The 144,179-nt window shown below is 42.5% G+C and overlaps 1 protein-coding gene across 1 annotated transcript; it reads right to left on the bottom strand.

Moving 5' to 3' along the window:
- Positions 1-24,290: 24,290 nt before the first annotated feature.
- LOC127619662 (uncharacterized) lies at positions 24,291-26,968 on the bottom strand. Its single transcript, XM_052092618.1, has 7 exons — positions 26,406-26,968; positions 26,043-26,161; positions 25,343-25,620; positions 25,046-25,173; positions 24,923-24,958; positions 24,701-24,753; positions 24,291-24,401 (listed from the first exon to the last, which is right to left on the bottom strand). The coding sequence occupies exons 1-7, from the start codon at positions 26,560-26,562 to the stop codon at positions 24,291-24,293; spliced, it is 882 nt and encodes a 293-aa protein (XP_051948578.1). The 5' UTR covers positions 26,563-26,968.
- Positions 26,969-144,179: the final 117,211 nt, after the last annotated feature.

Raw genomic sequence — 144,179 nt, 5'->3', positions numbered from 1 at the left:
GTTATAGTGCCACCAAGAGGCAAAAGTATGCAATATTTTTTGTGTGACCTCATCATGAGCCCATGCATATGTTTAACATATTTGGTGATAATATCTCAATCAGTTGATAAGTTAAAACCATTATAGTAAAATGGACACACCCACTACGAACTTTTTGATGTACTGTTTGCTGATGAATCAGAATTTCTTTGATTACATTTCATATTAGGACTTTGCTGAATCATTCTGTACTGGTTTGGTTCCGATCGGACAAACGGCCTAGGACGAGTTCGTTTTGAATTTTTTTCAATCAATCCAAAATTGCGGGAAAACGAAGGAGTGGAGCAAAATGCGGTCAGGGAATAAAACCTTTCGGCATGACGCAAGGAATGAGAGGAAAATTATAATTTTGTTTCTAGCACTTATGGCCCAAAATTTATGATTTTTGTTTGTTTTGTTCATGATAGCGCCACCTAGTCTCTGAAGGATGTGTGTCTGTATGCCTGAGTAGTGAGGGGGATTTGGAACCATCCTGCCAAGTTTGGAATCCCTACGATAGTCTCTGACGCCCAGGCACTTTTATGGCAGAAAATAAAATTAAATATAGAGGCAATCATCGATGTCCAAGCACATGTGAAGAAATAAACAATATAATCATAAAAGACAGAAATGATCCAGTAGATGCCAAATAATACAAATTGACAGAATAGGTCCTCCCTACCCTATATCTGCTGAAAATTGTGTATCAAAAGTTTTGCTTGTGTTATTTGTTTTGTCTAAGTCAAATGAACAAAACCGGAAGTCTCTACTATGTTCTGGTGCATAACATATATGTTTTGTTACTTGGTTGCTAGGGTAACCCCATCTGGATGCTAGGCAGTTACCAAGGTGATAATCAAAGGGCTCCTTGCGACCCTGAGTCAAATTAACTAAGCTGGAATTCTCTATGAGTTTCTGGTGCAGAGATATATGATTTGCTACATGGTTGCTAAGGTAACCCCATTTGGTTGCTAAGAAGTTACTAAGATGATACTCAAAAGGCTTCTCCTACCCTGAGTGCAATGAACAAAAATGGAAGTCTCTACATTGTTCTGGTATAGATATGTGATTTGTTTCTTGGTTGCTGAGGTAACCGCATTTGGTTGCTAGACAGTTACCAAGGTGAGAATCAAAAGGCTCCTTGCTACCCTGAATCAAATGAACAAAACCGGAAGTTTCTACGATGTTCTGGTGCAGATACATGTGATTTGCTACATAGTTGCTAGGGTAAACCCATCTATTTGCTAGGCAGTTACCAAGGTGATACTCAAAAGGCTCCTTGCTACCCTTAATCAAATGAACAAAACAGGAAGTGTCTACGATGTTCTGGTGCAGATACATGTGATTTGTTACATGGTTGCTAGGGTAACCCCATCTATTTGCTAGGCAGTTACCAAGGTGATACTCAAAAGGCTCCTTACTACTGTGAGTCCAATGAATGAAACCAGAAGTCTCTATGACATTCTGATCCTGAGATCCCCATCTAAGCATTTTTAATTGAAGTCAATGGGGTTTGGCTGCTAAGGTACTCCAAATGGCTGCTAGGGCGTGGCTAAGTAGTTTCCATACTTAAAAGCATTTCTTATCCCGTGGCTCTCTCTGGTGGACAAAATATAGCCTTATAGCTTTCATTAGTCAGTTAACCCCCCCAATGTTAATATAATAGCACAAAATACTTTTTAGTATTCTGCCAAAAAATATATGAGGCTTCTGTCAGCCACATGTTTTATCTGACAATGACCTTCAATATGTTTTTTTGGGGGGCTTGTAGTTATAATGGAGTGGGAGGGGATATTTTCTGAGTCCTATTTTTGGAGATATTTTGATGAAGTGTGGACATCACTGATGTTGTATTTCCTTCTGTAATTAAGTGTCACTGCCACTTTTACTGTCTGTCATCACTCACCAGAGCTGAGAAGAGCGGATGAGTTCAGAGCTCAATTATCATCATTAAGCATTCAGGCCGGAATCATAAAAAAATCACTGCAGCATAGTGTCTATTCAATAGATTAATTAAAAACAGTAAAAAGTGTGTTCAAGTGAGGACTGTACTTCAGTTGTTTAGGAATTTAATTTGATTTCCAGATAGACATTAAATAATCGCAATCAAGATAAAATATGAAAATTGCCAATCTAATGTGATGATTCAAAGTAAGAGTTTGTTGACCTCAGACCTTGGCCTGGCTGCTCAAATTACAGTATTCAGAAATTATGTTCAGCTCAGAAGTTTTGTGGTTATTGTGATCATTGTGGTAAGTTAGAGCTGGAACATTGAGCCAGACAAAAGAATGACCCAAATAACAAACATTATGAGTGCTTTGGCAAACATTCTTAATATAATAAGTAGCATACAAACACTCTATCAGAGGTCAGCTACATTGGCAAACACTTTCATTCAACAGACAAATAAATCAGACAAATTTCAATCATATTCGTAGGAGAAAGAATCAAGCAACTTGAGGCCATGTGTTTTAGTGATTTTCCACTGGCAAGGGGTGTTTTTCCTAAAGGAATAGTTCTTCCAAAAATGAGAATTTTCTCATCATTCACGCACCAGTTTTCTGTATCAAACTCGTATGCCTTTCTTATTTCTGCAGAACACAAACAAATATATTTTCATAGATATACGATGGGGTCCAAAAATTCCATAAACAAACAAACAAACAAACAAACAAAAAGAACATAAAAGCAGCATAAAGGTAAACCATACCACTTGAGGAGTTTAATCCATTTCTTTGGGTGAATAAGGAGTTATGGAGTGAATAATGAGTTCCATTTTGGTCTGTTTCTCACTCAAAACCAATCGTATCGCTTCAAAAGACATAGACTTCACTTGCAAAAGACAATGCTTGCAAAGGTGCACTCAGAATTTTATTTAATATGTCATCTTGAACTTACACTGAAACTTAGAGACCTGGCATCAACTTAGCCTAGTAGTAGCGTAAATGGGGACTAAGTCACAATTTACACACTACTAAATATTTGAGCATGGCACCATTAAACTTAGGTATGATATAAACCTACGTATAAACTAAATATGTATGGCAGCCTCCGACCAGGAGTAACAGGTGCAATAAAAAAGCAGACTGATATTTTATGATATCAGTGAGCTCATGTTTTGCATGACAGGCTTCAATCTTTTCGACATACAGTATGATGTTGACATTTACACCCATTTACATTTACGAGAGAGAGAAAAAATCTTACTTTAAAGCATGAAATCGTTCAAATGGTGCAGTTTTCAGGGTGCATTGCCCGGTGTCAAATTTCATCACATTTAAAATATATATAGGATATTAAAATTAATAAATGTCTATTTTTCCAGCCTGTTGTATTAATATTTATTTATCAACCCTTTTTTATTTTAGATACAGTTCCTATATATTTTTATTTACACAGGGCAAATATACTATTTATTAAATCTACTTTTATTACGCATCGTATTTTAATGGGGAAATCATTTATAACAGCTGACAGCTACATGAGCAGACAATGTCTGAACATCAACCGTAGTGAGATAAAACTGAAACCCATGGCTTTTTAACTGTTCTGTGTACAAATTTGAAGGCTGCTTATTGGATAAATACAGGTAAACATCATATTATTTGACTACACATTAATTTACGGAGAGCTTACATCCTACTAAGTCTTGCCTTAACAACAGGTGGTGCAACCAAAATAAGCACTGACATAGTTACAAACTAACTAGTAGTTACGAAGTACCAAACATTTGATACTTTTGAGAATTTAGGCAGGCAACCCTACCCTGGATGCAGCATTATTCAAACACAATAATTTTAAGTTACAATGCCATAGTAGAAATTCACTATTCACAGTAAGCCATAATTAATGTAATCCATGAGTGAAAGTGTCCAATTAGATGGCGGTTACTGAGATTAAGTGAGCAGTATTTGTCTGGTCATGTGATACATGGCTGTCACCATGAGAAGACCTTCTCCATGCAGATTGTTACTGGTTACAGGTATGACTGGAGTCTTCATCTCATGTGAGTGCTCATTATTTTAGACATTTTTGTCCAAATTTATTTTCATTTCATTAGTAGTAAAACATTTGTAATGCTGAGAAAATTCTCGTATGGATGGTTTTATGTCCTTTTTGGAGCTTGGATGTTTTGGAACCCACTGACTTGGATATAAACACATCATACATCTATGAACATTTTTCTGTTGTATTATGCACAAGAAAAGTCATAAAAGTGTGAGATGGCATGAGGGACACGAAATTATCTAAATTTCAATTTGGGTGAACTATTCCTTTAAAACCCATTTACCATGCTGCAATCACTGCAAAGCTCTGTAAGTGGCTTATTGATTTTATAAATCAATGGCAACAACAATATGATAAAAGACACTGTGGTTATTTATTGAGAATTGAACACCTGCAAAGCTAATGGTAGCATTGCCATTTTGTTTCCATACTGTATACATGACCTTCCAAGCATCAAGCAATAAAAGTACTTTATCAGAGTTCAAAGTTTTATAACTTTAATCTTTTTTTTTTCTGTTCATGACTTTCACAAAGGAGACACCAATAAAGAAAATGTATACAAAATAAAAACAGAAAACTGGAGTGGAAGCCGCTGTTCAGAGCAACTTTTAGAGCACAGGGACAAAGTGTACACAAATAGCACCCCTTGAGCACAGCATTCCTTTATTACCACCTTGCTATCACGTTTATTAATATGAAGAGAGCAGGCCTTGGTTCTTGGCATCATAAAGATTAGAAAGTTTTCGCCCTCTATGCATCCCAGAGTAACCAGGCAACATTAATAATGAAAGACGAAACAGGCCAATGTTATTGGGGTTTTTTAATCACTGAGGGGATTCACAGGAATTTCAGAAAAACAACAGGACATAAGAGATTTCCCCAGTGACAAACAAAAGAGTTGTCAAATAATTGTCAAGTACTGCAAATGCATTGTGCAATTTAAGATATTGATTTGCTTCATTAAAACAACCTGTGAAAATAAATTCAATTCCCATGTAAGTATCATGAACATTTGATCCCATTTCGGATTTCACTCAGCTTTATTGCGACTGTTTATTTCAAACACGTCATTGTCATGAAGCTGATAAGCATTCCCCCGTCTTCCCCTTCTGTAGCCAAATCAAGAAAATACTAAATCAGCAAACAAAATACATTTTATATGTCCCACTTTTATCTGCAATGTATTTTCCTGATGGCCTGATGGATTTCAATTAAAGCCAGTCCACTTTTTTGTGTTTTGTGAAGGAGGCTAGATTAGTTCTGTAAGTGATCGGCTCACCAATCTGCCCGCCAAAGTGGTGACAGTCCGCTGATTGCTTTCTGAGTTCATCTGTTTCAAACATTCTTTCCATTGCCCGACAAGCACCATCCGATTGGAAAGGTGAGAACGATCAATCTGAAATGTGCTGGACAGCTTCCTGCTTAAATCTGTTCCTGCTAGCCACAGGCATATGAACCAATGCTATTTTATAAGATCCCTAACATGCCTATCTGAAAGTGGGCTGGGGGTTCGAAAAATGCTTATATGGTGCTTTTTTTTTTTTTTTACACTCTCGTCTCTATGAGTGTGCTTTGCAAGACTCGTACACCAGCCTTTTGAGCTGTGAGTTAAATACTCTGTCAGTTGAGCACAAACTAATCACATTTACAAATGCAGTTATTAATGTAATGCAATGTTAAAATTCTGCATATCGCCTTTCAAATCATGAACAATAGTAAAAGGGTTTTAATTTTATTAGATGAAATATGAAAAATAATTGTTTATGAACTGATAATCAGCTGTTTCTCTAGTGATTTGGGTGGAAATTGCTGTGATATGTGAAAAGAGGCAGTTACAGTCGTAACTGATGGAGGGAACGAGACATTGTGTCGATGTAGTGACACTAGGGGTTGCTTTTGAGAGCCCCGAAAACCTCTATTCTTTTGAGAAATGGCCAATGAGAATTGGTGAGTGGAATATGCATGCCACTCCCCCGGACATATGGGTATAAAAGGATTTTTATAAAAAGTTTTTTTTGGTGAGGAGCCGAGACAAGGTCCAGCCATTTCAGCGGCAAGTACAGCGTTGTGGAAAGAGGGACACAACGTCTCATTCCATCTATCAGGGAACGGAGGTTACGTCAGTAACCAAGACATTCCCCTTCTGTCACTCACTCGATGTTGTGTCGATGTAGTGACACGAGGGGTCCCTAAAGAAAAACGGCACAACAGCTGAACCATGTTACATGAACTACTGATGCAGGTGCAAGCAAGCTGCTGCGTGCGTAATAGCGGGTACATCTGTCTGCGCGTAACCTCCCCCAATGCCTCAAAAAGACGTCATGTAGTTCCCCACATCCCTGCGCGTAACCAGCCCTTTTTTTTCTATGTTTTATATCCACAGAGTATGGGCCTCTGCAGGGCGAGCAGTACAGCAAGCAACTCTAGTCAGTTGATGTGCCAACCCAGTTGCGGTCCTGTCCAGGAACCAGCGGCTGCATGCCCATTGCACACGGTGCCCCAGCCCAACTTGCCTCTGGTGACCACGACGCATCTGGACACCTGCTGTAGGGGAACACCTGCCCGCAAAAACATGAGGTCTGTCCAAGGGCTGAATAAGTGGTGCAGAGCGACGTGATGTCTACGCGACGTGTGCCGTGGCGCCATGCCCATCTCGGGACTCGATTCTGAAGCCAGTGCTGAAGCCATATGCATCAACCCGAGTGGTGTGACCACCGCCGAGGAAGCCATATGCCCCAGGAGCCTCTGAAAGTGTTTCTGTGGAACCGCTGTCCTCCGCCTGAATGACGTGAGGCGCGCTATCATTGAGACCGAGTCTAACTCCATGCCGAGAAAAGAGATGCCCTGAACTGGGGAGAGCTTTCTCTTTTTCCAGTTGACCCGTGGCCATCGGAGGCGGAGAGATAACGACCGCATCCATGAATCACACAAAGATGGAAAGGCATATTTGTAAAGACGCGTCTTTAAAAATACGTTCAACGTCAATATGTGTGCTCTAATAGAGAAAATATACTCTTTATCAGGAATATACACTCTTTTAGCACTGTCTAAGCACCCAGGTGTGAAATCTGCACTCAGGAGAGAGAAAGCCGCTGGAAATGCGCCATATATCCATCAGCATACGCTTCTTAAGAGGTGAATGGAACAGCATTAGTATTCAGCTCACTGATAGTACAACCGCTTGGCTCCGAAGAAAAAATCTAAATGAGAGTGTGCATTCCTTCTCCTTTTATACCTGTATGTTGGGGAGTGGCATGCAAATTCCACTCGCCAATTCTCATATGCCTTTTCTCAAAAGAAAAGTGGTGTTCAGGCTCTCAAGAGCGACCCCTAGTGTCACTACATTGACACAATGTCAAGTGAGTGACAGAAGGGGAACTAATTTTGCAAAAATGTAGTTATAGTATCATGAGTTTATTAGACCAGGTACGAAATTTTGATAAGAGGTTGTCTCAGTTACTCAGTTTCCTGTATACCATTATAGTATATGGCTCCCACAGCATCAACTACTTACGCTACATGCAAGAGAGCGTCTCGTTACTAATTTAACCTTTGTTCCCTGAATGGAAGGAATGAAAAGCTGCATCAGTTGCCGAAGCTGTGGGAGCTCCTCCTATGTGTGGTGACCTTGAAACCCTATACCATCAGGCCAATTTGATAAGCTGGTTGTGCTTGCTGCTCCACCCTATGCTTGCATCATCGCGGACATATAAGCCAGAGCCCAGCACTGTACACATCAGGATTTTCCAACTGAAAGAAGGAGAGTGCATTTTTCAGTCCCTTAACGGTGAAAAAGCAGTAGTGTGGCACAGCTATGCAGCGTCTTATTCCTTCCTTTCAGGGAACCATGGTTCTGTGTCAGTAGTTGATTGTGTGGAAGCCGTGAACCATAATGCTGTGCTACTGATAGGGAAATGCCCACTAGCCGACAGGGTAGTAAAACTGGCATTGCTATAAACACCCCTTCATATTAAAAAATAGGAAGGAAAGTAGTAGAACAATTAAGCATATGGCTCAATGCCAAGACAGAGACACTAGCCATACTGGTCCAATGTCTCAACACATTTCTCACTTAGATGGAAGGAGGGGAGTAAGGCGGTCGCCTGGCCAAGGGCTTGGTATAATGACACAAGCCAACAGTGTAGTAAAATATTGCTCTCATGCTATGATTCACATCAGTGGGAACAGAGAGAACAGAGTTTTTGATCTAACACCCAATACAATTACACTAACCAACTGGTCAGTGGTCACTGCATAATCAACCTTCTTGCTCTGTGAAAATCAGGGAAGAGAGGGTAGATACATGCAGGTTATAAAACTTGGCAAATGTGTTAGGGGAAGCCCAACCTACTGTTAGACATACTTTGTCTTGTAAAGGCATGCCCTTTGCCTCTTGGTGAAATTAACCTTAACACCGATGGGACACTGCATGCCTTGAAAATCATAAGCGAGCGCAATGGCATTCATGACACAGGCCGCATTTGAACTCTAAACAAGAGTTGCTGATCATAATGGCCTGAAGGTCCCCAACATGTTTCACTAATTCTAAAGAGAGTAGCAGTACAACCACATCAGTTAGGCTGGATTTTTGCTCACTTTTGTGAAAATGTTTGTGTCTTGTGCAGCCACAATGAGGTCTGTCAGTTGTGTTGGGGTATGGCAGACTTCTAGCACAATGTCAACAGGAAAAGTGTTCTCGTTCTGGGCATACAACAGTGGGAAAAGCCAGAATTCTGAATGCACTCTGAAAACACTCCATAGGATTTATCCAGCATGCATGCCTTGTGCATTTTGACATGGCAGTCTTCTGGAATGTCACCAACAAAAGTAAAAACAGGCATCAAACTGAACTGTGTCATGCCACCAACCCGTTCCCAGCTTGCAACAGCTGGGAAACTGAGAGGGCTTGGAGGTGAAGACTTTTTTTTTTTAAAGTTCAAGCGGGAATTTCAGCAACTCTGCCTCAGAGCCAGCTTTGTTTCCCACCCTTAGCTGCAAATACAGTAAGCGGCTCACCTGAGTGCATACATGCTTCACTAATGAAAGCCCAGTGAGAAGGCATCCCCCTCATCCAAGCTAAATGTGATCCAAGCTCTGTATCCTATCCCCTCACATATCAGCAAGCAAGAGGAGAGGGGAGCGTCTTCAGCTTTCACAACAAAAGAGAGGCGAGAGTGAGGTGTGTTGAATTTCATGTGTTCACAGTTAACAAAATCAATCTCAGCATGTGTTGTGTCAGCTGGGCTCAACCTAGGCCATATACAGTGCTTGCACTGAATGGGTGAACCACTTGATACAGAGAAGATGGAGAGAAATAGAGCACTTCTCACTGACCGGGTGCAGATAAGAACAGTGAATCATTGGTTTAGGTTTCCACAGTTTGAGAGATGTCTATGTGACCCTGAAAGAAGAACATTTTGATGGTGTGGCATTAGGATCTGGCTTATATGCCTGCGATGATGGAAAAATATGGCAGAGCACCAAACGTATGTCTAACATACGTAACCTAGACGTTCCCCTTCTGTCGCTCTCTCCACGGTGTGTCAGAGAAGCGACACTAGGGGTCCACTTATAAAAGTGCCATGCGCTGAGCCGTGTACGTGAACTGCTGATACAGGAGCGAGCAGGTATTCTTAGGTGCAGGACGACCAACTGTATCAGGCTGCACGTACCCTTCCCCAATGCCCCATTTAAGCCATCAGGATTCCTTATCGTTACCCTGCAGGGGGGAACAAGGTGCTGGCCGCCAACCTGGGAACGGGCCAAGCCTGGCCGGGCCTCTTTTCTCTTTATGTTTCTCGCATAGAGCAACTAAGGCCGGGGCCCTTACACGCATTGAGGGAAGGGGGTCTTAGCCCTTATTCAAGGCGGAGAAGACCCTGCAAGGCCACGCCTACCTGAGAGGGGAGGCAAGTTTAAGTGGCAAAACCATCAGAGGCCTGACTTAGGGCCTATGTGGAAAAGTTGGTGCGGTGGTGGATCCAGCCTCATAGAGGGGGGAACATAAAGCACGGCAACCGACTGCCTAAGGGAAACACGGGAGTCCGCTCGCCAGAGGGGACAGAACCGTGGTGTTACACACAGGGGGAGTCCGAAGGAGGCCTTTCCTGTGGAGCACCTATACCAGTACAGGTTAGCTTGCAGTACCCGCAGTGGCTTGGGTCGGCGAGTTCCTCTGCTGAACTGCGACCCACGAGGGCTAGGGAGGAATCAACCAGTGTCCCAAACCTGAGATCTCCTGGGAATGAAGGCGCACGGTTTCCCCTGGTTAGGGGGAAGGGCGCTAGGTGCAAGCGATTCACCCGGTCAGATCGTGGGCGTGCTACCGAGTTCTACGGGCTCGGTACCTGAGAAAACACGGGACGATACTGACTCAACTCGGAAACTGTAGAATCTCTCAAAAGTGTTAGGTGTTGCCCAGCCCGCTGCTCTACAATGTCTGCTAGGGCAGTGCCCATAGCCAGTGCCCATGAGGACACAACACTCCTGGTGGAGTGAGGTCGGACCCGCAAGGGGGGGGCACGGCCTGGGTGTGATAAGCCATGGGAAATGGCGTCGACAACCCAGTGGGCGAGTCTCTGCTTGGAGACAGCATTCCCTTTCTGCTGTCCCCCAAAGCAGACGAAGAGCTGCTCAGAGCATCTGGTGCTCTGTGTGCGGTCCAGATAAATACATAAAGCACGTACTGGACACAGCAGTGAAAGGGCTGGGTCTGCCTCCTCCCGGGGCAGTGCTTGCAGGTTCACCACCTGATCCCTGAAGGGCGTGGTAGGAACCTTTGGCACATAGCCCGGTCGCGGTCTTAGGATCACGAAAGTATCTGCCGGACTGAACTCCAGGCAAACGTCACTAACAGAGAACGCATGCAGGTCCCCGACCCTCTTGATGGAAGCGAGCGCGATCAGCAGGGCAGTCTTGAGAGAGAGGGCCCTGGGCGGCTCGAAGGGGGGTCTCTGGTGTCCCGTAAGGACGACCGAGAGATCCCAGGAGGGGAACAGGTTAGGCCGGGAGGGAGTTATCCTCCAGGCACCTTTTAGGAACCTGACAATTAAGTCGTGCTTACCAAGAGATTTGCCGTCTACCGTGTCGTGGTGGGCTGCGATAGCGGCGACATCCACCTTGAGGGTGGAGGGGGACAGCCTCCTCTCCAGCCTCTCCTGAAGAAACACGAGCACTGACCTAACTGCGCACTTCTGCGGGTCTTCGGCTCGGGACGAACACCAGTCCGCGAACAGACGCCACTTTAGAGCTTAGAGATGCCTGGTAGAGGGGGCTCTGGCTTGATTGATTGTATCTATGACGGTCGGTGGTAGGCCGGCTAGATCTTCCGCATTCCGTCCAAGGGCCAGACGTGGAGGTTCCAGAGGTCTGGGTGCGGGTGCCAGAGCGTGCCCCGTCCCTGAGAAAGAAGGTCCTTCCTCAGGGGAATTCGCCAAGGAGGGGCTGTCATGAGGAGCGTGAGGTCCGAAAACCAAGTCCGGGTGGGCCAGTAAGGGGCTACCAGAATTACTTAATCCTCGTCCTCCCTGACCTTGCATAGTCTGCCCCGAGGGGAGCCTCTGTCCGGGCATACCAGAGCGGGCAGTGGGAGGTTTCTTGGGAGGCAAACAGGTCTACCTGAGCCTTGCCGAACCGGTCCCAAGTCAGCTGGACCGACTGGGGGTGGAGCCTCCACTCTCCGCCAGGCAAGCTTTGTCTTGACAGCGCGTCCGCTATCACATTGAGGTTGCCGGGGATGTGAGTGGCACGCAGTGACTTGAGTCGCTGCCGACTCCAAAGGAGGAGACGACGGGCGAGCTGTGACATGTGGAGGGAGCGTACTCCGCCTTGCCGGTTTATGTAGGCTACGACCGTGGTGCTGTCTGTCCTGACTAGGACGTGTTTGTTCCGAATTAACAGAAGAAACTTTTGCAGGGCCAGAAAAACAGCCAGCAGCTTTAGGCAGTTGATGTGCCAGCGCAGCGGGCCTCGGTTCCACCGGCCTGCGGCTGCACGCCCGTTGCACACGGCGCCCCAACCCAGTTTGGAGGCGTCGGTTGTGACCAGAACGCGTCGGGACACCTGCTGCAAGGGTACTCCTGCCCTTAGAAAGCAGAGGTCTGTCCAGGGTTTGAAGGTTTGGCAGCAGGCAGAGGTAACTTTTACCTTGTGCGTGCCGCGGCGCCATGCTCGTCTCGGGACTCGAGTCCGGAGCCAGTGCTGAAGTGGTCTCATATGCATCAACCCCAGTGGCGCGGCCGCCGCGGAGGATGCCATATGCCCCAGGAGCTGTTGGAAACGTTTTAGCGGGACCACAGTGCCTGGCTTGAAGGAAGCGAGGCATTTCAGCACTGACTGAGCACGCTCGTTGGAGAGACGTGCTGACATTGGGACTGAGGCTAACTCCAAACCAAGAAAAGAGATGCTCTGGACCGGGGAGAGCTTGCTCTTTTCCCAGTTGACCTGAAGCCCCAAACGGCTGAGGTGGCTGAGCACCTGGTCTCTGTGTGCGCATAGTAACTCTCGGGAGTGGGCCAGTATGAGCCAGTCGTCGAGGTAATTGAGTATGCGTATGCCGGCTTCTCAGAGCGGGGCAAGGGCTGCCTCTGCAACTTTCGTGAAGACGCGAGGGGACAGAGATAGGCCGAAGGGGAGGACGTTGTACTGATACGCCTGGCCGTCGAACGCGAACCTTAGGAAGGGTCGATGTAGAGGGCGAATTGAGACGTGGAAGTACGCGTCCTTCAGGTCTACCGCTGCGAACCAATCTAGATGCTGGACGCTAGATAGAATTTGTTTCTGGGTGAGCATTTTGAACGGGAGTTTGGACAAGGTCCGATTGAAAACTCGCAGGTCCAAGATCGGTCATAAGCCGTCGCCTTTCTTGGGTACAACGAAGTAAGGGCTGTAGAAACCCTTCTTCGTTTCGGTTGGAGGGACAGGCTCTATCGCGTCCTTTAATAGAAGGGAGGCAATTTCTTCGCGCAGGGAATGGGCATGTTGGGAAAAATGTACGCCCACGAAGGGGGGCGGAGACCTGGCAAACTGAATTGCGTAACCGAGTCGAATGGTCCGGTGCAGCCAGCGTGACGGGTTGGGCAGTGAAAGCCACGCCTCTAAACTCTGTGCTAGGGGCACCAAGGGGACGAGTTTTTTGGACGTACCCGGCGGGGCTTCGCAGCGGTGCGGAACAGGTAACGTGGTGTCGGGAGGCAACGTGGCGTCCCAAGGCTCTGGTGCTGAGAATAAACTCAAAGCACTTACCTTGCTCCGTGCATCCGGCAGGGGGCAGGTTCGTGACTGAGGAGGAGGTCTGATGTTGGGGTCCTCTGGACTCGTCTGAACCAGCCGGTCGGGGAACAGTCGTGGGGCTGAAGGCGGGGACACCGCGTCCATGGAGCCGGGACTGTTGAAGCCTGAAAGCAGAGTGCCGTGATAACGGCATTTGCGGGCCAGATGACCCCAGAGACAGCAAGGAAATAGCTCTATAGAGTGTAAAGAATTTAACAAAAAATTCTCCTCCCGGCCCTCCACCGGGGAACGGAGTGGTCTTACCAGCTCCGGAGCTAACGTCTCGGTCTCTGGGTCTGTCATCTCAGGAGCGCCTGGGAGCCTTCTGGGTCCTCAAGGGGGTCCGTGAGACGATGGGCGTCCAACTTCTGCGGGAGCTCAACGCTGGGGCTGAGAGCTGGGCCCACTCACTTGTTAGTTGAGGCGAGCACCACTTTCTTTCTTTCTTGAAAGCCGCAGGAGGACGCCTCGGCGAGCAGACAGGGCATGGCCCCTGGCGGCAGGTTTGCGGCAGGGCAGGATGCTTTTTTTGCTTGAAAATAGCCTTCATCTGTTTCTTCACCACTGAGGACTGCTGGGTGAAGTCGTCAAGTGGTGTCACCGAATGGACGGAGCTGGGAGACGGGGGCGTTTGAGAAAGCGTACTTTGCCTGCCTCCCGTACTGCCTGTCCATCGTTGCGTTTCTGGACCACGGAGTGGCCATCACCTGTTTGAGTGCAGTTCCTGCAGCACGTCAAGAACAGGACCACTCAAGTGCAGATTTGAAGTGCCCTGGCCCGGTGGACTTGCAGGAGGGGGCCATGGCATGCAGGGGGGAGCGGTCTGGGACCGTTCTACCACCGAGGGTAGCGAGAGTGGAGGAGCGAGGAAGCTGGGCTTGCTCAGCTCGTCATGCACGTCCGGGAAGGAATCCGGGGGGGGCGCGGCTGTGAGCGGCGCACATGCCCGCAGAACCAATTAAGCCCGGGGAAGCATAGCGGAACTTCTTGCGTCAGGCTCAGACTGGGTGGAGACCCGAAGGTGGCGGCCAGGCGAGTTATCCGCATCCGACGCCGATGCAGCAGTGATGTCATCATCCAATGCCGGGGAGCTCGAGGGACCGGACGGTAGGCTGTTAAGCGGACTGCACTGATCCCGAGCTCGAGGGAAGCAGGCAAGCGTGCCGGGGAGTCGGGAGGTTTTCGAGGGGATTTACCCGGCGAAAGTGTCCCGTTATTCTCCCCAGATCGTTCTCCATCGCCCGCGGCGCCTGCCTCAATCCCGTAGGAAGGAGGCGAGGCGCGGGGGGGGTGGCTGAAATGGCTCTCTCTCACTACAAGAGAAAGCAGAGATCGCAATGCTGCCGCGGTTATGTTCTCACACTGAAAACATAACCCATTGGAGAGAATGCTCATCCCGAGCTCGGACGGAAACAAGCAAGCGTGCCAGGGAGGCGGGGGGTTTCGAGGGGGTTCACCCGGCGAAACGGAGCCCGTCACTGTCCCCAGATCGTTTTCATCGCCAGCGGCGCCTGCCTCAATCCCGTAGGAAGGAGGCGAGACGCGGGGGGGGGCTGAAGCGGCTTTTTCTCACTACAAGAAAAAGCCTACGACCGCAATGCTGTCATGGCTATGTTCTCGTACTGAAAACATAGACCATTCATAAAAACGCTGCCTGCATGTGATCGCAACACAGGAATGCAAGGCAGTTTTTATGGCCGTCAAAGGTGGGGAGAGTCAACGCATCCAGAAACTACACAGAGGCCGAAAATCGTCTTTAAAAAGACGCGTCCTGAGAAGGACGATCAACGCCGCTGGGTTTTGCTCTTTTAGAGCGAAATTCACTCTTTTAGAATAACTTTCGAGTTGTCTGCGCTGTCGAAGCGCCCAGGGGCAAGAATGCACAGCCGTGCATGAATGAGAAAGCTGCTGTTATGCGCCGTCAGATCCAACAGCATGCAGAGCGTCAGAGGATTAAACAGGTACTTGGTGTGTAACTCGCAGCAGACTGCATGCACGACCATCGGCTCCGAAGAAATTTTCTGAATGAACTCCCGTATTTGCGCCGCTTAAATACCCGTATGTCCGGGGGCGGGACATGCAAATACTGGGTGCCAACTCTCATTGGCCTTTTTTCATAGTTCAGAGGTGAATATCGGCGCTCAAGAGAGACCCCTAGTGTCGCTTCTCTGACACAACGTGGAGAGAGCGACAGAAGGGGAACTGTAATTACTGGGACAGAAGTTATTTGGCTAAAGAAGACATTCAGCTTTTAGTAAATTAACAAATCCAAGTTGGATGAAGTGCTGAGGATATAACTTAAAATTAAATTAATTTAAAAAACTCAATAGTGTTGAACACTCAAAACTATTTATTTTTTTACAGTGCAAAGAAAAACATTCAAGTTGTGTGGTACTTTGGTCGAAAGTTGAGAAAAAAATATTTTGCATCATGTTGACATGATATTTTGAGTTTTCTCATCTGCTCATTTCTACATTGCTGAGTAGAACAGAAGCTAATTTTTACATTGCTGAATAAAACAGAAGCATTTTTTTCCTCCTTTTTTCCTGAATAATGAATATAGGACCCTGGCCATTGCTTATTACAAGACTAACTAACCATATGCTCATATTATTCTGTCCAAATGTGCTTGATAAAGCTGGGTAGCAGTGGTGGACGAAGTACACATACCATGTACTTGAGTTAAAGTAAAGATACTCAAGGTAAAATATTACTCAAGTAAAAGTAGAAGTGCTGCCTTTAAACATTCACTTGAGTAAAAGTACAAAAGTATTTGCCTTCAAATGTACTTAAGTATCCAAGTACTATGATTTTTTATGGCCATAATGTCCTATTATAATTTGTCACAAGACTCTTGCTTAACTCAGTCTACATGAAGACTAATGTCACTCTTGGCACACCAATCTATTAATAAAATGACATTAATTAGTCATATATATATATTTGAATTGAATACATTTTTTGTGTGTTTAATTTTGGAGGGAAGGGGACTGTTCCCATAAGGTATAATACAGGTCCTCCTCAAAAAATTAACATATTGTGATAAAGTTCATTATTTTCCATAATGTAATGATAAAAATTAAACTTTCATATATTTTAGATTCATTGCACACCAACTGAAATATTTCAGGTCTTTTATTGTTTTAATACTGATGATTTTGGCATACAGCTCATGAAAACCCAAAATTCCTATCTCAAAAAATTAGCATATCATGAAAAGGGTCTCTAAACGAGCTATTAACCTAATCATCTGAATCAACTAATTAACTCTAAACACCTGCAAAAGATTCCTGAGGCTTTTAAAAACTCCCAGCCTGTTTCATTACTCAAAACCGCAATCATGGGTAAGACTGCCGACCTGACTGCTGTCCAGAAGGCCATCATTGACACCCTCAAGCAAGAGGGTAAGACACAGAAAGAAATTTCTGAACAAATAGGCTGTTCCCAGAGTGCTGTATCAAGGCACCTCAGTGGGAAGTCTGTGGGAAGGAAAAAGTGTGGCAAAAACGCTGCACAACGAGAAGAGGTGACCGGACCCTGAGGAAGATTGTGGAGAATGACCGATTCCAGACCTTGGGGACCTCATGGAAGCAGTGGATTGAGTCTGGAGTAGAAACATCCAGAGCCACCGTGCACAGGCGTGTGCAGGAAATGGGCTACAGGTGCTGCATTCACCAGGTCAAGCCACTTTTGAACCAGTGGCTACAGAGAAGCAGCACTGGACTATTGCTCAGTGGTCCAAAGTACTTTTTTCGGATGAAAGCAAATTTTGCATGTCATTCGGAAATCAAGGTGCCAGAGTCTGGAGGAAGACTGGGGAGAAGGAAATGCCAAAATGCCTGAAGTCCAGTGTCAAGTACCCACAGTCAGTGATGGTCTGGGGTGCCATGTCAGCTGCTGGTGTTGGTCCACTGTGTTTTATCAAGGGCAGGGTCAATGCAGCTAGCTATCAGGAGATGTTGGAGCACTTCATGCTTCCATGTGCTGAAAAGCTTTATGGAGATGAAGATTTCATTTTTCAGCACGACCTGGCACCTGCTCACAGTGCCAAAATCACTGGTAAATGGTTCAATGACCATGGTATTACTGTGCTCAATTGGCCTGCCAACTCTCCTGACCTGAACCCCATAGAGAATCTGTGGGATATTGTGAAGAGAAAGTTGAGAGACGCAAGACCCAACACTCTGGATGAGCTTAAGGCCGCTATCGAAGCATCCTGGGCCTCCATAACACCTCAGCAGTGCCACAGGCTGATTGCCTCCATGCCACGCCGCATTGAAGCAATCTTTTCTGCAAAAGGATTCCCGACCAAGTATTGAGTGCATAACTGAACATAATTATTTGAAGGTTGACTTTTTTTGTATTAAAAACACTTCTTTTATTGGTCGGATGAAATATGCAAATTTTTTGAGATAGGAATTTTGGGTTTTCATGAGCTGTATGCCAAAATCATCAGTATTAAAACAATAAAAGACCTGAAATATTTCAATTGGTGTGCAATGAATCTAAAATATATGAAAGTTTAATTTTTATCATTACATTATGGAAAATAATGAACTTTATCACAATATGCTAATTTTTTGAGAAGGACCTGTACATTTACAGTATATATTTTTCTCGAGTGTCTATGGTCATAATTATTAACATCCTAATGTTATGATACATTCACATAAACCTGCACAATGCCATTAAATATATATATATATATATATATATATACACACACACACACACACACACACACACACACAGAAATATATATATATATATATATATATATATATATATATTCTATGTTATGGGAGCAGCCAATTTCCCTCCAAAATTAAACACAAAAACGTATTAATGCAGTGTTTCTGCTACTCCCCAGAAAATAAATGCTATTATATGCAAGTCATTTTAGTGTCAACATAATAAGCAATGTACATTATGCGTCAATATTTACCGATAATTGCTGCAATAATAGCTGCTGCTCTCTGCCCCACTTAAAATCATTGGCAACGCAAATTGTTTGGAACTATTGAGAGCTACACGAATCACGTGACCGCGCGGCGCGAGATCACTGTCGCAAGTTAACCGTCTATGTTCGCAACTCTCATATTTAATGGCTCTGGGGTGCGTTTCCCGTACAACGACGTAACTTGCTGCTCCACTACCGTAGTACGATGCACTGTTGAAGAAATCAACTTGCTAGTCACGACTGTTTCCCGAAACCGTATTGTCGCAAATTGGTTGTTCAACCACGTTGGTTAATGATGTCACACATGTGGGGGAGTAAAAACTACTTTTAATGAATCTGTTTGCGATCGAATTAATGCTAGATGTTTTGCTATAAATTATGGACATGTCATCTGAGGACTATCTCATATTTTTCTCAGTTATTTGCTTTATTTCCAGATTCAATCATAGGCTCGTTCTTACGCACTAGAGCACGTTCACACATGCGCACTCTTCAAAAACGGTGCTTTAAATCTATTGACAAACTAAAAGACATAAAGGACATTTGTATGTCTTCTAAATAAAAGATACTGATTGTACTGAATGTCATCTTGCTTATTTGGCTCAAGATAATAATGTATTAAGCCCACATGTTATAATAACAAGAAACTCTGCTTCTAACCACAGGTCGAGAGCTGTCGTTCCAACCACACAACTCTGCGATGCTGTTTGCGAATGTTCGTTGGAACTACGGTTTCGGGAAACACAGACTCGTTGAACTATGATGATAACGACGGAACTTGCGACCATAGTTGGCTAACGATGCTTTTGGGAAACGCACCTGGTTCGCGCTTAGTAGATGCCATAAGGCAAGTTCAAAACAAAGCGCGCACGCTGTACTGTGATTGGTGGCTCGTTTGACCAGTTACGTTTTTATCCACTCATAAATAAAAAGGAACGACTGATTTTGAAAATGTAGTAGAGTAAAAAGTAAGATATTTGACTTTGAAATGTAGTGGAGTTAAAGTAAAAGTCTCCCCAAATTTAAATACTTCAGTAAAGTACAGATACGCAAAAAAGCTACTTAAGTACAGTAACGAATTACATTTACTTCGTTACTGTCCACCACTGCTGGGTAGAGAAAGGTGACAGAAACTCCATTAATTAAGGATTAAAATAACCATTCCAGCATGACCTGCACAACTGAGGATTTCACAGATAAAAGGCTACATACACATAGACAAAAACATGAGACCTTCACGCTTAGGCTTAGAGGGAACATTAAGCATGATGACAGCATCAGAGCATCTCTGAAGAGCCGACCCGAATTTATTAATAGAATTGCACATCCGAAATAAAGCAATCTGAGAAGATACATCGACAAATGTCAAACACGTATAAATGGATTTATAATATCCTTAAATATCCACTCTTAATGCATCCTTTCTTCTTTTTCACCTCCTTCATTGCCTCTCCTTCCTACATTCATTCCTTGGAAAATTGGAGCAGAGACTAAGATAAGAACCAATCGCCCAGACAAAAAAACTCCCCACAGAATGTAAACTCTTTCTGCTCTTTCTATCTTCTTGGCCAGCCAGCTACTTCTGCAGCTGCTGCTACTGAGGCCTTCATTATTGCAGTCTCAGAAAACAATCAGCACAAAATGATGGACTATATTGTTTTTTTGTACATTCAGTCTGTCATACAGGGAGATGGTTTAAGTGCTAACGATTCTCTGACTGGTACTGTTTGTTATGTTTTTATTTATGTTTTTATTATTATTATTAACTTTATATGCAAATGTTCCTGTTCTGATTTTTAATTTGTGAAACAGATACACTGGGGTCCAAAATCTTTTTTTTAATTTTATTTAAACCAGGACACATAAACATAGACTGTCCAACTCAAATAGGAAAGAATGGCTGGGAAATGAAGATTGTTGATATGTAAATAAAATAAATGGTGAAAATCTACATACTGTGCCTGTAGGATTGAAGAAAACTGCACAAGATTCTTTCTCCCATGTGTGCTCAGAAAAAGATTTAATTGTGCCCACCGGTGGATCTAATTAAATTAATACTGCCATAGACAGTATGACAGCTCTGTTGGTTGCACAATATACAATGTCATACAGTGGTATCTTTATTAACCAGAGCCCAATGTTCACCAATGTAAAGTACTAAATATGTGGAACAATGAGTATTTGCAATTGTAAAAGTCTTCCAAGAAAATTTCTGCACGCAAATGGTTCTGCCCGAGCACGTTTAAAATCGACAAATAAATGTTTCAGTGACTATTTCCTTATCCGAATGCTATTACCAAGCATATGGAGGCATTTTCTACAAAGGTCACAGTTCCTTCTTAATTTCCAGGGGGGGAAATGATTGAAATGATTGAATTGGATTTTGTGGTCTCTTAAGATTTTACAAATGCAAAATAGGCTGAGAAATGTGTAATAATATAGACGTATCGTGCATCTCAATTTTGCATAATATTCATGTGATGCATAGGATATGGTGCATGGTAGGCTATTTATTCAGTTACTTTTCACCATCAAGGGCAATTTTCAAGTAGGATTTTGCCCCATATGGCCCTGTGATACTCAAATGTACTTTAAAGAATACCATGATGGTACCTAAAAAGTATGGTAGTACCGTGGTATTTATTGGAAATTTTGTGTTAGTGACTGCTTAGCCGATACTTTCATATAATAGAATGCATGTCTATTTTCTGTGTTAAACCAGCCACAGCTTAATCATTCCCTTATACAGAGCATATTGATTTGTGTTCAACTAGATGTCTTTGTATGTTTAACTCCCTCCTCTCAGAAGCAGAAAGATACACAAAGGTACATCGTGCAACAGAGTAGAGTCTCTCATTCTGCGGATCTTGTTTATGGTGTTGGTTTTGCCTGTATAGTTTCATCATTGGTTGAGGAACTCCACTTACAGGTTTTTTAAAAGCATGTGAGAAGTATCCATCTTCCCTGACAAGAAAGGAATGTTAGAAGAACTGACAAAGACAAACTTTAACAATGCTTAACTCTGGCTTGCCTTATTATCTTCGAGGGCTCAAACATACATAGGGGGCATGGGATTCACTGTTATTATTTGTTTTCTCTTGTTAGCCAATGGCAAATGAAGAAAAAAAGTTTGCATTTGCTTTGTAATGGAGGCTGTTTCCAGAGGTTGGTAGAGTAGCCAATAACAGTACTCAAGTAAAAGTACAATTACTTCAAAAACATAATTACTCAATTAGAAGTAAAAGTACTAACATAAATAATTACTTGAGTAAGAGTTAGAAAGTATCCAATTAAAAGAGTACTCAAGTAGTGAGTAACTTGTTATTTTCACAAATGACATAATAGATGATAACTCTCCTATATTCCATTACATAATACACATTTAACATGTACTACAGAATTATTATTATTAATGGAAATTCTGTCATCATTCACCATCATGTTGTTCCAAACCCGTATGACTGTCTTTCTTCCATGCAACACAAGGAGTTATTAGACAGAATGTTTGCCTACATCACTATTTACTTTCAGTGAATGTTTTTTATATATTTTTAAAAAGAATGGAGACCGAGACTGTCAGTCCCTAACATATTTTGTCTTTCACATAAAAGTGTCACATTGATTTGGAACAACATGAGGGTAGAGACATTATGACAGAATATTACATTATGGCTGAGCTATCACTTTAAAGAGATAGTTTACCCAAAAATGAAAATTCTCTCATCATTTACTCACCCTCATGCCATCCCAGATGTGTATATCTTCCTTTCTTCTGCAGAACACAAATTTAGATTTTTAAAAGAAAATTTTAGCTCTGTAGGCCAAAATTTCGATGCTCCAAAAAGCACATAAAGGCATAAAAGTAATCCATAAGACTCCAGTCTTATAAGTGCAACATTTTAACGTTAATCCATGTCTTCAGAAGTGATATGATAGGTGGCAGGGCGGAGGGTGGGGCCGGGTTGTGATTATACACACCCAGTCCCTTATCAGGCTAAATAAGCCTCCGAGAGGGATAAAGGCTGATGGCAGATGGTGGTACGACGAGAGTGAGATAGTTTACGGACATGTCCGTCATGTGTGTGTGTGTTTGTCTTTTGTTTAGTTGCTTTTTAAAATATTATTTATATTGCCAAGCCGGTTCTCACCTCCTCCTTTCCGTTGAACTGCTTTACACAGGTGTTGGTGAGAAACAGATCAATATTTTTCATTTTTTGCTAGAAAGCAGGAGGCGATATGCAGAGAAGATGTGAATCACCAAAAAAAAAAAAACAAGAAGAATGTGAAAGTGATCTGGTCCTATGTTTCTCATCCACATCTATCACATCGCTTCTGAAGATACTGATTTAACCACTAGAGTCTTATGGATTACTTTTGTGCTGATTTTCCCCAAAACGTTACTCAAGTAAATGTAATGGAGTAAATGTAATGCGTTACTACCCACCTCTGGCTGGTTCCTGGGTGTTATTGTGGTCTGATATAGACTCCTCTAATGAGAATAGTTGTAACAACAAGGTATGACAATAAGTCATAAATAAACTTATCTACAATATATAATATACAAACTAATCAGTGTTGGGGAAGCTGCTTTGCAACTAACTTCTTAAACTACAAGCAAATAATGATTTAAATAATTCAAACTAGTCAAGCTGCCTTTTAAAAAAGTAGTTAGCTAAAAGCTGCTAACACAAATGAACGCCTCATAAGCCAACATTAAAACTTTTAACTCCGCTTCGGAGAAGTACGCAGCACGTAACCTTTCACCCTTAGTTTCCATGATGACTCCTGAATTCGGCGTTCCATTGAAAATGCCTTTATATGTTCGGCGTGCGCGCGCATTAACTCGAGGTTATTAGCAGTAGGTTGATTAAACTAACTCCTCACAGGTGTTTTGGAACCGACATACCTAAAGTAAGCAAGTTTGGGGTTAATCAACCAAGAGTTTAAGGTTTATCTGACGGTAAGTTAACCTTGCTTTCTGGAATACACCCCAGATCACCCTGCTGGAAAAACCAGCATAGACCAGCTACCAGCAAGACCAGCATATGTTGTGTTTTGGTGCTGGTATGCTGGTGACCAGCATGGGATGCTGGTATGCTGGTGACCAGCATGGGATGCTGGTATGCTGATGCTGGTATGCTGGTGACCAGCATGGGATGCTGGTGTGCTGGTATGCAAGCTGTATGCATTTATTAAATGCATCCCATGCTGGTCACACCAGCACCAACATTGGATGCTGGTTATAAACATTGGAAACTATGCAGGTCAACAGTAATAGATGTTAAGGATGGTAGCCTGTTCACCAGGATGGAATGCTGGACAGCTACATTGAATTTTGGTATGATGAAAATCATGAAAATACAAGCTTAAATTAATGTAACAAGTTCATTTAATAATAACAAGTAAACATTAACAATAATAACAATTATTTAACAAAAACAACACTCAGGACGACAGAACAAATAAACAAAAGAACATACACATCAACATTTAGTAATTTACCTGAAAAAGTAGGATCAATACAGTAATGATGACAGAACAGAACGATATAAACAGAGCATACACATCAACATGTACTAATCTATCTGAAAAGGTAGGCAACTGTTAGCAGGTTACTGTTGACAAGGACAAATGTGTAGTACAAAGCACAAAGCAGTCGACTCATTTTTGTCTCAAATGGAACCACATAGTCAAATTTTAAAGTTTTTTTTTAGTCTGTTAATGTCCATTATTTTTTCTGTAATGAACCGTCCGGCCTTTATCCATCTGGCCTGCGACTCTGTCTCCTCCACATTCTTTTTGTCAAGCCACTCCTTGAAGCAGACTGAAAAGAAATGAACAGATAAATAGTGATGCTTGTGTCGCACCAGAACAAATAAAAATGTATTACTCCATAACCCAGTACTTGGCATCCCACAATGACCTTGTGGCTACTGCTACCTTTTAATGTCTGAAGTTTCTGGGGGTTAAAGGCTGCCTGCTGGTTTTGGTTGTGGGGCATTCCTTCCCTGTGAGACTCCTTTCCGCCAGAGTCTTAGTGCCCCAGATTGCCACTGCCAACTCCTTCACAAATAAGGAATCCCGCGTGCTGTTTTGTATCCTTGACCAGGCCTCTCTGCGCACTCGAACATCTCCCCAAATGAATCTGACAAAATTAAAAACAAAAATAATCAAGGTACTAGATTGTACAAATGTATACAAAATGTATTTTAAGTGTACTGTAGTTGGGGGTTCTTATATTAATCCATGCACACAGATGACTGACCCTTACTGAAAAATAAGTTTATTCAAGTGTTCCATTAGTATACTTCTTTTAAACTAAAAATAAGAAAATATACTTTCAGTCTACATTTTATATACTTCTCAAAAAATATACTTTACTTAAGTATACTTTATAAAATGAACTTGAAGTATTCTTCTTTTTCAGTAAGGGAGATGCTGTACCTCATCTCCTTCTGAAGATACAGAGGGTTCCACCTCATTCAAACAGCCAGACTCTGCAACTATATACAAAATAATGTCAATGTATTCAATATGTATATTTACCCTCTTGCATCAGGGCCTATTGTTTGGTAAATATGGACCATGATAGATTTCAGATATCTGTGACTGTGAGTGATATATATATACACACACACACACACACACACACACGTATATCCTTACTTTGTAAGGTCTCCTTTGGGCTTGGGGCTCCAGGGTCTTTTGACAGTTAGAAAGAAAACAAACATATCACAAATATGACAGATGATGGAAAACATGACAGGGGGAGGGGGGTCTCCTCCTTACCACTGCACTTTGCTGTTGATGAGGATTTCAGTGCCTTCAGCAATTGTTGCTGCAATTGCATGTTTAGAGAACATAGTTCTTTATTCTCTGCCTCAATTTCTGTTCTGAGTTTCTCCTGCTCCTCTAACCTATAATAGATGGACATGTATGTCATGATTAGCTGACATTATAAGAAAAAAGAAAAAAAATCTATATATATCTATATCTTTCTATATATATCTGACAAGCAGATTAAATCAAACATTGGGCTAAAGATCAATTCTCTTGTCAGAACACATTAATTCAAAAACCACTTACTTGTTTTTAGTTTCCTGCAGTTGCAGAGACATATTGTTTATTTTTTTTATGTAGAGCTGTTGCTTCTTTTTAGCCTCCTCAAAAAGTTTTTCTGGTACAACCCCACCACCATCATCATCATCATCCTCTTCTGACAATGAGTCAGACAGGGTATGAGCTCTCATTATCTTGCTTGGAGTTGGGCAGAGTGGAGACTGTTTTCTTCTAATTTTTCTCTCTTTTAGCAAGGTTAAGAGATTATTTTGTTTGGCCTCTTCTGCAGCTTTTTTCTGATTTGTCTACATGGATAACATGGATAAAAGCATAATTAGGAAAAAGCACCTCAGTGTATTGCAAGACTCCCATCCAAACAAAACAAACAAGGCATTGTAAAAGCAATTACCCTATATGATTATTGAATAGAATAATGATTGGAGCCTAATATTATCACTTGATAATGGTGATAATTTGATAACCTGTATGTGGGCAGAGACACAAAAATACATTGCAGTACATACATGATTTATGTAGTACATGCCCTGTAGTTACATTCAAGTGCCACAAGATGGCAATAGCTGTAATAACAGTTGGCAATAGCTGTAATTACAGTTAACAGGAAAAACGGGAGCAGATCAGCAGCAGCCAATAACATTAATTTAACCATTTTACACAACTATTAAGTTAGCTAACATCGGAAATAAAACAGCAATATCAACTTTACATGTGTTGCTTTGGCGTCCTCCGCCTCAGAGCGCGACCGTGGAGGCGTGGTCTCCTTCAGAAGTCTCACACGGACCCGCTTACCCGTGGCCAGTTCCTCCTCGATCTCTTCTCTGGACTCTGGAATGTTAATAACACTGAATGTAAGTACTTGAAAGCACCTGCTATAACGTTATATTCTGTCATGCAATACTAACACCGGTAGCATTGCGTCCTCTGTCCTAAGCGCTTACTAGCTTTGCTAGCGCGTTAGCCAATACTCGCATCCCAGTTAATACACGTTAGTAAGTATATTAAAGTTAAAGTATTTCCAAGTTGGACATTTATGTTATTGATGAACTATTGGAGATAAATTACGACTCACCCTTTAGGAACAATATTTGTCCCTTGAAAAACTTCTCTTGCCAGCGCACCCAGTAAGTTTTAGTGAGGTCACTAACGTTGAGGTCAAAGTCCTTAATGTAGGATATGGGGACGATTTCTTTACACCCGTCCTCTATATATTTCACATAGGCGAACATATTTAATTTTTTATTCTATTTTATAGTTTAAAGTAGATTTGTTGAGTGAAGTTGTCTGTAAAATGTCAAGTAACGGTTACCTCACGAGCGAATTTAACTCTAACGGCGGGAAGCGCGAGATGCACTGTTGCCTTGGTTACAGACTACCGTACAGTCTGTATAGTGTATCTTAGCTCCCACTATAGAATGATAAAGTTAAAGGGTTTATTAAACACGTCTGTATAACACAACACAGTTCCACAATGATTATAATGTTGAATCAACAACTCTCTAAAGCAGTTTCAACAATAGCAGAATAAAGCAGTCTTATAATCTTCATGGAGGAGGATTTATTTCAGAACTGTTGAATTGAGGCTGCATCAGTTGTACAAAATAATCTGGCAGAGTCACACCTTTTAGTGCAGTAATCCAAGTCATCTAGTTGGCAAATTGCTGGTAAACTAATATAAATAGTTCAATTAATACAGACAGTCAAAGGATTAGAAAACATTTCCAACAATGTTACCTGAATAATATGATTTATTAATGGCTTATTTTATTTAAGGGCTGTATGAGGCATAGATTTTAGTAATGTAATTACTATGTAAATTCAACATCATATTCATGTCTGTTAATTATTATGTCCTTTTTAATTTTAGAATGTCAAAACGCAAGTACAAATTGTACTTAGAGCCTAAGAGCAGAGTTACATTTCCCTGTGCAAGACTGAAAAGAGGACATTTGGATGTAAGTCAGTTCATGAGAAATATGTTGTAATCCTGGGTATCAATATTATATAATTATATTGTATTCAAAGAATGTATGAATTCATTCTTACCTGAAGATGTTCCTTTAAAGGTGGCAGATGGTTCAGGAGATGCAGATGTTGAGGTGAGAGAGTAATTTTTTTTAAAAAAATTTTTTATTAAAAGTACATAATTTCCCATTAGGCTACTACATTGAGTACAGTTTTTTTTACTCTGTGCTTGTGCCATCTCTTCATGATCCTGTGCAGACCATGTCTCCATCTGGCGATATTCAGCTGGATCCAGATGACACGGCCAACATGGTGAGCTCTTTTACCAACCACACCTGCAGGCTTGTGGCATGTTGTTTTTTGAAATTGTTGTCTAAAAGTTACTCCTGGTTGTTCAGGTTTTGGCTTTCACCGGTGACCACATAGATCAAGGGGACAGAATCAATCCACACCTGAGCACTGCAGATGTTGAGGTGAGTGAGAGATGGATCTACTTTTTAAATTAGGGAATGACATAATTGGGCTTTACTACATTAAGTACTGTTCTTCTTGATCCTGTGCAGACAATGTCTCCATCTGGCGATCTTCGCTCTTCAGCTGGATCCAGATGTCACGGCCAACATGGTGAGCTCTTCTACCAACCACACCTACAGGCTTGTGGCATGTTGTTGTTGTTGTTGTTGAAATTGTTGTCTAAAAGTAGGGCTGGGTATCGTTTAAAGAAATTCGATACCGATACCTTGACTTCGATACCGGTTCCTGAACGATATTTTTCCGATACCAATTTTATTAAAAATCCGCTTTAACAACATTACCTCAAAAAATGAAAAGTGAACAGAGATTATGTGCTGAATTAGGTCGTTGTAGTCCAAGCTCAAGGATGCAGAAGTTACGAGAGGGTAAGTCAAAATGTTCGGTTGTTGGATGTAGTAACCCACACGCTTCATTACACCGTCTCCAAGCATCAGAACCTCTTCGAAGTGCCTGGTTGAGTTTTATTTTTACGGAAATGTACCCACATCTGTAGGTAAAGTCATTTTTGTGTGCGCGTAACGCGAAGCACTTCAAGGTTAACTACTTCAGCAACAACAGGGTTTTTCCTGCATTGAATTTGTTTTTTTTTGTCCCGCCAAAATCTTATTTGATCGGTGAGTAATGTAGATGAACTGCTGCGCGTGACAGGGCGTGTGTTTAACTGAAAGAACGAGCAGAGAGCGAGACTCGGTCGCACGCTGCATGCACTCTCTCTCTTCGAGCCAGGCTGAAAGTGTAAACAAGACTTCACCGTCTCCAAACTGGACGCTGTCTTGCTCTCTCTCCCTCGCACATATTAATCAAAATAAATCGATACGGTGGTAAAAGGTCAGAAGGCCAAAGTTTAATGTGGAGCATTCGGAGATATTGTTTTCTGAATTACCGTGTGAATTGTGCTAAATAAGTACAACATGACCAAAATGTCATATCCTATTTCATACCCCGATAACAATACATATCCTGATAACAGGGCTCTACGGTAACTTTTTTTTATTAGGAGCACTAGTGCTCCTAATAAAAAAAATCTAGGAGCACAGTCCAAAATTTAGGAGCACAGATAATTGAACGTTTTTCAACTACACAATATAACTGTGCCACATATAACATGCACAAGTATGGAGAGCATGAGAAAAGAGAATTCAGAAACATAGCATCTTACAGAAGTTTATGTGATGAAGTCAGGGTCGGCGTGACTGAGACTCGTGCTTTTATTACTCAAAACAATAATAAACAAAAGGCGCACGACACAGCGCTTGCACTGTAGCCGCTTACAGCAATAACAACACCTTTTCACTTTCTCCGATCACTCTCTCCACCTCTGACGTACGAGTCCTAGTCCACCTCTCTCTCTCGTCTGCGGCTTATATCCTGTCTCTCCGCCAATTACTGCAATAAGACACCGGTGTTCGTCATTTGCACTTGACCTACTTACGTACCGCTTGTCTCCTTTCTCTCTCTCCGTTACAGACCGCGCTGAACCACGCCCCTCGCCACAGTTTACCTTTACCTACCTTCCTCAATTAATAAAATATCATGAGTTACTGTTGGAATTTCTGTAACTCATGATATTTATTTGCATCAGGTTTATGGAATAAAGAATAAGTTAACGCTATAGTTTAACTGCTTAGTAAGGTCATCACTCTTCCACTGACAAACATGGCGTTAGCTAGATTTGTGGGTAATCTAATTTAGCAAATGTAGCGTATGTTAAAGAGTATTTAGAAGCTGATGAATTAGGGAGAAATGATAGGACTGTTTGCTAGAACTGCCACACTGTTTCAGAATTAAATCTACAATCTAGTCTGTCAACATGTATCCTCCACCATTGTCATTAATTGGCTGTTATAAACCCCAATACCGATTTAAATGAAATGAGTTCAGATTGGCCAATAATATCGGATGGCCAAATAATCGTTTGGGCTCTACGTCAAATGCTATATACCGTCATATCGCGACAGCCCTACTGGTCAGTCATACATTTCTTAGTTTACTGTCATTGTATGTAGACACATGCACTCAGGAATGTTTTCTCTTTAAATTTTTTGTAGATGTCTTCATCTGGTCACTTTCTGCTTACATCTGAGCTGCAACCAAGTGACATGGCCCAGCAGTTTAGTTGTGATTCATCATCTGAAGGCAGTGTTTCTGAAGTTGATTCGGAAATTCCAGATATTCCAGAAGATGATCCATTCAGACAGATAGGTTTTGATACAGACATGGATTCAGTACTAATGTCAGCAGGTACAACGACAAAGGCTGAGGCACTGCTCATGGTGATGAGTCATGCAGCCAGACATAATATAACAGGGACACAACTTCATGACTTATTACAGCTCATAAATACTCTGTTTGGCAAAGAGGTGTTACCCAGATCAAAATATTTGTTCAATAAGGTCTTTAAAAACAACTCCGACATTGTGGAGTTCCACTTCTACTGCAAAACCTGTAAAGTATACATTGGCACAAAAGAAGACATACAAGACCAAAACATTGCACAGTGTGCAATCTGTAGTGCTTCAATTGAAATCAGTTCCTTGAACAGTGCAAGCTTTTTTATCAACATACCAATTGCACCTCAAATCCAGACGCTGCTTGAAAATCCTCAGATTCAAAACAGCATGAGCTACAGACACCAAAGGCCACATAATGAGCATGTTATCTCGGACATATATGATGGTGAAATGTATCGAAACTTGTCCAGACCTGGTGGAATTCTGTCAGATCCAAACAATATGTCATATAATTTCAATTCTGATGGCTCAGCCTGTGTACAAGTCTTCCAGATTTTCTATATGGCCCATAAACCTGCATTTAAACGAGCTCCCTCCCAAAATGAGATTTCAGAATGTAGTGCTTGCAGGTCTTTGGTTTGGTACTCAAGAGCCAGTTATGTCTATTTTTCTCAGACCCTTTGTTGATCAGGCCAAAACACTGGCATCCAGAGGTATGTCTTGGAGAAAAATGGAACGTGTGTGCACAGCAAAATTGTTGGGTTATGTTGTTGTGTAGACTCAAAGGCAAGACCAGCCATGCAAAACACCACACAGTTTAATGGGTACTTTGGTTGTGGCTTCTGTTTACATCCTGGTACTCTAGTAGAGAAACAGGTGAAGTACACTGTGACTGACACAGAATATACTGACAGAGAAGCGAAGAAAATGCTGGCAGATATGGAGCAAGCAGTAGCACAAAACAGAAGTGTCAGAGGAGTGAAAGGTCCATCACCACTCATAAACATGCCCTATTTTGATATAGTGTGGGGCTTTGTTCCAGACTATATGCATGCTGTCTTACTGGGTGTCATTAGACAGCTCACAGAGCTTCTTTTGAACAACAGTGATCAACCCTATTACACTGGGAGTCCCAACACTATGAGGGTGCTAGAAAACAGGATCAAGGACATAAAGCCACCACACCTGATAACACGACTACCCAGACCCCTTGCAGAATGCAAGTACTGGAAAGCCTCAGAGTGGCGAGCATGGCTCCTGTTTTACAGCTTGCCAGTCCTGAATGGTGTACTTCAACCATGTTATGTGAAGCACCTAGGCCTTCTGGTATCAGCAGTATTTCTACTTCTGAACGAGAACATTACCTTCCAAGAAGTCAACAAAGCAGATAACATGCTTTTTGAGTTTGTGGCAAGGTTTCAGTTGCTGTATGGCGAGACATCTAGGACCTAGGCCTATACATTTAGATTATTATGTGACAATACTGATCCCTAAGGTCTAAGGAACAGTGAATTTCCATGCTGAAACTATAATCACCATGTTTGACAGATGAGGTGGTCTTTCAAGGGTCATTATTTCTCCAACAAACTGGTTTATAAAGTTACTGCAATGTAATTTTTGATTAAACATCCTCCACAATACAGTGACACCGGATGCTTGTAGGAACATTGTTAATGCAATCTCTTATATTGGTGTACATTGCTTGTTAACTGACTGTTACAGGCCATATTACCACAAAGGCTAGAAAATGTAAATGGTTAAAGAAACATGTATTCATCTCACACATCAAGTATTAAGGGCGATTAAAGGAGAACTTATTGAAAATTATAAGAATTTTATATAAGAATTAAAAATTCCCCAGAGTTCTCCTTTAAGCATTCTAATTTATTAATGTGAATACTGAATGCACTGTATATATTGTCATGGTAGTAATGGTATCAAATAATTCCTATAAATGTGAATGTAACGTGCAAATATTCTGTTGCAATAATAAACTTATTTCGAACAGATGTTAATGTTCAAGAATCTTTAGTTTATTTATTGTAATGAATTTGTATAAGAAAAATAGTGGTATGTGTTGGCCAAGTATTTATGTACTGCCCTTAAAGAACTTCTTGACATTGCAAGCCTAATTTCTATTTAACTGTCTTCTTTTTCAGTACTTTAAACAAGTAACTTATTAAATGGACCGTGTAAGTACTGGCTGCATAAATGTGTACAAAATAATGAGCTAAAGTATATCACACAAGACCATGCTGGTAGACCAGCATCACCAACAAGACCATGCTGGTAGACCAGCATCATTAATGAGACCTTGCTGGTTGACCACCATCACCAGCAAGACCATGCTGGTAGACCAGCATCATTAATGAGACCTTGCTGGTTGGCCAGCAAGACCATGCTGCTAGACCAGCATCATTAATGAGACCTTGCTGGTTCACCAGCAAGACCATGCTGGTAGACCAGCATCATTAATGAGACCCTGCTGGTTGACCAGCATCACCAGCAAGACCATGCTGGTAGACCAGCATCATTAATGAGACCCTGCTGGTTGACCAGCATCACCAGCAAGACCATGCTGGTAGACCAGCATCATTAATGAGACCTTGCTGGTTGACCAGCATCACCAGCAAGACCATGCTGGTAGACCAGCATCATTAATGAGACCTTGCTGGTTGGCCAGCATCACCAGCAAGACCATGCTGGTAGACCAGCAAGACCATGCTGCTAGACCAGCATCATTAATGAGACCTTGCTGGTAGACCAGCATCACCAGCAAGACCATGCTGGTAGACCAGCATGGTCTTGCTGGTCCACCAGCTAAACCAGCATAAACCAGCATAGACCAGCATAAACCAGCATAGACCAGCATGGAAATTATGCTGGTCTATGCTGGTTTTTCCAGCAGGGCAGTTTTGTATTTATATTTTTGTATATATTGTTGCAATCAAAGCTGTGTAAAATGTAGTAGTTTAAAGTTAGTAGTGTTATTACTTTTTAGTTAGTTATGCCCAACATTGATTTCATTGTTTGGGTCAACATCGCTAATCATTTTCAAATATCTGGCTGTCTGTGCTGCTTTAACCTTGAAGGTGAAATTATCTCTTAGACACAGGTAAAAAAAATACCTCAGAGCATCTGCTTGCCATCACTCTCTACAGAATTCCAGAAAGTTAACTTTAACTTAATATATCAAATGGGAAGAAGGCACATGATCGTAAAGATAAACATAAAGTGGCAAAGCTACTTAAATTAGTACTAAATGCCATAAATGGCTTGAAATACAGCCACAGGAAATAATGAGTTGACTCAAGGTCAGAAAAAGAGTGCAGACTGGGCTAAATATTTTCCCAGTGCCTTGCTGTGACACTTGGTGTGAGAGTTATGTAAATGTTACCCTGTTAAAAAACCTCTCATTCCAAAGGTTAATGCGTTCCCCTCTGAGTGAACTGATTTTCCCAAATCGGTCTTGTAACAAGCAACGCAGTGCACTTGCAGTAGTTCAGATTTCCACTGCCAAAGTCACCATGGTAACCAGAAGGGGAAAAGTGACAATTAAAAGAATGAGAAAAAAAAATCAAATGTTAACAGTGCCTGTTTGCCAAGTGGTCATAAGAGCATCATTAACTGCGACAAACTGCCTGACCCATTCCAGTCTAACCATAGACTAATGACTTGAATGTACCTGAGGACAGTTGACACAATAATCAGTATACATTTGGATATATATGGTTTAAACCAGCACATCTGCTCTCAAAATGCACCAAGCTAGAAGTAAACCTGGGAATGTCAATTTAATGCAGATACATTAAAATTAATACATCTAAATGGTATCAGTCACAATTACATAAACCGATTTGGTTTGTATGCAGCCCATGCCAGAAGAGCATAAATATTCTATAACTGCTTTCACCCTTCTCTGCAAGGCTCAGATGAACAAGATGGAGATTGTCAGCAGCTTGTAGCTACAGATTTGCCTCCTAGAAAGTTTGGATTTTGAAATTCTGAGCCATGTGTTGTTTACAGCACATTCACAGATCTCTGTGCAAAGAAAGGGAGAATAGAATATGTTTAAATTAGCAATTAAACATAGGCTCTCATTCGTTTTCTAAGGTATTCATATGTGAAGTGTGCACGTACATATTTGTACGGTTGGATAGACACTGAAACATACAATATCTTACAATAATAAAATACTTTAGAGACATCTTTATAAATCCATAAATTTTTGTGAGCATACTGCCTCTGGTGAGTTAAATACTGAGACATAAACCCACAACAGGACTTTCATGATATCATTTTTTTTCCCCTGAGAATGAGATTGTTAAATGAATATTCTGGGTTCAAAACAAGTTAAGCTCAATGTATATGGGATGAATATAGTATAAAACGTATTTATAAATGCATAAACACTTCTCCATCAATTTGATAAATATCATACATTCATCTTACTATCCACACAGAAATGCCTTTCAGCTTGTGTCTGTGAAATTCAGAATTAAATTAATGTGCAGCAATTAATTCTATTTTAATTAATTCTCCACAAAATGGCCTTGTGAAGCATTGAATGTGCATTTGTGGATCAAGTGACACACGTGAATTCATTAACATGTTTTTGTGTCTATTCTGTTTTATTTATTTGAATTTTGAGACTTTTGTTTTGCTGTTTTTGCCATGGCCAAACTATACACAAACAACTACCAATTAACAAGTCATTCATCCAAAAGGTTACATTTTCATTTATTCATTTGGCAGATGCTTTTATCCAAAGCGACTTACAAAAGAGGAAAATATTGTGGGCACCCATCAATTTAGGAAAACTTCACAAATGCATGTTATTAGCCTTATACAAATGTATTTTGACTTGTGTCTGTGTAATTTATTATTAAATGAATGTTCAGCTATTTGTACAAATAGAGACATATTTGTGAATATAAATGTTCACTTTTGTACAAATAAATCACAGTTTGTGTATGTTACCAAATTATGATGTTCCAAATTAAACACAAAATGTTCTTGTGAAGTATTGAATGTGGATCAAGTGACATGTGTGCATTCATTTGAATTTTGGGCCCACTGTTTTTGCTTAGCACAATCCACACAGGTATCTAAACATCCACACATAACTTTGTGTAAGCTACCACTAGAAATCATCCCATTTTACAGACGTACCATCTAGCTAATATGATTGCAACACCTGGCTCACCGTGTCTTTGTTCCAGATCAGCGTTAGAGTCTGCTACTTCAATCTTAACTAAGTTTCTTGACTGAAATTTTTGTCTACACAATAGGAAATATCTGTTTGTGTAGTCAAAGCATGAGTACAGTTCTTAATGTTGTAGTATTCAATAGGGCTGTGTGGAATGGGGATATACAGTACCGCCGCTCCCAATAAGCAGGCTACGCAGTCTGCGTAGTGCACCATCTTACCCTAGATGGGCACCAGAAAGTCCACTGGCTGCCCTTACTCACACATGATATGTTATTCAAGGGCCCGAAATCAGTTGCGGAACACAGATGTTCCTGGCGATATATATCGTGGCGCCGGTCTAAAGTGATAATAGGTCGAAATTTGTCTATATCATCTATATCGTGGTATGCAAATATCTGTGCATGTAATGCTCCACTTGGCTGAAGAGAGACTGATAGTGAGAGAGGCGAACAAACAAACACAGAAATGGAATGCAGGACGTCTCCGAAAACAAATCAAATGCACATAGGGAGAAAGAGTGCACCTCAGCTGCTATTAATTACACCTTCAAGCTTTTCTACTGACTGTTCTCCCGCATGCACGGAGAGAGACGCAATCACAATTCCATCAGGAATTAATAAATAACACCTTTGTCATTAGTGCATTTATATCAAGTAGACTACCTGTATATAGTTACCAAAATGGTTTCCAGTATCTAATGGTAGACAAAACCCAAAACAAATGTGATGGAGGGCTTTGCTTCAGAATCAAAGCAAATACTTATTTTCAAATAGATAAGCCTATTTGTGCTTGTATTGAAAAGTGATGCAGATTAGATAAACAGATAAAATATTATTTTTAATATTTATATTGATATAGTTTTGAATTTCTTCAGCAGCACAGCTAGAATTGCCTTACATAACATGAATCATGATAACATACCACAGATACCTTTATACTAAGGTTTGTACAAGATCTGCTGTTGTAAGAATTCTTTCTTACAACAATTTTTCATGTTATGTAAATGTATTTAATGAAAACTATTTTTCCAATAAGGCTCTAAAAATGTATTAATCTCTTTTGTGTTATGATGTCAGACCAGTTCAGTGTTATTCATAAGAAATACAAATGCTATATTAACCTTGTAAACAATGTGTATTACATTTAGCAATGAGGAAGGGTAACCTCAAGTAAAGTGCCAACTGTGATATTCTATAAAATGTTTTGTGTGTGTACCTAAAATATGTAGGGAAAAAATGCTGGTAGACTGCCAATGTTACAGTTTAAGGACATTGTTTCCAAAAAATTTAACATTTCACTTTGTTTGACCCAGGGGTGCTTTAAGGTACCTCTGGGGTCATGGGCTCGCTGTTCCACTTAGGCCCCATGAGAGTTGTTGGCCCCTAGACTTCAGCCCGTATAAGCCTGTACATTAATGCGCCCCTAGTTTGTCCAGACAAAGACTAATTCAGAGTCAAAACTTTGTCTTTAAACTGAAAGCTTCCCAGTGTGCAAGCATTTTTCTCCTATTTATCAATGGATATTAAGTTGCAGATCTATACTGTCCTTAGTGTATTTCTACATAAAATATACCCAAATTTAGTTGTCTTTTGAAATAACATGCATAAAAATGTGTAAACTTGATTACCTTCCCATGTGGGAATGGTATGTGAGTTTCACATGTTGTATGTGTGCATATATTAAGCCACCAGAGGAGTAATTTTTATATTGGCATGCTTTTTAAATCTGTACTAAATTTAAATACCTTGGTAAAATGCTGAATGAAAAATTTACTAATTTAAAGGGATAGTTCACCCAAATATGAAAACTGTCGTCATTTACTCACATCCAAAGAAAGGAAATGTTAGGCACTATGTGTAGAGACTGACAACCTCAGTCCCCATTCACTTTCATTGCAAGGGAACAAAAGCAATGTCAACATTTACAATTTGTGTTCTACAGGGGATAAAATAGATCATATGGGTTTGAAACAATATGAGGGTGAGCAAATTATGACAATTTTAATTGAACAATAAGTGCAGCGAAAAGAAGACAATGTTTATTATTTAAGTCTGACTTCACATCAGAGAAAAATAAAGGAGCATATTATACATTTTTAAATGTATCCTGTATTGGAGCTGGAACCAATTAGTTTGGGAGTAGGTGAGTCAGTGTTTGAAGTTGATGGGCAAAGCAAGGGCAAAGCACAGGGAAAAATCTGAAAAGATTGCAATGAGTCATTATTATTATCTGGATCTGAAATAGTATTTCATAGAATTCATATTTACTGCCTTAAAACATTTATTATATACATTTACATAACATGGAAAGCAATTCTTACAACAGCAGATATTATACAAACTATCTGTTATCATGATTCATGTTTTGTAAAGGCACTTGTGCTGCTGTTATACATTAATGTTTTTTTATTTTTCTCAAAAAATAAAAACAATGTAGTATTTGCATAATCTTATTGTGTTATATGAGATCAAGAAGCAACAGCTTCTGACTGTGAGACAGATAGGATGCAACAGTGTCAGGTGTTTGGATACTACAACACATATTTCCCATTGCAGAGACTGGTTGAAGTAGCAGACTCTAACGCTGACCTGGAACAAAGACACGGTGAGCCAGGTGTTGGAATCCTATTAGTTAGAAAGCTACTGAAATGATCCCTTATTTTGCAACGCGAAAGTAAGGAGGGGCTGCATTTCCGCAGAATTTGAAAAAGTTCCACTGGCATTGAACGCAGTGTAAATAAATAGAAGGTTATAATACCAGTTAGTGATCAGGGCTTATAAACTATCACACAACCACAGGATGTACAGCAGAATTATGTGCCAATGTCGGATAATTTTCTAACGTTAGCAATTATAGTACAAGAGTACGTAAATAATTAAATTGGTGCTGTGTGTTGTATTGAAGATGGTAATAAAATCTGCTTCTTTCTTTACAGAGATTGCAAAGATGCAGTCTTTCTTGTCTCCATGTGAACATCCATTCATATGCACCAGCTGTCATGGAGAAACTCACGGAGGCAGGGATATAGACTCAATCGTGGGCTTTATTAGATGGGTAAATTAAGTAGTGATGTAAACAACAGGGAACAGAAGAAACAGATAAGATGCAAACAGCAGGTGAGTAATATCCAAACAGGGAAATAGGGTTGCAACGGTATGAGATTTTCACGGTATGATAACCGTCTCAGAAAATATCATGGTATCACGGTATACGGTATTACACAATTACTATTATCAGTGAAAACAGAAGGGTTATTTTATTTATTTATTTATTTTTGAGCAAACACTTTATTATAATTGAAACTTGAAACCATTTATTTTATTGAAGTATGTGTAAAAAAAAGTCTCCCTTTTGAAAATAAAATAAATAGAAAAATAAGAAAGCTGACAGAATTATAATAAACAGAATTATATATATATATATATATATATATATATATATAAATAGCATGTAACTATAACGTTATATAACTAAAGCATGTTAGTTTACATGTTAGCATAGCATGTTAAATTAACTACTAAATAATAAAATAACGTCAGCTGTGTGAGCTTTTAAAGTAATGTCCTCTGTGTGATGTTTTTACCCTTTAACAGAACACACTCCATGCAGTGTACACATCAAACTTTTATTCCTCTTCTTCACATTACTTCACAATTTCTCACTAGAGTCCCTAGTGGTGCAGTTCAACATTAATGTGTTATAGTTAGCAGTTACTATGAATTGAACATCAAGTATTGTATGCTTCTCAACACAACATCTCCCCTGTTACTCAAACATAATTTCTACTCTTTTAAGATCATTACCTTATTAAAGTCTTATTTACTCAACCAACAACTTATCTCAATGAAGCATATGCATTCAAACAACAGTCAATTTTGAATAGGCATTTCAAAGGAGCATAATGAAAGCTTCTAGTACACTTTTATCCTTTTAACATAACAGAATAACATTCATCAAACATTTCAGGATTCAGTGTACATTCAATGTTTTTTGTTTTTTTTAGATAGGGCAGCGATCCGCCTACACCCTTTACATATCCTCTTGGTCGGACTAATTTCTTTCTCTTCAGACACATTACTTCAAAACATAGTCTTAAGTCCACAAAGGTGGACGTCTCTGTCTTAAATCCCTATTCAAACTCACAGCAGTGTTCTCGATTGTACAGCCTCCTTCAGGTATTTCATCCTGTGCAGAGGTTTCCTCTCTTTCTGGGCATAATGAAAGACGTGCTGAATTCCATCTTTTCCCATCACTTAAGAGGAAAGTACTCGGTCCTATTTGTTGTTGTACTGACAACGGATCAGTGAACCGGGCTTCTCCTTTTTTCACGTGAAAAGGCTTTCTCACTCTCACCTTATCTCCAACCGCAATTTTAAGGAATTTAGATCCTCTTTTACGATCTGTGTATTGTTTACTTTTGTTCCGTCTTTGTGTCACACGAGCTCTGACCTGAGTAAACTGATCAGGGCTATCCTCAGGCAGAAGAACATTCAGCTTCGTCCTCATAGGTCGGCCTCTCAAGAGCAGAAAAGGGGTCTCACCCGTTGTAGCATGGGGTGTCGCTCGATAGCTCTTCAGCATGGTCAGGACTGCAGATTTCCAGAGCTTACGAGCCACTTCAGCTGCTTGAAGACACACTTTAAGCACCCTGTTGAAACGTTCAATGGCCCCATTAGCCTGAGGGTGATAAACACTGGTCTTTATGTGCTTTATTCCCTGTGTTTTCACAAAATCAGCAAATTCAGAAGAAGTGAACTGCGGCCCATTGTCTGTCGTGATGGTGCAGGGGTTTCCTTCTCGAGCAAAGATAGTGGTCAGAAATTTCAGAACAGTCTCTGTTGTTACTGATGAAGCAAAACCAACTTCTGGCCATTTGCTAAAATAGTCTATCAACGTTATTGCAAACTTACAGTCAGTAGCTCCCTTTTCGAACGGTCCTACTATATCAAGAGCAACATGTTGAAATGGGCCTTTTGGGAACTCCACTGGCTGCATTGGAGCTGTAAATGTTTTGGCTGATTTATCACTGGCCTGGCAGGTCACACATGCGGATAGGATTGTGTGAACAAGATCGTCCATTCGCGGCCACCAATACAGCTCTCTCAGACGCTGTTTGGTTCGCACCAGCCCTTGATGTCCCTCTTGTGCCAGGTGGATGAGGCGTTCCCGCAGTGCAGTAGGAACAATTGAAATCAAATCCTGTTCAATGGATACAGTGGTGTCTGTGTGGCTCAATGGTATATGGGAGAGACAATCCGCCACACAGTTTTTACTACCTGGACGGTACTGTACATCATACTGGAAGCACAGGAGCCTAGCAGACCAACGAGCTACCCTCATGCCTGCTCTATTCATGCCCTTTGTGGAGAGAAGAGTAGTAAGGGCCTGATGATCAGTTCTTAGAGTGAACCGATGTCCCCACACATACGTTCTCCACTTTTCCACCGTCCAAACACACGCAAGCGCCTCCTCCTCCACAGTAGAGTATTTCCTCTCAGACGGTGATAGCGTCCTGGATGCAAAGGCTACCACATGTTCGACACCATCAGGATGTAGCTGTGTCAGAACAGCACCAAGGCCATAATCTGAGGCATCTGTAGTAATGAATGTGGGAAGGGAAGGATCATAAATAGAAAGAACAGGGCTCTCCAGCAGCATTCTCTTAAGCTTATTAAAGCTATCAACTGTCTCTTTACTCCACTGTAGTGGCGTTTTTGCATCAGCCCTGAGCATCTGCCTTAACGGCTCAACCACAGTAGCGTAGCCTTGGAGAAATTTGTTGAACCATGAAGTGAGCCCTAGGAACGAACGTAAAGCTACCATATCTGTAGGTCGAGGAGCTTCTGAAATGGCAGTAAGGTGGTCTGGGTTGGGATGTAATCCTTCTTTAGAAATTACATGACCCAGAAACGGAATGCTTGCTTGGTTGTAGGAGCTTTTATCAAAGTTAATCTGCAAGCCAACCTCGTCTAGCCTTTGACGAACATCTTGGAGGTGCTTATCATGGGCCACATTAGAATTACCATACACTATAATGTCATCCAAGTAATTCTTTACCCCTTCCAGCCCCTTTAGGACCGTTTGCATCATTTTTTGGAAGGCTGACGGCGCTGAAGCCAGTCCAAACGGAACCCGAGTGAAACGGAAAAGGCCTTTGTGCGTTATGAACGCAGTCAGGTTACGACTGTCAGGATGGAGAGGCAGCTGGTGGTAAGCAGAGCTCAGATCAATTTGACTGTAATGTGAAGCACCTGCAAGTTCTGTAAACAAATCATCCATGTGAGGTAATGGGTAGCAATCCATAATCACACTCTTATTGGGTTCACGGAGATCTACACAAAGTCTAATGTGTCTATCATGCTTACGTACCACCACCAACGGACTAACCCATTCTGAAGCATCAACTGGTTCAATTATGCCTGCTGTAAGGAGACGATTAAGCTCAGTGGACACCTCCTTACGCTGATGCTGAGAGGTAAGCGTCTAAATTTTTGACGCACTGGTGTCACTGTTGCATTAACTTGCACTTTGTGGATGAATCCTTTCACACATCCAAGGTGAGTAACAGATACAGGTGATACTGTGTACACAGGGCTTGTGGAATGCTGAGTCATATGAAGAGGTGCAGGTGAGACTCCACATTCATTGTCTATGTACCTTACTTTTCCGCTTACAATATCCAGGTTCAGCAGTCTTATTAAATCTAACCCTAGCAAGGGAGACTACATAAAAATTAGCTGGAACTACATTGTCGTTGATACACCCACCAATGCTGTTAAGCAGCCAATAACTGGTAGGTTCTCTTTTGCATAAGTGACAAGTTTAATTTTTGGCTTACTCAGGGTGCATTGTGAGAAATGTTTCTTATACACATCTTCTGAAGTATGGAAACTGATGCACCCGTATCTACAACCAGTTGTAACTTATGTTTCTGACCTCCTGGTGCTTCAATATTCACATCACAGGTGATCTTATCATTGGCTGTAACAGTTTGTTTTACATTATCCACACAGAGCACAGTCACGTCTGGAACTACCACCTCTCTTACTTCACTCACTGCTGCTTTACACACTCTAGCAAAGTGTCCTTTTTTCCCACACTGTCTGCATGTCACTTTAGCAGCAGGGCAGTTTTTATCATTTGCCAGATGTTTGTCCGATCCACATCTGAAGCAATCTCGACGTTGCTGACCGGTCGTTGTTTGTTTTCGATCCTCCGATCGTCTCTGAGCAGCTTGAACGTGAACGTGCTTAGTTGAACGTGCACTCTTTCCCCCTCTGCCATACTTAGTATCCATACTAATGGCTTGTACCGACTTCATGGCAGTAGCAGTGGAATTACAGAGTAACAACGAATTTTTAACAGCAGCTTCCACTTGACATGCGATTGTAATCGCTTTCTCTAGAACGAGGTCGTCCTCCAACAGTAATTTGTCCTTTACTGCAGTCAACGACGCATTTGCGATCAACTGATCATGGAGCATTTCACTCTCCATTTGCCCGAACGCACATGGGGCAGCTAACGCTCTTAAAGCAGCAACGTATTGTGTAACAGTCTCATCCGCTCTTTGCACTCGCTGTCTAAACGTGTGTCGGCATGCGACTACGTTAACTTTAGGCACAAAGTGTTTCTGAAGTGCAGCCATTGCTTCATCAAAAGTAGTACCTTGGTCTGGCAGAGTATAAAATAGGCGCTGGCCTTCCGTCCCCAAGCAATGCAGCAAGACTGCTCTTCTGCGTCCCTCCGGCCATGCATCTCCAGTTGCCTGAATGACTATCATGTAATTATGGAAGATTTTCTGCCACGTTTCAAATGGAATTAGTGGCTCCCCACTAACAGGAAGAAACGGGGGCGGGCTCGGCACTGAATCGCTCATCCTCGTCGCCAATTTGTGGTGTTTTTACCCTTTAACAGAACACACTCCATGCGGTGTACACATCAAAAAAATTATTCCTCTTCACATTACTTCACAATTTCTCACTAGAGTCCCTAGTGGTGCAGTTCAACATTAATGTGTTATAGTTAGCAATTACTATGAATTGAACATCAAGTATTGTATGCTTCTCAACACAACACTCTGATAATTAACCTTTAACATATACTGTAGGTGCGCGACAGCACAGCCAGACTGCTCCTGTCTGTACCTTTAACTCAGTGCTTATCAACTGGTTTTGCTTCAGGACAGATTTTACATTGGATATCAAGTGTCGACCTGCCATAGATTAAACATAACCTGTATTTAATGTATCTTTGGTTGCATTTCCTTTTATGTTGTATAGTTTTGTTTGTGGTTTTCCAGTACAAGGACATGCATCAAGTGACATGATTTTTGTTGTTTATGTCAAAATCTGCAGGAAGTTGTCTCTCCCCCTTTTAAAAATTGAAGAGCATATTTACTTATATGGGCCCATTATTATCCCGTTTGTTACCTAATATTAAATATTTATACACATATTACACAGAAGGAAAGACTCCTCATTACCATAGTTAGGTCAGTGAAGCTAGTCTTAAATAATAGTAATAATAATAAATTAATGTATTTATGAAAAAATAAATGCTAGCTGAAACACATCTTGAAACTTAAACTACAACTGTTGATATAAAATGAGGTCTAATAGATTCTACCTTTAGATTATTTCATATGAAACTATAACATTTTGTTAGTTACTTTTACTCATGTAAAATCCTGAAACAAATTTGTGAAGGTGATGGTGTGTATTTTTTTTTTCTTTTTGCGCATAGCACAGTGTTGCTCTTTTCCTCCTCAGTGCAATTGGTACAATCTCTGTAACACTTTAAACTAGAAAAGTCTCGCTAGAATTTAAATTTGTCACAGTTTTGATGTCTGCGCTCCGCAATATCGAGGGAATCCCAGTTGTTGAACGCGCACGCCAGAGAGAAGAGCAGATCATTAGAGCGAACGTGCTAGTGAGAAGTCTTTAGCTGTTTGCGAGATTATCATTAAATCTGCCTCGGCAGGTAAATACTCGATCACTTGGGCGGCCGCCGAAATATCTTCAATGGGAGAAGTTATCATGGCATTGTTATTTCCCTGCTGTCCGAATAGACCACTTGAGAAACTGTTGAGAATGTGTGGCGCAAGTTGACAAGTCTGACAGACAGTCGAGAAGGAAAGGAGATGCGCACGCGCATGTGAGAATCTCCATCCGGTTGCATTTTTTTCTCAATACTGTAGATAAGCAAATGTACATGGTATGATAACCATCAATTTTGAAACCGCGGTATACCGTAAAACCGGTATACCGCTGCAACCCTACAGGGAAATATAGCAATGTGCAGATGAAAGGTAAACTCGCAACAGTCTTTTGATCTTTACAGGAAACGTAAACAAAATATTAGAATCCAATTTCTGGGGAACAAACAGAGGAGGAACTAACACAAAACTGAGGAGAACAATAACAGATAAGTATATATACACAGGTAAGTCTAGACAAAACTAGGGAGTCCGTAGTCTCCGGGATAACACTGACAAGGACAGACCATGAATGTGTGTGAGAGCAGGATATAAATCCAGTCCATGATTAGTCACTGGTGATGTGCAGGTGCATGTGAACAACTCATGAGTGGATTGTGGAGGCAGTGAGGGAGAGGGAGCTGAGTGTGGATTGAGATCTGAGGGTGGATCCGTGACACCTGCATAACCTCTAATGATGCCTTTATTTATTTCCAAAGGTGATGTTTCATAAGCCATGCTGAATGCGAGATCTGCGTGATTGTTTACTATGCTCCGCTAAGAAATTGACAGAGGTGGGAGCAAGTCACACATGTTCAAGTCACAAGCAACTCTCAAGTCTTAACCATCAAGTATCGAGTCAAGTCTCAAGTACAGTGCAGACAAGTCAAGTCAGTGACTCCCCTCAAGCAAGTTAAGTCCTGATGAGTTTCAAGTCAAGTCAAGCCACAGTACTAAATGTACTAAAAAGTACTAAACTAAACTTATATACATATCTTTACATAATTTTTTTTTTATATGAATTGTATAACAGTAATGTGTTAATGTGTCTAGGTAGCTTATTTAGTAAATTAGTAGATTTTTAGAATTAACCGGTTGAAATTTATAACACTGCCTGTATGCTTTGTAAAAATTTGGTCCGATTTTCACATTGATCTAACAAAACAGCAGATGGGCTGAATGAAAATGCAAATTCGCTTATGCAGCAGAAATATAGCTGTTACCCTATTAACGCCTGTACAAAAAGCAGCCCTGCGCTTATAAACAATACTTTATTATTCATTATATGGAAGTAAGATGAAAAGAAAATGCAATTTTCGGAAGACAGTCCGTTCCCTTCAAAGATAAATTTATATAAAATAGTCATAAAAGTATTGCATTCAAGGGCTTTAGTTAAAGTCTTCAGAAGTCATAATCACTACGAGTCATTCTGTATATTTTTTACTACTTGTCTAACTTAAATAAAGGGTTGTGACTGCAAATCTGCCTGTTATGTTTTTACATTGCCAACAAATGGTTATGGTATATTGTTGACTGTTGAGAGAGTTTAGAAAAGGCACACACATTTAGAGGCAATTCGGGTAATTTCAAACTTGTCATGCTACAAAACATGAGATTAAACGTGACAAAAAAGTTTCTCTGACAACCCTCAAACATTTAAACAGTAATTTGGCATATTAATCTTTATGGATAATGAAATGATAACAAAATGATTTACTTACCTTTCCTTGTGGTTTTTGAAATGTCTGATGAAATTTGATGTTGTGGTGGTTGTATCGGATATTTTTGCGTTGCTTATTTTCTTACTTTTTTTAATTCACATGGTCCAATCCGAAATATTTATATCCAAAGGAGATTCATTTTGGAACTTGACAATCATAAGTCATTTTTTCGAGCACAGTGAGCACAGTGTGCTTATGCAGCAGAAATATAGCTGTTACCCTATTAACGCCTGTACAAAAAGCAGCCCTGCGCTTATAAACAATACTTTATTATTCATTATATGGAAGTAAGATGAAAAGAAAATGCAATTTTCGGAAGACAGTCCGTTCCCTTCAAAGATAAATTTATATAAAATAGTCATAAAAGTATTGCATTCAAGGGCTTTAGTTAAAGTCTTCAGAAGTCATAATCACTACGAGTCATTCTGTATATTTTTTACTACTTGTCTAACTTAAATAAAGGGTTGTGACTGCAAATCTGCCTGTTATGTTTTTACATTGCCAACAAATGGTTATGGTATATTGTTGACTGTTGAGAGAGTTTAGAAAAGGCACACACATTTAGAGGCAATTCCGGGTAATTTCAAACTTGTCATGCTACAAAACATGAGATTAAACGTGACAAAAAAGTTTCTCTGACAACCCTCAAACATTTAAACAGTAATTTGGCATATTAATCTTTATGGATAATGAAATGATAACAAAATGATTTACTTACCTTTCCTTGTGGTTTTTGAAATGTCTGATGAAATTTGATGTTGTGGTGGTTGTATCGGATATTTTTGCGTTGCTTATTTTCTTACTTTTTTTAATTCACATGGTCCAATCCGAAATATTTATATCCAAAGGAGATTCATTTTGGAACTTGACAATCATAAGTCATTTTTTCGCATTGTGAGCACAGTGTTAACTGTGCAGATGCAGATCAGTGGTGCTGGCAGGCTTACATTTTGCATATGAATAAATTGATGTTGCAATATTTTTTAAACACATTAAATTACTGTTTGTAATAAATTATTGAAAATAATAATAATAAAAAACATTCAAGTCATTGTCGAGTCACTGGTTCTCAATTCAAAGTCAAGTCAAGTAATTTTCTTAATTTAGTCAAGCAAGTAACAAGTCCTTAAATTTGAGAATCGAGTCAGACTCGAGTCAAGTCATGTAACTTTAGTCCCCCACCTCTGGAAATCGAGAATGCTCTCTGAAAAGAACAGAGAGTAAAATGCATTTATTATTTTGCCAAGATGAAACAAGATGTAGTTTTGATGCTAAGAAAGTTGAAGCAGCATTTTCCCTGCATTTTTCTTCTCTCTGCTGATTGTGTAAAGTTTGTGGATTCATGTCAAGATGGCACTCAGGACTGTCCATGTCAGCACCTGATTTAATTCATTCTGCTAGTGCAACGGTGTGTGATTAAACAATGGCAAAGTGCGATAAACCGTAAAACTATATACGCTCAAATCTAATTAGTTTATGAAAATTGTAATTAATGATAATAGATAATATATCGACATGTATTGCCAGCCTGTACTATAATGCAGCATAATGTAGTATTTTTGCATAGCTAAAATAGCTGGATGTGTCTTATACTGGAAGTGGTCCACATTCAATGTTGCTAATGGTGGCACTGTAGTTGAAATATAAGGTGGATGAGAAAAATTGAGACAAACCTTTGATTCTTTCTGCTGATCTCAGAAGATGTTTGCTTGAAGGGGCACTTATAAATTGCACATGCCAAGTGACCTTGTGAATAAACCATGCCCTGCCTTATGGTACATCTGTCAAATGAGACCTCTATCTTGTGGTAGCTGCTTTTATTACACATTATTACATTAAGTTACGTGTGGTTCTTTAGATACCTGTGTGTGGGTCGTGCAAGGCAAACCCACCGGGAAGGAAGTCTCAAATTCAAATGAATGAAACAGAAAACACACAAAAAGATGGCAATTAATACACTCATCCCTTGATCCACAAATGCACATCCGATACTTCACAAGACCATTTTGTGTTTCATTTGGAACATTTTCGTTTGGTTGCATCTACAAACTGTGATTTATTTGTACAAAAGGGAACATTTATACTAATAATAAATGACAGACACAAGTAAAAAGACATTTGTTTAAGGCTAATAACACACATTTGAAACGTTTTCCCAAACTGATGGGTAGAGTAATCGAACCACTCCATAAAGTCTTCTCCTGCACATCCCAAAGACTTTCAATAGGTTAAGGTCAGGACTCTTCAATAGGTTAAGGTCAGGACAGTCTTCTCCAGCACATCCCAAAGACTTTCAATAGGTTATGGTCAGGACTCTATGGTGGCCAATTCATGTGTGAAAATAGTTCTTCATGCTCCCTGAACCACATGTTTCACAGTTTGAGCCCGATGAATCTTGGCATTGTCATCCTGGAATATGCCCGTGCTGTCAGGGAAGAAAAAAAACAATTGATGTGATAACCTGCTTATTCAGTACATTCAGGTAGCTAGCTGACATTTTATTGCCACATATCATTGCTAAGCCTAGACCTGACTAATTGAAGCAAACCCAGATCATAACACTGCCTCCAGAGGCTTGTACAGGTGGCACTATGCATGATGGGTGCATCGCTTCATGCTCTTCCCTTCTTACCCTGATGCACCCATCACTTTGGGACTTTGGGTAAATCTGGACTAATCAGACCACATGACCTTTTTCCATTGCTCCACAGTCCAATCTTTATTCTCCCTAGATAAATTAAAGTTGTTTTTCCAACTAGCCTCACTAATAAGTGGCTTTCTTGTGGCCACACCACTGTTTGGTCCCAACCCTGTACGTTCTCGTGGCATTGTGCATGTGGAAATGCTCTTACTTTCAGTATTAAACATAGCCGTGAGTTCTACTGATTTTTTAATATGTGACTTCACCAAGTGTTTTAGTGATTTCCGATCACTATCAATAAAGATTTTTTCTGACCACATTTCTTCTGCAAAGCTGATGGTTCATCACTATCCTTCCAGGTTTTAATAATGCGTTGGACAGTTCTTAACCCAGTTCCTGTGATTTCAGCAATCTCCTTAGTTGTTCCCCTTCTGTCACTCACTCGAAGTTGTGTCAATGTATTGACACTAGGGGTCTCTCTTGAGAGCCTCGGTTACCTCTGAACATGAGAAAAGGCCAATGAAAAATTGGCGAACAGAATTTGCATATCCCTCCCCCGGACATACTGGTACAAAGGAGTGCGCAATACGGCTGTTCATTCAGATATTTATTCAGATAACAGCTGAGCGGTTGTGTGTTCAGCAAGCTGACATTTCACTACTGTTCCACTCACCTCTGCAGAGCTTTGCTGTTGGATCTTATGGCACGATACCAGCGCTTCTAAAAGAGCACATAACCTCTAAAAGAGTATTTTCTCTAAAACAGTACACATTGGTGTTGAACGTCTTTTTAAAGAGGCCCCAGAGTAGAGTTCCCACTCAGAAAGCTGACACCCCCATCTCACAAACCCCTTTGTGGACCCTTAAGGCTCCCAAGCATTCCTGAGACAACCGACTCCGGGAGCAAGATGGCCGCTACGGAGCAGGCCTCTAGACCACTCCAATCCCCGGGGAGGGCCGGCAGGGAAACCTTTTACCACACCCCGACCAGGCTGTGGTACCCAAAGGAGCAGCTTCCTCACTCCTTGCTTCACCTAACCGGTGTCCACACACGCCATTCTCATCGCGGTCTGGTGCAAAACACCTACAGGCACTTCACCATGGACGCGGTCCCCTCGTCTCCACGACTTCAACTGTAGACTCCCGGCAAGCCAGTTCTGATGAGTCTAGAGGATGCCTCCACAGGACCTCCTCCTCTGTCACTTTCCCACCCCCAGCCGGGTACACGGAGCAAGGTAAGTGATTTGAGTTTTCCCTCAGCACAACTGTCTCGGGATGCAACTTCACTCCCCAAAATAACATTACCTGCTCTTCTCCACTGCGAAGCCCCACCAGGTACATCAAACATGATCGTCCCCCTAGTACCCCCATTCGGAGCTTGGACGGATCACTTATGCTTTCCAACCGGTCGCGCTGGCTGGCCAGGACTATCTGACTTTGCTACGCAATTCAGTTCGACAGGCGCCCTCCCCGTTTCAGCGGCATCCACTGCAAGTTCTGAACCAGGCCTTACACAAACTCCCATTCAAGACGCTCACGCAGAAACTTATTCTAATGTGCGTCTAGCATCGAGATTGTTTCACAGCAGTAGACCTGAAGGATGCGTACTTTCACGTCTCAATTTTGGCTAGAAAACAGACCCGTCCTATGGCTCGCGACTGACGGCCAACGTACTAGTACCAGGTACTCCCCTTCAGCTCGTCCCTGTCCCCTCGTGCAGAGGCAGGGGTCGCAGAGGCAGCCCTTGCCCTGCTAAGGGTACTGGGCATCCGCATACTCGATTACCTCAACAACTGGCTAATTCTAGTTCACTCTCGAGAGTCACTGTGTGCCTACAGGGACCAGGTGCTCAAGCACCTGAGCTGCCTTGGGCTTCATATCAACAAGGAAAAGAGCAAGCTCTTCTTGGTTCTTCTCATCGCATGTCGCAACTCGCCGCCATCTCCTCCTCTGGAGTCAGCAGAGGTTGCTGCGCGCCACTCACATCCCGGGCAGCCTCAATATGACAGTGGACACGCTGTCATGAGAGGCTACACTCAGTGGAGAGTGGACACGCCACCTCCAGGTGGTCCAGCTGGTTTAGAATCAATGGAGCGAAACACAGGTAGACCTGTTCGCCTCTCAGGAATCCTCCCGCTGCCCGCTCTGATACTCCCTGTTGGAGGCTCCCCTCGGGACAGACACGCTGGCACACAGCTGGCCCTGGGGGTTGCGCAAGTATGCATTTCCCCTAGTGAGCCTACTTGCACAAGCCCTGTGCAAGGCCAGAGAGGTCATGGAACAAGTTACTCTTGTAGCCCTTTGTTGGCCCACTCAGGCTTGGTGTTCAGATTTCACACTCCTCGCGACAGCACCTCCCTGGTGAATTCCCCTGAGGAAGAAGCTTCTTCCTCAGGGACAGGGCACCCTCTGGCATCCACGCCCAGACCTCTGGAACCTCCACGTCTGGCCCTGGGATGGGACGCTGGAGATCTAAGTGGCCTACCATCAGCTGTCGTAGACATGATCAACCAAGCCAGAGCTCCCTCAACCAGGCAGCTCTACACCCTAAAGTGGCGTCTGTTCACAAACTGGTGCTCTTCCCAATCAGAAGACTCGCAGAGGTGTGCAGTCGGGTCAGTGCTCTCATTCCTGCAGGAGAGGTTGGGGGGGCGACTGTCCCCCTCCACCTTGAAGGTGTATGTAGCCGCTATATCGGCTCACCATGATGCAGTGGATGGTAAGTCCTTAGGGAAGCATTTCCTCTCCGTGGTCATTTCGGGCCTACAGAGAGCTCCCTTCGAGCTGCTAGAGTCAGTTGAGCTAAAAGACCTCTCCCTGAAGATGGCCCTCCTGATTGAGGGAGCTTCCATCAAGAGAATTGGGGACATGCAAGCTTTCTCTGTCAGCAACACTTGCCTGGAGTTCGGTCCGGCAGATACTCGTGTCATCCTAACCAATGTGCCCAAGGTTCCTATGACCCCCTTGAGGGACCAGGTAGTGAACATGCAAGCACTACCCCAGGAGAAGGCAGACCCAGCTGTGTCCGTTGCATGCTTTGTGCACCTATTTGGACCGCACATGGAGCTTTAGACTCCGTTTGCATTGCAGCTCTTTGATTGCTTTGGTGGATAGCGGAAAGGGAACGCTGTCTCCAAACAGAGGCTTGCCCACTGGGTTGTCGTCGCATTTGCATTGGTCTATCAGACTAAGGCCATGCCCTCCCCGTGCGGGATTGATCACTCTCTACGAGGAGTGTGGCATCCTCGTGGGCACTGGCCAATGGCAACGCTCTAGCAGACATCTGCATAGCGGCGGGTTGGACAACACACAATACCTTTGCGAGATTCTATAATCTCCGGGTTGAGTCGGTCTCGTCCTGTGTTTTGTCAGGTCCGAGCATGTTGAACTTGGTAATACGGAACAGCTGACATTGTGTACCGCTTGCACATAGCTTCCTTCCCCTCCTCTGAAGCGAACACGTGCTCTCTTACTCCCAGATGAGCCTAATTCGCTTCCTTCTGGATTTCCTTCCTCCCTAGCCCTCTGGCTCACAAATTCGGTGGAGGAATTCCCGACCAGACCCACTACGGGTACTAATTACTCTGTACTAGGTGCTCCGCAGGTGGCAGTTATCTCGGTAACCCCCTATGTCGTATTTTCCGCGGTACGGTTCCCCTGTCGGCGGACCTGCCTCTGGTCACTGTGTTTGTAGAGCTCCTCCCTCACCAGGCAGGACCTACCACTGCGCCACTTCCATGTGTGGCTTGTAAGCCCATGTGACGTATTTGCCACATGTTGACCTCCCCAGCCTGGGCAGGATGTGGTCTCCGCGGGGTCTTTTCCCCCTGAAAAAATTGGAAATTGGAAAAGAACACCTTCCCAGATGTGTGTGATAGCATTAAATGGCCCCAGCCGCATCTAACACTCTATGGAGAGAAAACATATAGAGAGAAAAGTCTGTGGCTGGCGGGGCCTGCTCCCATGCTTGTCATGTCGCTTGTTCCCCCCTCAGGGATGCTGGGATCCTAAAATATATACAACGTCTTATGGGGCGTTGGGGAAGGTTACGTGCAGCCTGATGCTGTCTGCTCATTTGGCACTCAACAGCTTGCTTGCACCTGCATCAGCAGTTCACGTAACACGGTTCAGTGTCGTGGTGTTATTGGATAGGGACCCCTAGTGTCACTACATCGACAAAACATTGAGTGAGTGACAGAAGGGGAATGTCTAGGTTACTGTTGTAACCCCCGTTCCCTGATGGACAGAACGAGACGTTGTGTCTTGTTTGCCACAACACTGTACCAACCGCTGTACCGGCCGAACCTTATTCTCGGCTCCTCTGAATAAACAAAACCTGAATAAACAGCCATATTGCGCCCTCCTTTGTACCTATATGTCCAGGGGAGGGACATGCAAATTCCTTTTGCCAATTTTTCATTGGCCATTTCTCAAGGCAACCGAGGCTATCACTAGAGACCCCTAGCGTCACTACATTGACACAACATCTCGTTCCCTCCATCAGGGAATGGGGGTTACAACAGTAACCTAGATATTTTCATTGCTTGAAGCAGGCCAGTAATTTGCCCCTTCTGAAACACAGTAACATCTTTTCCATGACCACGGGATACGGTATGTCTTTAAATAACAACAAATACTAATGGGATCCCATTGGTCATTTCTGTTGAAATGTATTGAGCTGATGTAGTGAAATGTTGCAGATCCTTTGTCAGGTGAACTGCCATCACGTCTTTCTCCTTTCATATACACAATGAAGCATTGACTCAAGCAGATATTTAATTAAATTCAGAGTTGGCAATCCCTATTCAGCATCAGGCACAATCTAGAGCAGAAGCGCGAATCCCTGCTGCAGATGTTTGTTGTATACAGAAAGCTTATTGACACAGAGTATGTTGGCTGTTGTCAATGTCTCCTTCTCTTGTTAATGTTCACCTTGATCAAGCAGGCTGAAAGTCAAAGGGCCACATTTCCTCATAAATGCAACAACGCCGGTCTGAATGACAGTAATTTAGGTATTTCTCGGCTCACCGCGGCGACACATGGAATTGGGAGTGTTCGTTTTTGCCACAAGTTCTATGATTCATGGGAGGTAATTTCACTTCTCCGAGCCACACCAGTACCAACACAGCAGGTGAAACAAACGTGATAAGAGCATTAATTAAATGTCATCATGTTTCTTTGTCCTCTGCCACTCTCTCCCCCTCCTCACTGCCTCACAAGTAATAAATCAGATAGTTAATTTCTCTTTGCTCGGAGTGCATCAAAGTTGGAGTGCACTGCAATTCCCTTCAGAGTTCAATGACAAGCACAAAACAAAAGACCCCAAATGAAATCTACCACCTTTGCTTTTGAACAGATACTTCCATGATGAAAAGAAATTACTCCTGTAGCTCATCCCTAACTTTTTTCCCCCATCAACATGCCCTTTTATTATTCCTGCCCGAGTCTCTCTGCAGTGTTACAATGCTTTATTGGTAATAACCTCCATTCATTAAATTTGTTTTTGGGACATTATTATTATTATTATTATTATTATTATTATTATTAATTTGTATCAACAGGATTTATCATTCTAATTCAAGGTGGTGAAAATTATATTGCTGTATTTTTCTCTTTTCTTTTTCAGGCTCTATATATGCAACTTCCATCAAGAACCCTCTTTGAATTGTCAGCCTCCCATCCACTGGAAAAAGAAAATGGATTTAGAGGACAGACACACCTTTTTAGCTGGTCTCCTAGAAACACATGTCTATTCCTGCATTTTTGCTAAATCATTTTTGCAAGGCTTGTTGTACTTATCGTGGTGGTTTCTTGATGAAATGAACACTTTAATTGCTAAAACACTGATGACTCTTATTCCCTTTCTCACAAATTTTGATTAAAAGGACAAATGGGAGGCGTAAATGTAGCTAAATTAATGTGTTTTCATTCAACAAAATTTTATGTCATGAATAGCATACAGTATTTTTTCAAATGGAACCCATTCTCTCTATTCCCAACACTAGTACTAATAGTTTAAGGTGCACTCAATAGCTGGGTCCCAAATGACACATATTGTAACGAATGAGGCAGCGAGGAGACGCGGATCCAAATGCAGACTTTTATTAAAAAGGTAAACAGGCAAAACACAAAGGAAAAACCCTCGATGGGGAAACAAAACATAAACGAGTAAACTCGGGCAGGGGAAACATTCCAGGCTTGACAACATACAACGACAGACAAGGAGAGAACAAGAAGCAGGGCTTAAATACACAGGGAGTGATGACTAAATGGGACACAGGTGAGAACAATGAACAAAATGGCAGTGATGATGACAGGTGGATACTGGGAAGTGTAGTTCTTTAACAAAATGGCAGTGATGATGACAGGTGGATACTGGGAAGTGTAGTTCTTTAATAATAGACTAGTGAGACACAGGGCAGACAACAGAGGAACGTGACATAGCCCCCCCCTCAAAGGAGCGGCTTCCAGACGCTCCTCAGAAAAAAGGGAATACTCCAAAAAAACAAAAAATCATCCGGGGGGGCAAACAGACAGACCAAGGGAGCACAAGGGGCAAACCGACAGATCAAGGGAGCACAAGGGGCAAACCGACAGATCAAGGGGACACAAGAGGCAGACAGGCAGTCCAAGGGGGCACAGAGGGCAGGCAGGAAGTCCAAGGGGGGCACAAAGGGCAGGCAGGAATTCCAGGGGGGCACAGAGGGCAGGCAGGAAGTCCAAGGGGGCACAGAGGGCAGGCAGGAAGTCCAAGGGGGCACAAAGGGCAGGCAGGAAGTCCAAGGGGGCACAGAGGGCAAGGACAGGTTCAGGTGGTCTGGGAGCTGGCCACAGGGCAAGGATAGGTTCAGGAGGTCTGGGAGCTGGCCACAGGGCAAGGATAGGTTTGGGGAACCTGGGAAGAGACCACAAGACAGGGACCAGGGGTCAGGAGGCCTGGGAGGAGGCCACAGGATGGGAACAGGGTCAGGAGGCCTGGGAGGAGGCCACAGGACAGGGGTCGGGTCAGGAGGCCTGGGAGGAGGCCACAGGACAGGGACTGGGTCAGGGGGCCCGGGAGGAGGCCACAGGACAGGGGCTGGGTCAGGAGGCCTGGGAGGAGGCCACAGGTCAGGAACAGGGTCAGGGGCCCTGGGAGGAGGCCACAGGACAGGGGCCGGGTCAGGAGGCCTGGGAGGAGGCCACAGGATAGGGGCTGGGTCAGGAGGCCTGGGAGGAGGCCAGTAGGGACGGGCTCAGGAGGCTGGGAGGAGCCCCAGGACAGAGGCTGGGTCAGAAGGTCTCTGGGAGCCGGAGGCCATAGGACAGGCTCAGGAGGCTCTGGGAGGAGGCAGCACAGGTCAGGGGCAGGCTCAGGAGGCTCTGGGAGGAGGCCACAGGATAGGGCCGGTCAGGAGGCTCGGGAGGCGGAGCCGTAGGGAGGCTCGAGGGAGAGCCAGAAGCTGAGGGAGGCTCAGGAGGCCTCAGGAGGCTCTGGGAGCCCTGGGAGGCTTGAGGAGAGCTCGAGGGAGGCTCAGGGGGCGGAGCCCTGGGAGGCTCGGAAGGCGGAGCTCTGGAAAGCTCGGGAGGCTCGGAAGGCGGAGCTCTAGGAAGCTCGGAAGGTGGAGCTCTGGAAAGCTCGGAGGGCGGAGCTCTGGAAAGCTCGGTGGGCGGAGCTCTGGAAAGCGGAGCTCTTGAAAGCTCGGAAGGCGGAGCTCTGGAAAGCTCAGGAAGCTCGGAAGGCAGAGCTCTGGAAAGCTCGGAAGGAGGAGCCCTGGGAGGCGCGAGGGGTGCTGGCTCTTGGACGGTCATGGCTACTGGTGCTGGCTCTTGGACAGTCATGGCTATTGGCGCTGGCTCTTGGACGGTCATGGCTACTGGCACTGGGACGGACAAGACCACAGGTGCTGGCTCAAGGACGGTCGAGGCTACAGGCGCTGGCTCAAGGACGGTCGAGGCTACAGGCGCTGGCTCACTGACATCGGAGGCTACAGGCGCTGGCTCACTGACGTCGGAGGCTACAGGCGCTGGCTCGCTGACGTCGGAGGCTACAGGCGCTGGCTCAGGGATGACCAAGGTGTCAGGCACTGGCTCGCTGACCGTAGCTGACGCGGGCTCTGGCTCGCAAACCGGGGCAGGCTAGGGCTCTGGCTCGCTGACTGTAGCTGACGAGGGCTCTGGCTCGCAGACCGGGGAAGGCGAGGGCTCTAGCTCATAGACCTGGGCAGGCGAGGGCTCTGGCTCGCTGGCAGTGGCAGGCGTGGGCTCTGGCTCGCTGGCCGTGGCAGGCGTGGGCTCTGGCTCGCTGGCCGTGGCAGGCGTGGGCTCTGGCTCGCTGGCCGTGGAAGGCATGGGCACAGGCTCGCTGGCCGTGGAAGGTGTGGAGTTGCGAGCAGAAGCTTCTGCCCTCCTCCTCCTCCTTCGGGCTGACGAGGTTGAGCGCGCTGGCGCAGGAGCAGAGGAAGCTGGGCACACCGGCTCTGGAGCGGACCAAGCTGGCAGCGTGGAGGTGTTGATTCCTGTGGAGAGCACACCCGGGATCGAGAGGGGAGGTTCGTCAGCTGCGAACGTCGACAAGATTAGATCGACGTACTCCCGCCAGGTGTAACCCTCGATTCCGGGCGACTCTTGCCACTGGCGCGTAGGCAGGCCGACTCAGTACGTCGCTTTCAGGGCTTCCTCAATCCATCTGCCAATGCTGGTCGCGGCGACAAAAAAGTAAGTGTATTCGCGGATCGACAGATCCGCTTGGGCCAGCTCATTGAAAAAAGCCGCTAGATCCATTGTTTGGTCTGTCGTTCTGTAACGAATGAGGCAGCGAGGAGACGCGGATCCAAATGCAGACTTTTATTAAAAAGGTAAACAGGCAAAACACAAAGGAAAAACCCTCGATGGGGAAACAAAACATAAACGAGTAAACACGGGCAGGGGAAACATTCCAGGCTTGACAACATACAACGACAGACAAGGAGAGAACAAGAAGCAGGGCTTAAATACACAGGGAGTGATGACTAAATGGGACACAGGTGAGAACAATGAACAAAATGGCAGTGATGATGACAGGTGGATACTAGGAAGTGTAGTTCTTTAACAAAATGGCAGTGATGATGACAGGTGGATACTGGGAAGTGTAGTTCTTTAACAATAGACTAGTGAGACACAGGGCAGACAACAGAGGAACGTGACACATATATACACTATGCACTTACAGACTACACTATGCTCTCAGCCATGTAGTGTATACATGTTCAAAGTGTACATTAGTATCATTCCAAATAGAAAACTAAAAAGGGGTCATGAAATGCACATTTTTAAAATTATTTTATTATATATCCCTGAGGTCCACCAATAGTTCAGTTGAGCTTATTAATACATAATTTGGGGTTCAGCCATATGCTTCGGAACCTCTTCTTAATATTATTAACTCTTCGCTGTCCTTAGGAAATGTTCCAAGAAAGTTTAAAATGGCAGTTATCAAGAAGCCACAGCTTGATCCTTGAGAACTGTCTAATTATAGACCAATTTCATATCTTTCCTTTTATATACAAAATACAACAAAAGGTAGTGTCCACCCAATTATGTTCATTTCCACAGATAAATAGTATATATGAACAGTTTCAATCAAGATTTAGGCCACATCACAGTACAGAGACTCCACAGTTACAAATGATTTCCTTTTATCATCTGATCGTGGCTACATTTCTCTTCTAGTGCTTTTAGGTCTTAGTGCTGCATTCGACACCATGGATTAAAAACCTCTAAATATAAGCCGCTAAAATATAATTTGACTCTCAATTGATATACTGTTATATCGTCTTTTATAGTGAAGAACTTAGGTGTTATACTTGATACCAATCTGTCCTTTGAAAATCAAATTTCCAGTGTTTGTAGAAAAGCATTCTACCACCTCAGAAATATTTGCTAAGTTATGACACATGCTCTCTATTTCTGATACCAAAAAACGAATTAATGTGTTCACAACCTCAAGACTTGATCATTGTAATGCATTACTGGGAAGATGTCCAGTAAGTTCAATAAATAATCTTCGATTGGTTCAAAATGCAACAGCCAGAGTGCTGACTAGAACCAAGAAATATGATCATATTAGCCCAATTTTATTGTTGTTACATTGGCTACGTAATGAATTTCTTTAAAATATTGTTAACTAAGTACAAAGCTTTGAATGGTCTATCTGCACAGTACTCCACATTTACCTTCTACCACAATACATTCCATCACGTTCATTACGATAAAATTATGTTCCTAGAATATCAAAATCTACAAAAAGAGGTAGATCCTTTTCCTATTTGGCTTCTAAACAATGAAATAGTCTCCCTAACGGACACAGACGCACTCACTCAGTTTAAGTCTAGACTAAAGACTAATCTATTTAGCCAGGCATACACTATCCATCTACAATAATAGTATTTTATTTGTTTCCCTGTCTGAACATCAGGATCCATATCCCGAGGTTACCATAGCCTACCAGATCCAGCTCTGTTCCTGCTTGGTGTCGGACTCCACTGCTATGTGCCTCTGAGTGATGACAAATAAATGCAGCCAGTGCCAGCCAGACATCACTCAGTCTATTACGATGGACATCAGAGGATGAACTGATGCAAACTCCAACCATAAGACATAGGGTACTTCATATGCCACTACCTGAACCTTGGACTTAGGATAGACCTCACCGAAATGAGCTGCCGGTTGAACTGCGATGCACCTCACTGATCTCTGCCTGCATCATCTTGGTCTAATGATGAACTACACTCTTGAAATGGAATACACAGACTATCAATTAATTGCCAACAGTGCATCTATGTGAACTTCTGAAGTTTACCAGTATGAACTTCAAAGACATTAGTCATAAATCTTACAGTTAGTACAGCATCTTTGTTTAAACACTGGCCCTTAACACTTACTTGGTTTACTCAATTTCAACCTTTACTTGCACTGTACATAAATAACTAATATTGGCATAATATTCACACAGTTTAGCCAGAGGGGAACTGGCCCCCACAGTGAGCCTGGTTTGTTCCAAGGTTATTTTTTCTCCATTTACATCTTTTGGAATTTTGTGTTCCTTGCAACAGCCACCTTCAGCTTGATCACTGGGGATCTATATACAATTATTACATAATTATATATTTTATACACAATTTGCATTCATATTTATTCAAACTACACAATGATGACTCTAAAACATTATAGATATTACAGTTTCATTTTCTGTTAATGGTTTCCTGTAAAGCTGCTTTGAAATTATGTGTGTTGTGAAAAGTGCTATACAGATAAAAATGATGAGTAGAATAGTGCAAAGGTGAGTGGTTTAGGACTTGGTCTGAAAAATCTTTGTCTATGTTGCGCTGACAGATATGGAAGTTATCTTGAAAACTGACATCTAGTGGTTTGGATGCACCATCATGCAAAGGCAATAGTTTTGGTAATCTTTACCATTGTAGAAATGCACAGTCAGCCATAACAAATGTTTTCTATAAAAAAGTATCCTATAATGGGGGTTTACCAAGACAAAGCAAGTAGTATTCAGCTGCTCAACATGGCGACCCCAAAGAGGTGACTCACTGGCCTCTGACATGGAGTATTCATTTCATGTGATTGTACATGATTTTAAACATATTTTCAAAGTTAACATTTATTTCTTTATGTGTAAAACTTATTTTAACATGAGAAAAAATAGTGAGTGTACCTTTAATGAAAAATCAAAACTTTAATAATAATACATTATTTTAGAATCACCCTGACATGGTCAATTTATCTGATAGATATATAGATAGATCCTTTACTGCAATTTCTGCTGCTCTGTGAAGCAGCAGTTTAATGGAAAAAAGCATCAGCTGGAAGCTGCCTTTAAAACAATGTTCATTAACATAATCCTAATTATACTGATGGAAAAAAGATCTCTAATGCGTGGAGATTTCAAATGTAATGTAGAGTGTAGCAGTTAGCAGACAGTGACACTGGTATCCAGCCTGATCAGGGAGGGGATAAAAGATCCATGTCCAAAATCAGGCATTCATTTTGATGAATAATGAAAGAGGAAAGGCTATTTAAACCACACACATTCAACATTCACCCTCAGTCCTCAGTGGAGATAGAGACAGAACCAGTCATTATTGAAGAGTAGGTTATCTAGGGACAGAACCAAAAGTCATTCCTTTAAATTACTGTATAGCTCATTCTCAACACACAGTGTGTTCTTGCACTGTAAACTTGAATAAAAAAGTAAGTTGAATGTACTCTAAACTTTGAGAAATCTCATTCCCTCAATCTAATTAAGCAATAGAAAAGTTCCCTGTCTGTCGCTCACTTGACATTGTGTTGAATGAAGCGACACTATGGGACTTTCTTGAAGGCCTCGGTTACCTCTGAACTTGAGAAAAGGCCAATGAGAATTTGGCAGACAGAATTTGGATGTACCTCCCCCGGATATACAGGTATAAAAGAGGGAATCGTGCATCTGTTCATTCAGATTTCTTCTTCGGAGACGAGCGGTTTTGCGATCAGCGAGCTGAGATCACTTCTGTTCCACTCACCTCTGTAGAGCATTTGCTGTTGGATCTACGGTGCCCATCTGCGGCTTTCTCCTTCTCTGCACGGCAGTGCAGCTTTGCCCCTGGGCGCTTTGACAGCGCTTCTAAAAGAGAGTATTTCCTAAAAGAGTTTATTTTCTCTAAAAGAGCACACACAGCAGGCTTTGAACGTCCTTTTCAAGACACGTCTTTTTAAAGAAGGGAGAATTAGGCCAGTATTGAAAAGAACAGGAAGGAAGAGGAGGCAGTATGTGAGATGTGGATTTCTCTAGTTGGGTTGTCATGAAGAACACCTTCTGAAAGAATAATTGGGATTTGGGCTCCTTAACAAAAGACAGAATAGGAGAGTTTCACACAGGCTAATAGAGTGCAAATGTACAAAGTTGTCTTAGAAAATGTATCCCAAATAAGCTGAAATATTTCAATTTTCCATATTTACACGCCCCCCGTCTCTCGGATGTCTTCAAGGACCCAGAGGTTTCCTAAGCGCTCCTGAGACAGATGACCCAGGGAACGAGATGTTTGCTCCGGAGCTGGTAAGAAGACCACTCCATCACCCAGTGGAGGGCCGGGAGGAGAATCCTTGTTTAAAGTTATTTCATTTGCCGCACTCCCTTTGGGCTGCGGTACAAACATTCTCAATAAAAGAGCGGTTCATCTGGCCCGCAAATGCCGTTCTCACGGCAACCCCCTGCACTCTGGAATTTGACCCTTGCGTCCGGATCCATGACTGCTGCCCCCCTGCCGGCCGGTTCTCATGACTCTAGAGGACACCTACTTGGGACCTCCTCCTCAGTCACTAACCCCCTGCCAGGTGCGCAGAGCAAGGTAAGTGCTTTGAGTCTTTTCTCAGCACCCAAGCCTCGGGACACGCTTTTGCCTCCCGACACGTTATTACCTGCTCCCCCCGCTGTGAAGCCCCACCTGGTACTCATATCCACGGCATCCTCAACACGACAGCAGATGCGCTGTCGCAACAGGTTTCACCCGGTAGAGAGTGGAGGCTCCACTCCCAGGTGGGCCAGCTGATTTGGGACCTGTTCGGCATGGCACAGGTAGCTCTCTTTGCCTCCCAAGACAATTCTCACTGCCCGCTCTGGTACTGCCGGTCAGAGGTCCCTCTCGGGACAGACGCGTTGACACAGCTGGCCATGGGGGCTGCACAGGTACGCATTTCCCCAGTGAGCCTTCTTGGACTGGTGCAGTGCAATATCTCTATCCTTATATGGGTTGTAGTATTGCTGAACCAACATTCCCATCAGAAACTGGGACGTTGTGTGCAGCAATGTATATACTTTTCGATTCTTAGTATATGGATAGGATCCCCTTTTGACTTGATGAGAGCTCAGAACAGGTTAGCAGAGAGAGCTAAATTTATAATTGTTATTCGTTCAGTCTGCACACAAAGAATGCTTGTTAGACATCTGTCTGTGCATACTTTGCTGAGCATGATATTTACGAGCGCTTTTGCTAGAATGTATGCACGAATGCAATCCATCTAACCACGGCTTTCGCACTTCAATAGGTCATAACAATATGACCTGACACCTGAATTACAACAGTGTCAATTATGCAGAACTCGCTGTACCAAGAGTGAAGTCTTTCTTGGCACAGTCTCAAGAAGGTATAAAGACCTTAACTTAAATGTTTGGTCTTCATGACTAACAGCTCAGCTCTCTGTCTCTCCGCATCTGACTTCCAGCTTTGAGGCCTCATATTACTATCCGTACTTTAACTTCTTAAATTTACTTACTTAGTCCATTAGACAAAGACAAGTCATTGTACTATTATTAGGTTAATTCCAGGACTTAGTCCTTGGAAATATCCTTACGATATATCTACTTAACATTTTATAATCAATAATAAATGTATTATTGTATTTTTTCGCATTATTTCATATTTTTTTTTTCATTTGATTAATTTCTGTAAAATAAAATGTGTTGTTCCTTCAACAAATCATCTGATTTAATGAAGCCATTTTCCATCTGTTGGATCTCACTGCACCAATAATTTTGAGTTATTAACACTTAGAATCGTAATTATATGGATTTGGAAGCCAAAACTTAAGGAACATTAAGGAATTGTGGCAGGGCAGAGGGCGGGGCCGGGTTGTGTTCCTACACACCCGGTCCCGTATTAGGCTAATCAAGCCTTCGAGAAGGATAAAGGTCGACTGCAGAGGATCGTGCGGGAGAGAGAGACCATTTATGGACATGTCCGTCATATGTGTGTGTTTGTCTTTTAAGTTTATTATTAAAACTATTATTTATATTGTCAAGCCGGTTCTCGCCTCCTCCTTTCCATTGATCACTTTACAAGAATATTTTTAAGTTATTCCGAAATTCTAAAATGTGAAATTTCAAATGATGTTTAATCCTCTTGATTCAATTAAACATTTAGGTCCTCTTGATTGTTTGTAAACAGAATTTACAGACAATGGCATCTGTGTTGTCATCCAAAATGGAAATATTTCAGCTTATTTGGGATACATTTTCTAAGACAACTTTTTACATTTGCACTCTAGTAGCCTCTGTGAAACTGTCCTATTCTGTCTTTTATTTTGGAGCCCAAATCCCAATTATTCTTTCAGAAGATGTTCTTCATGACAACCCAAACTAGAGAAATCCACATCTCACATACTGCCTCCTCTTCTTCCCTCTTCTTTTCAATACTGGCCTAATTCTCCCTTCACCCTTCCAAGATAAGATGATAGTGAAAGTATTATCTCACCCACTCTGGTGACTGTGATTGGTTTTGGCAGTTCACAGGGAATTAATATGGGGCTGCTCTTTTGGAAGGCAGAGAAAGCTCTGTAAACTATTGAAGGAAAAAGATTTTAGGGATTCAATAGGTGAAAAGATGTGAGCAATCAGAGCTGACAACAGCCCTTCAGCAGAATGAAGATGGGATCCAGGTGTAGGCAGAGGTGCCAGAACCTTTAACCAAGACAGTGCTGGATTTTGAGGGGATTCATCCATCCATCTTCTATATCTTATGTAGGGTTGCATGTAATGCTGGAGCCTATCCCAGCTCTCTCCTGGACAGGTGGACATCACAGAGCTAACACACTCAGAACTTAGAATTTCCAATTCTAGGGAAACCCACACAAACATGGGGAGAACATACAATCTCCACACAGAAAGGCCTGAGCCAGGATGCAAACTGGGGACCTTCTCGCTGTGAGGCAACAATGCTACCTACTGAGCCACTGTGCCACCCTGAAGTGATTGAAGCGCTCTTTACAGTATGTGCTGAGTTGTATTTTAATCAGTAATGTCACATTTTTACAATGATTTTGGACAGGCAGAGGATTGAACTATGGGTACAATACAACAAATTACGAAAAACATTTCCTAATATGAATCAGAGTATATGAGTGAATTCACTGAACAGTTGTGCCTCTTTTGTGTGGGCTATCTTAGTACAGAAATCTGCATCTTAATCACATACCACCTGCAATCAACATTAACAGCACAAAATTTGTGGGCACATTTGCGCCATTAGCCTACCTGATCTGCATTATTGCTTTAGCAAATCAGGCCCAAAACAATGCATACAGTGCATGCAAATAAACAGGATCAATTGATTCTTTGTGAACTTCCCTCTTATGCGTTTTGTTTTAAACTAATTCATGTTTGTTATTTAGCTACCAGCTTACCTGTTACCTGACCTGCATTTAAAGAAGAATATTCTGAGGGTTTTTACACTAAACTGAATTACTTTTGTATATAATCTAATGAACAGGCCAGTTTATTAAGAGATTGTTGATGTCAACACTTATATCAATGTTGGCATCTTTTGCCTTTCAGCACTGAATGCACTCTCCCAAAAATTGCCCTTATAAATGAAAACCATTTAAAATAATAATTGAACAAGTAAGGCATACCTGAAATGCTTACAATTTACTTGGTTTATAAGTAGACTGCCAGGTATGATCATTTATAACAGGAACACTGAACATTTTGTCACCACTCTGTGTCTCATAAACACAGTAATCTGAATGTTATTGCAATGTTTGTGAATGTAGAGTGTATGGAGAATTAATCTCCAATGGCTCTCACACTTAGAGGGTAAAGCACAGCTGGAAGGCTTGTTTCTTCACCAGGAGAACAAGCCCCTTTATTTTTAGCCAGCATGCTTTGGCCACCAGTTGGGTGTGGAAGGATGGATGGCCAGGGGTTTAATGGCCTTCTGGGTAATCTCCAGGGTGAGCTAATTAGCACTATCTACATGAGGAGGAAACGGAGCGCCTTTTCATCTAGTGATGAAAAGACAGCGAGAGTTTCATTTTCTTGCCGCCTCACTGGCAAATTGCCTGCTAAATGAAAGCAGGGAGCAAGATTCTGCTTCCTATCCAAGCCTTCCTTAAACTCTGATGCCCCTCTAAAGCACACAGCAAGGTGACACAAAAAGTCTGTAACAAAGCCCCTTTCCAAAAGTATTTACTCTTCTGTAGTGTTCCTTTTCTCACATCCCATTCTAGGGCACATTTAATAAAAATAGAAGAGAGCTTTGAAAATAAAAATCTACGTGTTTTCAGTAAAGTCAGAGCAAGGAGATTCTTATTAATCCAAAACACACTACAAAACCATATGACCATTTTAGGAAAAATTTAAGTGACAATCAAATGGAAAAATCTAAATGAGCAATGAGCTAATGATTAGTCTCCTTGAAGTCTGGTACACTTTGTGGCCTATTGGCCAATAATCGGCAATTTACAAAGGAAGACACCATCTAACCTTTAAGTAAAGCGACCAACCAACCACAATTTGTTATGTTTTATGTACCATTTAGGGGTTGATATCTGAAATACTGTAGATGATACCCCAAAATAACAGACTGAATAGAGACCAAATAGAGAAAACATCTTTTACATTTCTAGTAATCTGAAAGCAGTACTTTCACAGATTCTCAAAGTTTCTGATAACTCAGATATAAATGTTTAAGTATTGACAAGGTTATCTCAAATGGCATTTTGATGTTACTGCGACACGAATGAAATCTTAACTGCAAAAACAACCCTGAAAGCAGTTCTCCACACGACTTTAGTTGATTCTGCTCTACTGTCATTTACATCTGCTGTAAATTATGTCATTGTAGTTAAGGGTAGTGGTTGATTTGTAAAAGGTTGTAAAGGGGGATAATGTTGTTAAAGTTTTTTTTTTTGGTCTAATACTTATGGGTCATTGACAAATAAGGTTGTCAAAGGTGCTAAAATGAGAAATCTTTTAAAAATCTTGTTTAAAACATTGTGTGAATTTTTCAGAAATGTAATCTTTGTGTCCAATTTGTTTTCATAAATGTTTAAAAAAGTACTATAATACTTTCCTTGCACCTTGAATACATGAGAGCATAAACAACTTCATTCATTTCCAAAAAGTTTTCAAATACATTTTTCAAGGTAATTATTTGGTATATAAATATTATATATTATATAAGTTTTCTCAGCGGTACACCACATAAAAATGCCAAAATAACAATCAGATGTTTTTTAAACCTTCACACTCTGTTTTATAGTTTTTATAGTCAACATAAACAACAAAATGGCTACCTACCATGGTTACACAATGACTTTGATTTGGCAGTCAAAAGCGTTTTTAAATATCAAACATATTTTAAAACACAATTATTTAACTGCTTAATTTTTTTTAAAGAAATAACAATAAAAGATCATTCTGCACTAGTCATGCCAACATTAATTTTTTCAGGAATTTCAGCTTTTAATGAGACTTTTACTTTTCTTTGACTCGACACCACATAAAATCTTTACTTTAAGCCCCACAAAAATGGTCTTGAAAATAAGAAAATATGCTCATCATAGAAGAGGTGTATTCAAGTATATGTTCCCCTTCTGTCACTCGTTGTGAGGTTGTGTCGAATGTAGTGACACAAAGGGTCTCTCTTGAGAGCATTGCGTACCTCTAAACTTGAGATAAGGCCAGTGAGAAATTGGCAGACAGAAATTTGCCCCTGGGTAGTCCCGACCCCGATGTGCTGCAGGAACTGCGCTCTGCCACCGACCTCGCTCTCAGAGCCATGAAGGTCACTTGGGCGAGCGATGGCCATCCTCGTACACCTTCGGCAGCAAAAAGGCAGACAGAGGCTATCTCTCACATCTTGCCGCGGCTCCGCCCCAGTGCACCCCATGCTCCGTCTGCCCGCCGAGGGCGTCACCCTGCGGTCAAACAACAATCAACCTGGGCCCAGCTCTCAGCCCCAGCGTTGAGCACCCTTTAGGTAGGGGGTACATCCGTCACTGGGCAGGTCCAGTCAAATTACAAGTTGGATGCTTGCACACTGAAGAAGTCAAGTCAAGTCAAGTCAAGTGGTTTTTATTGTCGTTTCAACCATATACAGTTAGTACAGTACACAGCAAAACGAGACAACGTTCCTCCAGGACCATGGTGCTACATAAAAACAACAAAGGACCAACATAGGACGACATGAGACTACACAACGAAATAAAATACCTATATAAACTACCTATATATACCTATATAAAGTGCACGTGCAAACATGTGCAAAAATTACTGACAATGAACAGGACAATAGACACAGTACTCAGTAGTGCAAAATGATGACAGTTTCTAAAAATGTAAACATAACATACTATGAGATAATGTTCTATGCACATAGCAGTTATTGAGGTAGTAGACAGTTATAAAGTGACAGTAATTAAAGTGCAACTCAGGACACGTGTGTGTCAAACCAGTCTCTGAGTATTGAGGAGTCTGATGGCTTGGGGGAAGAAGCTGTTACACAGTCTGGCCGTGAGGGCCCGAATGCTTCGGTACCTCTTGCCAGACGGGAGGAGGGTAAAGAGTTTGTGTGAGGGGTGTGTGGGGTCAGTCCACAATGCTGGTTGCTTCTATGGATACAATGTTTTTTGTAAATGTCTTTGATGGAGGGAAGAGAGACCCCAATGATCTTCTCAGCTGTCCTCACTATCCTCTGCAGGGCTTTGCGGTCCGAAACGGTGCAAGTCCCAAACCAGGCAGTGATGCAGCTGCTCAGGATGCTCTCAATAGTCCCCCTATAGAATGTAGTGAGGATGGGGGTTGGGAGATGTGCTTTCCTCAGCCTTCGAAGAAAGTAGAGACGCTGCTGGGCTTTCTTGGTGATAGAGCTGGTGTTGAGGGACCAGGTGAGGTTCTCCGCCAGGTGAACACCAAGGAATTTGGTGCTCTTGACGCTCTCCACAGAGGAGCCGTCGATGTTCAGCGGAGTGTGTTCACCTTGTGCTCTCCTAAAGTCAACAACCATCTCTTTTGTTTTGTCGACATTCAGGGACAGGTTGTTGGCTCTACACCAGTTCGTCAGCCGCTGCACCTCCTCTCTGTATGCTGACTCGTTGTTCTTGCTGATGAGACCCACCACGGTCGTGTCATCGGCGAACTTGATGATGTGATTCGAGCTGTGCATTGCTGCACAGTCGTGAGTCAGCAGAGTGAACAGCAGTGGACTGAGCACACAGCCCTGGGGGCCCCAGTGCTCAGTGTGGTGGTGGTGGAGATGCTGTTCCCGATCCGGACTGACTGAGGTCTCCCAGTCAGGAAGTCCAGGATCCAGTTGCAGAGGGAGGTGTCCAGGCCCAGCAGGTTCAGCTTTCCAATCAGGTGCTGGGGAATGATTGTGTTGAATGCTGAGCTGAAATCTATGAACAGCATTCGAACGTATGAGTCCTTATTGTCTAGGTGGGTGAGGGCCAGATGGAGGGTTGTGGTGATGGCATCATCCGTTGAACGGTTTGAACGATCACGCAAACTGCAGTGGGTCTAGTGAGGGGGCAGCTGGGTCTTAATCTGCCTCATGACGAGCCTCTCGAAGCACTTCATGATGATGGGTGTAAGTGCGACGGGACGGTAGTCATTGAGGCAGGACACTGAAGACTTCTTTGGCATGGGGATGATGGTGGTGGCCTTGAAGCACGTTGGAACAACGGCGCTGCTCAGAGAGATGTTGAAGATGTCGGTAAGAACATCTGCTAGCTGGTCTGCACATCCTCTGAGCACTCTGCCAGGAATGTTGTCTGGTCCAGCAGCCTTCCGTGGGTTGACTCTACGTAGAGTTTTCCTCACATCTGCCGTGGTAAGACAGAGCACCTGGTCGTTGGGAGGAGGGTGGACTTCCTCGCCATCACGTCGTTCTGCACTTCAAATCGAGCGTAGAAGTCGTTCAGCGCATCTGGAAGGGAGGCATCTTTGTCACAGGCAACTGATGTTGTCCTGTAGTTGGTGATGGCCTGGATGCCCTGCCACATGCGCCATGTGTCACCGCTGTCCTGGAAGTGACTGTGGATTCTCTGGGCGTGCGGCGCTTTGCCTCTCTGATTGCCCGTGACAGTTTGGCCCTAGCTGTTCTTAGGGCTGCCTTATCGCCTGCTCTGAAGGCGAGTCTCGGGACCTCAGCAGCGTGCGCACCTCCGCAGTCATCCACGGCTTCTGGTTGGAGCGTGTGGTGATGGTCTTGAGAAAGTGACATCATCAATGCACTTGCTGATGTAGCTGGTCACTGATGCTGTGTATTCCTCCAAGTTGGTAGAATCGCCATATGTTGCAGCCTCCCTGAACATGTGCCAGTCAGTACACTCAAAACAGTCCTGAAGAGCAGAGATGGCTCCTGCTGGCCAGGTTTTCACCTGCTTCTGAAGCGGTTTTGTGCGTCTGACTAGCCGGTCTGTATGCTGGAATTAACATAACAGAGATGTGGTCTGAGTAGCCGAGGTGGGGCGGGGCTCCGCCCGTGCAGCGCCTGGGATGTTTGTGTAAACAAGATCAAGCGCGTTCGCCCTCTCGTTGCAAAGTCCACATACTGATGGAATTTAGGGAGCACTGTCTTGAGATTTGCATGGTTGAAATCTCCGGCGACAATAAACAGTCCGTCGGGGTGAGCGTTCTGCAGTTCAGCTCATAGCCCCATACAGTTCACAGAGCGCTTCCTTAGCGTTAGCTGGGGGAATGTAAACTCGGTTATGCAAACAGTGGTGAATTCCGTGGTAGATAAAAAGGTCTGCATCTAACAGTCACAAGCTCCAACAGCGATGAACAGTAACTAGAGACTAGCATAGAGTTCTTGCACCATTCCGTGTTGATGTAAACACACAAGCCACCACCATGAGTCTTACCGCAGAGAGATATATTTCTGTCGGCACGAAGCGAGGCGAGCCCGTCTAGCTGAATGGCGGCATCCGAACTCTGTCGCTGAGCCACGTCTCCATGAAAACAAAGACGCAGCAGTCTCTAAACTCATGCTGCGTAGCCTGCTGGAGTCGGATATAGTTCAGTTTATTGTCCAGGGAGCAAACATTTGAGAGCAGGATAGACGGGAGAGCCAGCCGGCTAGGGTTTGTTTTTAGCCTAGCATGGACCCCTGCCCTCTTTCCGCTTCGCTCTCGCACACCGCTTACGACGTCCTCTCCCCCGGCCACCAGCATCAGGCGACGCCAAGGGCTGGAGGCCTGGTCTCCGCAGCAAGCTGAGTACGCGTAGCGCCTCCTGCAGGTCATCATGCAGCTTGGTTTTTGCATGAGTCTTATATTTCAGTAGTGTCTGGCGATGGTAGACACGAACACCGGTTGCTCCGATGTCCATGTGTTGCAAAAGTCGGGCTTTTTTTAACAAAAATAGCACCATTGTGGATCCAGAGTGGCCGCTGCGTGCTACCGCGCCGCCATCTTGGATTTTCAATAAGAAATCACCTTATACACCGCCAATATAATCTTGGGGTGTCCTTGGCTCATCCGTCATTCCCCGGTCATCTGCTGGTCAACAGGTGACGTCCTGACGGGGATTAAAATGCTTTCCAACCTGATTCCCAAACTTGCCTACTGCTAACCACCTTAATTTAGTCAAGGAACCTCTTCCCCTCAGTCTCAATACCACCACAATTGAAAGCTCAACCAGCTCTCAACTGTTGAAATCCCTTCATGCTACTCTGACTTCCAAGACGTTTTCTGCCCCCTACGTGCCTCACAGTTACCACCTCACTGACCATGGGACTGCGCAATTGACCTTCTTCCTGGTGAGCCAGTGCCCAAAGGTAAAATATACGCTCTCTACATTCCTGAACAAAGTGCAATGGAGGAGTACATTGAGGAGGCCCTTTCCCAGGGTTACATCCATCCATCCACTTCCCCTGCTGCTTCTAGCTTTTTCTTTGTAGCGAAGAAGGATGGAGGCCTCCGTCCCTGCATAGATTACTGCTCCCTCAACAAAATAACCATGAAGTTCCGGTATCCTCTCCCCCTCATTCCTGTTGCCTTAGAATTGTTGAGAGGAGCAACTATTTTCACCAAGCTTGACCTGCGCAGCACCTATAACCTCATTCGAATCCGAGGAGCCTTTGTGTCCTGTATGGACAGAGATGTATCGAATGTACTGTCTCCGAACTCCATGCCAACTTTCAGCTGGCAAACTCCTTCCTCTGCTCATCCCTCGTCAGCCCTGGTCACACCTAGGATTGATTTTATCATGGATTTACCATCCTCCGAGGGTTTTACATGCATTCTGGTGGCAGTAGATAGTTTTTCTAAGGCCTTCCCCTCAAGGGACTTCCCACCACCCTAGAAACTGCGGAAACTCTTTTCAATCACGTTTTCCGCAATTACGGAATCCCTGAGGATATCGTATCCGACAGAGGTCCGCAGTTCATCTCTCAAGTCTGGAAGGCTTTCTTTTCACTCTTAGGGGTAACCATCAGTCTTTCCTCTGGTTACTATCCACAGAGTAATGGTCAGACAGAAAGGAAGATTCAGGAGATCAATCATTTTCTCAGAACCTTCTGCCATCACCGCCAGAATCGCTGGAGTCATTTCCTGTCCTAGGCTGCACAGAACTCTCTACATCGATCCTCCACTAAACTTATACCTTTCCAGTGCATACTCAGCTACCAACCTTCTCTCTTCCCATGGTCAGAAGGACCATCTGAGTTACCAGCTGTTGACCATTGGTTTAAAGAGAGTGAGAGGGGCCAGGACTTGGCTCACCACCACCTGCTACAGGCTGTGTGCCGCAAGAAATGTCTTGCTGATACCCGGAGATCGCCCACACAGACTTACCATCCAGGGCAGAAGGTGTGGCTCTCCACAAGGGACATCAGACTATACCTCCCGTGCAAAAAGCTAAGTCCCTGTTACATTGGTCCCTTCACTATTTCCAGACAAATGAACCCTGTCACTTTCGAAATCCAGCTCCCTCCTGAATTTCGCATCCATCCTGCTTTCCACGTTTCGCTTCTGAAAACTTACCTCCCGTTCCTCTCTCCTCACTTCACAGAATCGGATCCTGCTGATGCTCCACCCCAGCCACTACTCATGGAAGACGGACTGGCCAACGCAGTTCGAGATGTCCTGGACTCCTGACGCCGTAGGGGTTGTCTCGAGTACCTCATTGATTGGGAGGGGTATGGTCCAGAGGAAAGATCATGGATATCTCGAGATGACATCCTGGATCCCACCCTTCTTTTCTACTTCCACGATACCCACCCTGGTCATCCAGCTCCTCGTGGACGTGGTCATCCACGGCTTCAGGAGTCACGTCCCTCTGGAGCAGTCCGTGGAGGGGGGGTAATGTCACAGATCTACCGGACACTCCCAGCACTAACACTCTACAATCCCTCTCCCCTGAGTACTGATCATCTGTACCTGTCCCTCGTAACTGCATCAATCAGCTCCGTGACATAAAAGCCCAATCCTCCTTTCACTCTTGGTCTGGTCTCGACTAAGAATACAGACTTACTTATCTGCTACTGCTGGTTACTCCCTGAAGACATTCCCTCACTCTCTTATCCTGGTTCCTGCTCCATCGCTCCGTTGACGATTCCCCTACATCTTCTCTGCCTTGGTTTAGTTTGTTTTGTTCTCAATAAACACAACCTCTGGGTTCTACGCTATCTTCGAGTCTGGGTGTCTGTAACACAGTGATTATAGTTTATAAAGTTATAAATCTGGATATTTTTCTTACAAAAATGCATCGCTTCACTTCAGAAGGCCTATATTAACCCCCTGGAGCCGTATGGATTACATTTTTGATGGATGTATGTTCTTTTTTGTGCTTCAAAATTTAAGGTACCATATACTCCCATTATAAAGCTTGGAAGAGCCAGGATATTTTTTAATATAACTCGAACTGTGTTTGACTGAAAGAAGAAAGTCACATACACCTAGGATGGCTTGAGGGTGAGTAAATTATGGGATATTTTTTATTTTTGGGTGAACTAACCCTTTAAGCCACAACCACCAAATTCGCATCCGCAAGATTTATGCTATATATTTTCTAACTGATCGGAAATATGGTATCTCCATTTTGGACTTCCGAACAGGACTTATTTTATATTGACTCCCATTAAAGGTCTGAAAACTTTACCCTGTAATAATCATTTAGAGGATTCAGTCTACTTCCTATCACTCCACTCACTCCACTCCACTCCACCCACCCACTCACTCACTCACTCACTCACTCACTCACTCACTCTATCTATCTATCTATCTATCTATCTATCTATCTATCTATCTATCTATCTATCTATCTATCTATCGCTTTCTTTTCAATCTTTTCATAACTCCAATCTTTTTATTCTTTCTTTCACTCCATCACTTTAACTCCCTGGCAACTGCATACAACCTAGTAACCATTTAGTGCAGCATAGCAACCAAAACACATTGACTTCTATTCAAAATGGCTTAGATGGATATCTTCTGATCAGAATGTCATAGAGACTTCAGGTTTGTCTCATTACACTCAGTCCAGCAAGCAACCTATTTAGTATCACCCTGGTAACTGCCTAGCACCCATATGGACTTACCCTAGTACCCCATATTACAAAACACATATCTCTGCACCAGAACATCATAGAGACTTTAATTTTGGCTTATTTGACTCACACCAGCAAGTAGCCTTTAAATATCATTAGCCACACCCTAGCTACCATTAAGTGCACCTTAGCAACCAATCAGCAAATCACACATCAGCAGAAGAACATTGTAGAGACTTCTGGGTTGGGTAATTTGAATCAGGGTAGCAAAGATCCTTTTGAGTATCATCTTGGTAACTGCCTAGCAACCAGATGCGAATACCCTAGCAACCAAGTAACAAATCACATTTTTTCTGCCCCGGAACATCATAGAGACTTCCGGTTTCATTCATTTGACAGAGGGTAGCAAGGAGCCTTTTGAGTATCACCTAGGTAACTGCCTGGTAACCAGATGGGGTTTACCTAGCAACCAAATATCAAATCACATATCTTTGCACTAGAACATCATAGAGACTTCAGGTTTCATTCATTCGATTCAGGGTAGCAAGAAGCCTTTTGAGAATCACCTTGTAACTGCCTTGCAACTAGATGGAGTTACCCTAGCAACCAAGTAACAAATCACATATCTCTGCACCAGAAAATTATAGAGACTTCTGGTTAATTCATTTAACTCAGGGTAGCAAGGAATCTTTTGTGTATTACATTGGTAACTGCCTAGCAACAAGATGGGGTTACCCTAGCAACCAAGTAACAAAACATTTCTCTGCACCAGAAAAATTGTAGAGACTTCTGGTTTCATTCATTTGACTCAGGGTAGTAAGGAGCCTTTTGAGTATCACCTTGCTAACTGCCTAGCAACCAAATGGGGTTACCCTAGCAACCAAGGAACAAATCACATATCTCTGCACCAGAACATTGTAGAGACTTCCAGGTTGGGTCATTTGACTCAGGCTAGCAAGAAGCCATGTTAGTATCACCCTAGAAACTGCCTAGCAACCAGATGTGGTTACCCTAGCAACAGAGTATAAAAACATATCTCTAAACCAGAACATCATAGAGACTTCCAAGTTGGATCATTTGACTCAGGCTAGCAAAGAGCCTTGTTAGTATTACCCTGGTAACTTCCTAGCAACCAAATGCAAAATCCTAGCCTAGCAAAGTAACATGGTAAAACATGCTAGCAATGTCTAGATAAGTGTTAAAACATGCTAGCAACATGATACAATTTTTTATCAATATCTAGATTAGCATTCTATTTATCAATAAACTTTCAGACTAGGCTTTTTCAAGCCAACCTAAAGTTTTTCCAGATGATCTTTGCTTCTGTAGTTTAAAGTCTGTTATTTATCAAACGTAGAATGTTAAACATTTTACTTGCATTATTAGTTCTAAGTAATACATGACACAATTAATACACACACACACGTATATTAGTTAAATATGATTTAATGTAATACATACATCACATATACAGATCAAATATTGATATTGAAGGTAATAATACTATTTATTAATCTTTTAATGTTAATAATGAAAATTATTATAATGTTGTTCAAGAGAAAATCTAGCTTTTTATATTAGTAGCCCCTGCGTTGGCTAAGAGTCTGGATGGGGGGCTGATTTAAAATGTTAAGTATAAATTCCCAATGCACTTAACAGTGTTGAATCATATCCCACCTTCATATTTCACCCAGCTTGTGTGAAGCAAAACAACAATGACTTATGCGTTCCAGACATGGGAGTGAAAAGATGCTGTGTGTAATTGAACAGGAGATGTTATGGTGTCTCCCGCTAGACAGGCAAATTTCATTTCTCTGTCTAAATGTGATTACAGGGTGTCAGTGAGCAGAAGAAAAGCCTCTGCCCTTGTCTCTCATCCACACAAGATGTCTCCTATTATTCCAGTTACAGATGAGCAGCAGAAGCCATTCATGCAGAGGCTAAAAGCTAACCATAGCTTTGGCTGAAGGCACTTTAAAGAAAACAATAACAGCCAGCATAATGAGGAAAAAGTATGACGTAAAGGGACAATCCTTTCCTCCCAGACAATGTTTTTAATGTTTTCACTGCCCCTCCACATTAGCAAATAAGTAATCACAGCATAACACATGTTTTATTTATGTGCCTGTCTTCTTAGCTCAGAAAAGTAGGGGTGTAATAAGGAGAGATTCTTATAAACATGACAAGATGCTTTATGTGTGAACTGTGGGGCTGAATATGTGCATATTTTACTACTCTCTAAGTATAACAGCAGAGCAACAGGGCATCAGTCAGGTAGAACTTACAATGAGGTAATGCAGGATATATCAAGTTTCATACATTTTAACATTTGAAGACAAAAATCATAAAAGTTAAGGCCATTAAATCATGTTATATATACCTAAATATATGTAATAATGAATTTCATCTTATTGCTACGTCATCATCATCATCATCTTCATCAACCATTACGTTCCATGTTGTAATCATGCAAGTTTTTTGCTATCTTCCACAAGATGTTGCTTTAAATTAAATAGAAAAGTAAGGATAGAAATGATAGAAATTATGTAGAAGTAGAAAAAGAAGTAGAATGAGAACTATATGAGGTTTAAATTAGGTATGTGTTAAGGTATAGACATTTGCAAAGTTACTAAGAAATCTACATGGTACTGTAAATAAGAATGCAAAGTTTAAAAGGAATATACAAACGTCACAACAAATATAATATTACATGTATTAAATTGCAGCAGGTCTGGAATGAGTAGACCAATGGTGCAAATATTATGTTTGTAAACATTAGAGGTAGTGCAAAATGTTATAACGAGCAATAAAGCAGTGATAACTATTTTCTGCAATAAATTACACAATAATGTCAAAAAATTCTTTGTATAACTTCACAATAAGGTTCTACAAGTTAATTAATTCATGAATTACTGTTGTGAACTTATGAATGAATGATGTTAATTATATTATAAAAATATAATTATTAAATAATAACTAGTTATTATATATATATATATATATATATATATATATATATATATATATATATATATATATATATATAATACTGTATATCTTAATTAGTTATTATTTACTAATTATATTTTTAATTATTGTTTTTTGAGGGACTTTCTCAGCAAATATTTATATTTGCAATTAATTGTCATTAATTCTATTAATTAATCAGCACACCATATAATTAATTAGATAAAAACATTTAATCGATTGTCATCCCTAGCTATAAAACTTCTCTCTGCTTTCCCTGCCTGCTTGTTTCCTCCTGCCACACCTCCTTCAGTGTTTAGTCCTTGTCATGTTGATTGTATTCACCTGTCCGTCATGTAAGTTCCTTTATATATTGTGCCCTCTTTCCTCTTGTGTTTGTCAATTCATTTTGTTAGCAAGTTTGTTTGTTCCTGTTCCAGTCTTGTTCATGTCCCAGTCTTGTTCCTGTCCCTGGTCAGTCCAAGTTATTTGTTTTAATTCATTCTTCCTCTCGGCTATATTTTTAGGAAATTTGGAATCCACTTTCACTGCTATGCAGATGACACCCAGCTCTATCTGTCCACCAAACCAAATTCTTCTCTCCCACCATCTTCCCTTCATAACTGTTTACTTGAAATACAATCATGGTTTTCTTGTAACTCTCTCAAACTCAATAGTACCTACAATAAGAACCTCAGTTATATTACTAAGTCTAATCTTGCCAAATCAATAAGTTTTGCTCTGACCATTCACAATTCAACTGTACTTCTCTGTTTGAAAGTTAAGAGTCTGGGTGTCATTCTGGATAGCACTCTTTCTTTCAAAGCACATTCCAATTGCCCAACATAAATCGTCTTCGCCCCTCCCTCTCAATTCACAGCACTGCCATTCTCGTACATGCTCTGGTCACGTCCCGCTTGGATTATTGTAATTCCCTTTTATTTGGCCACAAAAACTTCAGCATAAATTACAGCTGGTACAAAACTCGGCTGCATGGATTATTTCACAAATTTCTAACTCTGCCCATATAACTCCTATTCTTCAACAACTTCTCTGGCGCCGTTAAACTTCATATTGATTTCAAGATTCTGTTATTGACCTTCAAGGCTCTTCATAGCCTAGCACCTTCCTATCTTCTAAATCTTATTCATATATATTCTCCTCCCCACACTCTTAGATCCTGTTCCTCTCTCTCTTGTGATACCTTCGGTTTGTCTGACTTCTATGGGGTCCAGATCGTTTAGCAGTGCTGCTCCACGACTCTGGAACTCTTTACCATCAGATATACGTAATTGTGATCGTCTTTCCACTTTCAGGTCCCTCCTCAAAAGCCACCTTTTTAAAATAGGTTACTAAAAATAACTCTTATTTATGACTGTATATAAGCCTATGATAATGCAAATTTTATATCTGATTATAGGTTTTTTATCGTTTATGTTTCCTTATTGTAAACTTGATTATGTCTGTAAGGTGTCCTTCAGAGTCTTGAAAGGCACCTTTAAATAAAATGTATTATTATTATTATTATTTACATTTTGGTTTGTTTTCTCTCCTCTGTGAGAGTTTTGTGTTGCCTGTTTGTTTTCTGTTGTTTAAATAAAAATATTTTATTTTTCACTCATTCATGCGCTTGGATCCTTCTTCCAGCTAAGCATACCATGACAACAGTCCTCAGCAATCAATTTAGAATTTCGTAAATCAGTCCAAGATTTAATACAATGGCTTGTCTAAGGACGTGTCAATGTACACCTACGTCAAACGGAAGCTTGTGGAGCATCTCACTTTAGTTGAGTCGCATCATAAATATACTGTTTTTAGATCGGTGTGACAAGTTAACATAGTAAAAGGATATTGGTCCGTGGGCAATGGAGGAGTAGGAGACAGCTGAAGCAGGTTCAAGGCCTGCCTTTTAATTTTCAGTTTCTCACACAATTGACGGTAAACGTCGTAACAAAATAAATAATTGACAAATTGACAGTCTCTCTCCTCCCCACTGACGGTCTGGCATCCCTTTTTGCTCTCCCTCTGCAACACTATAACGAGAAACAGGTGTTAGGGATAATTGTGAACCAGGTGACGAGGCTTACCGCTCTCTCTCCCCCGCAGACCAACACATGACCACGCCCCCATGCCACATGCCATCACCACTGACTCAGGCCGGGGCAACATCCGGCCTGCCTTCCCGGATCAGAGGGTGAAGGCCTGCCCCAGCAGGTAGTAGCGGAGGGTCAGAATAGCCCACTTAATCGCAAGACACTGCAAATAAAGGGGAGAGAGAAGTCAGATGCATGTAAAAGCGGCCCCCCACACAATACAGATTTTACCTTAAGGAAGGCCTGTTGGCACGCCTCTGTCCACTGGGCCGGATCAGGAGCCCCTTTTTTAGTAAGGTCAGTCAGCGGGCTGTGACATCAGAAAAACTAGGCACAAATCTTTGGTAGTAGCCAGCCAGCTCCAAAAACTGCCTCATCCCCTTTTTGGTCTTGGGCACCGAGCAGGCTGCGATCGCTACAGTTTTGTCAACCTGTGGATGCACCACCCTGTGACCCAAGTGGAACCCCAGATACCAAACTTCCACCCACCCAATTGCACACTTCTTTGGGTTGGCCGTGAATCCCGCCTGTCTAAGCGCTCTCAGGAAAGCCCTCATTACTGTAATGACCAGTCATTACTGTAAACGGTGACGTCGTCTAGATATGCGGCGGCATATGCCATGTGCGGTCTAAGGATCTTATCCATAAGGCACTGAAACGTGGCCGGGTCTCCAAACAAACCGAATGGAAGCGTAAAAAATTGGTGTAATCTGAACGGTGTGGAAAAAGCTGTCTTTTCTCAGGACATTGGCATTAAACCAATAACCAATAATAGCCAATAACCCTTTGTTAAGTCCACCATCGAGTAAAATTGAGCCGTGCCCAACCGATCAAGTAACTCGTCAATTCACGGCATTGGATAAGTGTCAAATTTAGACACTGCATTCACTTTCCAGTAGTCAACACAGAAATGGACTGAGCCATCTCTCTTCATTACCAGAACTACCGGGCTGGCCCAATCGCTGTGCGACTCTTGTATTATGCCTCTAATTCTTACTGAACAATCTTTTTCTTGTGTTCAGGGAGACGATAGGGGCAGCTACAAACCACCACACCTGGGTATGGTGTACGATGAAGTTCGTGCGACTAGGTAGGGGTGAAAACACGTCCACGAATTACGCTTGCAACCTTGCAATACCTATAATATCTGTATCTGTCCGCAAGGGACCGGGGTGAATGATCTCGAAATGGGGAATACCACCGGCCTGAGCTCCACCCTCTCTGGAACTTCCATTGCCAGGGCTACAGGTACCGCCTCCCTCCATATTTTGAGGAGGTTGAGGTGGTAGGTTTGACGTTCCCCTCCCCTATCTGTTCGCCTAACCACATAATCGAGATCACCTACTTGTTGTGTGACCTCAAAGGGTTCTTGCCACTTGGCGAGTAATTTGGAGCTTGAGGTGGGCAGTAACACAAGCACTTTATCTCCCTGTGCAAATTCCCATAGTCGAGTGCCCCTGTTGTACAGTCAGCGTTGACATTCTTGCGCTTGGAGCAAATTCTCCTGTGTTACCTGCCCTAAGGTGTGTAGTTTTGCTCTAAGGTCAAGGATGTTTTGAATTAGATTTTTAACTCTTTAATCCTTCATCCCAAGCTTCCTGGATGACATCAAGCACACCGCGCGGCCAACGCCAATACAGCAACTCAAATGGGGAAAACCTGGTTGAGGCTTGTGGGACCTCTCGTACTGCTAACAGCAGGGGTTCGAGCAACTTATCCCAGTTTTTAGCATCTTCGTGTAAGAACTTGCAAATCATGTTTTTCAAGGTATTATTAAATCGTTCGACCAACCCGTCAGTTGAAAGGTGGTAAACACTGGTGCGAATCGACTTAATGCTTAATAATTCATATAGTTCACAAAGTGTAAGTGACATGAATGTTGTGCCTTGATCAATGAGCATTTCTTTCAGAATCCCCACTTGGGAGATAATTTTGAAGAGTGCCTCCGCAACACCATGTGCTGAATATTGGAGCCTGATTCCCCAATGAGTACACTCAGGCATGCAAACAATGTGGTAAACAGATGAGCAATGTGAACCTGATCTGGGTTACCTGCGTGATGCCATAGCCCCAGCTGGTGGAAAGCACAATCACCTAACATGATCAGTGTGAACTGTGTACTCTAGTAAAATTAAATATTGCAGCTTGAAAAGCAATACTGATGCAGTATAAGGGATTTCATGAACAGAGAATTGAGAACATTGATAGCAGAAATCCTACAACTCAACCACCAGCTGTAAGCATTGATGATTGTTCCCCCAAAAGAAAAATAGATGGAGAACTTAGCATATTTTCTGAGATACCTGATGTGGTGAGGAGCGTGAACATCATGGCGAGTTGCCCATGATGTATGATCCAAAATTAAGTGACTGTTGCTTGGAAAATCGGTGCATAGTGTGTGTAACGTTGCTGGCAATGACGAAGACGATGATGAAGATGAACCCAAGTGCAGTTTATTTAAACAAAATGTGAAATCAAAAAGGCTTGGCTTGGCTTGGCTTGGCTTGGCTAAACAGGGTTACATAAACACATCCACATACAATACTAGACAAAGGGCAATGAGGGCTTAAATACATGGAATGGGGGAACATAAACCAATGATCAAACAGAACACTAAAAAAGATAACAAGACAATTAAACTAAACCAATGACAAACTAGAACTGATAACAACCTAATGAAACAATAAACCAATGAAAAAAGACACATGAACGTGGAGGGAAAACAGGACATCACATGACTAGGTTAAAAAGGAACTAAACTTTTCAAAATAAAAGACATGGAATCAAAACATGAAAAAACACATCTAAACATGACAGCATGATTGTGTGTTTCACTCACATGCACATTGAGAGGCATATAAAAATATAAAATTACTAACATTCATCTGTGGGATTTTTTTTTAATGATAAACCTGGAATTTTTTTTAATTATTGTACTTTGTTTAATTTATTGAAATATTACTTTTTAATCTGCAACTGTGAGTGAATCACCTATTCAAAAAGGAGGCTGTATGTTTTCCCACTACTCACAGTTGTTACTGCTTACATGTTTATTTGTTCTGTGAGCATTATTTACATGATCCAAAGCAATCTTATTAATAAATCAATAAAATACCCTTTAGACAATATACAGTATGTAGCAAATATGATAGTTGAATGTGTATTATGTCCGGTTTGACTTGACACAGGATAGCACAGAGGAACACAGTGGAATTAAATGGCTAAAAACAGTAACCTATACACTTTTAAAATCTACAATTTGAACTGCTTTTAAAAAACTAAGTAAAATTCTCCTTCCTCTTTTATAGTTTTCATATGAATCTATAAAATTTCTGTAAAATGATACCTGTTACTACAGTTGGTGTTAGGCTACTACAGTAATTGCAAGAAAGATCAGTCTAAATTTTAGCTAACCAGTGCAAAGTGGCCATTTATCACAAAATCATGGAGGAAAAGACTCTTCTACTGGTTCTACTGGGCCTCCTGTCTGTCCAGACACTTCACTGTTTACACCCGGTTGCTTAAATGGGTCTCCTGTGTGTTCGAATTTGGAGGGGAGGGTCTCTGTTTCATAATGTCATACATCAATCACTATGTCAGGGTGTTACTGCACGATAATAAACAAAAGTCAGAAAAGACAAAGAAACCGCAAAAAAAGTCTGTGCTGTTTCTCCCAGATGTGGTTGAAATTTAATCTAAGCACAAAAGCAACATGTCAAGCAGAATTATCTGTTATTTTATTGTTTTACCTGTATTAAAAGAGCTTCAGGTTTTTGCGCTTCTCATCTGTGCTGATAATAAAATGCACTAAAGAAGATCTGTGAAGCTCTCGTGATTGTGTATGTATTCACTATTTAAAATTGTCAGATCGGACAGTTATTTCCTTTTAAATCCACTCACAAAAAGTTTAAACACTTGATTTAGTGCAGCGATTGATTGACAGGTGAGGGATGGTGCTTTACTGCTGCTAGGATACATACAGGACAGATTAGCGTTTTTGACCACATTCATATGTGTTTTTTGTGATCCGATCACAAAACCTTTTAGACCCCTTTTAAACCTGTATTTAGACCACATGTGATTGAATCACCAGAAATAACATTGCCATGAGACGATGTGAGTGACAAATTATAAGAGGAACATGGCAGCAGCAACTGACACCACAAAACTGGACTTGCATCTCCTAAGAATGAGGCAAGAGAAATTATGTTTCTCATAATTTCCGTAATGACCCTGAACAGTATTGAAAGGATTAATTATGATATCAGTTTTCTTCCCTATAATGACTCAGATGAGATGGCGAGAAAACAGCCAATGAAACCAATTTAATGTTATGGGGGAGACTTTAAAGCTTTGTAAATTTCTGATTTATGCTTTGTAGAATGCAATCCATACTTTTATGCAAATTCTTCAGCTACATATATCTACATTTTAATTCTAATTGATACATTGTTGGATTCAAGGGGCCTTTTATCTAAGCATTTTGTAAAAATAGCAAGCAATGACTGTATTCAGTCAATCTGTCAAGTATGTACTATTAATGGAACTCATGAAATTATAGCAAGCACACCAGCCACCTCTGAAAAAGGAGAACATGTAGGTCAGGGGGCAAACGTGTATCACTGTTCCATTCTTGAATATTTAATCTCCTGTCTAAAGAGTGACACATGTGGTTAAATTAAGCCTTGTAAGAGATTAGCGCCTTGTAGAGGTAATGATAGAAAATCAGAGAAAAAGCTTCTGGAGTAAATTCACACTAAAGTAACAACATATCTAAAGGCGACATCTCTTAAAATTAGTTTGTGTGTAATTGTTGTTAATAAGTATTTAAAAAAAAATAGTTAGCCAGGGCTTTACTAAAGTAATATTGTAGTAACCATGTTTAAATTTTTGGGCTGCAACCATGGTTTTACTACAGTAACACTGTAGTAGTATCTATGGTTTAACTTATGGTTAAACTATAGTAACTCTAGTGAAACCATGGTTAAAGAAGGGTAAAGAAAAAATAACTAATAATTTTCTGTTTAGGCTCACAAATATAAAAAAAATTACTTGAATTTTGACTAAAAATAATATTTAAAATGACCAATTTTATCCCAAGAAATCGCAAAAAATAAATAAATAAATAATCAGTTTATTAAAAGTATCGGTATCAACACTATTGGATTTGAAATTATTGGTAGTGAATCAAAAAGAAAATAAGTGGCCATCCTCAGCCAGCAGTGCAGGGAAAGAACAGCTTCTGAAAGAACACAGAACTGGCTGTTAGGAGCCTTAAGAATAAGGCAATGAATGAAACATTTAGAGAAATGCAGAATTAAACAATATAGATGCAGACATAACAAGTCAGTGAGCAAATTAATGAAAACATTATATGTTGGAAGAAGCTGCATTTCAGGGTTATTTTATTTGTATTCGTAGTGTACACACACATTTTTGTATTGTACATTTGAATGGACACTGAATCTTTACGAATATTCTGATGACTGGTTGGAACTGAAATTACCGTAAGCGTTGCGAGTGTACTGCTGCAGGTTACTGAGTTCAATGCACAGACATACAGCAGAACTAATTTATCAGTAAATAACAGAGAAACTATGACCCCGTTTCCACCTGGTATTACGATCACATGTGGTCAGGTGAGACACATTGCTGTTTACACCTGGTCATTAAATGCATCTTATGTGACCACTTGTGTTCCGATTTAGAGGGGAGGGACTCTTTTGTATAACGACATGTATCTATCACTATGTCAGTGTGTTACTGCATGATAATAAAGCACAACAAAGTAAGGAAAGACAAAGGAAGCATGAAAAAAATGGCGTGCTATTTCTCCCAGATGCAGTTGAAATTTAATCTAAGCAAATGTCAAGCAGAATTATCAGTTCTTTTTGTGGATTACCTGTATTAAAGGAGCTTGGTGTTCACGCTTGTCATCTGTGTTGATATGAGACACACTAAATATCCATTACTGTGCATGTATCTGCTTTTTAAAATTTTTCGATCTGAAGATTTATTTCCTTTTAAAGCCGCTCCTAATCTGCAAAGATTAAACTCTTGATTTAGCGCAGGTGAGGGGTGGTGCTTCACTGCTGCAAGGATGCATACAGGATGGATTTACAGTTTACACCTCAAATATGATCTGATCACATGCGTTTTTGGCAACATTTGTTTGTGGTTTTTGTGATCTGATCACAAAACTTTTTAAACCCAGTTTCCACCTGATTTTAAGATGTTTCAGGTGATCCGAAAACCACATACGAATGTGGTTAATAATACATGTGACAACATTGCATTTGAGGTGTAAACACTAATTCATCCTGTGTGCATCCCAGCAGCAGTGAAGCCCCACCTTGCATTCCTTTTGACTAAATAACATTATTTACAACTAAAATTACACCTCACTTTTTAGCCAGAAACTGATCAACATCACTTCCAGCTTTTGCCACTAGGGGCAGTGGTTCAAATGTCAGTAAGCTCAAACCGATTTCAGCAGCAGAACTTTTGAAATACTGTTGCAGAATTCACAATGTGATAAGTATGAATTTAAATGAAATCCAGTGGGGACTAATACAAGTATTTTGTACTCTTTGTATGGATGAATTTAATTATCTTCAAAGCTCAACAAGACTGAAGCATAAGTGGCATTAAATATATTTTGAATAGACTAAAATCAACCAATTAATAATAATAAAAAAAGATTTCAAGATTTGTCAAAGTTGTAGATGCTGTCAATATTATTTATGTTTTATGCATGATATCATATAGAAATACAAAAATGGATGTGTGCTAGAACCACATTTTACTTAAGAATATCTACAAGTACTAATGAGGTCATAATGTGTATATGAATAAACCCCATGATAACATATATATATAGGGCATCTATTTGATGTATTGGTTAACATCTGGAAGACATGTTTTTTTCATGTTTTTTGCTCATCTGCAATACGTCTTTCAGATGTATGTCAATAAGTATGTCTCAGATGTCAATAAGACATTAATAAGATGTCTTTGATAATTTTATTATTTAGAATGTTTGTAAATATTATATGTTTAGCAGATGTTAATTCGATGGTGATGCTTTCCAGATGAAAATATCTAAAACAGACATTTTGGAAAAGTATGTGTGCTGGGCACATGCACATGTACATGTAGTACCTCATGTACCCCGGTGGTACCACAAATACAGAACCATCGATATAGAGAAATAGTGATATAAATGAAATACATAAAGATATAAAAAGACAGATATTCCTTCACACAGGAAAGAAGCATCATTCAGGATGGTCCATCACATGTTGTTCATCATACTAAATAGAGCCCGAAGCCTCTATAATGGCTAGCTGATGAAGTTATTGGCTGGCTAGCCGGCTCAGCCAAAACCTAAATGGCTGCTGCAGCCGCCAAACTTTTCATAGCTGCAAATGGCTGAAGCTGCCACTTCATGTCTACAGATGTCTATGTTCAGTGGTGGACAGTAACAAAGTAAATGTAATTCGTTACTGTACTTAAGTAGCTTTTTTGTGTATCTGTACTTTACTGAAGTATTTAAATTTGGGGAGACTTTTACTTTAACTCCACTACATTTCAAAGTCAAATATCTTTTTACTCTACTACATTTTCAAAATCAGTCGTTCCTTTTTATTTATGAGTGGATAAAAATGTAACTGGTCAAACGAGCCACCAATCACAGTACAGCGCGCGCGCTTTGTTTTGAACTTGCCTTGGCGGCATCTACTAAGCGCGAACCAGGGGTGCTTTTCCCAAAAGCATCGTTAGCCAACTATGGTAGCAAGTTCCTTCGTTATCATCATAGTTCAACGAGTCGGTGTTTCCCGAAACCATCGTTCCAACAAACATTCGAAAACAGCATCGCAGAGTTGTGTGGTTGGAACGACAGCTCTCGACCTGTGGTTAGAAGCAGAGTTTCTTGTTATTATAACATGTGGGCTTAATACATTATTATCTTGAGCCAAATAAGCAAGATGACATTCAGTACAATCAGTATCTTTTATTTAGAAGACATACAAATGTCCTTTATGTCTTTTAGTTTGTCAATAGATTTAAAGCACCGTTTTTGAAGAGTGCGCATGTGTGAACGTGCTCTAGTGCGTAAGAACGAGCCTATGATTGAATCTGGAAATAAAGCAAATAACTGAGAAAAATATGAGAGAGTCCTCAGATGACATGTCCATAATTTATAGCAAAACATCTAGCATTAATTCGAACAGATTCATTAAAAGTAGTTTTTAATCCACCACATGTGTGACATCATTAACCAACGTGGTTGAACAACCAATTTGCGACAATACGGTTTTGGGAAACAGTCGTGACTAGCAAGTTGATTTCTTCAACAGTGCATCGTACTATGGTAGTGGAGCAGCAAGTTACGTTGTTGTATGGGAAACGCACCCTAGAGCCGTTAAATATGAGAGTTGCGAACATAGACCGTTGCGACAGTGATCTCGCCGCCGCGCGGTCACGTGATTCGTGTAGCTCTCAATAGATCCAAACAAATTGCGCTGCCAATGATTTTAAGCGGGGCAGAGAGCAGCAGCTATTATTGCAGCAATTATCTGTAAATATTGACGCATAATGTACATTGCTTATTATGTTGACACTAAAATGACTTGCATATAATAGCATTGTTTTTCTGGAGAGTAGCAGAAACACTGCATTAATACGTTTTTGTGTTTAATTTTGGAGGGAAATTGGCTGCTCCCATAACATAGAATATATATATATATATTCTATGTATGTGTGTGTGTGTGTGTATATATATTTATATTTAATGGCATTGTGCAGGTTTATGTGAATGTATCATAACATTAGGATGTTAATAATTATGACCATAGACGCTCGAGAAAAATATATACAGTAAATAATGTAAATGTATTATACCTTATGGGAACAGTCCCCTTCCCTCCAAAATTAAACACACAAAAAATGTATTCAATTCAAATATATATATATATATATATATATATATACACATACACACATCTGACTAATTAATGTCATATTATTAATAGATTGGTGTGCCAAGAGTGACATTAGTCTTCATGTAGACTGAGTTAAGCAAGAGTCTTGTGACAAATTATAATAGGACATTATGGCCATAAAAAATCATAGTACTTGGATACTTAAGTACATTTGAAGGCAAATACTTTTGTACTTTTACTCAAGTGAATTTTTAAAGGCAGCACGTCTAATTTACTTAAGTAATATTTTACCTTGAGTATCTTTACTTTAACTCAAGTACATGGTATGTGTACTTCGTCCACCACTGTCTATGTTATACTGATTTACTAGATTTCAATATTTCCAAGCAATGCATGGCTTACACTATATTTCTACAAAATGCAATACAATGTAATAAAGAAAACACCAGATTTTACTTTCACAACGTATGTACATATTTATTTTGTAGTCTGTATGCTACTAAACATTTTCAAATAGCCTACAATGTGTTGTGTTTAGGCTGAAATGTATGTAGGCTAAGTTGTATACAATAACTTGGCATTATCATGGATGAAGCTTATCATATTACACCTTGATTAAGAATGCAAACTTTTGTTGAATTTTATGAGAAATCTACAGACGTAAACAGACGAAGTGTAGTAAAATAAAGACCTAAATGTGTATTTCGGACTTTTTTCACCACAAGTCTGAAAGAAGACATGTTATTGAAGACAAATATCCAAAAATCTCAAAATTGACCAGTAAAAAAAAACTATGTTTTTGCCTGCCGTGTCTCGCCTTAATATAAACACACACCGTTATCAGTAGCCTATTATTTTGGACAAAGTTTTGCACATTTCACTTCAATGTACACTGAAGCATGCGTCGTGAATTAGCAATGTGGAAACGGTGGTTTTACTGCAGTAATATCACGTTCAGTGCTATACATCTCTCCGTTCCAGAATATTTGGTTCATAACATCAATCTTTGATTCAGGTGTTTGTGCAACCGTGCCCTGAAGATTTAACAAAAGTCTGGGTAGGCCTAAGTTAAGAAAAAAGTAAGTAGGAATTAGGAAAGTATGTGAGAAGTGAGATCAAAATTACCTTGCTTGCTTCTTTCCGCCATTTCACCTCAGTGCGAGAAAAAAATGCATCGCTTCTTCTGTACGGAAAACGAGCAATTTTAATTGGTCGTCAATTCACTGTGAGTCTGTGTATCGTAGCAACGGGCACAAGACTGTGCTGTTATGAATCCAGTGGGAAAATAGATCTTGTGTATTGTTTATATATTCCGTGTGTGTATGTCACTATGTGATAGAATTATTATTTGATGCAAATAATTCTAGCCAGCTCAGCCAAACTTTATCAGATGGCGGCTCAATTTGGCTTACGAAATTATTGGCTGGCAGCGGCTGAAATTCTAAATGGCGCAAATGGCGGCGCCTGGCGGCGGCTTCGGGGTCTAATACTAAAGTGTGGGCACTATGTTCCTACAGTTTGTTTGCTGTCTTGTCACAATCCCATAAGTTAACAAATCTTTATCCATTTATAGACAAGAGGCAGCATCTTTGGGTGTTTAGTGTAAGTAAACACAATGAGAAAAAAGGGCAAAGAGCATTGCAGACAGGAAGCAACAGACAAGAGATGGTAAGAGTATGACAGACTAAACCACACATTATGAAGCACTTACAGAACACTAACCAGTTCCTCTTATAACACTAGCCTCTCGAGTGCCTCTTAAAGAGGCAAAAAAAAGACAAGAATGAGTTGACAGAGAGAGGGGAAGGTGAGGGATGAGATAAAAGAGAGACGATATTTGCACAGGGAGACATGCAAGGCCATGTTTGTGGTTTGGGAACATATGTTGCATGTACATCATGTCCTCATGGGCACAGCAGTGAGGGAAAGTGCTACTGTGATCTGAATAGGGCCATCAATATTTCAGGCCGGTGGGTGGAGATCTGAATGATTTATAGGAGCTCTGGAGATATCGGGCTGAAGCAATACCCACACTTTGCTTTTTCTCTCCTTCCATTTGTTTTTTTCTTGCTATCACCCAATGCTGCAAAATCCATCCCTCTGCTCTATCCCTCTTGTCATCTCACTGTCTTTTGCAGCTTTCAAAGCAATATTTTCTTCATTTTCTGCACTTCTATATCTTTTTCGCTGAGGGAATCTGGACCTTCACACTGTTCATGCCACTATAACGTGTTGGTCCAAAAAGGACTTACCTACAATGCTGATTAGGTTTAATCCAGCAATAATTACATTATCATCCACTCTGTAAAAGTGTGTTTTCACTTAACCTACAAAATGTATGTCATGTGGTAAAATCTAAATTAACCAGATTTACTCAAGTCAAATATATTATTAATACAATTGAATAAACTTCACTGTCTTAGGTTTAATCAATAGTCTCTAATACCCGGAGAGAGCTATCCATTACTATTCATCTCAGTGGCAAAGAGACATTATGGGGATTTTCCACTGCTCGGTACAACTCGACTCAACTCAACTCTGCCCGCTTTTTTGGTGTTTTTCACTGTGTATAGTACCTGGTACCTGATACTTTTATTAGTACCACCTTGGTTGAGGTTCCAAGCAAGCCGAGCCAATACTAGATGTGACATCAAAATCCTGCAGATCACTGATTGGTCTGGGATAATTGTCACTACCAGCATCACTGGATTTCTGACACTTGTCATTAACCCGCTAGTTTTAAAGTTAGCAACAGCAATAACAGTATAATTTGTTCGTGTGACTTTCGAATTGTGAAAAAGAAATGGCTGTGCGCAAAACCACGCCATGGTCTATAAACGAGGTGCAGACGGTCCACTCGTTAGCGATGAGCGAAACGAAAATGTCTCTCAGGAAGATGAGTGTAGGGAAAACTAAAAAAACAAAAATGAAAGTGACTACAGAAGCATCAAGGAAAATTGGAAGTGGTTTGACCAAATGGACGCTATCTAAACCGGCGAGCAATGGAAGGGAGAGTGCCCTGCTTGAAAGCTGCACTTTATTTAGTTGACCAGCTACTGGAAGCTTGCTTCTAAAACAACCAGGCCAATTTAACTGTTGTGTAAAATCACTATGCAACAACTGCTTTATGCAGCACAATGAGCTAGTAGCTAACAGTTAGCAGTTGTGTTACTGTTTTGGTCAGTTTGTGTCGTGTTTAAGATGATGTAGAGGTGGCACAACTATGACGATCAGCCTATAATCCCACCCACGTTGAGATGGCACTAAATTGCAGTGGAAATGCAAGCTCAGAAACGTAAAGCGAGTGGAGTTGAGGCAAGTGGAACCCATTTACAGCCTCTTGATAATTCAAATGCTTTAGATCCAAATCAGGCATGTTTATAGAAAATTGATAATATGTGCTCACAGATAATATTATTATTGTCATTAGATGACATAAAGTGGAAAAGTACCATTCTCATTATTTTTATGCTCCATATTCTTTCGATATCTCTCACTTACTGTTTCTCTGAATATATTTTTATGATAGAATTTTTTTTTTTATGAGCAATGACATTGCGTGTTTCTAATGCAGAGAACAGACTTGCATTCTTATGAAGACCAGTCATGCCAAGTAACCTTGAAAGAATTAACTTACCCAACAAGGACAGGAGGACGAAGAACGCATCTATTGTGAGTTTTGAGATGTGTTGCGCAATTGCCCATCCCAGCATATTTGTAGCCAATGAGAAAATTACTGGCATTCTCACAACAATGACAACATTAATAGCATCACACCTGTGAAGTTTTGCAGGACTACTGACACATTAAAATAATAGTCTTTTAACACTTGTTTCTTAAATATGTTTATTACAATTTTAAATCATGCCCAACAAAACAACAAATGCTGATGGAGTATGACGACTCTCACGAGGGAGTACATTGGGAAACTCTTGATGGAAAAACACAACGATTGTAACGAACTCCAGTTCCCAAGTCCACTCGGCCCCTTCCAGCTCTCACACTCGTTCCCAATCACCCGAATATTAGTTTCACCTGCACTGTTTATTTTCTCTACTTATACCCTGCCCTTTCTCCTTACCGTTGTTGGTTATTGTTTTGTCACCAACGCTGCTTTGCCAACTCTAGTGTTTCGCTTGTCTTCCCCAGTTTGTTCCTTATCGTGTTTTGTTTTGTTTATCTGATCTCCTGGCTTCGACTTCACACTCTCCTCTTATCTACGCTCCTTTGAATTTGCCCCTTTGTACTTTTGCCTGTCTGCTAATAAAGCTGTTTCCTGCAATTGAATCCATCTCGTCCAGTATTAGTCACAGAATAACCAACACATAATTCATCATAGATTCAGCGGAAAACCTTCAAGGCTCACTAGAGCGGATTTGTGCGGGAGACATGAACAAGCGTTAACAACCCAGGGACCGCAGATCCAAGAAATCCTACAAATGGTACGTGTTCTTTCTGATCTATTGAATCCTGTCCCACCTGTACCGGTCCCTGAACCCGCTGATACTCCCAACGTATTTCCGAGCGCCGCAAGTTTTCAACCTCCCGAGAGGTTTGATGGGTCTTCTGACAATTGCCAGGGTTTTTTGATGCAGTGCAGTTTTTACTTGAAATATCACCCCCATTTGAACTCCGACAGTGAGAGGGTTCATTTTTTGATTTTGCTACTTACCGGCAGAGCACGACAATGGGCCACCGCATTGTGGACAGCAAATAGCTCCCTTCTAGCTTCCTATAATCAATTTTGTCACCAGATAGCCATTGTATTTGATCACCCTGCAGCTGGAAGAGATGTGGGCAGCCGCCTCGTATTCCTGAAGCAGGGGTCACGCACTGCAGCCGATTATGCCCTTGACTTCCGCACCCTTGCCACGGGTAGCAGGTGGAGCGACCCCGCTCTTCTGACTGTCTATATCCTCAATTGCAGATGGAGCTGGCCTGCCGGGGAGAATCATTGTCTTTGGAGAATTATATCCAACTCTCCATTACAGTGGATAATCTCCTACGAGATCGCGCTTTTAGAAGTTCTTCCGTTAACCAGGAACGTACTGTGGTTTCCGACTCATCAAACCCCCCACCTCTCGAAAGCTCTTCCAGTCCTGAACCCATGCAGCTTTGTCGCGCTCCGTTAACGCCTGCAGAGCGAGCCAGGCGCCTGACGCAGCACCTCTGTCTGTACTGTGGAAAGCCGGGGCATCGCATCGCTTCATGCCCAGTCTGTCCTCAGCCTTCCCCCTCCAGAAGCCAGGTTAGAACATCCGTCATTCTTAGTATTACCCAGAAACAAGTCTGCCTCCATGTGGTTTTGACACGTAACAATGTCTCCTTTCCTGCCCCAGCCCTAGTAGATTCCGGGGCAGCAGGGAATTTTTTGGACGATAGCTTGGACCAAAGACTTGGTATCCCTCTTATTCCGGTAGAACCGCCCCTCAAGGTCAATTCTTTGGATGGAGCACCTCTCGGCTCTGGATTTATTACCCACAGAACTGTGCCGTTGTCCCTTCAAGTAGGCTTGTTCCACGAGGAAATCATTCAGTTTTTCGTAGTTCGTTCACCCCGAGACCCAGTAGTTTTGGGCCACCCCTGGCTATCTCTTCATGACCCCCTACCTTGTATTCACCTACCTGTTTTCTCAACCTCTGTAGAGAGCCCCGAAATGAAGTCTCCGCTCTCCATTCCCTCTGAGTGTATTGCTTATGCTGATGTGTTCGAAAAGTCCCAGGTTAACCTCCCTCCACACCGCAGTGTGGATTGTGCCATCGATCTTCTTCCGGGGTCCCTGCTCCCTAAGAGCAGAGTATACCCCTTAACGCTGCCTGAAACTAAGGCCATGGAAGACTACATCGACGAGGCGCTCAACCTTGGCATAATCCGACCATCTGTCTCCCCAGTAGCGTAAGGCTTCTTCTTCGTGGACAAGAAAGACGGCGGACTTCATCCTTGTATCGATTACCGTGCCTTGAATAATGTAACTGTAAAGTTCGCCTATCCCTTTCCTCTTATCCAGCCAGCCCTTGAACAAGTCAGCAAAGCCCAAATATTTACCAAGCTTGACCTCAGGAGTGCATACAACCTCGTACGCATTAGAAAGGGAGACGAGTGGAAAACTGCCTTCATCACCACTAGGGGGCACTACGAATACTTGGTTATGCCTTACGGCCTCGCTAACTCTCCTTTGATATTCCAGTCCTTCATGAACGAAATCTTTTGAGACATGTTAGATCAATTCCTCATCATTTACATTGATGATTTGCTGATTTACTCTTCTACACTATCCTACTGTGCTCAGAACCAGAGTCACTGGCACACCTACCTACCCTGGGCAGAATACGCACAAAACAGCCTGGTCAGCTCTTCGACCCGTCTCACCCCGTTCCAATGCGTCCTGGGTTATCAGCCACCCCTTTTCCCCTGGGAGCCGGCTTCGAGTGATGTTCCTGCAGTAGACTCCTGGGCCCAGAAGTGCACCCTAGTCTGGAGAGCTACCCATGACCGTCTACAGCACTCTACTCAAACCCAGAAATCCAAGGCAGACCGCCGACGTAGACCCACGCCCACATTCCATCCAGGCCAGCAAGTGTGGTTAGCTACCCGGGATATCCGTCTTCGTCTCCCTTCCAGAAATCTGAGCCCCAGGTACATCGGTCCTTTTAAGATTTTAAAGAGAATTAACCCTGTTACTTATAAGTTATTACTGCCACCCCGCTACAAAATCTGCCCTGTTTTTCATGTCTCCCTGCTCAAGCCAGTTTTCTACAGCCCCATGTTTCCGCCCACTGCATCTCAGACACCCCCTCCACCACTCAACGTTGGAGGTCAGCCCGCATATGTGGTCCGGGCCTTGTTGGACTCCAGACGTCGTGGTGGTCAGTTGCAGTACCTGGTAGACTGGGAGGGCTACGGACCAGAGGAGCAGTCGTGGGTACCTTCGAAGGATGTCTTGGACCCTACGCTCAAAACTGATTACCATCTCCAGCATCCCGATCGTCCCGCGCCACTCCCCAGAGGTTGCGCTCCTCGTAACCGAGCGCGGCCGTCCGGAGCCGTCCGTAGTAGAGGGGGAAGTACTGTAACGAACTCCAGTTCCCAAGTCTACTCCGCCCCTTCCAGCTCTCACACTCGTTCCCAATCACCCGAATATTAGTTTCACCTGCACTGTTTATTTTCTCTACTTATACCCTGCCCTTTCTCCTTACCGTTGTTGGTTATTGTTTTGTCACCCACACTGCTTTGTCAACTCTAGTGTTTCGCTTGTCTTCCCCAGTTTGTTCCTTATCGTGTTTTGTTTTGTTTATCTGATCTCCTGGCTTCGACTTCACGCTCTCCTCTTATCTACGCTCCTTTGGATTTGCCCCTTTGTACTTTTGCCTGTCTGCTAATAAAGCTGTTTCCTGCAATTGAATCCATCTTGTCTAGTATTCGTCACAACGATAAATGTCCTTTGGCAGCCACCGTAGTGCCACAATGACTTCTGTGGGTTCTTGCCCACAAGTCACCATCCGATGCATCCTCGATATTCAGCCTGATCAAGAACACATCAGGGTAATTTAACGTTTGCATTATAATCAACTACATTTACGAGCTTGCTTTTGTGCAATCAAGTTGCACAGTAGCTCAACTGTTTGTTGAACTTGGGGAAGTGAGGTAGGTTTTGTTGATTTAAAGGGTTAGTTCACCTAAAAATGAAAATTATCCCATACTTCACTCACCCTCAAAACATCCTAGGTTTATATAACTTTCTTCTTTCAACCAAACACAATCTGAGTTATGCAAAAAAAATATCTTGGCTCTTCCAAGCTTTATAATTGGAATGAACGATACCTTAGATTTTGAAGCCAAAAAAAGCACATCCATCCATCAAAAAAGGGTCCAGGGTGTTAATAAAGGCCTTCTGAAGCTTAGTAATGTCTTTTTGTAAGAAAAATATCCATATTTATAACTTTATAACTATAATCACTGGCTTCTGGTAATGGCCGTCCGCACATTCACGAGAAAGTCGAGTTCCGGCGTATGACGTAGGCGTAGTGTACTCCGGTGAGAAGTGACAACGCATAAGCGCAGACGATAGAGGAAGCCAGTGAACGCGTGGATGGCCGTTACCGGAAGCCAGAGATTAAATGAAGTCTGAAGGTCTGTGCCAAGTTTGGTGCATGTAGCTTAAAAGCTCTAGGAGGAGATAGAGTCTCGGTAGAATAATAATAAGTTTAAAAATAGAATATCAGTATTTTGGCTTTCTCAAGCCAACATAATGATGGTTGCAGACATGGAGGTGCAGCTTTATTTTAACCATGCTCAGTCATCGCTAAAAATCTGTTTTTAGGTATAACTGTGTGTAATTTATGTTGTAGAACCAAATATAAAAGTATCTTTAATTATTGTTAACCACACACCATATTTTACTGAAAAATCTAAAATCACCATTCTAAAAAGCCATTTGAAATTTCAGAGGGAACCAATGGCAAAAAAACATTCCGGGTTAGCCTACAAATTGACATCATGACTAAACTTGATTTCATATTTCATAATATATATATATATATATATATATATATATATATATATATACATTTTATTCTTGTAATTCTTCTTTTATTCTTCTCATCTGAACTATTTGGAAACTACCTACCTTGCTTTGAGAAAACGCCCCTGGTTTTGATACTATAGTCTCCCCGGAAAGTATGCACACACATCATTATGTATTCATATGAGCTCTGTCTCTGTGCAGATACCTTGACAAAGTAGCATCAGGGGGGAAGAGGCAAGCGTTACCAGGAGGCCAGACCTTGTCCCCGGAGCAAAATATATCAACACACCAGGGGTTTAATCCAAAACCGTAACGGCAATGCTGTACCTTCCCGGCTTTCTAAATTGCCGATTCAGAAAGCATTTTAATGGTATAATCTTCCCCTCATCTTGTCAACTTAATGGCGCCTGCCTGTTTACTGTAAGCAAGATGCATGGTATGTGAGGTACAAACTGGCAGCCATGGCCGGCCTGATGGAGATGGATTGACAAAAGGTGTCTGCGCACATCACAGGTTTGTGCCACAGACATTGTCACAGACAGTCGAGGGAGGGGGTTCTAATATGTGGTAATATTCACACTCTCTAATGTTGCATTTTATCTTTCATAAAGCTCAGCAATATATACATTAGTTTAATTTATTCCTGTCCAAATGAGAAATACTGCACTGTTCATTCTAACTGGTTTAAGTGGAGTGGGCTGTATATATACAGTATATGTACACAGATGAGCCAAAACATTATGACTATTCACAGGTGAAGCGAATAATGTTGATCATCTCCTAACAAAGCCACATGTCAAGGTTTGGGCAGATTAGATGGTAAGCGAAAAATCTGTTCTTGTAGTAAATGTATTGAACGCAGGAGAAATGGGCAGGAGTAAAGACATGAGCGACTTTGACAATGGCCAAATTGTTATAGCCAGAAGCATGGGTCAGAGCACCTCTGAAACGGCAAGGCTTCTGGGGTGCTCCAAGTCAAGGCTTCTGGGGTGCTCCAAGTCAGCAGTGGTGAGTACCTACCTACAGTGGTCTGAGGAGGGTCAAACCACAAACCGTGTTGGGCATATAAGGCTCGGGAAACAAAGGCTATCCTGTCTGGTCCGAACTGACAGAAGGTCTAATCTGGCACAAGTCATCGAAAATTTTGATGGTTATGGGAGGAATGTGTCACAACATATAGTGCATCACACCCTGCTGAATATGTGGCTGCATAGCCGCAGACCGGTCAGCGTGCCCATTATGACCCCTGCGAGTGTCAGAACTGGACCTTGGAGCAGTGGAAGAAAGTTGCCTGGTCCGATGAGTCCCGTTTTCTTTTACATCACGTGGACGGCCATTAAAATGTCATTTTAAGACATTTTAATTCATGTGGATATTGGAGTTATGATTCAAAAGCGTGGCTTTTAAAGTAATGTTTAATTAAAACCACTCCATTTTTTTAAAGAGATCTTAAGAGATTAGAGTGCACTGGCACCTTCATTAGAACTAGTAAAAATAGCAAAAAGAGAAAAAAAAGTCAAAATAAAAAAATGACATTCAACTTTCAAGTGATTGTTGCAAAATGGCTGAGACCTCTCTTTTAATATCTCAAAAAGATATAAAAAAAATAGCTCTTCTGCTGTGATGAACTGATATAAATGTGAGAAAGATCAGCAGTTTGAAAAAGGGAGGAATCAACAGACCATCTGAAAACTGAACAGAGGCAGAAATACTCAGGCATCAGCAAGAGGTGTGCTCCCTGGAGGGAGGATGTTGCAGACTCTAGAAAAGGCCGGATATTGCCATAAAGATGAATATTTCATTGATGAGCCAGTGGTGAAAACACTATTATGCTTGTATGACTGTATTGGCCTCAACAACCCAGTTCAATGTTATGTAAAGGTGGGTCTACTTTCAGGTAAATCAAATAAATAATACAGGGACACTTAAGTTTAAAAAATAATAAAGGGGGGCTATTCAGTTGCTAAGGTGTTCTGTTTTTTTTTTTTTTAATGAGTTGTTATGTGGTTAGGCAAGGTATAGGTAAGGGGTTCTGGGTGGTTGCAAAGTGTTTTCTTACTGGCCCAAGTCAAAGGAGCTCACCCTGAAGTCTCTATTATTTTCTGCAGCTATACTCAGATCGCTCCTGTAATTGTAAGTCAAAGGAATATTTTCAGACTGATCACACTGTAATTCGGCAACAGGAGGTCAAAAATTCTTCTGTTGAAACCTATCTGTGCTTACCAAAGTTCGAACCACTATCCCCATTGGCCACAGCTGGAAGTGTTGTTGAAGTAAAACAGGTGCATAGCTAGTCCCTGGCTGACAGGGCTGAAGCCCACAAATCTTTTGTTAATAGACCAGAAAGTTTTTTGTGATAAAAAAAGAAGAAAAAAGTCAGGCTTAATGTTCATTACATCAGTGTACAAAAGCAACAAGGCAGGCTGCAATTCTGGCTTCAAATGTAAATTAATTCTGATCAGTGAGCCCCAATTGCATTAAGTGACAGTTCACATTATTTGCTTTTACCTGCTCTTCATGCTCAAGTTCGTCAGACAGGTTATGAACACCTCGAGTTAGAGCTTTCTATTTTCTCTCACAGGGGTGCAGCTTTTCTGTATCAGAGACAATGTAGTTTTATTATGCAAGCCTTATTTTTAAATATATAATCTATAAGCCTCATTTCTAACCTTAATTTATTTTTAACAATCCATACATCAAGTACATTTTAATGCATGCACCAATCAACTTGTTCGAAGCACCCCTAATCGCTCCCTAAGATAGACTGTTCCTAGGTTAAATTAGTTGCATTTAGGAATTACCATAATCAAATTAGCAGCAAGTTCAAATAGTATAAATGAATAGCGAACCAACCAGAATGTATTTAGCATTAGTCGATAAGAATGAAAAAGTTATGTTAGTGACAGTGAACTTTAACAAGGATCTTTTGTACCGGTCCACATTAAACTGTATGCTTATTATGATCTTCTTTGAAGACTTTCCTGCACTGGACAACTTGGGTTGTGTTTTTTTTTGTTGCAAAAAAATCTCTTGTTTTTCAAATGTGTTTAATCATGCAACGCATTTTTCACTGAGCTGTTAAGTGGAATTATTGACAGAGCTTCTCCGTGCTCGCCGCATATATTCAGCAATTCGATAATGAAATTCATCGTCATTCATTCATTCATCATTAATTACCAATAAATATACATTTTATCGATTATATCTTGCAGCCCAAGTTGCTGAAGTTTTTTACCGCTTTCAGTGTTGTGCTTAATATAATTGTTATTTGACAAGTAGAGTTGTAATTAAGGTAATGGAAGGAAGGATTCTTGTGGGCTAATGATTAGATGTTGCTAATATTTAGCAATGCCGCTGAGGTAAATTGTCCACAGGGTGGTGCCATTTTATATTGTCATCACTGGTCGGTCGCTGGCCTCCTTTCACCTCGGGTCCCAGTGCGATACATTGTACACTACCTGTAGTTACACCACTGATGTGATTTCTTCCTGGTTTCAAGGGGACAGAATGTCTAGGTTACTATTGTAACCTCCGTTCCCTGATGGAAGGAACAAGACATTGTGTCAAAGAAGCGACACTAGGGGTCCATATTTAATCACGCCATGCACAGAACCGTGTACGTGCGCTGCTGATGCAGGAGCGGGCAGGCAGTTGCATGCCAAAGGGACAGGCCACGTCAGACTGCGCGTAACCTTCCCCAACACCCCATAAAATCGGCATAACCTTCTGGTTCTCGACACCCCGAAGGACTTAGGACAACATTGATGTCTGCCGGACCAAACTCCAGACAGATATCGCTGACAGAGAACGCTTGCAGGTCGCCAACCCACTTGACGGTGGCGAGCGCGATCAGGAGGGCCGTCTTCAAGGTGAGGGCCTCGAGCTCAACTGAGTCAAGCCAAGTCAATTTTATTTGTATAGCACCTTTCACAACACACATCGTTTTAAAGCAGCTTTACAGAAGATTAGGCATTAACAGACGATAAAACTGTAATGTATATAATGTTGATGAATCATCACTGTGTAATTAGATAAAATACATTTGTTTACCGTGCAAGAAGGCTCACTGGAGGAAAGTCCGTACTTGCGCAGCCCTCGGGGCCAGCTAAGTGCCAGCACGTCTGTCCCGAGGGAAGCTTCTGTTATGGAGTACCAGAGCGGGCAGTGGGAGGTCTCTTGGGAAGCGAACAGGACTACCTGTGCTTTGCTGAACCGTTCCCAAATTAGCTGGACTAACTCGGGGGGAAGCCTCGACTCTCCGCTGAGCGTACCTTGTCACAATAGCGCGTCAGCTGACGTGTTGAGGCTGCCCGGGATGTGAGTGGCGCACAGCGATCTGAGGAGATGGCTCTCACGGCGGTCTGAGCAAGCATAGCAGACATCTGCGTGTCAGGCTCACACTGGATGAGTGTGGAAGTCCAGGAACTACACAGGGGTGGAAAGACATCTTTAAAAAGACGCGTCCTGAAAAGGATGTTCAACGCCAGCTGTGTATTGCTCTTTTAGGGAAATAATCTCTTTTTGATGCGCTTTAGAAGCGCCCAGGGGCAAAGCTGCACTGTTGTACAGAGAAGGAGAAAGCTGCTGATATGCGTCATAGATCCAACAGCATACACTCTGTAGAGACGAAGTGAACAGTCTCGTGAATGCAGCTCGCTGATCACACAACCGCTCAGCCCTGAAAAAAAAATTCTGAATGGACAGACGCATTTCCCTCCCTTTATACCTGTATGTCTGGGGCGGGACATAAAAATTCTGTCTGCCAATTTCTCATTGGCCTTTTCTCAAGTTCAGAGATGCACGAGGCTCTCAAGAGAAACCCCTAGTGTCGCTTCTTCAACACAACGTCGAAGTGAGCGACAGACTGGGAAACTCGTGTTGTGGAGTTTGAATGTGCAAAGTGAAAATGTGGACCCACTACAATTTATACAAAAATGTCTGATGAGCAATGGAGACTGTCAGTAATTCGGCAGTATAGGGTAGCTTTTAGGGTTCATAAACATTCGCAAGCATCGTGTCAAATATGTGATCATATTGGATATCTCTAATTTAATATCAGTCTGTAAAAATCAAAAGTGCAAACCTCACCCCATAGCAAATGTGCCCCAAAGTAAATCACTTTTAACTAGTCTTGTATGGGAAAATATTAAAATGGCTTTTTTGCAAACCACAGCTTTTTGTTTTCCACTCTTGCTCCAAAATTGTTCCTTTCACTGTGTGGTGAGCTGAAATTGAACTTCATTAGAGCTAAATGCCCCTTAAACCTGTGAAAGGACACTCTCCCCCATCCATCCTCCTGCCCACAAGCTCCCTATGGAGTGAAAACACACAGCCTATAATGTATTTAATATAAGAGCAAACAGGAACATAAATCACAGGCAGGATTGTATTGAATAGATGACAATGGCGTGCATACTGTATGAGTGTGTGTATGTGTGCCTGTGTTTAGTATTTTTTTGAGAAAGCAGAAAGGTGGCCTTTCTTTGGTTAATAAGTGCCTCGTGTGTAAGAATTGTGATTGGATTTCTCTATAATGCCCCGCCCCCTGCCCTACACAATCAAATGGGTGTAATTAAAACAATCACAGTGGGACTGGCTGGCAAAAAGACTTATGCAATATGATTCAATTCTTTTTTTTTATTCCTGCATGCTTTTCCTATGGAAAAGAAGTCATTTATTGCCTATAATGAAGAAGACATTGGGGTTTAGTGCAGACTAACTGTAGTGACTGCATCTGCTCTTTTTTGGGTGATGCTTTTCCGCAAAGCAAATTCTTATGTGGTAGGAATAGTTCACTGAAAATAAAATGTACTAACCCTCATATTTTTCCAAACCTGTATGATTTTACAAAGAGAAATTATCAAAAGGCTCCATTCAAATACCACAAAATGAGTTCATACAATTTCATTTTTCCAAGTCTTTTGAATAAATACATTAGATTTGTATGAGAAACATACAAATAAAAAATAAAAATAAAAGGCATGAAAATCTCTCCCTCTGCCACTGTAAAAATATATATTTATTTATTATATTTAATCTAGCATATTATACTCATTTATAATTGTTTAATGCAAAGCATTTCACTACAACAAATAAAACCAATGGTGTTGAAGTCATTAACGACAAAATTAGTATGCCATGTCTTGAATGCTTCAAGTTTGAATTTGTGCAAGCATGAATAAGATTAATATGGGTTTTAAACCACAGGATGCTGAGTAAAAGATGACAGAATTTGCATTTTGTGTGAACTACCCCTTTAAAACAAGTTTACCAAAGCAATTTATCATTGCCTAAAGAAGCTGTGAATGAAAACTCAGCTCACCTTGCATGCAAAGTGTTACGTTTATTATGCACTGTAATCTAGCGGTCATGATCATGACTCAATTCATAATTCTTAGATGCAGTGAGTTTTGAGAGAGGTGTTTATATGCAGATGCAGGATTAAACCTTGGATGATGATGAGGCTGTTTACCACCAACTTCCAGATGCTTCTTGCTCCTAATGAGAAGTGGCATATGTGAGATGTAATGTAGTTCATAAATCTCCCTCTGTTGCACCTTTAGGTAATTTATTCCATTCTCCTTTTTTTGTCCAAGTTTGATGGAAACTTCCCTCCACACACTTTCAAAAGTGTGCAGTTTGTTTGGATTTAGACAGAAATGTCTAAACTCTGATGAGCTCTCTTGAAGCACCTGAGGTTACTATAGGGAATTAAGTACTTGAGGTTGAGTAAGTCATTTTAATTCAATACACTTTTTGTCAAATTCTGTGAATATGGATGGGGAAGATGCTCTGTTTCTACTTGATAGGTGGGTAACATTAGTTTTGCTATGATTCAAAGAACCAAGATATGCTGTTTTTGTGATATTAGATATAGTAGCAGAAGAGATGTGAGAGTCGCTGTCTGGAGCTTGTGTGCTGGCTCTGAGAAACCATCTCGTCCTCTTTGCATGTTATTGTGGCAGGGTGGAGGGTGGGGCCAGGTCGTGATTCCTCACACCCGGCCCCTAATCAGGCTAATTAGCCCTGGAGAGGGATAATGGCTGACTGAAGATGGCAGTGCGACAGAGAGAGAGAGAGATTTACGGACAACAATTTACGGACTCTGAAGATAGTTTTTTCCAGCAGGACAATGCTCCATGACACACAGCCAGGTCAATCAAGGTGTGGATGGAGGAGCACCAGATCAATACCCAGTCATTGCCAGGACAATCGCCAGACCTGAACCCCATTAAAAACCTCTGGAATTTAATAAAGAGGAAGATAGATAAAGAGACAAGCTATCAAACAAAGATGAGCTGCTTGAATTTTTGTGCCAGGAGTGGCATAAAGTCACCCAACAGCAATATGAAAGACTGGTTGAGAGCATGCCAAGTCGCATCAAAGCTGTTATTGAATATCAGGGTTATTCCACTATATATTGATTTCTGAACTCTTCTTAAGTTAAAACGGCGACCGGGGCAGCTGTAACTGCCTAAGGGAGACACGGGGGTCCGCTCGTAAGGGGACACAACCCACAGTGTGGAATTACACACAGGGGGAGTCCGAGCAGGAGGCCTTACCTGCAGAGCACCTATACCAGTACAGGGTAGCCATCAGGGTACCCGCAGGGGCACGGCCTGGGTGTGATAAGCCAGTGTGATGGCGTCGACAACCCAGTGGGCGAGCCTCTGTTTGGAGACAGCATTCCCTTTCTGCCGTCCCCCAAAGCAGACAAAGAGCTGCTCAGAGCGTCTAGTGCTCTGTGTGCGGTCCAGGTAAATGCGCAGGGCGCGCACTGGACATAGCAACGAAAGGGCTGGGTCTGCCTCCTCCCAGGGCAGCGCTTGAAGGTTCACTACCTGATCTCGGAAGGGTGTGGTAGGAACCTTGGGCACATAGCCCGGTCGCGGTCTTAGGATCACAGACGTATCTGCTGGACCGAACTCCAGGCAAGTGTTGCTGACAGAGAACGCTTGCAGGTCCCCGACCCTCTTGATAGAGGCGAGCGCGATCAGCAGGGCCGTCTTAAGATAGAGGGCCCTGAGTCCAATTGATTCAAGCGGCTCGAAGGGAGGTCTCTGGAGTCCTGCCAAGACTACCGAGAGATCCCAGGAGGGAACTAGGCCTGGCCGGGAGGGATTCAACCTCCGGGCGCCTCTCAGGAACCTGAGGATCAGGTCGTGCTTACCCAAAGACTTGCCGTCTACAGGATCATGGTGGGCGGCAATGGCGGCAACATACACCTTGAGGGTGGACGGGGACAGCCTCCTGTCCAGCCTCTCCTGTAGGAACAGGAGCACTGACTTGATCGCGCATCTCTGCGGGTCTTCAGTTCGGGAAGAACACCAATCTGCGAACAAGCGCCACTTTAGGGCGTAAAGGTGCCTGGTAGAGCGGGCTCTGGCTTGGTTGATTGTATTCACAACGGTCACCGGTAAGCCGGCTAGCTCTTCCGCATCCCGTCCAGGGACCAGACGTGGAGGTTCCAGAGGTCTAGGCACGGGTGCCAGAGCGTGCCCCGTCCCTGAGAGAGGAGGGCCTTTCTCAGGGGAATTCGCCAGGGAGGAGCTGTCGCGAGAACGTGACTTGCTCCTCGTCCTCCCTGACCTTGCACAGCACCGGTGCAAGAAGGCTCACTGGGGGAAATGCGTACTTGCGCAGCCCCGAGGGCCAGCTGTGTGCCAGTGCGTCTGTCCCGAGGGGAGCCTCTGTTAGGGCGTACCAGAGCGGGCAGTGGGAGGTTTCCTGGGAGGCAAACAGGTCTACCTTGGCCTTGCCAAACTGTTCCCAAATCAGCTGGACCGACTGGGGTGAAGCCTCCACTCCCCGGCGGGCAGGCGTTGTCGTGATAGCGCGTCCGCTACGACGTTGAGCTTGCCGGGATGTGAGTGGCACGCAGCAACTTGAGTCGCTGCTGGCTCCATAGGAGGAGACGGCGGGCGAGTTGTGACATGTGGCGGGAGCGTACGCCGCCTTGGTGATTTATGTACGCCACCACCGTGGTGCTGTCCGATCTCACGAGGACATGTTTGTCCCGAACTAACGGGAGGAACTTCCTGAGAGCAAGAAGGATGGTCAGCAACTACAGGCAATTGATGTGCCAACGCAGCGGGGCCCCTTTCCAACGGCCCGCTGCTGCGTGCACGCTGCACACGGCACCCCACCCGGACCGGGAGGCGTCGGTTGTGACCAGAACGCGTCGGGACACCTGCTGCAGGGGCACTCCTACCCGTAAAAAGCAGAGGTCTGTCCAGGGTCGGAGTGTTTTGAGGCAGGTGGGGGTGATCCTTACGCGATGTGTGCCGTGGTGCCATGCTTGTCTCGGGACTCGAGTCTGGAGCCAGTGCTGGAGTGGTCTCATATGCATCAACCCCAGCAGCGCGACCGCTGCGGAGGACGCCATATGCCCCAGGAGCCTCTGGAAAAGTTTTAGAGGGACCACTGTGCCTGGCTTGAACGAAGCGAGGCAGTCCAGCACCGACTGAGCACGCTTGCTCGTGAGACGTGCTGTCATTGAGACTGAGTCTAACTCCAACCCGCGAAAAGAGATGCTCTGAACCGGAGTGAGCTTGCTCTTTTCCCAGTTGACCTGAAGCCCCAAACGGCTGAGGTGCCGGAGCACCTGGTCTCTGTGTGTGCATAGTAACTCTCGAGAGTGTGCTAGGATGAGCCAGTCGTCAAGGTAGTTGAGAATGTGGATGCTGGCTACTCGTAGCGGGGCAAGGGCCGCCTCTGCGACCTTCGTGAAGACGCGAGGCGACAGAGACAGGCCGAAGGGGAGGACTTTGTACTGAAACGCCTGGCCATCGAACGCGAACCGTAAGAAGGGTCGGTGTCGTGGCAGAATTGAGACGTGGAAGTACGCATCCTTCAGGTCTACCGCTGCGAACCAATCTAGATGCTGAACGCCAGCCAGAATATTTCTCTGCGTGAGCATTTTGAACGGGAGTTTTAACAAGTTTTAACCGATTGAAAACTCGCAGGTCCATGATTGGTCGTAAGCCGCCGCCTTTCTTGGGTACAATGAAGTAAGGGCTGTAGAAACCCTTCCTCATTTCGGTTGGAGGGACGTGCTCCACCGCACCCTTGGCTAAGAGGGTCTTTCCGTGCGCAGGGAACTGGCATGCTCGCCGTGTTTGCGGAAAAGCGGACGCCCCTGAAGGGGGGCGGGAGCCGGGCAAACTGAATTGCGTAACCGAGTCGAATGGTCCGGTGCAGCCAGCGTGATGCACTGGGAAGCGAAAGCCATGCTTTCCAGCTCTGCGCTAGGGGCACCAAAGGGACGAGTATTTTGGACGTACCCGGCGGGGCCTCGCAGCGGGGCGGAACAGGTAGTGCAGCGTCGGGCGGCTTCGTTGCGGCCTGAGGCTGAAGTTCTGAGAATAGACTCAAAGCACTTACCTTGCTCCATGCACCCGGCGGGGGGCGGGTTCGTGACTGAGGAGGAGGTCTGATGCTGGCGTCCTCTGGACTCGTCTGAACCGGCCGGCCGGGGGACAGTCGTGGGCAGGCGGAAGGCGGGATCGCCGCGTCCGGTGTACCGGGACTGTCGTAATCTGAAAGCAGATTGCCGTGAGAATGGCATTTGCGGGCCAGGTGACCCAGAGGCAAAGGAAATAGCTCTTTTATTGAGAATGTGGGTACCACAGCCCCCGTCAGGGGTGTGGCAAATGAAAAAACAAAGGATTCTCCTCCCGGCCCTCCACCGGGGACGGAGCGGCCTTACCACCTCGGAGCTAACGTCTTCGGCTCTGGGTCGGCTGTCTCAGGAACGCTTGGGAGCCTTCCGGGTCCTAGAGGGGGTTCGTGAGACAGGGGGCGTGCGCCGCCTGCGGGTTGCTCGATGCTGGGGCTGAGAGCTGGGCCCGGGTTGAGGCGGAGCAGGAGCTGGTTTCTTCGCAGGGGGACGCCCTCGGCGGGCAGACGGGGCGGGGCCCGTAGCGGCAGGTCTGCGGCGGGGCATGATGTGACTGATGGCCTCCGTCTGCTTCTTCACCGCGGAGAACTGTTGGGCGAATTCCTCGATGGTGTCACCGAAAAGGCCAATCTGGGAGACAGGTGCGTCCAGGAAGCGGTTCTTATCAGCCTCACGCATCTCGACCAGACTGAGCCAGAGATGCCGTTCCTGGACCACTAGGGTGGCCATCGCCTGTCCGAGTGCCTGCGCTGTGGCCTGCGTCGCTCTCAGGGCGAGGTCGGTCGCTGAGCGCAGTTCCTGCAGCACGTCAGGATCACGTCCACCCCCGTGCATGCTTCTGAGTGCTTTGGCCTGGTGGACTTGCAGGAGGGCCATCGCATGCAGGGCGGAGGCAGCGTGTCCAGCCGCACTGTAGGCCTTCGCGTTGAGCGAGGATGTTGTCCTACAGGGCTTGGATGGGAGTACAGGGCGGCCACACCAGGAGGTAGGGCTACCGGGGCATAGATGGTACGCAACTGCCCTATCGACCTGGGGAATCGCCCCGTACCCCCGGGTGGCACCTAGATGAGCGGAGAGCGGGGCTCTCCACGTAGACGTCAGCTCGTCATGCACCTCCGGGAAAAACGGGACCGGAGGGATGCGAGGCCGCGAACGGCGCGCTGCCCCCAGGAACCAGTCATCCAACCGTGAAGGCTGTGGGGAGGATGGAGGGTTCCAATCCAACCCCACGCTCACGGCGGCCCGGGAAAGCATGTCAGACATCTGAGCATCGGCCTCAGCCTGGGCCTGCTGCCCCGAAGGCGACAGTCCAGGGGAGTCCTCGGCATCAGACATCACACTCTCCGATGCAGCGGCGAGCTCATCTGCTTCGGGCTCGGGAGGATAGACAGCCAGGCCGTGAGGCGAGCCGCTATCGCCACGAGCGTAGACGGGACCAGCGAGTGTGTCGGGGAACGGGAGGTTCGCGGGGGGCTACCCGGCGAAACTGCACCCGCTGCCGCCCCCAAATCGCCCCCCAGCGCCAACCGCATCGTCCTCAATCCCGTGGGAAGATGGAGCAATGCGGGGTGCAGCTGGGGTGGCTTGCTCTCTGTTGAAAGCAAGCCGCGACCGCAACGTGGTCATGGTCATGTTCTCGCAGTGAGAACATGAGCCATCCACAAACGCCGCCTCGGTGTGATCACGGCCCAAACACATGAGACAGCACCTGTGGCCGTCTGAAGCGGAGAGCACTCTACCGCATCCAGGAACAACACAGGGGCGGAAGGGCATCTTGAAAAAGACGCGTCCTGAAAAGGACGTTCAACGCCGCTGTGTTTTGCTCTTTTAGAGAAATTACTCTTTTAATAGGAATTTACTCTTTTAAATACACAATGTGTGTGTGTGTCTGTGCTGTCGAAGCGCTCAGGGGCAACAATGCATGCCGTGCAATGTGAAGGAGAAAGTCGCTGTTGTGCGCCGTCAAGATCCAACAGCATGCAGATCGTCAGAGGAAACAGGAACGTTAGTGTTGTGTAACTCGCAGCAAACTGCAGACAGACCATCGGCTCCGAAGAAATTTTCTGAATGAACTCCCGTATTTGCGCCGCTTAAATACCCGTATGTCCGGGGGCGGGACATGCAAATACCGGCTGCCAACTCTCATTGGCCTTTTTTCATAGATCAGAGGTGGATATCGGCGCTCAAGAGAGACCCCTAGTGTCGCTTCTCCGACACAACATGGAGAGAGCGACAGAAGGGGAACAGTCGTTTGATCACATTTAACATAACATGAGATCATATGAAACTCAAATGATGACGCACGAGAGCAGCACTGCAGTTCATGCCTGACTGAAGAGAGGAAGAATTACTCAGCTCACAGTCCAGATGCACTCTAAACTTTCCAAACAGCTTCAGGTGATGTAGATCGCAAAGTACGAGTGAATTGTAATGCAAACATACAAAAAATCGTTGTGGAGCTGGAGCATAACTTTTGTGTCGAGTGTCTTTAAAGGAAACACCCCAGCATTACATCTCCATGTATAACTGATGGTCGAGAATAAGTTACTGTTAAAGTTACTAGTGATAATGTAATTGAAACATTTGCTAAGTTTGTCCTCGACATTGTTTTAAAATGGCACCGTCCTATGATGACATGGTGTTGCTCCAGGAGTGGTGGTGGCGTAGTGGGCTAAAGCACATAACTGTTAATCAGAAGGTCGCTGGTTTGATCCCCACAGCCACCACCATTGTGTTCTTGAGCAAGGCACTTAACTTCAGGTTGCTCCAGGGGATTGTCCCTGTAATAAATGCTCTGTAAGTCGCATTGGATAAAAGCAGATTGGAGTTGCTGCATATTCGGGATGAGATGATTGAACTGCAGCCCAAACTACACTTTTACTCAACAGACTTTGTTATCAAGCACACGGGTACTGCCTGCGGAGATGCTAGTGCTCAATGTGATAGAGCACCACATGTGAGGAAGAGAGGGAGAAGAGCCGGCGCTTTTGTTGGATCAGAAAATGGAAACATCGCTTTCCGCTGCCAAGTATTTTACTCTCCAACGTCCGTTCTCTAGTCAATAAACAAGATGAACTAAATCTTCAGATAAGTAACAGACAGTATTTGGCCAACTGCTCGCTACTATATTTGACCAAGACCTGGATGAATGAGAGTGTACCGGACTCAGCATTACATCAGGCGGAATTCTCTCTGTTCCATGTGGATTGTACTTCAAGCTCACTGAAGAGTAATGGTGGAGACATGTGTTTCTATGTGAATCAACGATGTTGCACGGACATAAAGGTAATCTCAACAGCATGTTCCAACTTGGAGCTACTTACCATTAAATGCAGAACTTTTTACTTGTCTAGAGATTTCACCTCTATTAATTTGGTTGCGGTATATATTCCACCTCAAGCAGGAGCTACTGATGCAGCTCAACAGTTGGCAGCACATATCAAGCAGATAGAAAATTCACATCCAAACTCAACACAATTGATTCTTGGTGACTTTAATCATGTTGACATGAGAAAGCAGATTAAAGTTGCCACAAGTCTTAATAAGACTCTTGATCAATGTTATTGTGTATTTTCAAATGCCTACCATGCTGTATTTTGGTCCTCTCTGGGGTAATCAGATCATAACAGGATTTTTATCATTCCTGTCTATTGCCAGAAATTCTAATGTATTAGACAATTCATTAGAAATGTTAAGAAGTGGTCTCTTGATGCAATAGAGATGTTAATGGACATCTTAGAGATCACTGATTGGTCTGTTTTCAAGGGGTCATGCCACAGTCTAGATGAGTATGCAACTGTGGTTACCTCCTACATAAATTTTTCTGAGATGGTGTGTATCCCCTTCCAATATTGTTACTATATACAACAACAATAAGCCATGGTTCAACAAAGAGATAAAAAGCCCATGGAGAGACAAGCACAAGGCATTCCAGAGTGGAGACAAAGAACTGTATAAAATCATTAAGGGTGACTTAGGAAGAGCTGAAAAATAGAAGATTATGAAGTCAGGAATCTATTGTGAAGACTGTTGGATTATACATGCAGAAGAATTGAAACGATATGACTTGAATCTAGAGTTTTCAACCTTTGCTTTCCTGGAATTCTTCACCATCATAAATCAAACGGGCCAGGCATCCTGATTGGTCAGAAAGGCCCCTCTGCAACCTGATCTTTCCCACCCAGTTAAAGCAGACTTCTCTTTTGTAAGGTTACAAGTACCATCATATTTGCACAACTCTAAGACATTTCATCTTAATCTAGCCTTGCTAGATAATGCTGAAAATCACTTGGAACTGTGGTGATGTTTGTACCTGACAAATTAATGATTATAGACTGATGGAACTCTTTAAAATGTGTGTAGCGATGTGCAATCATATATAATTGATAAATATAATCTTTAATTCTGTATGATTTATCTCATTCTACTAAGAATGGTAACTATAAGGTTTAACTTGGTAAAATGCAATGATGTGTAAAACCAATACTTTGATTTTCATGTTTTATTACCTACATGTATAACATCCATAAAAACATGTCATGTTTAGTATGAAACATTTGTTTGTCTATGAAGAAAAATCTGATGACAGTGAATATCATGTATCTTGTACCATTCTCAAGATAGAAAAGCTCATGTTTAAATATGCACTATTTTTGAGCGGGATATTTATAAGAGTCTGAAACAAAGGACCATAACTCAACTGTCGGAAAAGACAGCCCAGTTGACCATGTGACTCTGAAAATTCACTTCTGATTGGCGCAGGACACTTTTGGGGGATGCGTCCAATCTCAGTTCAAATAATTCCAAACAGGAAGAACTCTCGCTCTCGCTCTTGCCCTCTCTTCCTCTTACTCTGCTTTCTGAACACTCTTCCTCCTTGTTTGCTCTTCCGACCACTGCACTGCATCTCACCGAAACCAAAACCATGCCATGTGAGGCTCAAGGAAGCTCGGGACTCAAAGTCCCGAGGAAATCTCTCACTCTCTGCGGTTCACAAATCCAACGGGAGTCGTGGATCCTCCGGATTAATCATAATTCACTTATTAAAGCTAATTCCTTAACAGTAGAAATTGTGAGCTGATACAACTAGACGTTGTATCATGATTTCAATGGAGAATCTATTAAGAAAAATAATATAGTTATTTGTTATTTATCTCATTTATAATGGTTGTAGAACACGATTAATTATTTTATACATTTCATTACCTAATAAGGACAGTTTAATTTAGTTCATAGCTCACATATTTCAAGACCCTAAATTCCCTCCAACATTTAGCATATGTGCAAATTACCCTACATATTAGGGTGGTAAAATGTGTGCAAAATACCCATTTTAACTCATTGAGTCCACATCTCTAAATTATATATGTAAGACCCTACAAGATAGAACAGCAGGAAAGCAGCAGGCCCAGACTTCATATCAGATGCAACCATAAAGTGGTGTGTTTACTTCCAACTGTTCCAGCAAGTTTTAAAGTGGCTATCATCATCCCAGTGCCAAAAAAGCCTACCATAAGCTGCCTAGATGACTACAGATCAGTGGCCTTAACTTCTGTTGTCACAAAAATTTGGAGCAATTGGTACTCAGATATTTAATCTCTTCAGTCTGTCTGGACACCTACCAATTTGCTTATAAGGCTAACAGGTCTGTGGATGATACTGTGGCACTGTGTCTTCATTCTATCTTGCAACATCTAGAAGCTCCGGGCTCCTATGTGAGGGCTCCCTTTGTGGACTATAGCTCTGCATGTAATACAATTGTCCTGGTTAAACTTTTTGATAAGTTAGGGCAATTGAGGGTTCATCACTCCCTTGCCCTTTGGATTCTGAACTTCCAGCAAAACAGATCACAAGCAGTGAAAATGAATAACAAGTTCTCGGTTTCGGTGTCTATTAGTATGGGTACTCCCAGGTGTCCTGTCACCTTTACTATATTCTATGTTCACTAATGACTGTATTTCAAACTGTGATTCTGTTAAAAGTTTCAAGTTTGCAGATGACACATCATTGATAGGTATTATAACAGATAATAATGAATCAGACTACAGGAGGGAGGTGTCTACACTGATTGAATGGTGTTGTGCCCATAATCTCAAATTGAATGTCTTAAAATCAAAGGAAAGTATATTTGATTTCTGGCGGCAACAAAATGCTGTTCTGCCTTTAACCATCAATGGCCAGGATATTGAAAATGTACAAAGCTTCAAGTTCCAGGAAATTAAAATCTCTGCATCTCTGAAATGGGATGATAACTAAACAGGCATTATCATAAAAGCCCAAAGACTTTTCTTTTTAAGACAGAATATATGGTATGGTACAAAATATGGTGTGTCCAATATTTATAGAGCAGTGATAGAAAGCATATTAACTTTCTCTATCACAGTGTGGCTTGTCAACTCCACAGCTCAGCAGAGAAGGCAGATCGGTGGCATAGTACGATCTGCCTCAAAAAATAATGGTCATGATCTTCATGCCATTTCTGATATTTATGTGTCACATATGCAAAGTAAAGGAATGAAAATATTTAAATATCCCACACATCCTGCTAAGTGAATGTTAACTCCTCTATGTTCAGGTAGATGCCTCAGGGCAATTAAAGCTACGTCCACAAGCTTCCTAAATAGTACTTACTGTAGAATTGTTCTTAATTCCTCCAGGACTCACACATCTGCACTTTACAATGATGGGCTGTTTTCTTATGTTGTACCCTGTGGTGCATGATTTTGATTTGCTATTGCACTTATGATAATATTCTCTTTTTTTTTTCTTCTCTTTATTGTGTTGGGAGCTCACCGGGAAAAATTCCAGACAACTATGTTGTTTAGCAATAAAGTGTTGATTGATAAGTATTTTGCACCCACAACTATTGACAGGGTTATTGTCACATTTTTACAGTACTACAAAATTCAGATCATCACCGATCCTCCACCTGGTCGTATAATGGTTAGACGGAGACCTGGAAAGGCCTACAAGCCACAGTGTCTCGCACCCACGATGTGTTGCGTCGTAAACATAAAATGTTTAGGTCACTGTGTCAAGTTAAATATAGTTTAATACTCAATCTTTAAACACATCTTGAGATCCCTTAGATCGCATTTGCGCTCCTTCGAGTGTTTTGAACGCAAGAACCTAACGCATGTTTGTGTTGTTCTGCCTACTGAAGTGTTTTCTTCACTGTATAAACTGCGCATCGCTCATACAGCTGAAATTTCACTTACTGCCCTCTGGAGTAAACAGGTGGTACTACAAGCTTGCATTACTCAGGAATCTTCCTTATTATGGTCCGTGGACATGCGATTAATTGCGTACATTTTTTAAATGCGTTATTTTTGGTAAAATGAATCGCACTGTATTAACGCGTTAAATCGACAGCCCTAATTTTTACTATTCTACAAATTATTGCAGAACAACTTTTTGACTACTCTTGCACATCCCTAACACACGCACACACACACAAACACACACACAACAACTGTTAAATACAGATACAATTCAATTGTTCATACACATAATTAAACATTTTAAGGACGTTTATAACAGTAGATTTTTATCTACTTTTTATTAGGCCTATTGGTCAAAGTAATCAATGAATCATAAAGCACCTTTAAGTGATAAATAATCAATAATAATGATTACAATAACAATAAATAATGAAAAATAACTTAAAACTAGATTTAATGGACATTTCTTTGGCTATTTGCAGGGTGACAAAATACATTAAAATGAAGCTTCTATTAACTTGAATGGGTTTGCCAATATAAATGTAATATTATAATACTATACAGTCTGACACCAATTTTATCATAGATATAGCTTCTTTAGCTCAAATCATGATAAAAACCACATGTATTTAGGCTGGTCCAGCTAATGCTAATGCACTGACAGATCCATATTGCATACTTATTGCATATTTTCATATTGCAACCCTGCACTAGCCAAGCAGACCCTGATAAAAACACCAGCTTAACCAGCATGCAATTCCCATGCTGGGCTGGTTTATGATGGTTAGTGCTGATTTGGTGCTGGTCTAGCTAGTGGACCAGCATAGCCATGCTTTACACTAGCAAAAACTAGCTGTTGACCAGCATGGTCTTTCTGATGAAGCTAGTTTAAAATCTTGGTGAGGACACAAACTCACCAGCATGCAATACTGGATGACCAGAACCCAAAACCCAAAATAAGCTGGTGACCAGGGTAGGGTTGCACCAGCTATGCGTAAGGTCTCACGTAAGTTGGGACGTAAAGTTCACACTAAGGGCTTAGGAACTACTAGTTAGTTTGTAACTAAATCAGTGCTTAATTTGGTTGCACCACCTGTTCTTAAGGCAAGACTTAACAAGTAGGTTGTAAGCTCTCCGTAAAGTAATGCATATAGTCGCATAATATGATGTTTACCTAAATTTATTGAATAAGCAGCCTTGAAATTTGATCTTGTTCAAATCTTGTTTGCTTGTAACTGTCTGTTGTAATAAATTATATCCCCATTAAAATAAGATACGTAATAAAACAAGATTTAATTGATGATATATTTAACTTATGTAAATAACAATACTCAATAACTGTATCTAAAATAAATACGGGACAATAAATAAATCCTAATACAACATGATGGAAATAGAGACATTTATTCATTTTAATATCTGTTTTGTAAATGTTGAAACACCGGGCGGCGTACACAGGAACGACTATGCCCAGTGCAGTCTGCCTACCCGTGTATGTGCAGTCCTATGTGCTCTTAGTCTAATCCAGAGTATCCAAGCCCTTAAGAATAAAGTACATCTGTGAAACAATAATCCACATGAAAAGTGTACGCCACAATCAAGGAAGTCTCCAAAGTTCACTGAACAAACAACTACCTCTCTCCAGTGCCATTTTGGCTACCTATACACCTGATGGTAACTACTTCCTACTTCCTATCAGGTGACAGGAGTAAGAACATTTCTTCACAAAGGGAAAAATGCACACCATAATATAAACCCAACGTACAATACATATATTTGTTAGTGATGGGCATTCCGGGTCTTTTCAGTGAGCCGGCTCGTTCGGCTCAGCTCACCAAAAAGAGCCGGCACTTTTGGCTCTCAAACGGCTCTTTAAAAAAAATATGTTTTGTATTTTTTCAAGTCAAACAGTTTGCGATAGTTTGACTATTATTAGTATTAAAACAATTGTAATTCAATTATTAAATGAAATCATACTCTACCTTAACCACAATGTATTTAATAATGCATTGGTTTGTTATGAAAAAAAAAATGCTATTTAACATTTGCATTTAAAGTATAACTTTTTATTGTATGTAAACAAAGTGCATATTAATCTAACCATTCAAAATGAATACAATCTGAACAGCATAATATAATATTGCACCATATCAAAGAAAAATAAATAACAATTTGCAAAACTGCAGCATCCCACATATATATTTTTATAAATAGATTTGGTTCTTCTGATTTGCGAGCCGGCTCTCAACATTCACCTACAAGAACCGAACGACCCATCACAAATATTTGTCAAATGTACAAGTTTTAATGTTATTACATGTCTAACATGTGGCATTGCTACACAGCAACGCTCATCTTTTCAGCAGGAGATGTTTCAGAAATTAATGGGAATGCTAACAGCTGGCTTTCTCCAGATATTTTACAGCTCCATGCATTAAAGGAATTACATATAATTGATTATATCATAAGCTGCAAAGGGAGGTTGCTATTTTTACCACTCAAACTTTGTGTGAAATGTGTATTTTACATACTACGTTCTACATAACTACTCAGAGCGTCTCACAGGAGCACTATCACACAATGGCCATGCGGCACACAGAATAAAGTGGGACATCAGAAAAAGGGGAAAATGTTTTATATATAGAGAGAGAGAGACAGAGAGAGAGAGAAAGTGAAAGAGATACACTGCCCACATTAGCTATGTTAGTGTTGAATCTAGCTTCTATCCTCTCAGTCTTCACACTGTGCCACAGTCTCAGAAAACACAATTAATCAGCAGGGGGTTTAATTATGGGTGACAACACCGGCAATAAATATCTTACTCCTGTTATGTTTGTTTTGACTAGAAATCAACCTATTTTTCTCACGGGAAGAGCGGGTGTGTTCCACGGGGTTGTGCATGTCTGTATGTGTGTGTTTTTTTTGTAGTGCTTAGAAAGGATGCAGTTGACACGAAAGATCTCCTACAGCACGCACTTGCAAGATCACAAAAAAAAAAAAAAAAAAAAAAAGCATTAAAGCAGCAGTTCCACAGTTCTGGTGGTTTCAGAGTCTGGTGTAAATAAGTTTAAGAAAAACAGAAATTGTCATCATTTACTCACCGTCATGTTGTTCTAAATCCACATTACTTTCTTTCATACGTGGAACACAAAAGGAGACATTTTGAGAAATGTACTATTTGCTCTTTTCCATGCAATTACTATGAATGGGGACTGGAGTGTTCAAGCTTTAAAAAGGACTCATAGCATCTTAAAGCATCATATGAGTTATCCATACGACTAGTATGCTATATCTGAAGTGTTGTGCTAGCTTATTGTGGCAAACATTTAAGTTGTTATAGATATCTTTAGCACTGAGTCAGAAAAGTAATTTACACTGGTCTGATCATTGAAAAGATCCAGTTGAAAAGAACAACAAAACAAAGGAAAGCTAGATGTTAAGATTGATCAAGACTTAAAGGGGTCATGTTATATTCTTTTTTATATATATATATAATTTTATTTTGATGTCTACTTATGCTAGTATAGTTTTTGCACCAAAGTTATAATAATTAACTGTTCATTCAAGCAGAACCACAAAATATTAAACAGCCATGACATATGAAATATTCATGAATAAAATTATTTACTTACGGATTTGTAGTTCAGTAGTGTTTTAAATGCCCCATCCTTCAATAACAGTTCTTTTGCAAAGCTTGAATCGTGAAAAGAGATGCTCTGAACTGGGGCAAGCTTGCTCTTTTCCCAGTTGACCTGAAACCCTAAGGTAACCTGAGGTGCCTGAGCACCTGGTCCCTGTGTACGCACAGTAACTCTCGGGAGTGGGCCAGGATGAGCCAGTTGTCGAGGTAGTTGAGTATGTGAACGCTTGTTCCTGTAGTGGGGCAAGGGTTGCCTCTGCGACCTTCATAAAGACGTGAGGGGACAGGGACTTGCCGAAGGGGAGGATCTTGTACTGATACGCCTGTCCGTTGAACGTGAACCGTAAAAAGGGTCGATGTCGAGGCAAGATTGAGAAGTGGAATTACGCGTCCTTCAGGTCTACCACTGCGAACCAATCTAGATGCCGGATGCAAGTTAAGATGTGTCTTTTTGAACATTTTGAACAGGAGTTTGTGAAAGGCCCGGTTGAAAACTCGCAAGTCGTCGTAAGCTGCCAACATTCTTGGGTATGATGAAGTGAGGGCTTATTCATCTCGGCTGGAGGGACAGGTTCTATCGCGTCTTTGAGTTAGAGAGTCGCGATTTCCGCACGTAGGGACTTGAGCGGAAGCCCCCGAGGGCATGAACTGCATAACCGAGTCGGATTGTCCTGGCCAGCCAGCGTGACGGATTGGGAAGTGAAAGCCACGCATCCAAGCTCCGTGCTAGGGTTACTAAGGGGACGATTGATTTTGACGTACCCGGCGGGGCTTTGCAGCGGTGCGGAGCAGGTAATACGGCGTTGGGGGGCAAAAGCGTGTCCCGAGGCTCTGGTGCTGAGGGAAGACTCGAAGCACTTACCTACCTCCGCACACCCGGCAGGGGGTGGGTTAGAGACTGAGGAAGAGGTCCTGGAAAGGCATCTTCGGAACTCGTCAGCGCTGGCCTGCCAGTCGCAGGTCAGCGCTGACTGCTCAGGGGCTGAGCAGTCGCAGGTCAGGAGGTCGAGGTGACTGCGTCCGGGGAGCCGGGACTGTAGAATTTTGGTGCCGGGGCGCCACACCGGCTAGATGACCCAGGGAGTGAGGAAATTGCTCCTTTATTGAGAATGTGGGTACTGCAGCCCGAAGGCTGTGCGGCAAATGAAAATAAGGGAAACAAGGATTCTCTGAAATAGTTATTAATGCATTTCAATTCAGAGATTGCAAAGCACTATGATGAAACCCAATAGTTAGCCTCTCTGTCATAAATAGTTGATTTATTTGACAGATTTAACACCCACAACATGTCCTTGCAGGATTGAGATGCACATCTCCAGCTTCGCGTTGACAAAATCAGGGCTTTCATTAAAGAATTAGATCTCTGGCATGACTGTCTGATGAAAATGTTGACATGTTCATATACTTTTCTAATTTCACCAAGGGCATATTACATATACAGTATAACAACAACACTAAAATAATAATAAATAAATAACAAATATTACAAAATATTTGACAACCCCTGCTTTAAATTATTTGAAGCATTTTTAAACTGACTGACTTTGAAAACAAACATGACTTGTGCTTAAATATGCATCATGTCAGATTATCATGTGAGGTGAAGGAAAAAAATATATATATATTATTTTAATTACATGCAATAATACGTATATCTGACAGTTAGGTTTTGATTGCTGTGAGAGGTTGTAATTTGAGATGCTGCGTTGTCCAGTAAAGAAATATTGAACATTAATGCTGGATCCACACTGAGAGGCAAAAGGCCATTCAGAAGTAAAGGAGCTACAATCTGAAATAAGAAGCTTTAGTATAAATAAGGGAACACGTGCATGTGTCTGTGTGTTTGCTGTGATTTTATGGGCCACTAAGCTGCTGTACCAAGAACTTGGCGCACAAAAATCCCTCTTTTGTGTATATGTGAAAGAGTGTTGGCCTCATTTGGTAAACTCAATCACTTGGAAAGTGGAAAATGTCAAAGAGGCACAAATAATGCATCTCTTTCACTGTGCTCCAACAGAAGAATGCAGATCCAAGACAGAAAATTAACGTGAACATGATCAGGGTTTTGTTTTGGCAAGCCTCTTTCTGTCCACAGGGTATCCTCCCCTTACTGCTTTGATGAAAATGTATTTTTCCTTCATCGCTTGTTTTCTTTCCATCCAATCAACTTGCTATTCTTACAATCTGTGTCTCCTATTTTCCTTATGCTCTCACTATAGAACTCAACAATACTCAACAATGTTGTCCTAATTTATTTCAAGCAACATATTCTTATATGTGTCAGAATGTACAATATATATATATATATATATATATATATATATATATATATATATATATATATATATATATATATATATATATATACACTACTGGTCAAAAGCTTTGAAACACTTGACTGAAACGTTTCTCATCATCTTAAAAATATTTTCTGCAGGCGTATGCTTAAATGTTTGCAATTCGTTTTGTAGAAAAAAACATTGTGCCACTATATTAATTTATTTAATTATAAAACTTTTTTTTTTTTAATTGATGACTTGGACAAAATAATAAAGAAAAGTACCCAATAAGTGCCCAACATAGATGGGAAGTCCTTCAATACTGTTTAAAAGCAACCCAGGGTGATTCCTCATAATGTCAAGAGTACATGTCTGCAAATTTTAGGCAAAGGGGTGACTACTTTGAAGATGCAAATATATAACAGAGTTTTGATTTATTTTGAATTTTGTTTAGTCACAACATAATTCCTATAGTTCCATTTATGTTATTCCAAAATGTTTACATCTAACTGGATCAGGGAAATTGTATGGTAACTTTTACACTCACTTGGATCTTTGTCTTTATAAGAATCAGACTGATCCGGGCTTTTGTCATGGTTGAAGGAAGCTTTCCATTCTTTAATGATTCTGTATAAACTTCTAACAAAAGTGGAGCCAGTTCTGTAGCATAAGATCTCAAAATTATTTCCTCATTAGACGAAGATGTGGAACTATAAAGATAAAGGTATAATTTTTTTAAAGAATTATTAATATCAATGGCCGAGGTAAATATTTCGCCACCAGTAGATTTAACTGAGGGACTGATAGAAAAAGACTCTCTCTATTTTATATATTTAACACAGAGTTTTCCTGCTTTCTGATTCAAAGTATGACTGTCTATCCCGAACCAAAACTCCTCCTTCCGCAACGAAATATTATTATATCTGTATTTCAATCGGGTCAATTCTCTGAGGCCATCAGATGACATTCAGCCCTTCAGCTCTGCCTCAGCACTTTTAATATTTCCTTCCAACTCCACGAGCTCTCAAGCTTTGGATTTTTTATGAATGAGGCATACTGAATGATCTGACCCCTAAGAACTGCCTTAAGTGCCTCCCAAGCCATGCCCACAGAGAATACCAAGGACCAGTTGGTCTCCATATAGACATTGATTACAGCCTTTACCATTTGTTGGAAATCAGGATTTTACAAAAGGGATACATTAAAGTGGCAACTATATGATTTATTTTTCTCCATATGCGGCAACACCTCTAAACTAACCAGGGCTTGATCTGAGACTAAAATGTTTCCAATTGAACAAGCAACAACAGATGAAATGAGGGATTTAGATCTAGAAAAAATATTTTCTAGAATAAATCTTATGGACTGATGAAAAAAATGTATAATCCCTACCAGATGGGTTCAAAAGTCTCCAAATATCTGTAAGACCAAGAATTTTACACATCTTCTGAAGCGTCAATGATGCTCTTGGGTGCTTACACGCGTTTGCTTCACTATGATCAAGCACTGAGTCCATCAATAGAGTAAAGTCTCCTCCCCATATTATATCATGAGGGGTGCCAGCAGCTCGCAACATCCCTTCAAGATCTATAAAAAAACCCTGATCATCAGCATTGGGTGTGTAAATATTAGCCGAAATCAACCTTTGCTCCTGATTTTCAGCTAAAACAATAATGACTCTTCCTAATTTATCATTAATCTTTTCGAGAAATTTGAATTGTAGATGTTTATTTATCAATATAATGACTCCCCTGCTTTTATTTGAGCCAGCACTAAAGAAAACATGTCCACCCTATATCTTCCCAAATTTTCCAGCTTCCTAAGATGAAAGATGATTTTCTTGAAAAAACACAATATCATATTTCTTGTGTTTAAGAAAAGAAATAACCTTCCTTCTTTTTATGGGGTGCCCCAACCATTCACATTCCATGTGGAGAGAGACAATCCACTCATATTAACATTTGACATTTTGATATAATAGAAAAAATGTATTGTGTGACAAAAACAAAATGATAAAAGACCACAATTCACATTCCATCAGAGATTTCGGCTTGAGCACGTAAGTGTCTTTTAATAGAGCCAGAGGAATTTTAATTTTTCTACATATTGACCTCAAAGAGCCCTAGTGTTCCTAATAAAGTACCAAGTGAGTGTAAATCTGCACAATTCACAACATCAAAGTGCATCAAAGTACAAACCTCAGTTTTTTTTCTCACACAGATAATTCATGTTTCTCTGTCCCTCTGATACTTAGATATTTACAACTACGGCACTGTTTAGTGATGATTTTTACATGGCCCTTGATCAATTCCAACAACTTGTCCCAATAGGCAGAGCAATTCATTTCAAAATTTCCGATTGCTAAAGCCCTCTGGACAACAGTTTATGCAAGACCATTTGAGATCTGTTATGCAGTTGTGACAAGATTTTAAAGATGGGGAAAAATGGTTTACTTCAAGCTCTGGGCAAAAAACATATGCTTCAATCAAAACAAAAGAACACAGTTGATTTGTGAGGGGTTTATTTCAGGCAGTCTGCATGTAATCTGTTTTTACAGCCTTTCAGAGTGTCTGAGCCACATTATCTGGACCTTTGGGAAGAAATACAGATGCTCCATTGTGGAGCTGTGAGTTACATCATGCATTAACTGACCTAGAACAGAGACAACAGGGATTGTGCTCAAACCTGCTAGTACTTCTGTTTCTTTATAAGCTTCCTCCAAACCTGCATGATTTTCTTTCATCAGTGGAACACGAAAGGAGATGTTAAAGGTGCTGTAAGCAATTTTTTGTAAAGAGGGGGCGTGGCTAATCCAATGCCTTAATTTATGGAAATTCCATAATGGCTAAAATCGCTTACAGCATCATTAAGGAGAATGTCGGACCTGCTGTTTTCCATACAATGAAGGGGAATGGAGACTAGTTGTTGAAAACGCCATAATGGCACCAAAAAAAGTGTTCCATATGACTTGTGTGCTATATTCTTTATCCTCTGAACCCATAAAATAGTTTGCGTAACAGACCATAATTTCAGTCGTTAAACACACATACAAATTCCCATGCTGGTCTATGCTGGTTTATGCTGGTCTAGCTGGTGGAAGCTGGTTAAGCTAGTTTAAAAGCTTGGTAGGGTCACTAGCACATCAGCATCCCATGCTAGGGACCAGCACCCAAAACACAACATAAGTTGGTGACCAGCAATGCTGGGCCTCGTTTCCCAAAAGCATCGTAAGCTTAAATAAATAATTGAAATGATCAAATTAATTATTTTAGAATTACGGGCTGTTTCCCAAAACCATTGCAATTTAAGTAGTACTAGAAAATCATTGTAGATCTATGAGTGCTCTGGAGTAATCGTAGAGCAATTATAAGCATCGTAGGCTGAGTTCAGAGCTGCATACTGTAACGAATAAGGCAGCGAGGAGACGCGGATCCAAATGCAGACTTTTATTAAAAAGGTAAACAGGCAAAACACAACGGAAAAACCCTCGATGGGGAAACAAACATAAACGAGTAAACTCGGGCAGGAGAAACATTCCAGGCTTGACAACACACAACGACAGACAAGGAGAAAACAAGAAGCAGGGCTTAAATACACAGGGAGTGATGACTAAATTGGACACAGGTGAGAACAATGAACAAAATGGCAGTGATGATGACAGGTGGATACTGGGAAGTGTAGTTCTTTAACAATAGACTACTGAGACACAGGGCAGACAACAGAGGAACGTGACATAGCCCCCCCTCAAAGGAGCGGCTTCCAGACGCTCCTCAGAAAAAAAGGAAATACTCCAAACAAAAAATCATCCAAGGAGAGAAGGGGGGGGGGTCACACAGACAGACCAAGGGATCACAAGGGGCAAACCGACAGATCAAGGGAGCACAAGGGGCAAACCGACAGATCAAGGAGGCACAGGGGGCAGACAGGCAGTCCAAGGGGGCACAGAGGGCAGGCAGAAAGTCCAAGGGGGCACAAAGGGCAGGCAGGAAGTCCAAGGGGGCACAGAGGGCAGGCAGGAAGTCCAAGGGGGCACAGAGGGCAGGCAGGAAGTCCAAGGGGGCACAGAGGGCAGGCAGGAAGTCCAGGGGGGCACAGAGGGAAGGCAGGAAGTTCAAGGGGGCACAAAGGGCAGGCAGGAAGTCCAAGGGGGCACAGAGGGCAAGGACAGGTTCAGGTGGTCTGGGAGCTGGCCACAGGGCAAGGATAGGTTCAGGAGGTCTGGGAGCTGGCCACAGGGCAAGGATAGGTTCAGGAGGCTTAGAAGTTGGCCACAGGGCAAGGACAGGTTTGGGGAACCTGGGGGAAGGCCACTGGACAGGGACTGGGTCAGGGGGCCTGGGAAGAGACCACAAGACAGGAACAGGGTCAGGAGGCCTGGGAGGAGGCCACAGGACGGGAACAGGGTCAGGAGGCCGGGGAGGAGGCCACTGGACGGGAACAGGGTCAGGAGGCCTGGGAGGAGGCCACAGGACAGGGGCCGGGTCAGGAGGCTCGGGAGGCTCTGGGAGCCGAGCCGTAGGAGGCTCGAGAGGCGGAGCCCCAGAAAGCTCAGAAGTCTCTGGGAGCAGAGCCGTAGGAGGCTCGGGAGGCGGAGCCGTAGGAAGCTCAGGAGGCGGAGCCGTAGGAGGCTCGGGAGGCGGAGCCCTAGAAAGCTCTGGAGTCTCTGGGAGCAGAGCCATAGGAGGCTCGGGAGGAGGAGCCATAGGAGGCTCGGGAGGTGGAGCCGTAGGAGGCTCGGGAGGCTCTGGAGGCGGAGCCATAGGAGGCTCAGGAGGCGGAGCCGTAGGAGGCTCGAGAGGTGGAGCCGTAGGATGCTCGAGAGGCGGAGCCCTAGAAAGCTCTGGAGTCTCTGGGAGCAGAGCCATAGGAGGCTCTGGAGGCGGAGCCGTAGGAGGCTCTGGAGGCGGAGCCCTGGAGGGCTCGAGAGGCGGAGCCCTAGAAGACTCGAGTGACTTGAGGGGCGGAGCCATGTGAGGCTCGAGAGGCGAAGCTCTGGAAAGATTGGAAGGCGGAGCTCCGGAAAGCTCGGAAGGCGGTGCTCTGGAAAGCTCGGAAGGCAGAGCTCTGGAAAGCTCGGAGGGCAGAGCTCTGGAAAGCTCGGAAGGAGGAGCCCTGGGAGGCTCGAGGGGTGCCGGCTCTTGGACGGTCATGGCTACTGGTGCTGGCTCAGGGACGGTCGAGGCTACAGGTGCTGGCTCAGGGGCGGTCGAGGCTACAGGCGTTGGCTCAGGGGCGGTCGAGGCTACAGGCGTTGGCTCACTGACCTCTGAGGCGACAGGCTCTGGCTGGATGACCGTGGTATGCGCTGGCTTGGGTTCGCTGACCATGGCTGACGAGTGCTCTGGCTCGCTGACCGTAGCTGACGAGGGCTTTGGCTCGCAGACCAGGGCAGACGAGGGCTCTGGCTCGCTGACCGTAGCTGACGAGGGCTCTGGCTCGCTGACTGGGGCAGGCGAGGGCTCTGGCTCGCTGACCGTAGCTGACAAGGGCTCTGGCTCGCTGGCCGTGGAAGGCGTGGAGTAGCGAGCAGAAGTTTCTGCCCTCCTCCTCCTCCTTCGGGCTGACGAGGTTGAGCGTGCTGGCACAGGAGCAGAGGAAGCTGGGCACACCGGCTCTGGAGCGGACTAAGCTGGCAGCGTGGAGGTGTTGATTCCCGTGGAGAGCACACCCGGGATCGAGAGGGGAGGTTCGTCAGCTGCGAACGTCGACAAGATTAGATCGACGTACTCCCGCCAGGTGTAACCCTCGATTCCGGGCGACTCTTGCCACCGGCGCGTAGGCAGGCCGACTCGGTACGTCGCTTTCAGCGCTTCCTCACTCCATCCGCCAATGCTGGTCACGGCGACAAAAAAGTAAGTGTATTCTTACTTTTGTAAGTGTAGAAAACAAGAAGCAGGGCTTAAATACACAGGGAGTGATGACTAAATTGGACACAGGTGAGAACAATGAACAAAATGGCAGTGATGATGACAGGTGGATACTGGGAAGTGTAGTTCTTTAACAATGGACTAGTGAGACACAGGGCAGACAACAGAGGAACGTGACACATACTACCATACTACTTATACTTTTTATGCCAGATGAAATGAAGAAAGAACAGTTTATAGTCCAGATGCACTCCAAACTTTCCAAACAGATTAAAGTGATGTAGATAGCAGAGTATTAGAATGAAAAATATGTAAATATAGAAGCAGTGTCGTAGTGAAATAAAGCATAGCCGTACATGGTTTTCCGCTTGAGCAAAACTGAAGAGCATCTGAACAGGAAACACTGCACCATTATATACTATATTTAATGCATCCTTTATTAAATTTCAATAATAAGGAAGCGGGCTGTATAAAGAAGCACAAACTCCAAAACTGGCATTTGTCTGTGTGGTCAGAGCTGCTTATTCACGTGAGAAAAAGCGCAAGAGTGTTTCAAACTTCTTCCGTCTGATACACTGTCTCGCGCGGAGAAGTTCATAACTGGTGCACGCTTTCTGCAGCTAGATTTTTTTTTATAGTGATTTCTCGCGACATAGTGAATTATAATTATAGGAATTATGAGTGTCACATGTGAATCTTATGGTGAAGAAAATCGGTGATACGCAGCTTTATAAAGGAGAAAGAGTTTGTTTTTTGTGAGTTAAAGATGGATCGAAATCAGTGAAAAAAAAGGTGAGAGGGTGTAGTCTTAGCCCATTATACAATGCAAAATGTTTTTATTTTTTTTTGTTCCCCTTCTGTCACTCACTCAACGTTGTGTCGAATGTAGTGACACAAGGGGTCTCCTCTGAAAGCCTTGCGTACCTCTGAACTTGAGTTTGAGAAAAGGCCAATGTCAATTTGGCAGACAGAATTTGCATGCCCAGCCCCTGGACATAAAGGGAGCGGGCGAGCGAATGCCAGAGAGATTTTTTCGTTGGAGCCGAACAGTTGTGTGATCAGCGAGTTGTGTGTCACGACTGCTTCACCCACCACTGCAAGAGAGCATTCTGTTGGATCTGACGGTGCATTCCAGTGGCTTTCTCCTCTCTGCACGTTGTGCAGACTCTGCCCCGGGGCGCTTCGACAGCTTCTCTCATAAAAGAGTTGATTTCTCTGAAAGAGTTTATTTTCTTCTAAAAGGGTTTGTTTTCTGGTAAAGAGCAACATACACAAGTGGGCGTTGAAAGTCCTTTTCAGGACGCATCTTTGTAAAGATGACCTTCTGCCACTGAGTAGTTCCTGGATGTGGCTGGTATCTCTCCATATCCTACGGTCATAGACGCTGCCTCGAGTGCCTGGGTAGCGATCACACCGATGCAGCATTTGTGGATGGTTCATGTTCTTACAGTGAGGACATGACCATGGCAACGTTGCAGTCATGGCTTTTGTGTCTCAAAACGTGTTTCCCCCATGTCGCTCCTTCCCAGCCCATCGTGTTGGCTGGCCATTACAGGTCTCACTCAGTGGAGAGTGGAGGCTCCACCCCCAGGTGGTCCAGCTGATTTGGGGCCACTTCGGCAGGGCACAGATAGACCTCTTTGCGTCCCAAGACAACTCCCACTGCCCGCTCTGGTACTCCCTAACGGAGGCCCCTCTCAGCACAGATGCGCTGGCACTGTGCTGAAGTATGCATTTCTCCCAGTGAGCCTTCTTGCACTGGTGCTGTACAAGGTCAGGGAGGATGAGGAACAGGTCACCTTGGTGGCTCCTTATTGGCCCACCCGGACCCGGATGTCACTGCTATGTCACAGGCCACCATGACGCAGTAGATGGAAAGTCCCTAGGTAAGCATGACTTGATTATAAGGTTCCTTAGAGGCACCCGGAGGTTAAACCCTTCCCGGCCAAGCCTGTTCCCCTCCTGGGATCTCTCTGTGGTCCTCTTAGGCCTTCAGAGACACCCCTTCGAGCTGCTTGAGTCAGTCGAGCTCAAAGCCCTCTCCTTGAAGACGGCCTTCCTGATTGCGCTCACTTCCATCAAGAGGGTTGGGGACCAGCAAGCGTTCTCTGTCAGTGACACTTGCCTGGAGTTTGGTCTGGCTGATGCTCACGTCATCCTAAGACCATGACTGGCAACGTTACCAAGGTTCCTACGACCCCCTTCAGAGACCAGGTCGTGAACCTGCAAGTGCTGCCCCGGGAGGAGGCAGACCCAGCCTCTTCGTTCCTGTGTCCGGTATGTGCTTTGCGTTTCTACATGGACCGCACGCAGGGCTTTAGATGCTCTGAACAGCTCTTTGTCTGCTTTGGCGGATGGCGGAAAGGGAACGCCGTCTCCAAACAGAGGTTAGCTCAATGGGATGTTGACGCTATTTCCCTAGCCTATCACAACTAGGCCGTGTCCCCCCTCCCCCTTGCGGGTTCGAGCACACTCTACGAGAAGTTTGGCATCCTCGTGGGCACTGGCCCACAGCACCTCCTTAGCAGACATCTGCAGAGCAGCGGGCTGGGCAACACCCAACAACATTGCTAGGTTCTACAACCTAAGGATTGAGTCGGTCTCGTCTCGTGTTTTGACAGGTCCGAGCCAGTAGAACTCGGTAATACGGAACAACTGACCGGGTGTTCCGCTTGCACCTTGTGCCCTTCACCAAGCTGATCCAGCACACTTTCTTTAACAGGTGAGCCAGCAAGCTCTCACTCCCTGGATGCTTTTCCTCCTTAGCCCTCTGGCCGCAGATTCGGTGGAGGAATTCATCACCAGACCCACCACGAGTCGAGTGCTCCGTGTTGGGCTTGGGCTCCACAGGAATAGTTCCCGCTTCAGGCAACTCCCTGTGATGTATTTTCAGCAGCAAGGCCCCCGCTGACTCCCGGTCGCCGTGTCTGTAGCAACTCCTCCCTTGCAGGCAGGATCTACCACCGCACCATGTCACGGGTGGCCTGACAGCCCCCCTGTGTATTAGCCACAAGTTACCTCCCTCCAGTTTGGGCAGGTCATGGTCTCCGAAGGGCCTTTTCCCCCTGAAAGAATAGGACCCCGACGCATCTATAGCGTTAAGATAGCCCCAGCCGCTTTTTAACTCTATGATGAGAAATATAGAGTGAGAAAAGGCGCAGCTGGCCGTCTGGCTTCCATGCAAGTCATATCGCCTGTTTCCATACGGGTACGGGAAACCTAAAAGCGGTATATGACACCTTTTATTGAGGGGCGTTGGGGAGGGTTGCATATAGCCGACTCTAGCTTCTAGCAACTGTTATAACCTCCATTCCCCGATGGAAGGAACGAGACGTTGTGTTCCCCTTGCCAATTCACTATCCCTACCACTGTAATGTGCCATAACCGTATTCTCGGCTCCTCAGTGAAAACCTGTCTGGCATTCGCTCACCCGCTCCCTTTATACCCGTATGTCGGGGGCGGGGGGCATGCAAATTCACTACAATCGACACAACGTCCATCGGGGAACGGAGGTTACAACAGTAACCATTTTTCAAAATAAATATCGAAAACTCCTTATGTACATTTACTTTAGCAGTTATACTGCTGAAGAAAATAGTTATCAGAAAATGTTTAATATAATATTTAATTAATTTAATATTTAAATATTTTAAAATATCGAAAAATCCTTAAAACAAGATACATTTACGTGAGAAGCTACATATAAGATATTTAGACTTGCTTTTCGTGCAAAGATCTTGAATATCAGTATATTTTTTCTTTACTGCACTGGCATAAGTATACCCAAGTGAAAAATATACTTATCAAAATACACTTATATTTAAGCTACATTCTCTTAAAGCAAGTCTAAATATCTTATATGTTGCTTCTCAGGTAAATGTATCTTCTGTTTAGGATTTTTAGACAATGTTAAATGGATAACAAGACAAAAACACTTGATAATGAAATGCTGTGAAATATTTAATAAATTAAACAATAAAAATCCAAGTAGTTTTTCCCCTTTAATTCAGTTAATGTCATTTAGAGGTATTTTTAAAAGATGATTTTGTCCTCTTTATTGTTAGTAAGCAAGTTTAATACAACCTTTTAAATCAGGGCACAAGCTGAATAATCGGTTAAGAGCTAATGATTAATTGTTGAAATAATCGCCCGAATAATCAAATAACCATTCTTATAATCGTTAGATTAGTCGATTATAAAAATAATCATTAGTTGCAGCCCTATACTTGACCCAGCAAATTAGCAATTTGCACAGGATTTCACCAAACCCACGTGTGCCTAGATGTGCGCATGATTACTTGAAAATACCAAAACGTCCTGGCCATGCCCATTAACTTTTGCAGTGCTCTTAACATAGGGCCCACATTGTTTTTACACTGCAGTACAATTTTAAATATAATTTTGAAGTTTTCTGGCATATTAAAGCTTTCTTGTAAAATTTGTTCTCAAATTCACCCACAAATACTTCTAATGAACTTTTTTTTTTAACCTTGTGCAATATGCAATGTGTAATTTAAATCCATTTAAAAACTGACTGAATACTGTTCACAAGACTCTAGACTGTCATTTAACTCCTGCTGCACCGAGTCATGTGACACAACAGCATGCTGTAGCATGCATTTCCTAGAAGTGCTCTTACGGACGCAGCACCAACAAAAGTGCCTCTAGTATGAAATATCTTTAAGTTTTTTCATTGAAACCTGTTTGGATGTAAAGAGTAGCAACTCTATTTTTCTCTGTTCATTAACATTAGTAAATGCATTCCAATCATCCAAAATCTGAAAACATGTTGCTTTCAGAGGCTATAAATTTAGTTACGATGAAAATAAGGAGCATTTTGAACTCTTCTGATACCAGTACAGACAGACAGCACATTAGAGGTTAAGTCATCCACTAAATAGAGAGCGAGGGAGCATGCTTTAGCTTTCTTTGCAGCTAAGTGCATTCAATCCTAAAATCCAACCAAAAGTTCAGTTTCAGGCTGCAGATGATGCTTGGACCACTCAACAAGTTTGGCAGACATGGGACAATGGTAATCAGCAGGGCTGTCATCTATGCCACCTGACTGTAAATATACAACAATAGCTCTGGACCCCTTTCCTATTAAAAAATGCCTTTTAGAATTTGTTGTGGGGCCCCTTGGATCTTTGGGCACCTACAATTGTTACCACCTTTCACCCCACTAGCTATGGCCCTGGTAATCAGTACATAGATTCAGAATTTTATAATGCTACATTTTAGTTTAACATGGTCCTTTTTTCAGGACATTTTAAAGATAATTTTGTAAAAACCCAAATAACTTTACAGATCTTTATTGTAAAGGGTTTAAACAATGTTTTCCATGCTTGTTCAATAAACAATAAACCATTAATGAACATGCACATGTGGAACGGTCATTAAGACACTAACAGCTTACAGACGGTAGGCAATTAACATCTGTTATAAAAACTTAGGACACTAAAGAGACCTTTCTTCTGACTCTGAAAAACACCAAAAGAAAGATGCCCAGGGTTCCTGCTCATCTGCGTGAACGTGCCTTAGGCGTGCTGCATGGAGGCATGAGGACTGCAGATGTGGTCAGGCAATAAATTGCAATGTCCGTACTGTGAGATGCCTAAGACAGCACTACAGGGAGACAGGAAGGACAGTTGATTGTCCTTGCAGTGACAGACCACGTGTAACTACACCTGCACAGGATCGGTACATCAGAATATCACACCTGCGAGACTGTTACAGCAGTGTTTCCCAAACTTTTTTCTGCTACGGCACCCTTTTATTGACTAAATATTCTACGGCACACCACTATCCCACATAGGCTAACCATTATCTATATGTTTTATTTTCAATAACTGGTCCACGAACATTTCCAGCTATTTTAGTGATTCCATTTTAGTTTATTCAAGTTTACAATTGTTCAGAATTAGATGCAAAATAAAGAGTATTTTGGTAAGGCTTATTCTGATCTGACAAATGAGCGTATTATGTGCTATGAGTGAGTCAGTGAATCAGTTTGAGTAGTTCATGACCAAAATCTACCAAGAGACTTAATAGTGTTTAAATATTAAAAGAGCAAAGCAGATCTATAGTCTTCCTTCAGTCTGAGCATAATTCTTCATCCAAAAAGACATCAATAATAGTCTAATAATAGTGAGTTTCAATAACGTCCTTACCTTCTTCTTTATTAAAACTTGAATGGCTATTCTTCAGTAGAAGAATATTAATTTTCTGAGTTTGCCACATAAAAAAGCAGGAGGTGTGCACAATAAACATTGAAAACATGTATTTGGAATAGAGAAAAAATCTTGCAGTTGCTTTGATTGTAGAAAGTAATAAAAGGACTCATTTTTGTTTAGGTCTAAGCATTTTCTTAGTAAATTTAAATTAGTTCAATAACTGGGGTCTCTGATATTTGTAAACAATAATATTTAATTAAAATAAATTCACATTCAATGTCTCTTCACAAATTTGGACAGTTTTTTAATATTTCTTGTTGCTTAGTACTCTCAAAGACATTATTGGTGAAGCAAAAAGTTTTATTGGTTTATCGGAGTTTGGATCCCTGAAATTACTACACTAGCACAGTGGTTGGGAAACACTGAGTTACAGGATGGCAACATCAACTGCCCGAGTTACACCAGGAATGTACAATCCCTCCATCAGTGCTCAGACTGTCTGCAATAGGCTGAGAGAGGCTGGACTGAGGGCTTGTAGGCCTGTTGTAAGGCAGGTCCTTACCATACATCACTGGCAACATCGTCGCCTATGGGCACAAACCGACCTTCACTGGACCAGACAGGACTGGCAAAAAGTGCTCTTCACTGACAAGTAACGGTTTTGTCTCACCTGGGGTGATAGTCTGATCGAAGGAATGAGCGTTACACCGAGGCCTGTACTCTGGAGCGGGATTGATTTGGAGGTGGAGGGTCCGTTATGGTCTGGGGCATTGTGTCACAGCATCATCGGACTGAGCTTGTTGTAATTGCAGGCAATCTCAACGCTGTGTGTTTCAGGGAAGACATCCTCCTCCCTCATGTGGTACCCTTCCTGCAGGCTCATCCTAACATGACCCTCCAGCATGACAATGCCACCAGCCATACTGCTCGTTCTGTGTGTGATTTCCTGCAAGACAGTAATGTTAGTGTTCTGCCATGGCCAGTGAAGAGCCCGGATCTCAATCCCATTGAGCACGCCTGGAACCTGTTGGATCGGAGGGTGAGGGATAGGGCCATTCCCCCCAGAAATGTCCGGGAACTTGCAAGTGCCTTGGTGGAAGAGTGGGGTAACATCTCAGAGCAAGAACTGGCAAATCTGATGCAGTCCATGAGGAGGATATGCACTGCAGTACTTAATGGGACACATTCAGGGACACATTATTCAATTTCTGTAGTCACATGTCTGTGAAACTGTTTGTCTTAGTCTTTTTATGTTCATACAAATATTTACACATGTTAAGTTTGCTGAAAATAAAAGCAGTTCAAAGTGAGAGGATGTTTCTTTTTTTGCTGAGTTTATGATCACAATAGATAGATGTAAGGCTGAGGAGGGTTAGGCCAACAAAAACAAAGCATAATGGTTTATCTCTTCATTTAAACTCTTAATAATGAAACCAGGTCAGCCAAGTTTCCTTACCCCTCAACTATATTTGCAGCAAAGTGATATTGCCTTACCACACACACACACACACACACACACACACACACACAGCTCAATGCAGCCCTGCGTATCCCAGAGCTATTAAACCCTGACAGAACACAACACTGTATGCTGTCCATCTTCCACATACAGGAGGAGCTCATGGGGCTGATTCAGAGAGATGAGCAGGCCAGAGTTTTAATAGCTCTCAATACCAAACCCTAGGCGTCTACCACTGAGAGCAGCAGTCACTTTGTATTGATTGACCTGAAGTAATGGCTGGGGGACAAGGGAAAAATAAGAGGATGGTTTAGAATTGCACACCCACACGCACTTTATCAGGGGACTCAAGTCTAATATCTAATGAGTGAGAAAAGCCTGAATGATTTGTCTCATGTCATTAAGCCCGGAAGAGAACATTAATGTGTACATCCAGGGCCTGTGACCAGGAGCATGTTTAATAGAAGTGCCATCACTTAGAGTTAAATCAGATTCCGCAGGGATGTTGAATTGAGGGAGGGGAGGGAAAAAACACAAATTAGATTCTGTAAGATTATTGATTTATTTTGGAAACACAACTGAGAGGTTTTTTTGGTCCTGCTTACTTCAATGGCATATGCAATTTTTCTCAAGGTCAGTGCTGTTGGGGGGGTATGAGGGCATGCTGGTGTTTTTTTATTTTTTTATTTTGAAGAGGTGGAGAGAGAGATAGAGAGAGAGAGAGGGAGAGAGTGAAATGAAAGGGGGGATGATTAAAGGTAACTGGCAAGAAATGGAGAGGAAAAGACATAAATAAATACAAAAATAAGATTGTTTGTGGATGACCTGGACTGAAGTATTTCATTTTTGAAAAGTTAACTATTAGCAGATCAAAACGTTAAAAGAATAGTTAACCTAAAATTGAAATGAGGACAAAAGGATACAAACAATATACAGGTGAAACTCGAAAAATTAGAATATCGTGCAAAAGTTCATTAATTTCAGTAATTCAACTTAAAAGGTGAAACTAATATATTATATAGACTCATTACAAGCAAAGTAAGATATTTCAAGCCTTTATTTGATATAATTTTGATGATTATGGCTTACAGCTTATGAAAACCCCAAATTCAGAATCTCAGAAAATTAGAATATTGTGAAAAGGTTCAGTATTGTAGGCTCAAAGTGTCACACTCTAATCAGCTAAACACCTGCAAAGGGTTCCTGAGCCTTTAAATGGTCTCTCAGTCTGGTTCAGTTGAATTCACAATCATGGGGAAGACTGCTGACCTGACAGTTGTGCAGAAAACCATCATTGACACCCTCCACAAGGAGGGAAAGCCTCAAAAGGTAATTGCAAAAGAAGTTGGATGTTCTCAAAGTGCTGTATCAAAGCACATTAATAGAAAGTTAAGTGGAAGGGAAAAGTGTGGAAGAAAAAGTTGCACAAGCAGCAGGGATGACCGTAGCCTGGAGAGGATTGTCAGGAAAAGGCCATTCAAATGTGTGGGGAGCTTCACAAGGAGTGGACTGAGGCTGGAGTTACTGCATCAAGAGCCACCACACACAGACGGGTCCTGGACATGGGCTTCAAATGTCAAACGTCTTACCTGGTCTAAAGAAAAAAAGAACTGGTCTGTTGCTCAGTGGTCCAAAGTCCTCTTTTCTGATGAGAGCAAATTTTGCATCTCATTTGGAAACCAAGGTCCCAGAGTCTGGAGGAAGAATGGAGAGGCACACAATCCAAGATGCTTGAAGTCCAGTGTGAAGTTTCCACAGTCTGTGTTGGTTTGGGGAGCCATGTCATCGGCTGGTGTTGGTCCACTGTGCTTTATTAAGTCCAGAGTCAACGCAGCCGTCTACCGGGACATTTTAGAGCAGGTTTTCAGCCTGCCTTCAGCAGACAAGCTTTATGGAGATGCTGACTTCATTTTCCAGCAGGACTTGGCACCTGCCCACACTGCCAAAAGTACCAAAACCTGGTTCAATGACCATGGTATTACTGTGCTTGATTGGCCAGCAAACTCGCCTGACCTGAACCCCATAGAGAATCTATGGGGCATTGCCAAGAGAAAGATGAGAGACATGAGACCAAACAATGCAGAAGAGCTGAAGGCCTCTATTGAAGCATCTTGGTCTTCCATAACACCTCAGCAGTGCCACAGGCTGATAGCATCCATGCCACGCCGCATTGAGGCAGTAATTAATGCAAAAGGGGCCCAAACCAAGTACTCAGTACATATGCATGATTATACTTTTCAGAGGGCCGACATTTCTGTATTTAAAATCCTTTTTTTTATTGATTTCATGTAATATTCTAATTTTCTGAGATTCTGAATTTGGGGTTTTCATAAGCTGTAAGCCATAATCATCAAAATTATATCAAATAAAGGCTTGAAATATCTTACTTTGCTTGTAATGAGTCTATATAATATATTAGTTTCACCTTTTAAGTTGAATTACTGAAATTAATGAACTTTTGCACGATATTCTAATTTTTCGAGTTTCACCTGTATATGCACCATAAAAAACATAAAGAATATGCCAGAAATACATTAATGACAATGTATTTCATAAATATGTGATATAGCTTTACATGCCTTGATTAGATTTTACAATTTTAAACAACTTACTCTAAATTATTATTCAACGATAATATAGGTTGCCTGAGATACATTTGTATCGAATGCATCATAAAAATTTCTGACAAAAATGTTTTACATTTTTTTTATATTTTCAGGGTTTTTCCTGGCTCAAAATTAGGCAGAGGTGGTACCATCCTGATCATGTGCACACATACACTTGTACCATGCCTTCGAATAATTAGATGATTGAAGAAAATGACAATTATCAACTTATAGCATATTAAATTAAAAATGTTAACCTGTTTAACTTTAAATTAATTCAATACAACATAACAGCTAATGTGTTTATTTATAGTTAACAAACAGCAAACTTGATTAACCTTTTAAACTGATAACAAGATCATCTCTGATCTCAGGTATGTGGGTGGGTATGGTGGGATGTGTAGAGACCAATCAGCTACTTTTTTACAGCTTGGATTGGACTGATTGGTTTGATTGACAGGTCTTGATTTACCATGCGCACAACAGAAACAGTGTTGGATCTTGTTACTTGTTAATTATTATATGTAATTATGTTTCTGGTTTATTGTGGTTTTACAAATGTAAGTAGTTCTTAGTTTCAGTAAAACCCTCCGATCACTTTTTTGGACATGAGATGTACATGTTTGTATTTTTGAGAAAATCAAGACTATGCGTGGTTAGTAATTTTTAAATCAATGAAATAAGGCCATGAAACACATAACCGATTTTATAGACTCCAGTTTTCACTCACAAAATTTACTTTTATGAGACACTTTTTGTATTAGAAAGGCTGTATCAGATCATGCTCTTCTTCTGAGGTAAATTCACAGCATCTCTTCTTCCAAAAACATTAATGATCTAAAACGGGAAAGACTGTACCTCTCGTTGGTTTCATACAGACTACACAATCAGAGAATATTTGTTCCCCTTCTGTAACTCACTCGACGTTGTGTCGATTGTAGTGACGTCTGAATATGAAAAAGTCCAATGCCAAATTGGCGAACAGAATTTGTATGTCCTGCCCCCAGACATACGGGTATAAAAGGCGGGGATCATGCATCTGTTCAGTCAGATTCTTTCTTTGGAGTCGAGCGGTTGTGTGTGATCAGCGAGCTGAAACCTCACTCTGTTCCACTCACCTCTAATAGAGAGCTTTCCTGTTGGATCTACGGCGCATTGTCAGCGGCTTTCTCCCTCCTCTGCACGCCCCTGGGCACTCCGACAGTCTTCTTCTAAAAGAGCAAACTCCTCTAAAAGAGTATTATTTTCAAAAAAATAAAAGAGTTAACGCATTGGTGCCGAACGTCTTTTTAAAGACGCATCTTTATCAAGATGCCCTTCCGCCTTTGTGTTGTTCCTGGATGCGGCTTGCCTCACGGCCAGTCTGATGTCTCTGTTGGTGCCATGGAGCAGGATGATGACGTCACCACTGCATCGGAGAGCGCTGTGGCATCTGACGCGGAGGACTCAGCTGGGCTGCCGACTTCGGGCTTCCCCACCCAGTCTGAGGCTGATGCTCAGATGTCTGATATGCTTACCCGGGCCGTCATGAGTGTGGGGCTGGACTGGAACCCCCCGTCCTCCCCTCAACCCTCACGGCTAGACGATCGGTTCCTCGGGTCCGGGTGCCACTCAAAGCCATGTCGATGGCCACCCTTGTGGTCCAGAAATGTCATCTGTGGCTGAACTTGGTCGAGATGTGGGAAACTGACAAAGCCTGCTTTCTCAATGCCCCATCTCCAAGCTCTGACTTTTTGGTGACACCATTGAAGACTTCGCCCAGCACTTTTCAGCGGTGAAGAAGCAGACGGAGGCCATCCAACACATCCTACCTCGGTGCCGGTCTACATCCAGCTGAGCCCTGTCTGCTCGTTGAGGGCGTCCCCCTGCGGTGGCAATAAACCAGCAGGTAGCTCCGCCACAACCAGGGCCCAGCCCTCAGCCCCGGTGTAGAGCCACCCACAGGAAGCGGACGCCCCCATATCACGAACCTCCTCAAGGACCCAGAAGGCTCCCAAGCGTTCCTGAGATGGACCACCCAGGGGACGAGATGTTCACCCAGGAGCTGGTAGCCAGACCACTCCCTCCTCCGGTGGAGGGCCGGAAGAAAAATACTTGGTTTCTATTTTTTCATTTGCCGCACTTACCCACTTTTTCAATAAAAGAGCAATTTCCTCATTCCCTGGGTCACTTAGCCGGTGCCCTGCCAATGCCGTTCTTACGGTGCCCTGGAGACAGAACCATACAGATGAAGTGGCACTCTGGATGTAGATACTTCACCTCCACGTCTGTACAGCATTCACAACCCCAGCCAGCCGGTTCAGATGAGTCCAGAGGACACCTTACCAGGACCTCCTCCTATGTCACTAACCTGTCCCCTACTGGGTACGCGGAGGGCGGTAAGTGCCTTGAGTTCCTTCTCAGCACACATGTCTCAGGTCACAACTTTGCCTCCCAACACAACACTACCTGCTCCCCACCGGTATGTCAAAAACTATCGTCCCTTTAGTGCCCCTTGCTCAGAGCTTGGACCCATGGCTTACGCTTTCCAACCTGTCGCACTGGCTGGCCATAACCATCCGACCCGGCTACGTGATCCTGTTCGCCAGGCTTCTGCCCCGTTTCAGCGGCATCCACCCCAATACGGTGCTCGGCGAGAAAGCCAGCACCCTGCGCATGGAAATCACTGCCCTTTTGTAAAAGGACGCGATAGAGCCAGTCCTTCCATCCGAGATGGAGAAGGGTTTCTACAACCATTACATCATCATACCCAAAAAAGGAGGTGGATTGAGGACAATATTGGACATGCGAGTTCTCAACCTGCTCTGCACAAACTCCCTTTGAAGATGGTCACGCAAAAACACATTCTAACGATGACTGGCTGATCTTAGCTCACTCTTGAGAGGCACTATGCGCCAACAGGGACCAGGTGCTCAGGCACCTCAGCCGTCTAGGGCATCAGGTCAACTGGGAAAAGAGCAAGCTCTCCCTGGTTCAGAGCATCTCTTTTCTCTGCATGGAGTTAGACTCAGTCTCAATGGTAGCACAGTCACAATTGAGCTAAAACAGTTCCAGAGGCTCCTGGGGTATATGGCATCCTCAGCCGTGGTTGTGACGCTAGGGTTGATGCATTTGAGACTTCAGCACGTATCGTGTGATATTCACCCCCCTCTGCCGTCAGTTATTCACAGGTGTCCAGGTGCATTGTGATCACCACCACAGATGCCTTCAAACAGGGTTGGGGTGCCGTGTGAAATGGGTAAGCAGCCACCGGTTTCTGGACAGGCCCGCAGCTACATTGCTACATGCAAGCGTTCTCTGTCAGTGACACTTGCCTGGATTTAAGTCTGGCAGATACTCATGTTATCCTAAGACCTTGATCGTGCTATGTGCCCAAGGTTCCTACGACCCCCTTCAGGGACCAGGTAGTGAACCTGCAAGCACTGGAGGAGGCTGGCCCAGCCTTATCGTTGCTGTGTCCGGTACGTGCTTTGCGTACCTAATTGGACCGCACACAGAGTTTTAGACTCTCTGAGCAGCTCTTTGTTTGCTTTGGCAGACAGCGGAAAGGGAACACTGTCTCTAAACAGAGGCTTGCAAACCGGACACAGCAACGATAAGGCTGGGTCTGCCTCCTCCAGTGTGGAGGAATTCCTGACTAGACCCACTATGGGTACTAACTACTCTGTACTGGAATATGTGCTCCACAGGGTTCGACCATCATGGATTAATCCCCCTGTGCATATTTTCCGCAGTACAGCCCCCCTGCCGGTGGACTAGCATCTCCCTTGGGCAGTTCCCTCTGCCGCCGGTCACTGTAGCAACTCCTCCCTCGCTAGGTAGGATCTACTACCACATGTGGCCTGAAAATCCATGTGACGTATTTGCCACATTTCTACCTCCCCCCAGCTTGGGCAATTTGTGGTCTTCGCGGGTTCTTCTACCTCTGAAAGAATAGGACTGGAAAAGAATGCTAGATTCCTCTGGCCGCTTCTAATACTCGATGAGGAGAAACATTGAGAGAGAAGTCCTCAGTGAAGAACCTGTCTGAACAGATTCACAATCCCTGCATTTTTAACCTGCATGTCTAGGGGCGGGACATGCAAATTCTGTTCACCAATTTGGCATTGGCTTTTTTCATATTCAGATGTATCCGAGGCTCCCAAAAGAAGTCCCTTGTGTCACTACAATCGAAACAACGTCTCATTCCCTCCACAGTGGAAAGGGGGTTTCACTAGTAACCTAGTTTTCTATTTTTCTATTTAAATTGGTTCATTTAAAAGTAGACAATTCAAGCTTTCTATAGAAATATTTCTCATGTCTGCGAGGCAAGTATAATGTTACGAATGCAGACGAGGGCAGACGAGGAGTGGGGATCTAACTGCGGGTTCTTTATTAATCAAAATTGAAGGCAAACAAACAGGAACAAAAGAAACATCCAAGAGGGGAAACAATGAAACAAAAACACGGAGACATCCAAGATGAACACAGGCTGGAGAAACATCCACGAAGGGCAAGGAAAACATACAAGCATCTACATACATCAAAATTCAACTATCGACAAGGAGTGGAGAAATAGCAGGGTTTAAATACACAGGAGACATGATGATAACAAACGACAATCAGGTGAGAACAATGACACAGGGCTGGCAGTGATGAGGGCCGGGAATTGTGGGAAGTGTAGTGCATGACAATTGACAAGTGAGACACGGGGCAGACAACAGGGGATCGTGACATATACGATGAGATCGGTTCATTTTTGTGACGCAATCCAGAAAGAAGAGACCGAGGCAGCAAAAAACGAAATAAACAAAATGGCATGCTGTATGATTTCTTTATTTTAACAATCCACACATTTTTGCTGTTATTGTTAGTGTACACAAATAAAAGTAATCCCTTTATTGTTTCGAATGATGTCTAACTCTTATCTGTGTGACCATAACTGACGGAGTATTTCTTTCTGCTGTTATCAAGGAAAAATTCAGATGATTGCGCCAGGGCCTCCGGTGGCCACAGAGGATTGACTATGACAGAAGATGTTATGTTATCAATATTAAAAAACTAGAACAGGAGCCATTCAAATTGCTTGTTGTTAAGCATAATGGAGGGCTATTGTCTGCTGGCTCTATGGAGATTTGTTTATAGTGGATTAATTTCACAGCAGTAGTAATGTTGAAGTTTAGGGCAAACATTATCCTACCTGGGTAATCAGGGCTCTCATTCTCTGTAAGTTAAAAAATAAGAAATTACTTGCAAAAAGGGCACTTATCTAGTTAAAGAGGGTGGGTGCTTGAGCACCACTTGGGGTCTATCTGTGCACGTGGCTGCCTGCCTGAGTTTCAATGACAGTCAGAGGGTGGCATGAAATGTGATGGAGGCGACCGCCTCATAATTCTCTATGCAGGAAACATTTTGCATTTGCATACACCTCTCAACACACACACATATACCTCTGGTGTCGGTGGCTGTCTCTCCCCATTGCGTGTCTGTAATCTCTCCTAAACACCCTATGGGGCATTCTGCTCAAGGGGCTTTAGCATAATTATTCCACTCTAAATAAACTTTGACGAGGCCTTGATGCCTAAACCTGGCAAGAGCTGACAAACCTGGTAGTCTCATTTTCTCTCGGTCTCATTTTCTTGTGAGTCATTGCCTTGTCGCAATTTTCTAAATGGTACTATGCTTCTGTATCTAATGGCTAAAGTGTCACAATAAATGTGCGTCACTGTTATAGAAAAATGCTGAGATGAAAATGACTGGAGGTAATTTGTTAATGTCTATAATAAGGTAACGTCTGAAGCAATTTTCTGTCTTCAAGTCGGGAACAAATTCCACTGTTCAGAGCTGATCCACAAGGCTGGTACACAATTAGATGAGAGATAATAAGCGAATAGACAGCCAGACTTATCGTTATTCATTTGTAGAATGGAGATAATATTAATGATGAGAATGAGAAAGGCTTTGAAATCTCACTGCTTGTGTTGACCATTTGAAGTGTAGTATTCTTCAAAGGCTGTGTTTAATCATGTTTCAAACAAGGAGCGTTTCAAGATTCATCCAGCACAACCCATGAATTCATCTACTGAGAGTAGGGCACAAGAGAGAGCCATCTTCCTCCACTTCTTCCTCCTCTGTTTATGTAACAGAATCAATGCTTTTTCAATCAAACAAGTTTCATTTGTAGATATGGTCAAAGATGATATGTCCTCTCATCTTGAGCTATTGCACAGATTTATTTCAAATAAAAGATGAAAAACTACTGAGCTATAATATCTCCCATATTAACAGGTTCTGAAAGATTCTCTTTCATCAGAATATTGAATTAAAACACTGATGGCATTTCTTGATTTATTATTATTAGTAGTATTCAAATACTGGTGACATTTATTGTAGCGCATCTGAACAGATTCAAGATCAATTTTCCATTTTCAAATGTTATGTTGTTGAACTCTAGATTTGAACAAGCTATTTGCAAGTAACATGAGCCACATGTAATTAATTGGTAAAGCTGCTTGTACGTACAGAAGACTTGGTTAGTTTTATTACTATAATTAATGATATTACTGTATCATTAAGATAACTGTAACATCATAGGAATATCGTAATTCCTTAAAAAAGTGAAACAACAAAGAATAATCTCTCTCTCTCTCTCTCTCTCTCACACGTACTCACACACACACACACACACACACACACACACACACACACACACACACACACACACACACACATAAATATATCCTGTAAATTTACAGTATATATATAGCCATAATTCAATTGTGATCTTGCTCATGGGATTAATTGCTTGCATTATTTGTATTTTGAATGTTGCTTTGGATTCAAGTGTCTGCTAAATGAATAAATGTAAATGCAAAACAGTACCAGCAGTTTAAGGAGTACGGTGGACCAGGGGTGCACAAAACAACTTAATTAGAAAAGAAAATATAAGCTGAAAACACAATGGAATAAGCTCAAATTCAATGAAATCAAGCAACAGCACAACAATAAGCCCATAGCATGATGCAAATAAGCCACAACACAAAGAAATAAACAGAAAATAAATAATTTTTTAAATACAGTTTTTTAAGTTGTGTGGTAGTCTGATTCAATGCTCAGAAAAAGTAAAGAGCTACTAGTCCCTGCTTCTTCCCACTTCGAGCACTGACTTCAAGACAAATAACTACTGCATTTTTATAAATATACTTTTCTGATAAAACATTTTTGTCTTAATTTTGCCGTGTTGTGTCTCAGATGTGTTGAGTTGTATCTTATTTCCATTGTGTTGTGTCTTATTTCTTTTGTGCTGTTGCTTTTCCATTATGTTTTGGCTTAATTTCATGTATTGTGGCTTAATTTTGTTGTGTCTTATTTCCATTGTGTTGTGTCTTAATTTTGTTGTATTGTGGCTTATTTCCATTGTGCTGTGGCTTTTCTGTTGTTTTGTGGCATAATTTGGTTGTGTTGTTGTTTATTTCTGGTGTGTTGGGGCTTAATAATGTTAGGTTTTGGCTTATTTCCATTGTGTTGTCACTTTTCTGTTGTGTTGTGGCTTAATTTTGTTGTGTTGTTGCTTATTTCAGGTGTTGTGGCTTAATTTTGTTATGTTTTGGCTTATTACCATTGTGTTGTCGCTTTTCTGTTGTGGTGTGGGCTCAGTTTGTTGTCTTCTTGCCAATGTATTGTGGTGTTATTGTGTTGTATTGTGGCTTATTTCCATTGTGCTGTGGCTTTTCTGTTGTTTTATGGCTTATTTCTGTTGTGGCTTAATTTAGTTAGATTTTGGCTTTTTTTCCGCTGTGCTGTGGCTTTGCTGTTGTTTTGTGGTGTTTCTGTTGTGTTGTGGCTTTTCTCATTAAAAACTCCTAAATTTGTAATTGTATGTAATTTTACAATACATGTAGGAAGTCATGACCACTTACAGTAAAATGAAGACTCTAGTCATATTAGTAACCTTATAAAAGTTGTTTTATTCTACATGGAGAGGGTCTGCAAAAAGGATCTGTCATGTTAGAATCACATGACCAGCCAATTACTACTCAATTAATCTCAGCATCCATCCTGTTATTTGCCACATTCACTCATTGATTTAAGTAATCATCGCTGACTGTGAATAGTGCATTTATACAATGACATCTCAA

Source organism: Xyrauchen texanus, chromosome 26 (genome assembly GCF_025860055.1).
Source record: "Xyrauchen texanus isolate HMW12.3.18 chromosome 26, RBS_HiC_50CHRs, whole genome shotgun sequence".
Classification (NCBI taxonomy): Eukaryota; Metazoa; Chordata; class Actinopteri; order Cypriniformes; family Catostomidae; genus Xyrauchen; species Xyrauchen texanus.
This window is presented reverse-complemented; position numbering and strand designations above follow the sequence as displayed.

Excerpts from the sequence above, each read along its gene's own strand:
- LOC127619662 (XM_052092618.1), bottom strand. The coding sequence starts at position 26,562 with ATGTTCGCCTATGTGAAATATATAGAGGACGGGTGTAAAGAAATCGTC. Across the intron at positions 25,174-25,342 it reads CTGCAGGAAACTAAAAACAA|GTTAGAGGAGCAGGAGAAAC; the intron begins GTAAGTGGTTTT and ends CATCTATTATAG. Across the intron at positions 24,754-24,922 it reads CCCAAAGGAGACCTTACAAA|AGTCTGGCTGTTTGAATGAG; the intron begins GTAAGGATATAC and ends ATATAGTTGCAG.